This window comes from Xiphophorus hellerii, chromosome 12 (genome assembly GCF_003331165.1).
Source record: "Xiphophorus hellerii strain 12219 chromosome 12, Xiphophorus_hellerii-4.1, whole genome shotgun sequence".
NCBI classification, from domain to species: Eukaryota; Metazoa; Chordata; class Actinopteri; order Cyprinodontiformes; family Poeciliidae; genus Xiphophorus; species Xiphophorus hellerii.
The window spans coordinates 25,616,523-25,757,764 of record NC_045683.1 but is presented as its reverse complement, the minus strand read 5'-3'; the positions used below and the strand labels follow the sequence as shown (position 1 = coordinate 25,757,764).

The window sequence follows — 141,242 nt, the reverse complement described above, 5'->3', positions numbered from 1 at the left end:
AACGCTTTTTGTATTTCCTTCTTTTCTCGCCAATCACTGCAACTCGGCTGAATTTTGACCAATCTCGTTAACCTCCTTCCAATTTCACTTCTTGTTTCACAGCATCTCTTGGAAACTGAAATTGCAAGATAAATGCAAACTCTAATATTTGATTTTTTTTTTTCTTGGGGGGGGGGGGGAAACCATTTTGACAAGTTTTGAAGGATTTGCTTCCACGGTGTAAACAGTTGGATGTTATTTTCACTTTAAATATGAAATTTCTCAAAATGCTGTCTTGTTTTTTCTTTTTGGAACAGTTATGTCCAGCAATTTTAACTTTTTGTAAGACCATGTTATAACAAATAAAGTAAAAAAAAATTCTCAACCCTAATTACAACTTTTTGAAAAAATTATCACAAAAATAGTAATCTTAGCCCACAACAATTACAAAAAAGCAACACCCTGGAGGAACTGATCACTTTTTCCATGACAGTTTGCTTTGCTGCCTGATGTTTAGTGTCATCAGTTGCATTGTGCCACTTTTGTATTTTTTTCCCCCCTCACAGTAGATCTTATTGATGAGATCTACTGAGAGAAAACCCCAAGTGTTTGTTTATGTTTGTTTTTTATTTCAGATGGAGGAAAGAAGAGACTCAATGCTGGAGACAGCTTTTCAGTGTTTCCAGGGGGCCTCCCGCTGTGAGGGCGACAGCGATGAAGAGGAGTGGCTCATCCACTACATGCTGGGGAAGATAGCCGAGAAGCGCAGGAAGCCCCCCGATGAATACCTGCAGCTTTACAAGAAGGTAAACCTGCTCATCATTTTTCTAGGGCTGACAATACTGTAGAAATAAAAGTTTTAAGCATCAACTTTGTGATCAACTGGAAATCAAATCTGTATTCTATGGGGTTTTTTTTTTTGTTTTTTTACCCACTTTTCTGATTACTGGAATGAGCTGGTTACTCTGTTGTTTTCTGGGTTTACAGGCGGCTCAGTATCTACATGAAGAAGCTGCTCGGTACCCGAGGAAAATTCATTACCACAATCCTCCTGACCTGGCTATGGAGGCCCTGGAAGTAAGCAAAGTTCGGCTTGTTGCTCAGAATGTGTCCAGAGACGTTCCTTCTGTACATTTTTATTATATACAACAACAGTTTCTGAAAGAATTTGTGTTTGGAGCTATTAGCTGTATCTTTACAACATTAAATTTCTGCGTTCTGTCTCTTTTTTCTAGTTGCATTTCCGCTTGAGTGCATCCATACTTAAATTGCTGCAAGCTACCGAGTCAGAGCTGGATCACGAGTTTTTATTTAACTTACTGGTGGAAGCAGCGACCGGGCCGTTTGCAAAGGGGGAAGAGAAGAGCATGCCAAGCTTGCCGAGGTCCAATGAAAAGTAAGCTTCGCTATTTATCCATCAAAACAACAGCTGATCTCACAGTGTGTGACTTTTTTTTTCTATTTTCCCATTTATCTCCAGAGAGAAACCCCCTACGATGCTGGAAGAAGAATTTAACTGTTCCTCTGTTTGCATGGGGAACGTGCTCAGCTCCTCCCTCCCCTCTGCCGTCACCCCAGGTGTGACATCCCCTCCTTACGTGGCCACGCCATTTGACCACGATTACGCCAAACGCAAAACACTCCGAAGGCAGCAGTGGCAGCAGCAACGGCATGAGGAGCAGCAGGCTGATGGTACAGTCCCAGTCCTAGACAGTGCTTCTGGGGTTGGGCTCTTTGCCGTTTCCGCACTGGGACAGAGAAAGGCCAACTGGGGAGCAGCGCTCAGATTGCTAATCACCATTCTCAATGGCTTTGTTTTCAGTCACTATGGTCCCCATGCACTGGGTAATTGGGATGTGGTGAAATGGGCAATATGGCTACTGATTATTTGGCTAATATGCTTTGCATGGGAACAAAAAAAAAAGACTGACATCTTGGTTGGTATGTGCTGAGAGCATTTGGGCTTTTGTGTTTGCATATTTGTGAGCATGTGGGGATGTAACACGAGTCTCTTGTTGCTTCTTATTCTCTATACAATCGCCTTGCCTCTCACTGAGAATTGAAATGTTTCTCTCAAAGCATCTTAAGCTTTTTGTGTCACATTTGCACATGTTTGGTGTTGTTTCGGCATCCATCGGCTGCTGTTGTTTGGCAACACACAAGAAAAAGCTGCAGACTTGCTGTGACCCTTATTATAGATCATGTTTAACTCATTTGCCTAAATATTGCACTATTTATCAGGCTAAATATATAGCCTGATAAATATATATATATATATATATCAGGCTATATATATGTATATAGCCTGATATATAAATATATCAGGCTATATACACAATTTTGAACACAATTTTAATCAGCCTTCTTTGGGAAAAAAGAGATTCTTAAATCTCCTTTATTTAGTTTTGTGTTCAATGTTGTAAAATCTTTGTAGAAATTGACTACAGAACCATTCAATAAATTATATTATTATTGAAAAGTTTATTTCAGGAACTTTATCACTAAGCGAAACACGTAGATTAATTACACACAGATGGATGTTTGAAAGCATTATTTGTGTTATGATGATTTTCTGCTTACAGTTAATGAAAATATAACATTTAATATGAGAATAATACATCAGACCATTAAAAAACTTATTTTTACAGAAATGTAGCCTTTATGAAAAGTATGCTTAAAGGCTGCCAACTTTCAAAAGGTATTTTTTGTCTGAAAAATTAACCTCATTGGAACTTTATATTCCAATTGATTGATTGTGACTGTAATTCCCAATTTTTCCTGTTTTTATGAAATGTAATGTAAAAAAATTATAAGAGTGGCCTTATAAATATTTTTTTCTTAGCCTTGCTGCTATCACTTATAATTGATAGTAGCAAGGCTTTTAAGGAACAGAAGCAATATCACAATGCATGTAGGAGATACCAGATATTTTATAAGTGTTTTTTTTTTTTCTTAATCCAAAACTATTACAATTTCCACATTTGAAACTATGCTCAAAATTATATAGTAGCAATTGGTAGTGTCTGTATTGCTAAAAAACTTTGTGTTTACATGTTTGAAAATTTAGATCCTTACGTCAACTGTGATCCTTCCAAAAGGCTCCCAACATATCAAATCCCAACATATTTCATCATAGACAGGAGTTGAAAGCTGTTGTCTTGTCAGCCTTCCTGTTATTTGATGAAAACTCCAAACTCTCTTTTTCCCTCTTTGGCTGCCTGGATCAATTCCAGGACTGTCGCAAGAGTAGAAAACATGGTTTCGTTTAAAATGGCTCCCTCTATTTTTGTTCTTTAACTTTACTTTAAGCACTAAAAATATCCACCTCTGAGTCAATTTCACTCAGTAATTACATCCACTCCAAAGATTGTTGCTGTGAAAATTTTTTTTTAAATTACCTTTACTTGTTCATTAGACAAAAATGTGCTCCAAGCAAAATAATACTATTAGTACGGTTTATTTTATTTGAATACATTTTGTATTTTTATTTGTGCTTGGAACTGTTGTAAAGTTCATTTGGGCTTCAGAAATGTATTCAAGAAGAAAAAAATCTTTTTCATAATAATAATTTAAAAAATGTAAGCATTTACTTTTAAATTAAATATACACAAAATTATTTCCAGGATATGAAATTGCACAAAATATTGAAAGATTAAAGCTCACTTTTGGAAAAAAGCAGCAGCCATTCTCCATTTGATAAAAAAAAAAAAGTGCATCTACTCACTCAACCCACTCATGTAAGTTCAACTTAAACGCTCAAATAATGGAGCCATATTGCCCATGTTGCCAGTTTTGTCACCCTTTCCAGACTCCTTCCTACCTATTTACCCACCTACCTACCTGCCTGCTACCTCTTTGCCTGCTTGCTTTTACCACCTGCTTTGCCATTTATGTGCATGTAGTTCTAATGGGGTGATTGTTTTTAGCAGCCGGACGAGTTCAGTCCACGAATCACAGTCCACCAAACTGTCTGGTGTCGTATAATCACATTTCATCGGGAGTGCGGTGTGTGGGTTAATTACACAGAAAACAAAAATAGGAGATATTCCAACATCTTACATGGCTCATGTTTGCTCTCTTACTAATTGGGTACAGTTTCTAATTATGGCCAATTAGTGTGAAAATGTCAAGTTGGAAAGAACGTGGCTTCCATTTATTGGCTGGAATTAGAAAATACCTCTCCATGCACATTGCTACGGGTAGGTGTCCAACCTTTGACTTGATTCCTGCTGAAAGTGCACTGAGGTGAATGTAGAACCTGATTCAGACATGCTATTTTCAAGTCAGAACCAACAAAAAAAAAACAATTATCTTGGAGGCTGTAGCCTCTGATTTATTTCTCTCCATTTAGAGATATGCATAAAGCAGCAACCTTTCAATGTTTAGCTATATGCATGCAGTGCCTTGTGGACATTTTCATAGTAGTGGTGGGCATTTATCGTATCATTTTATCAATTATCGTGATAATGTATTGTCTTGATAAAGTCCAATTAATGTTTAAAATCCCCAAAATTGACCATATTGTTGGGATTGTTAGTTTTACTATTTTCTCCACTGTTTGTTTGATGAAAGTGACAATGAATATCAATACATGTCGAAATATATTTAAATGCAGTTATTGTGTGCAGCTTTGTGATTCAAATCACACTTGAGCGTTGGCGGTACTAAAGTTTAAGATTAGCGCAACTGACTTTTTAGTTATCGATGCCCACTCCTGCTGAAAATAAATTACGCACATATTTACAATTTAGGTGACGCCTTAAAATAATTGGTTGTGCTGAATTTAATTTAAGGTTATCTGAGTAAAAGGGGGGGGAATAAAAATGCACAACTTAATTTTCATGTATCATATAACACTCTCCCATAAAATTAAGGTTTGTGCCTGACAAGTTGGGAGGGGCGGGGGTTTAAGTGGCATGAATACAAATATTACTATAGTAATATTACTATACTAGTATTACTAGTTTATTATTATACTAGTAATATTACTAAGTACTATAGTACAGGCACTGTGTTTTTGGTCTCATTTCAAATGAGGATATGCTTGTCTGAATCAGGTTCTGCATGTTTGAGGGGATTTTTTTCTCTTTTCTCCAATCATTTAAGGCTATTGCTGATTTTTTTATTATTTTTTTAAGTCAATTTAGAGCTGCAAAAGTGCTTTCTCACTATTATTTTTTTTCAAACCAGCTTCCTCATATCTTCAACAGCCTCACCAGGGTTTGACCATGAATACTGCCTGCCCAGGTCTGCAATATGGCTGGCTTCCTTCAATGGTACTCTCCTTCCAAACACCAAAATAAAAGTGCTTTCTAGTAGCAAGCATTGAATACACAACTTTTCAGTTAACACAGACCTTTACAGTACCACAGTAACTTTGCTATTGACTCATGACTGTAAATCTTTTTAAAAAGTCCCCTGTGTGCATTTTTATTTTTATTTTTTGAGTAGCAAAGGTCTCTTGTTTCCTAATTAACAGTTTCCTGTCAAGGATTTTTTTGTTGAGGCTGCAGAACATGGTAATTAAGAGGAATGCTGGCATTTTGTTTTTGAACCTTTACAAAAACAAACCATCTCTCTTAACAATATGTCATTAGTTATGAACTAATATAGATCTGTGACTCAGAAGTTATTTCAGTTGAATGATTATATAATTTTCTCTCCTCTTTGTAGAGCAGGTAGTGTTTGGTATTTAGAGATAGCAACTACCATGAAAAGGTGGTACACATGTCATTCATGAAATTTTAAACAGCATAATCATTTTGTTCACATTTTTTCATTTGTGAAGGCAATCCCAGATTCTTTAATCCGAGGCCAGGCAGCCGGCAGAGTAACCCATGTTTTTGTTTGTTCACTCAGAGCGAAGCCAGGACAGCGAGGTGGTGTTGCTTTCTGATTCCAACTCCACTCAGGATGCCTTCACAGATCCCGCCAGTTCCCAGGACACCAGTCACAGACCCGCCTCGGTCAAAGCCAGTCCGTCGTCGTCGGAGAGCACGACCCCCGTGAAGGATGGCCAGCCCTCCTCTGAGGACACAGGTAGTCGAGACTAGTCTTAGAAACGTGATCAGATTTGTGTGTCTTGTTAACGCTATCCATAACTTTAGCTCTTCTTCCTTGATTTAAGAAGGGTAAAATAATACCCTGAAATCACCAATCCTATATTCCTTCTCAAAGATTTGAAATTCAGCCACTGTTCTCCTTTGCTCTCAGAGCTGACTGACAGACTCGTCCTCCACGTCACATCTGCAGTTAAAAATTTTGTTGCTATATTTAGCAACTTTCCAGACTAAAAAATTAGTATCGGCCAAAATCAGAATTGGTAAGGTCAGGCTTTTTAAAGATCGGTGATTGGCCAGAAAACTGCAATCGGTGCACCCATACTTTGTATTTTTGGCCGTAGGATACAATTTTTACACTTGTTAAACAGTTTACAGCTTAGAGTCACAAAGGGACAGCAGGCAAACCAAAGAGCCAAGACTAGAGGTGTCCCGATACAACCTTTTCACTGCCAATACACTGATATTGCAGCTTAGAGTATTGGCCTATACCTATATTGACCCGATGCGATATTAGCAGGAATCATACATATTCTTATTGCTTATTTTGTAGTGTGGAATGTTAGAAAATGGTTGATCATGTTATCTTACTCACGCAGAGAAATATAGTGAACAACAACCACCATTTATTATTAACCAAAGGGTCTGTGTGTGGGATACAAGCGCTGCTGGATAGAAATGCTGTAGAGTACTAAATTCTTTAGCTTAGTGCTTCCATTTGAGATTTTAGTTCCGGCCTGATATCCGATATAATCAGATACTCGTTTTTTTGTCTGATATCGAAACCAATTTCCGATACACATATCTGATTAGGTTAGATATCTGTATCGGGTATCAGACATCCCTTACCTAAGACTGGAACAAATGTGTTAAAAGAGGTTTTATGACAACGTATTAACAAGATGAAACAAGGCAAATAAAAATGTTTTAACGGGCTTAATTATGCAACAGTTAAATTGCATAATTAGGCTTAAATATTTGAAGCTGAAGTACCTCCTCAGAAATGTCTCCAGTGAATCTAAGCCTAATTAAGGTATGAATAATGATGTGCAGTAGTTCACTTGACAGAATGGAGATGCAAGCCCGTCAATCTCCTGTTTGTTGCAGGACATTATTTGTAAATTATCTTTGCCCTGCCCATACAGTAGGCAACTCAAGCCAATTTGGGAAAAAAACAAGCTTTCAAATGCATATGAAATTTAACATATATCTTCATTTTACTTCTGTCTTTAGTTTTACATAGAGACCAAACGGGCGTCCAGATAGAAGAGAAAGTTATTCAGGAGAAAATTGTCGGCATGGTGGTGGAAATCCCCGAGGGACTGGCCCCTAAGCTCCCTGCAGACCCCTGTCCTCTTCCTCTCATCACCGTGGCCACGCCGCCGAAGCCAGCAGCCCCCCAGCAGGGCGCCGGCCAGACCCCGGCCAGCGAGGGCAAGAAGAAGCCCGAGCCCCCCGCTGAGGTGATCGAAGTGCCCAAAGCTTTGCCAGCAGAACGAGCCGAGCAGAGACGAATGCTGGTGGAGATGTGTGTCCGCGTTCTGGTTCTCTGCCTCAGCCGCTTCCCTCAGCACTACAAGTCTCTCTACCGCCTGGCCTACTTCTACACCAACAGCAAGACTCATCAGGTCGGTTTACTATTACACCTCTCTGCTGCATCCCTGCAAGTATTAAGGGTAAATATTTGGGGACAAACACGCTAAGATGTGTTGCGAATTTATCGTTACACTGAGCAGGACTGGTCATTTTATTTATTTCTTTATTTTATTGGACCTGTGAGCACTGCAGTGATGCACCGACTTTGTTGGCTGTAAGCCTCTGTGGGCAGAGGTGTGGGTGGTTGTGCAGTCCTCCATCAGCCAATTTGGCATAGGAAGACTGCATTGAGCTTTACTGTGATAGCAACCTTCTGTCAGCATTGTGTTCAGTATATTGCAGCTCCAGCTAGGCATGTCGCAATAAATCAATTAATCGAAATAAATTAAAACGAGGGCTCGATCATTTCAATTTGTGTGTTTCTCTCGTGTCTCTCTCACACAGACAGGATGACAAAAGGTTTCAGTCTGGTGGACTGGTCTCACCTAGCCCTCTCTTTTTAAGGACAGTTGTGTTTATAGAGACTTCTGTAACCATTTTATTTGCTATGTTGCTTGTTTTGTTTATTTGGATATTTAAAATGTCTTCCAGTTCCAATGTGAAATTAAAAATTACAGTTTATTGATCTTTGAGAAGGTGTACTTGCATTATTATGCCATGACATTACTTGAAAAGCATCATCATTAATCACAATAACTTACCATCCAGCGAAATATATCGTGACAAGCGTAGCTCCGGCTCATAAGAACAAGTTTGACCATGTTTCACAGTCGGCTCGTTTGACCTTTCTGCTTCTGTGGCCTCCAGTATTGCTGTTCAATTATTACAATTATCCTCATTTTGTGCTGCAAAAGGAAGTTTGATAAATTTGTGCTTTCTAAGCTGAAAGGGAAAGGCTTATAGTTTATGTAATTCGTTGTAACACTTCTTTTTGGTAAGGTTTTTCTTTTTTACAGTCAGTGGAGTTTTCAGCAGTTCAGATGAAAGCGAATGTACCCTGGCAGGGACTTGATGACAGCCATTTGATGTGTGGCTGTTTACACAGGTTGCCTTAGCCGCCCTCACAGCGCCGACACGTCCAGCGTTAAAAGCCTCTTTGCCACTTGCGCTCTCAGAAACTCTTCTGCTCACATTGACTGGCCGTTTTTAATCCTCATGCGGAAAAACGGCAGCGAGGGGAGTCTTTGGATTTCTGTGCCGTAGCGTTCGGGGGACGGGGGGGAAGATGGCACCAAGTGGCTTTGGGTCGCTATCTTTTCAACCACGTCTCTCGTATCCACACTGATTTGTGAGTCACAGTGCTGCGAAGAGGTCTGCGTTTTCCTGATTGCAAATGAGCAGTCCTCTCCTCTTCTCATTTAGATTTATTGGGTATTCATTTTTTGTGTTTGTGTCTGTTGGTGTGTGTGCGTGTCTGTGTGTGTGTGTTTATTCAAAGTATACATGCAAATAGATGTCTCTTTTTTTTCTTTCATTTATTTTCCATCACAGAACCTACAGTGGGCCAGAGATGTGTTGCTAGGAAGCAGTGTCCCATGGCAACAGCTGAAGCACATGCCAGCACAAGGACTTTTCTGTGAAAGAAACAAGACAAACCTGTTCAACGTAAGTCTCGTGTATGGCTTATTTGAAGTCATTTCAGGTCACTACACTTTGTTTTTACATTTGAGCCTTAATACAGTTCAACACTTCAGGAGTTGAAAATCCTAATTTCCAAGTATGAAAAGCTGATATTAAAGCTGGAGTAGGGAGTTCTGAAAAAAACATGGACTTAGCCTGAAAATTTGAGCAAACACGCCGTACAGGTCCCTCCCTCGTGCTCTCTTCTCCCTCCACAGCGAAGCCTGGCGAGAACGCCATGAATTAATTTTCCTGTAAAGCTGTTTCTCCTCCATTAGCACAGCTGTAGCACAACGACAGACTTGAACAACACTGCTTGCTGTACAGGAGAGAGGTGGGAGCATTGCGTTCAAGAGCGTGATTGACGGTGCTAAGAGATCTCTCTTGGCTCTGATTAGTTATTTCTAAACAATGAAGGTGTGTTTCTGCAAATGGCAGTAGGACAACTGGGAGCATCCAGAGGAACTTCATTTTTATAACATTCATGAAACATGCCTTAAAAGAAATTTGATTGCATAATTTAACACCTTGAAATTGGGCCTTTGTCTCTTTAAGAACCTTCTGCTCTTACTGACACTTCCCCTTCAGCACGTCGGCACTAAATCGCCTCTCTTTCAAGTCTTTATTATGGTTCTTACCAGCGTTGCATTAAGAAGTAGCTCGTATAATGAGCCCAGCTGATGTGCAGTTCCACCAGGTGTTTGCTAATTGCTGCTGGCCAGTCTGAAGGAGCAGAGTGGGGGAGGAGTGCTCTGTAATTCTGAAGCTCGGCTTGGAAACTGCATCTCGAAGGTGGCGCTCAGTTCCACCACTTGTTTTGCGCAGGGAAATGGTTGCCATGGGAGATTAAAGGAGTTTTGCATGCATGAAAGAATTAAAAGCAAAACTCCAGGTATGTTTTTGATGAGGAAATAAAATAACACGATGTGAAAACTGCCCTTTTAAATCAACTTTAATCCATAGAAGCAGTATGATGCGAACGTCTGGCTGTTGTAGATGGCTAGCTTGTGTGATGCTTTAAAAAAACTCTACAGGTGATGAACCAAGGTTCTGTGATGTCTTGTGTCAAGGTTAGCATTTGTCTACCAAGGCTATTGCTTGTTTTCTTCCACAGTGCAGCGTGTGTGTGAGATCAGTTGGTAACTATGTTATCCTTAGAGATGTGGTTGTCATTTGTTTCTGATGTTATGACAGACTGGATCTGCCCAGGTTATTTAACCTACTTCTGTGTCTTAACTGCTGGGATAAATGCCAGCTCTCAAACGGCCGTCTGAGTCTTTCACCACCAGAAAGATTCCCAAACAGTTGACTCGTTTGTTTTTGTTGGACTTTCATTTCAGTGAGAGGAAAAACGTTCTGGGGGTTTCCCTTCGATCAGCCGTCACATACTGTACAGCCGACTGACAGCTCAGCCCAACCAGTAGGGAGATGGGGTTGTTTCTTCATGCTAAATGGGACTAAAAATATTTGTGCACAGTCTCTGACAGAGAATAAAAAAATAGTTTGAACCATTACAGATTTAAACCACTATATTCTAAAATGGCGCCTCTCGTGGTGGCAGTATGTTAGAATAGCTTTGTTTTGCATTAACTCTGATTTGCTCTTTTTGTAGACTTTTGTTGGCTCTGGTGGCCTTTATTTAAAAGTAGTCCGACAGGAAAGAGGGTAATGACAGAGGGGGCAGACATGCGGCAAATGTCACCAGGCCGGGAATCGAACCTTCGACTACTGCCACGAGGACTAAGGCCTCAATATGTGGGTCTTGCTTTGCCTCTGCGCCACCACAGCAACCCCAACCATAATTTTTTTGGTTGAGTTTGTTGCATGTTTGGACAATTAATCCCTCTGGTTTTGGACGTTGTGCATCTTCATAGATTTGTCCTTTTACTTGTTTGACTTCTGGACAGTTGCTATAATGTCTAACTATGGCAACATAGTATTGTTTTTACTACTGCAAGCAGGTGGTTAGCAGCTGTAAAGCTCAAACAATATCTAAACTATGACCCCAAATCCCAGAGGACTTGAGGAGGCTTCATGGATCCAGAGCAGAAGCAGAGAGAGAAGGAGGAACTTCAAACCCTCTTGTCCATCGATCGTAACGCGACATCTCTTTAAGGAGGGGCGGCACAAGAAGTTGAGGTGGATTAGCAGAGTTTACCAACAGCTGACGATGTCATCCAGGACATTTTGTTGTGACATATTGTCTCTATAAATTTGTTGTTGGCATGCCATCGCTGTTATAAGATCAACAGTCTTTAGTCAGAGGCTTCTTTTTCAGATTTGTTGCATAACTGACTGCCACTGGAGATCCTTCCTGCCCACAGCATCATCATCCACGACGCCTCTTTGATATGAGTTGCGACATTTAATTTCCCTTTCAAATAAATAAATGTTGAGTTTAATTGAATGATGGAAAATGTATTGCTTGAAAGTCTGCAGAACTCTAATATACCTTCACACCGGAACCTGACCTCTTCTTTTTCTTGTTGGAGTTGAATTCAACCATGTAACCTATTAGAGTTGTATTTTCCCCTCACATATGATCCCCCTGAGGTAATCCCCCCGTCCCAAAGGATTAGTGGAAACAGACACTTCTTTATTTGTTGTAACACAATAGGAGATTGTTGAAATATCTGCCTCTCAGAATAACAAAAGCAATGTCGAGTCACTAGAGCTGCAGTTTAAATTATTAAATCATTGTTCTGCATGTCAGTATATGTACGTTTTTCACTTGACATTGACACTTGACATGCATTTTTCATCTGTTCCTTGTGTTAACCATCAGAGCCTAAAGACCTCATTCAGTCACTCTCTTCGGTAGCGAACATTCGGTTTGACGTAGTTGAATCTTTGGGCTGTTGAGCGAAATGTTGATTTCGTGGAAAGCTCCCGGTAACAGACTGTGGATTTGATGTGGGCCGGGTCTGAGCTGGAGGAGAACTCTGCCATGCTCTGGCTCCCACTGGGTTCTCACGGAGCCCCTTCTGGATGCAAACCTGCCACCGTGGCTCACCAACTGTTTGAGCTTTACCGTCCTCTTTGAACCAACCCCACTGTCCCAGCCATATTAACATTTAACTGGGATCCAACACACACATTTTCCTTTGTTCTAATATGTAGTAGATATTACAGAATCAGAGTTTCTGTAAAATTTATTTCCTGTTGTTTCTACACATGAAAACAGGACTAAAACCAAACAAAGTAAATCATAATGGCAAATACCTATTGAAAATAATACCTGTTATTTCTGTTGACAAATAAAATTAGCTAATGATTTTACTAGTCAGATCAATCAGTTAGATCGGATTATAATCAAATATAACTGTAGTCGTGTAAAATGGCACTAGAAGTTCTAAATTATTTTCCATTCTGGGATAAATATTTCCTTGAGATTTAAGCAACATAAAGTCTTCTATGATTTCTGGGGGTTTTTTAAGTTGCAGGAAATGTAGTCTACTGGAATTGACAACTAAAGTAAAAATACATTTTAAAAGTTAGAAGATTGACTGAAACTAAATCAAATGTGTGAACAAAATCCCAAATCAGATTCTTTTTTCTTCTTTCTTTCCTTTTTTTTTTATGCAACCCATGTCCAACTATTTTAGGGCTGATCTCTTCACCCAAAGAAAAAAAAATCTGATCTGTGCCGCTTCCTTATGTAGTAGTAAGTTGGATATGTATTTGATAGTTTTCAAAGCGCCGGCAGTCCGATCAGTCATGTTGCATCTTATGTCATTGACGTGAGACATGCATCATAATTCTGTGCCAGCAGAAGCCAGACGTGATAAGTTGGGACGTCAACAAAGGCTGACAATTTTAACTATAAACTTATGAAAAAATCCTGTCAGCAAAGCGCATCACGTCACAATCCCACCACTCCTGACTGTGACTGCACATCCAAACAGACTTCTCTACAGAAGTTTCAGTCAATTCTCCAACAAAGGACATTGCTATTATTTGTAATTCTTTATTAGCTTCTCTCTTCTCATGATCTTGAGACAATACTGTCGGCTCCCGTTGCTGAATAACTTTAAAATCGATCCATAGACGACTCCGTCCATTATTACTCCCGTAAAACGTTGCGCTTCTATGTGACATCTACATTCTTCTTCTACGCATATGGGTCGCCTTGGGGTCATAATCCATTCACATGGATCTGATTGCGGTCAGATCATTCAGTAGCATGAACGACTACCCAAAAAAGAAAAAAACAAAACACTGCTTTGGAAATAAGAAATCCAAACTAGACGACCAATAAAGGTGATTCTACAAAGTGTGGAATCACTTTTTGTATTTGTATTTCTTAAAAAAAAATAGAAAAACCATGATATGGGTCATTTTGGTGAGTAGGATCTTGTCGTAACCTGGCTAAAGAGACTCTTAGAACTCCTCACAAGAGGGTGAAAGCTGCACACATTGTGTCATCAGACTCAAAATACTGTGGCTGCAAAAATGCAAAAGACTTTCTTTGATGTGGTTTGTTTGTCCCCTTTGGGCTACGGTACTGACATGGTGTCACAGTGAGAAGGAAGCCTCAATCCACTAACAGGTCACTTTTGAACATCAGAAACTCTTGAACGGTAACAAAAACAATCCATTTCTTATTTCCACGGGATTTACTATAGATTACTCTAAAAATTCCTCACCGTAGCTTTACTTCTACATCCCCAAATGTAGGTTACGGTGGCCCACATTGGCCTCATGGTTTGGCTGAGTTACACTTACTGGGGCCTCCATAAAGTAACCTACATACTGCTGTAACAAAATGAGCCAAACGTGGCTGTGTTGCATTATTTATAAAGGATTTCTAGAACTGGCCCAGGTTTATCTAGCCAATAAACATGTGGGTGATTTATGCTTGACTAAAAAACGTAATGCTGCCTCATATAAAGGTGAGGTAATGTCAATATTGTGATATCTGGAGCCTTTGGTTTCTATTTCTGTACATTTACACGAGCAGGTTTTTTTTTAAAATTATTATTTATTTTGCCTTTCACCCTTAACAGATGTTTGTTTTAGGAGTTGAATTGTGCAGAGTAAATGACGCATAAAATGTGCAACAGGTTTTGAAATAATATTCCTTTCTTTTATTTTCTTAAAAGAAAATGGGGAATTTTGACAAGACTGTATAGAGGGTTTCCACATCCTTAAACGTCTTAAATTCATCATTCAGAAATTAAGACTCGAAAATGTCTTAAATTCTTTTTTTTTCTTCTTCTTTTTTCCCTCAAATGAAGGTGGACTTAAATCAATCAGGTATTAAATTTTGTTGTGGCAGGAATATTTAGCCTCATATGTTTTTTTTGTTTGTTTACTTTCTGGCGAGACTTTGTGTCAGGCAAAAGTTATCTTGACATCTTGATTACCTTCTGTGACTTGAGCCGATTGAGCTCAAGTCACAGAATGTGGATTTGATGTGGGCCGGGTCAGAGCTAGAGAAGAACTCTGCAGCTCTGACCCGCAGAGTCAGAGCTGCAGATACACCCTTGCTAGCTAGCTGTTTTTGCTTCTATTATGAGTAATTAGAAATGTTCCGCTGCCTACAGCCACAAACAAACCCCAAACATTTCAGTTTTTGCCAATCTTGATTGTAATACAACAAAACCTCCAAACCACCCTCTGTATTTTATAGTTTTTTCTGTCTTAAATTTCATTCAAGGTGGCATTACAAAGGTCTTTAAAAGTCTTAAATTTGTCTTGCTAAGACCTACAGTTACTCTATTCAGTTGTAGTGCTGAGTTTATTTGCAGAGATTTAAAAAAAAAAAAAAGCATCAAAGATATTATTTTTATGATGTAATCCCGAGACTCTTTTTGTATTATAGTTATTCCCAGAAAGGGATGAGGCTTACTGAATATGATGCGTGACTCTCGAGCCGTTTACGACTGTATTGGAGTCGTCCGTGTTCTTTCACTTTTACCTCGTGCTTCCTTTCCGCACACCACGCACATACTTGCATCTTGCTTCTTACATATTCTTCCTCCCACCGGTGTTCATGCTGAGAAAATGGATGTCCGTTTTCTTTTTTTTTCTTTTTTTTTGATCAGAATGAGCCTTCTTAGACAATTTACCTGTGTCTAGCAAGGCCCCCCCGAGTCTTGTTACATTAGCTGAACCCACTCCTCAGGAGGGGGAACAGTTTACTCTTGCATTACTCGCTGCGGTTTGACGTGTGACTCAAACATTTGTGTGTGTGTTCAGCTGTGCAATGTTCTGTAGGAGGAGCCTTACTAAGGAGAACATTGTTTTGGTTTGATTTTTTTTTTAAGAGAAGAGTAATGGTTCAGTGAGTCTATGTTGTGGAAGTTGATATTTGGATTTGCATGTTAGAGGGTTTTTCCTGGCTGCCGGCATGCATTCCTTTGCCGCCGTTTTACTCCGTTTAGCTGGTGGAGACTTGTTCTTTCACTGACACAACAGGAAGCAGGAAAAACAAGGTGTGTTTACCCCGTGTGTGTGCGTAGGGGTGTGTGTGTGTGTGTGTTGGCCAGCTGGAGAGGCACGAACACAGTTAAGAGGAAAAGGTGAGGGCTGCTGTCCTGCGCAGCTACTGCCGCTAAATGGAGGATTTAATTTTCAGAACATTTTGATTGTAATGTTTGTTTTTTCCTCTTGTTGTACTGATTAAGCAGCTCAGAATATATTTTCCTTTAGGTCTGTTCATGTTCTTTTCCTGTTGCTCAGTCTACAGGTTGATCACGCTCTCAACCCCACCCCTAGTTTGTTTTTTCCCCTCCACTCCTCTCTTTCGTTCTTTCTCCTCATTACTCTCTCTTTCTGTCACTCCCCTGTTGGCGTGTACGCGCGTGTGTGTGTGTGTGTGTGCGCGCATATGATGTGGGTGTACACTAATGGGAGGGCTTTTCTCCTCCAGGCTCCGATTGGCTGGCAAAGCCCACAGTGATTGGCCCTTCTGCTCTATATAGTGGGAGAGAAAGAAATGGAAGGGGAGGGGAGAGGAGGAGGAGGAGAGAACTCCAGCAAGCTGGGGTCAGGGTAGAGCGCAGCTAAAGTGCGTGGGCGTTTTTGTTTTGAGATGGCAGGGTTTGAAATCAGGAGAGGATCGAGTCAGCTCGTCTGTCAGCGGCATCCCGAGCTCATTGCCCCTGACTCCGCTGCTGTTTCTCGTCTTGCCAAGGCAGCTGCCATTCTCTTTTTCTCTTCCTCTTCTGCCATGTGCAGCTGTGCTTCCCTCCTTTTCTTCTCCTCCTCCTCGGCGGCTCCCGCCACCCCAGCACCCAAACGCAACCCGCCACTTGCTCTCAGAGCGTGAGCCTCTTGGGGGGGGGGGTTTTGTTTTGTTTTTTTTCTCAGCGTGGAGGCGCTGCCAGGGCTGCTGGTGCTAGTAGGAAACTCTCCAAAAGAGTACTAGCACAAGCGCTTTCTTTGGTGATGGTGAGTTGCTTTTTCTTGTGACTTGCGCAATATAATTCCTGTTTCTAAGCATGCAGAGCTGCTGAAGAACAGGTTTGTTTGTGTTTTTGTTCTATCTGGAGGAACTGGGAATCTTGCTGTGCTTTAAAGTTGCATCTCTAAACAGCTTTTGTGAAATTCTCGTGACTGACTGAGCTGCAGTTGTTGGCTGCCGTGTAGGTGACTGTTCTGCTCCAAGGCGAATGTACTGAACAGTTTGTGCAACTTTCTCTCTGCTCGTCTTTGGGCTTCTCCTGTCATCAGCGGCGTGTTAAAACACGATCAGAACAAGTAGATTGGGTCAGTTGGGTTCTGGATGTGGCTCCAGATGTTTGGTGGTTTAAGGCTTGCAAATGACGAAGTTTAACTTTTATGTTGTTCATCTTCAAGGAAAAAAAAATATATATATATGTGATGGTTGCATTTAGTTGAAGTGTTTGTGATGAATTATTTTTGCCAGATACATAAAAGTAAAAGATGTGTCAGAGTTTTGCTGCCAGTTTTTCATTTCTCCGTTTTTGTGGAGGTTTGACCTGCTGATAGAGATTGGAGTCTAAACAGTTTTCTTTATAAGAACATCTGAAAAACAGTGTTGTTGTTTTTTTTCATTCCCTTTCTTCTACAAACAATCATTAATTTATTCAAATTCACAGCAGATGCAACATCACACCCCGAGTGAGAAAGCATTTGCTTTAAAAACCATCTCTAGCATCTTAGCTGTTAGCACAGTTAGCGCTGACAGAGTGGCTTGCATTAGTAAAACATCAACCTCTGTGGCTATTGACTAGAGAGTAGAGATGCGTGATATCAGAATGATATTAATAAAATTGCAGTGGTGATGCTAATTATAATTAATGCCCTTTTATTTTGTCTTTACACAATTAGGAGCAGCTGAACTTCATTCAACCGCTCAACTATATTATTGCTGTGAAGTGTAAACTTGTGATGACTTCAAAGATAATGTACTGCCAAAAATCTCTTTGGGTTTATTTGCACACACTGTCATTGCAATAACAATTGAGATTTATTATCTTATTCGGCTCTAGTACGGATGTAGATTCTTATCAGATTTCTAAATTCAACATGACTCTTTACAGATCGAAAGACTAAAAGTGAGCAATTAGCTGCATTAGCCTACTTGCTATCCACTTAGTCTTGCTCTCTATTAACATGGAATCAGCGCGTCTTGACATGTTGTGGAAAATACTTTTCTTTTTTACTAAGCTCCTTACATCTTACTGCCAGTGAAAGTGAAAAATTACTTAATTCATCAGTAACAAGTTCCACACCAAAGTGTGCAGCTTTTACAAATTGACAATTCCCTAACTGAAAATCGATTTGATGTTTTCTCGTTGGCTAACATCATAGCACGTTCGCGTTTAAATGTTTGACTTTATGATCTTTTAAAAAAAACTACCAGATTTCTTTCTTGCAAAGAACCTGACAGTGTTTCCTCTTATTCGCTTCGCGTCTCGATCCCAGTCTGATGGATTCGTGATGCGTTGTTATATCCGTGCCAAAGCTGTCACCGTTTATCAAGCAGCCGAGATTTTTTTTTTCCGTCCCTGACTAAAAACAAGTGGAGGGAGGGGGGGGGAAGAGAGATGCTTAAAATTATTGCAGTAAAAGTCTTACAAATCTGCTTTAGCTGGTGGGTTGCAGAATAATCTGGGTAAAGCCACGGCTCTGCTTTCCCTAAAGAGATTTGTTGTCATTGGATGGTTCTCTGATGAAGAGCAACTCTTCCGCATTAGACATGTCTTTTTAAGTGCTCCCTGAACCCCCACCACCACCCACCGAGCTTGTTCCTCTCTTGTTAGAGGCTTTTCATAATCTGTACATTGAAAGGGTAAAAACCCTTCCTAAAGCTCTGCTTGATTCCATCATGTAACAATAACAAATCTTCTAATCAGACGGGCTTTAGTCCCATATTCTCCTTAGGAGTGTTTTTGTAGACATCTGTCAAAAAAAAGGAGCTCAGACCATATCATAACATAGCTTTTTGAGAGAGAGCAACAGTTTATCATTGAGAATTCACTTTAAATTTTTCAAAGCGCAAATGAAAAATAAAAGTTTAGTTACTTTTTTTTTCCCCTCAGATGACTTTCTGTGTTTTGTTCAGATAACCCGATCTGACGCTTTCTTGCTTCGAAGGCTGTGAGTCCGTCCCAAGGATTTGTCTTTGTTGCGTTCCTCTCCACTGGCTTTGAAAATGTCATCTGACAATCTGGAGTTGTCTGTTAGGGGCGCCCAGCTCCCTCTTGCCTCCAGCAGGAGCGGATGGCGCCATCTCATTTGTTTAGCCCCATCCTGATACTGTCATCTCTCTCTTTTTTCTTTTTTCTTTTTCGTTTCACACACATTTCTCTGAGTATGCGGCCTGAGCTCTGGGACACGTGCTTTTTCTGACTGTAGCTCGTTCCTCCGCCCAAGCACCATCTGCACTGGAGTCGGTAACTTCAGAGGACCTCGGCCCGCCTCGGGTTTACCTGCTGAGAGGACATGTGCTCTCTGCTAAAGGGACGCTTCCATCAAAAAGAAAAATCCCTCATCAGTTCTTGGCAGCTTGTCTGCTGGTTTGTTACAAGTGTTGGACAGAACCGGACACTAATGAGGCTGCCTATCATGTGTACCTAGAGAGAAAGTTTCTCCCAATTCCTCTCTTTCCACCTGGTGCAGGGACCAGATCGTCCACAGTGTCTCCGGAGGCCTTTCTGTCTCCTCATTAGGGCTTCTTTGAATGGCGTGAACTTCACTTGCACTAGTTCTCCCTCCTTTCAGCACTACTTTTTTTTTTCTCTGTCTTGTTGCTAATTGTTTCCATGTGTCAGAAACTCCATTTGTGTTAAAGGCAAAGAGGGGGCATGCAAAACCAGGCTCAGATTAAGGAACATGACTGTTTTTTAAGTATTTACATAACTGGTTTATTTTATAATTAGCATCGGCTTGATATAATCATTAACGCCCACATTCATGGTGATAAGGAATGAGGATGTCCCAATCGGGGTTTTTTGTTGTTGTTTTTTTGTCCCTGATATCAATCAAAGATGTTTAGCAATGGGGAACACAAAGTAAAATACTGGACACTGCATATTCAGTAAAACATCACATTGCAAACTATCCAGTATTACATGGTCTACACTGTGATTTTTGAAGCTCTCGTGACATTTTAGACAACAGTCACTCTTTGTTTTCTTGATGGTAGCAACATTTCTGTAGGTCAGCCTCAACATTTCCTGGTTTTAAAAACAGATCATTTTTCCTGAATCACCAAAGACATTCATTGCTTTAAGCAACCTGTCATATCTGGTTCATTATATTTTAGATGCAGTTTGTTGAGTGTGCTGCTTGCCAATAGTATAATTTAGCCAGTTTGATTGGCTAGCACTGCCTTTGATGCCCACAACATGTATTGATCGATAACCAAGATACTAAGATTCAAGAAAAGGGACAGGACATTGTGTTACACCCAACGTCAAAGAGCAAATGTGTTTTGATTGAAGTAGTTTTAGTTTGGGTATCACAATGTATCGTGAATGTATCAACATCGCATCAGTATGTGGAATATTCATATTGCAAAAGCCTGTTTGGAGTGCAGGTATTGTTGACTATATTCAAAGAGTTACGAACTTGTACTTTACATATTAGTCAAAGTTTGACGGCAGGCTCTCATGTCAGACAGAAATATCTTTGGCCAACATGCTAATGATTGCAGAGTCATGGAAACACAGTGAGAGGGAGAGAGAGGAAAGAAAGTATATCACACCTGTTACTGTTATCACAATACAGTGAACCCTCGTGTTTCGCGGGGGTTGCGTTCCGAAAAGAACCCGTGATAGGCGAAATCCGTGAAGTAGTTACCTTTATTTTTTTTACAATTATTATACAGCATAATTAAATACTCTACATTGAAACCAACGAACAAAGCCTGTTTTCAGGCCTAAGCATTTTTTTTAAACAAATATAACTCTTTCTTACAAATAACTACAGTAAAATAATCATTTTAATCATCAATACAAAGTACAGTAGGACAAATTGTAACTCGCGTATTTCTCTGTTCCTCTGACTGCGACGCTGCGGCCTGACTCCGCTCTCTACTGTCTTTTTCTTCTGAAGCCTGTGGTGCAGGTGTGTTTTTTCGAGAGAAGAACATAGTTATTATCGGTAGTTGTTGTTGTCGCTCTTTTTCCTTCTGGGCAAAAACATTTACCAAAATTTGCCAAGCTGTATTACGTATATTTAAATTACCGTAACGTTATTGGCACACAGGTAGAGAAGAAGCGTGGAGACTGTTTAGCCAATCAGGACGCAGAACACAATGCACTGTGGGGGAAAAAACTCCGCGAAGCAGCAAGGCCGTGAAAGGTGAACCGCGTTATAGCGAGGGTTCCCTGTACTTAAAGATATAGCTGCCATCAGAAAATTGTCTAATATCTTACAGTGTTCCATAAAGACAAAGATGTTTTCGCCTATTGGCTCTTCGCAACTACGTTTTCTTCTACTTGCTCAAGTCGGGCTAATTTGTTTGTGAAAGTAGCATACCTAGTTGGGGTTCATAGACAGCAGTATTTGCAGAAGTTGGAAATTGCTAGCTTAGAAAGCAACTCATACCTTCTCCCTCCTAATGTGTTTGTTAATTAAATCTCAGATTTTGCCTGAATTTACTCCACATGATATATACTGCTGTCAGTAACAGCGTTTCCCATTACACTGGAGCAGATTTAAGTGTACAAAACTTTAGATGTTTACCTTTCTTTCTTTTTCATACACAATAGGCTACATGATGGTGGGGATCAGACGTGTACCCGCTCCATAATGCAATATTTGACTGTATTCCAGACAATCAAATATTACTCATGAAGTATATGAACATTAATCTTCCTACCTTGTAAAAAGTGTTTGCTGCAAATTTGCAAATACACCACGGATTATAGCACACTGTGACCATTTTTACAGGAAAATAAACTAAGTAAAAGCAATATTCTTAGGAGTTAAGTTTTACGTTTTACAGGAGCTAAGGGGCGCATTGGTTGTTTTTCCGCATTCAGAAGCCCATAATGTTGCAGTAGTCTGGAGTGCTATGCTAACATTAGCATGTATCCTTTCTTTTTTTATATCATTTGTTGATAATTAGGCTTTTTAAACTGCAGGTGGGATTTCAGAAAAAAAAGTTTTTTCTCCTTGCTTGGTAAATTTATTTGTTTTCTTACAAAATATCAGATGCCACAGTCATAAATTGTAGTGACTGCTGTTTCAATTGTTCTAAAGATGTTGGTATACCTGAACCATGTAATCTGAGCAAAGCATAAAGACCAGGTCACATGACATAGGCCTTGCCTATCCTCCTGATTATTTAAAAAAAAAAACCTTATCCAGGGCAATGAGCCCATACCTGGGATTGGATCAGGACATCCATAGTAAGAAATTTTAAGTGGAAATGTTTGCAGCAACAATGATGATGATGTAACAGTAAAACCTAACATCCTGCTTTGCATCGTGTCTCCCCTTTCTCCCTCCTCAGGGCATCTGGCGTATTCCGGTGGATGAGATTGATCGCCCAGGAAGTTTTGCATCTCATATGAACCGCTCTGTCGTCCTCTTGTTGGAGGTGCTGTCTCAGCTCAAGGATCACAACACACTGCTAAAAGTCTCTTTCATGCTACACAAAAACCCCGACCAGGGAAAGTAAGGACACCACTTGTGCGATTACACCAGTTTAATGTGATGTTTAGTTTTTTGGCTTCGCAACATCTCTTCTCATTTTCCCACAAAGGAAATATTTACGGGATGTCGATCGCCAGGTTTTGGCCAAGAGTGCATTTTTCCTAACTGTAAAAGTCCTGGAGGACAACCTGAGCAGTCTCACGGGGGTAAGAAGGAAGGAACGAGTTGCAAAACGCACCAACAGCCACGGCTAGTTTGTGGTTGCAGACGTCCTGCATGCTCCTACTTCATGTTTTGACAGCTTCTGCTTTCTTTCAGGTGTCTGAGCAGCTGCACAAAGCGCCCGCGCCCTCCCTGGGGGAGATGACCACAACGGACGCATCCAGCAGGCCCGGCTCCGACGACAGCAAGCATGTGCTGCCTAAGAAGCCCGGGCTAACAGAGGGAGCGTGCGTCTCTGACACTGGACCCAGGGAAGCCTCACAGGCTCAGCTGACCTCGCTGCCAGCGGCAGCAGATACAGGGAGTAAAACTCAAGAGGGCTTTCCTGGGAAGCCAGAGACCGCCGGGAACGACGGGAGCAAAGCGGGGCCAGACGAGCCGATGGAGATGGAAACCTGCCTCTGGAGGAAGCCCTCTACCACCACAGACTCTCAGGGCAACCAAGCAGAGACCGAGGCCTCCCTGAGCGGCTCGGAAGCGCAGCAGAAAGTGACTGAAACCAGCCGGGCGCCGCCGGAGCTGTCTCTGGAGGAGCTGAGCATCAGCTCGAGACAGCAGCAGCAGCCGCCATCGACGCTGGCAGCCGCACCAAAAGTCACTGTGGCTGCAGGTGCGACCGATCAGGCCTTACTACGAAAGCCAAACAGGAAAAGGAAACTTATAGAGGATGTGGAGTCCGGAAAAACCCTACTGCTTGATGCCTACAGAGTCTGGCAGCAAGGACAGAAAATCATGACCTATGACCTGGGGCGCATTGAGAAGATCATGTCCGAGACGTATATGCTCATAAAACAGGTAAACCTCAAAAATGTCTCCTGTGTATGCATGAACATACTCTCCTCTGTTATTTTCTTGTTTGTGCGAAGTCATTCGTTCTGAAAACGAACCCTCTGTACTCGACTTCAGTTTGTCGGGAAACCCCTCTACTAACAGAATTAGTGACAAAAGAAGAGGGACTTTCCCTGATCTGCGTTTTCAGGGACTGCTACAAAGCCCCACGTGTGTTTTTTTTCCTCTCTATAACCTAAATTCAGCCTTTGTGATTTCTATCACTTTGCTCTTACTCCTTCAGCAGGAAACTGAGTCTATAAGCATAGCTTTTTATGTATTCATATCATGAAGTTTCATTTTTAAGCAGAAATAACTAGGTCACATCTGTGCCAGACATGGGCGGGTTTCTGATATCAAGGCAAAGTGAGGTTTTAGCTGCAAATATTTAGTCATCACAACAACAGTGTAAGCAACATGCATATCATGAAGACTGCAGTAAGTATTCACTAATTATTCCATAAATGCAAAATCTCTGCTTGTAAAATATCTGTGTGTCATTATAAACTTTGATAAGATAAAGATAAAGATTAAATAATTTCCCTGCTGGGATGAATAAAGTAATTCTATGCGGTATGGTGGGAACGTCCTTGACCGTTAGCAAAAGAAGCAGCTTGTTCAATAAAATGCTGCTGGTGACATGTCAATAATTCTCCTTCATTTTCTGAACACACCTCCCGTCGCCTGCGGGGTTTTTTTTTTTGTTTGTTTGCTACAATCTCAAAGCAGAAAAGATTGTAAATGGCAACACTTTTTAATTATTTCTTATTTATTGCAAGTCATGCCAAAAATAAATAAATAAATAAAGATGGGAGTTCTAAAGTACTGCTACGGGTAAGTCGTGTTTCTGTCAAATCTGGAACGTTCGTCTATAATTATGTCCAGTTGAAACCAGAGGTTTTCTGTTATACATACGCTCTATAAGAGACTGCAACTATAACATTTCCTTCAACAAACAAACTCTGCCTTAACTTATCCAAATCATGTCTCCTAAAAGCACCTCCTTTATCATATCCAGCCTTACAAACTGTGAATACGTTGTAGTCTGCTGCCTTTAATTCCTACCATGCTGCAGGGTTGTTGTTGTTTTTTAATTCTACACATCGGTGCTACTATTGTTTTGTTTTGATTCACTCTTAAGGTGACGATATAAAAAATAAAACCACGGTGTCACGTGTTTCAGACAAGGCAGCGCTTCCTGCTATCAAACTGTCTCGGCTCGACAGGTGACAAATGTCAGTGACTCACTTTTTGCCAATAAAGGGGTTTAGCTAGACGTCATCCATCCACGCAGCTCTGTCTCGTAAAGAGCTGGGGCTGGAAGCTCCTGGGTGTAATCAAACTCCGTCTCTTTTAACAACATTGTGCTGATTCTTCATCCATCAAAAGCCACGCTGCTTCTCCAAACTCCTCTTAGTCTGACTCAGTCTTGTAAGAGGTTCACTCACTCCATAAGTCCCCTTAATGCGTGTGATTTTGAAATTTCCCTTCACTACAGCAATTTAAAGAATTTCAAACATTGACTGTCTGGCGTGGAACTCGTTTCTTCCTCGATAAATATAACTGTGATTGGGGGAATAAATCGAAATGAGCCACTTAATGGCTCTCGTTGCTGCCAGAACATTTTTGCTGTCTGGGCTTTGTTACGTGAGGCAAACTCCCCCGAAGCTCCCATCCCCTGGAAGGAAAATGGATTCCTCTTTTTTTTTTTTTGAGAACCGTCCAGCTGATCTAAGATTTTAACAGAAGCGGAACATGGAGCCTGCGTTGGCTGTGTGTAGTTTTAACAGCGAGAGTCTGAAAGGAGGCAGACGTGAAATCGAGAAGCTGCCGCATGCGCAAACTTGACTTGGCTTAAACAACTAATGAAGTGGTTTGAAAAAAAAAAAAAGAGAAAATGCTCGGAGAGGGAGGGGGGCTCGGAACCTGTGCAAACAGCCTGTTACAGGGAACATGGCCGCAGTCGGTTCGTATTGCTATTGGGTCTGCAGCATTGTGCCGTAGCTGAGGCCACAGACCCTGGTTTTTGTTTCTCTTTTCCAATTATCAGAAGCTTTGTTGAAATCCTTCGGGTTCTGATGCACAACGCGATCCTGTTGCTCCGTGCTAATGCCCTTACCCTGCCTGTTTGCCCCAGGTCGATGAGGATGTAGCTCTGGACCAAGCAGTGAAGTTCTGCCAGATACAGTTGGCCGCCTCAGCACAAAGACAGGTAAGGCTGAGTTTTTCCACCAGCTCTTTATCTCTTCAGTTCCTTTTTCCACTGAGTTAGATCTCCAACAATAACGTTTAATTCCCACCTTAAAACTTGATTTTAATATGATACTGATCAGTACTTTGGAGGGTTTTTCATTCAGTGTCTGATTGTAAATGGATGAAAAGCCAAACAAAGAATTAAAACTGCTGGGGTTTTTTTTTGTTTTTGACAAATGTAGTTTATGTAGCTATCCTTTACATAATCTACATTTATTGTAGAATAATATAGTCCTTGTTTAGTGGTCCTTATAAGTCCAAAAGTTTTTGTTCTAAACCGAAGTCTGAAATTTTGGTTTAGAGCGAACAGCTTTGCTGTTGAGCATTTTGTTCCATGATTTGTGGAACTAAAAGAAATTAAGACGTGATTACTATTCAACCAATTAAAAGTAAGAATTTTGTACTCTATGTTCAAAAAGTTTAAAAACTCAAGGAAAAAGGTTGAGGCATTTGTGTCTGGAAAGGAATGTGATTTTGAAAAATAAAATAAATACATGTAGGAACCATGTAAATCTGCCAGGGTTATGGATATTTATATTTTCCATATATCCATATTCTCAGTTTCCATTGAGAATATTTGCACATCCAGCATGTTTCATGAAAGAGAATAAAAAGGCAACTTTGCGGTGGTACGTTGAGCCTTGCTGTTACCTGCTGAAAGTCTTGCTCTCTCTTGCTGTCCGACAGCCTGAATGCACCGGAGATATGTCTCGATTATACAGTTTCATTTAGTACGCTTCTTTACATCTTTCTCTTGATTTTTGTTTTCTGACCGAGGCGAAACTCAGCTGATTCTGGTCATCAGCTGATTTCCTGGTTCGTCTCAGTCGAACGGAAAACTTGTATTTGTGTTTCTTCTCCTTGTGTGATTACAGCCAGTTTAAATATAGATGTTCCGTTTTCTTATTGGAGATAAGAATGCAGCATCTGAAATCTGAAATGTGCTAAACTGATTAATAATGCGGTGATTCCAACACTTGAGGTCTGTCCCTTCACAGCCTTGCCAGAGCTAAATATAGCCCCAAGCTTTGCTTTATGCTTCAGTCTCTCAGTTTTGGCCGAACATTTCATTGTTTCCAACTAAACGCCGATCACTTACACAACCAGTAAGCCTGTAAAGTTACAAGAACATAATGTAGCTAAGAGCAATTTGAAAAAGCTCATCCAGCTATAAATTAGCTGTTTTTAGCTAGAACTGCACTTGTGTCTTTTTTTGTGCTTTTTTTTTCTTTCTCCAACATACTCCTCATCGAATCCTTACTTGCTCTGCTTCGTTCTGTCGGAGTCTCCCCCATTCCTCTCTCGCCCCTCCTCCTCCTGCCCACACAGCTATCAAGGGTCTCTCTGCCCACATCCTGTTGTCACGGTGATGTTCCCTGAACCTCCGGTTCACGAGGAGTAGATGTTGACAAAATAAATCAGGTTTTCCCAGTTCTGTGGTCCTAATTTCTCAAAAGCTTCACGTCTGTAATCGTAACTTGACAGAGAGAACAACGAATTTTGTGTTTGTGCGTGGGGAAGGGGAAGGTTTAAATCTTCCTGAAACAGCTGTGTGGGCACTTCTTTAAGGAGCTTTCTGTGGAAAAACTAATATTTTACTAGACCTCTTGCAAAAATATTCTCCTTTTTTTTTTTTTTTTGTCATATTTTATCGCATTACAACCGCAAACCACGACGTTTGTGACCGACAATAAGCATTAAATCAAAGTGAAACTGCACTTTTTCTTTCATATATTTCTGCCATTTGTATCCAGCCCCTCCCACTCTGAAACCCTTAGATAAAATCCAGTGGAACTTATTTTCTCGGGAGATGTCGGTTTTTAAAAATTAGAAGCACATTTGTTCAGATTTTGCTTTTTTAAGAAAAACGTAAAACCTACGCATCCATTATTTTCACTTTGCAATATTAAAAAATAAACTTACCCCTCCTCCCCCAAACAAAAATAATAAAAATAAATCAAAAAAGACCCACCCACCCGAGCGAAGGTAAGCAAAGCCAGATATCATGCGGCCGTGTTTAAACAGGTGACCTGTTCCTATTAGAGATGAAGTGTTCTCCCCTACAGCGAAGATATGAATCAGCTAATGCTCTCTCAAAAAGCCCTTACTCACCACCGTTACGCAACTGCTCTTAATGTGATACCATCGTGCCAACAACTGCTGTCATGTTTTCGTTTCGGTTGCGCTCCCAAGTAGTGGATCTCGGCTCCCGTCCTCGCCTGCTTCCTACAGAGTCATGCATGTCCTTCCAGCCGCAGCACAGGGAGCGCTGCCCTTATAGGGCCGAGCCGGAGAATCGGCTCCTTTCCGTCGCATGTGTGTACGTTAGCTCTCTGCCTTTGATGCCATATTGGGAGGAAAGAGTCTTTTCCTCTTCCACTGTTTTTTTTTTTTTTTTTGTAAATCTGTTGATGCTTCTCACATTCTCCTGAAGAAATGAAATGCTTGAGCTCGTCGGAGAGCCAGCGTAGGCTGCAGCTTTTCCACTCCTGAGTGTGATTAAATGTGAAATTTTATTTAATGATGAGGTAATGAATATTTAAAAGTGAAGTCGGGGGGTGGAACTGATTTGTGGTTTTCAGAATTTCAAGTAGCAGTCTGAAAAGTGCGGCATGGATTTGTACGCAGCCCCTCAGAGTGGGTGGGCATTTATCGCTCATTATTTATTGTGATAAATTCTGATTTATCGTTGTCACAATAAATTCCAATTAATCATTTTTAAATCCCACAAAACTGCCAGGATTGTTAGTTTCACTATTTCCTCTGCAGTCTTTCAGTAATTTTGAAAATGCAATTAAATGCAGTGTGTGTGTGTTCACTAATTAATCAGACTTCTTTATGTGACTGGTGTCCTAAAGAAGCGTATTACAAATCAAATCGGGTTTTCAAGAGCACCGTTTGTGTTTGTGAGGCTACAATTTCTCTGCCCTGCAGTCAGAGACACACAGTTACTCTAAATACAAAGTAATCAATATTTCTTACTGTCACCTTTATTGTTATTACAACAATGCTGCATAATAGTGTGATAAAACCTGTCCGCATCGCACACCCCAACCTGTACAGCCTCCTTTCACAGCAGTTACAGCTGCGAGTCTTTGCTAAATGTGTGGCTGATTTTCAGACCTTTGCAGAGTTAGATAAGATGTGTGGATAAGATGAGTATCGGCTGATCGCCTCTAATAATAAACGAATGTATTCCCACAGCATGATGCTGCCACCATGCGAGCGTGATCCCAGTATCAAGGCCTTTGCATCAAGTAGTTAGAGTTCTTACCTCCATCTTCCTACCAACTCTGATTAGGTTTCCCACTTCCTGCCAGGTCCCCACAGCATCATGCTGCCACCATTATGTGTCCCAATAAAATGCGCAGAGGTTTGTGGATGCAAATGTGAGAAAATGTGAAATGTAGTCGGTCCGCTTGCACTATACACTTTCTCATTTCTGAGCAGACCGGAGCAGCGCTTGAGGAAACCTCGGTGTACTTTCTCGCGTACGCTGCTCCTCTAAATGCACCGAGCCCGACTGACTCGGTGGTTTCTGAGCTGCTGCTGATTAATTCATGAGCTGTGAATCATCAAAGCCGGAGCGAAGCTGCTGCTGCTGCTGCAGAGGCCTGAACGATCCGCTCCTCTCTCGGTGAATATTGCTGCGTGAATCCTGTGGGAAATTTTGCCACACTCAGCTGTGACTCAGAGCACTGTTTGACTCCAACTCCCAGAAAGCCGCTGGGATAAATGGCAGATGAGCCAAATTACCGTGTGCAGAGCACTTTTGTGATGGCTTCGGTGACATGTTTGTTAGAGTTCGGTCCAGTGTTGTGTTTTTTTCTCTCTCTCTCTCTTTCTCTGCTTTTAATTATCAAATTAACCTTTACCACAGAAACCCTCTGAAGTCACACTGCGTTTACTTTCTGTGAGGCTTTCCAATAAATGCAGCAGGCGCCGTTTGCCTCCTCCCCCCCTCCGCCCCCCCCATTTTTTCTTTTGTTCGAAATCAAAAACTCGAGAAGGTTTATTCATTTCTTCTTCAACTGTGCTCCTCTGCGTTACCATGACAGCGGCTGTTGGGAGCAGGCTGGCCGTCCTCGCAGGTTGTTTGTGCAGCTCTTGTGTCTCTAAGTGGTCCTCTGAAGAGCGGCCAGGAAAGTGGCTCAGAAGAGCTGAGCCATTCAGCAGCATGCAGGTACCGCAGCCTCCGGTCCCCTCGGGGAGCGCCGCGCCGCATCGCTCCGCTCAGGATATTATTAGCTGGACTAATATCGCTGATGTATGTTGTCTGAAAAGTGCTGTCCTATTCAGTGTGGATCACTCCTTATTTATTTATTTTTTTCCTGCCTCCAGCCTCAAGGGGAAGACTGTGTGCTGCTCTTTGAAGTCCAGCTGCTTTAACAGCAACTCTCCTTGTTTCCGTCTCCAGCAGTCGACAGGCGACGCCCCGACCACGCCCAAGTACACCAAGGAGCACAGGGACCTCTTCTTCCCCGCCGCCCTGCCAGCTCCCGTCCTGCTCACCCACCCCGTCTGCCACCCGCCGCCCGCCCACGACGGCCAGGCCAGGGGGGCCTGCGAGCCCCTCAGCAAGGTGGCCCGACCCCAGAGCTCAGGCTTCCACCACGATCAGAGGAGAGCAGCCGGCCAAGCCGCCGCCGCCGCCACGGCCTTCCTCCCACCGGCAGGTACGGCGCCATAATCCTGACTCCTCTAAAAAGCAACTTTATGTTGTCGTTTAATTTTTTTTTTACACCATGTTCTTTTATGTTTACTTTTTTTCCCATGGAGAAAACAACTTTGTTTACAAATGCAAAGAAAGAAACGTGGCAACGAAATGTGAAATAAAACAGGAAGCGGACATTACAGGATGTCCATTCATGCTTAAAAAGTCTTATCTTTATATATCTAAAATTAAGGCCTTAATGTCTTAAATTCATAAAAAATAAAATAAAAAACTGGCCTCTTGACAGGACTTTTAAATTTGGTAAATTCAGTTGTTTTTTTTTCCTCACTGGACTTTTCTGACGGGAAAACGTTTGAGTCGCACTCAAACATATTTGTTGCGTGCTGAGGCCAGCGGTAACTCACTGCTAGTGCTAATACACTTGCTAACTAGCTAGGTAGCTAGCTTATTTGTGCCTATCATGGATAAATGCAAGTTCATCATCAGTCATCTGGACAAAATTGATACATTTCTGGGTCTTTAATTCTGTGCAAAATGGTTTTATTTCTGTTTGTACTCTTGTACAATAGTAGATAAATAAAGTTAGAATTTCTTAACCAAAACTGTAAAAAAAAAAAAAAAAGGAAATTTACATTTGTGAATATGAGATTTGCCAAATGGGGGATAATGTTTGGTTGATTTGGCTTGGCATTTGATTTCATGTTTTCTTTCACGAGGCCAGCAGGGGGCGCCTGAAGCCCTCCTCAGCAGCATTACATAACAGAGGTCTGTGTGCAGTTTGTGTTTTGCCTTGTGGGCTTTGTCTGTCCCCCAACAGGAGCTTCTGTCAGCAGAGTCCTCCAGACCGCGAGTCTCTTCTGTCTGAATGGGCTTCTGGGAGGATTTGCTTTAATCTCGTCATGAATATTCAGTTTGGGCCATGTTTAATATCTGCAGGAGTAAATCCATCAACCTCTGATTTAAAACTAACAACTGAATTCATGTACTTAAATTTACCGTCTGATAATCGAAACTCGAAGCTTGACGTCGGCATGTTTTGTGTTCACTTTCTCCTTGTGAGTTAGCATTAGCATTTAAATGTTTAATAATGGTTTTAAAACCCCTTGAGACTGTTTTGTTGTTGTACACGTAACGTGGAGGTTTTACACCGGTTTCTTACTTTAACCCTAAGTCAACCACAAATCCTTTAAACATATTGACTTTTTTTTTTTTTTTTGCAAAAGCCCTTAAACATTATTTATTTTCTTTGTACCTTCCAGGACTTGACGCTGTCTTTCATTCCCCTGTGTTCGGTGACCTTTCGACATGCGCAAATCCACACAACAGTGTGTTTGCATCAGCAGGGATTTACATGCAAACAGTTGCACCCCGCAGCATCTCACCGATGTAAATTATGTAACGGTTCCCAAGGCAACAATCACAGAGTCGCAGTTCAGTTGTTTGTGTGTATCCGTTTGCCACGACTGCTGTGGGGGAATTTTTTTTTTTTTTTTCATTTTTGTGCTTGTAAGGAATCTTAAAAAAAAATAAAACGCTAAGTTTTTGTGACGGAACAAAGTTGAACACCTTTACACTAACAATGAAACGGATGAACTCAAAATAAGGTCTGACTTTTGTAGCAGATTTTAAATTCTCTGCAGTGACAAACTATTTTGGTCCCTGACACAAAATCAGATCCTCTGAAAATACCCATTGAAACTGTTTTTTTTTTTGTTTTTTTTAGCAGATTTTCTAATTATTGTTGGTATATGAAGTAATAAATTCCTAACAATACATGGAATTAAACTGCTGAGTTATTAATTCATCGAAACTTCCCATGCAATCGAGTTTTAGCTATTTAATCTGTCCTTTAAGTGTTTTAAATAAAATTAATACGTTTTATTACATTTTTATTTGGTTTTTTAATATGTTTTTAACAAACAAACAATGTGGCTATATAATAATTTAACTTGAATTTGTTACATGCTAAAATAATAATAATTATATTTTTAATTATAACATTATTAAGATAATACAGTTGTATTTATTGTTATAATTGTTGTTAATGTTTATTATTTTGCTTCCTATTTGAATTGTCTGAGTCGTCAAATGGATCCAGCATCTTATTGGTTCACCTGCACAGCAACTCGGCTGCAGACCTATGAGATTTATTCAGATCAGTGTTATTAATAAATCCCTCTGCTTTAACACGAACAACTAAATTCATACGTGCTGCAACACAAGTCTGAGAAATGACTAAATAAATTTTCTATGTCACTTTACTTGATGACGAAAACAAATTTGAACAGATCTACCCATATTTAATGAATCGTTGACATTCCAACTGTCGCCTGTGAAGCGTTGCGTTGTTTATCTGTGGGTGAATGTGCGCCATGTTGTTTGGTCCCTCAGAGGAGCGGGAGGAGCCCACAGAGGGGCTGCTGTACCGCCAGCAGGAGTCCCACCTCTGTCACCAGATGAAACTGGCCACCGTCTCCCAGGGCCAGGAACCTTCGGCGGCCTGGTTTCAGGAGGAAGCGGCAACATGTAGCACCACGCAACCTTGTTCAGGTCAGAGCCTTTAAAGCACACGGACACATTCATCTCAGTTTGTTAGGACACCATCAAAAAGTTGATATATTTCAGTAATTCAACTCAAAAAGTGAAAGTTGTGTTGACTCGGTACACACAGAGAAACGCACGTCGACCTTTTATGTCTGTTGATTTTAATAATCATGGCGTATGGCAAATGACAATCTAATAATTGCAGGAGATTAAAAAAAAAACCTGAAGTTTTAACAATAAGTCATTTCAAGGCATCACTAAAGTAGCTGGTTGTTCACAGTGCTGCGTCTAACAATGGTAATGGAAGGTTAAGTGGAAGGACAAAGTACGCGGTGAGATAACTGCACCCATCTTAAGAGCTTGGGTGAAACTAAGACCAGCTGCGTTTTCATCGCAAATGTGTGCAAAGGTTTGTCAACTTTCTACTAATGTAACAAAAAAAGAATAAGATTAATTAAGAATCGCAATTAAAAAGCTAATTTACACAATAAGTCATCAATAAACATATCTCGCCATGATCCTCCGACTACTTCCGGTGTCGTCGTCTTTGTGGTTTCCGTCAGCGGTAACATCCGGTTGTTGATCATGTGACTGGTGTGACATACACTAAAAACCACCTCATCCAAACACCAAAAGGTTTTATTAAAAAACTTTTTTATTTTTTTAAATTGATGCTTTTCCATTAAACAAATGTACTTTTGAAATGTCAAATTGCACCATCATATGGCCAATGGAAACGCAGCTAATGTGTGTAGCCAGCTTTTCAGATGTGCAGCGATTAGCTTAGCGACAATATTTTCATATGTTGTGATGCCTTTTTGAATGTGACACGAGAAAGGTCATCTTTATCCCAGGTATACAAGAAGTGTGCATTTCTGTAGAAATGAAAAATGGCTCCCTCCCACTGCCTCTCTCCCAGACCAGCCGCAGTACGCCAGCAGCGAGCAGTCCAAGCTTCCAGACCCCAGCCGGATCCGCGCCCGCGCCCCGGCGAACATGCCAAAGCTCTTCATCCCTTCCACCGTCACAAAGTTCCCCCCGGAGATCACGGTAACGCCCCCCACCCCCACGCTGCTCTCCCCTAAAGGCAGCATCTCGGAGGAAACCAAGCAGCGACTGAAGGTGAGCCGCTTCGCCTCCCGAGGCCAGTCTCCCTGTCCGTCTGCATGCAGCTCTGCTGAACAGCGCCCTCTGCTGTCTGCTTCCTTCCCCCCCCTCCCTCGTACAGAACGTCATCCTGTCATCCCAGTCCGCTGCCACGGTGAAGAAGGACACGCTGACCCAGCCGGTGCTGGAGGTGCAGGAGACGTCCAGCCAGGAGTCGTCTCTGGAGAGCGAGTCGGACGAGGAGGACGACTACATGGACATCTGAGCCTGAAACTCGGATTAGGGTTCAACTTTTCGAAAAAAAAAAAAAAATTTATAATAATAATTGATTCCTGAGCAGCTGTCTGTGTTGATGCTTTGATTCCCTCACGTGCCATACAGGAAAAAAAAAAAAAAATCTCCACTCCAAATGGATGAAATGCAGTATTCTAAGCCGCTGCGTGGTTGCTACGGTTGCAAGGAGTGTGTCGGCGCATGACGGACTTTGAAGGCTTTTCGTCCCGCAGCATGCCTGAAACGTGCCACTAATGCATATCACACGTCAAGCTTCTTCAGCTCTCTTGCTTTACATCCGACCCAAAAAAAAAGAGAGAGAAAGGAAAAACAGTTTGCCTTTAACGGCCACCAGCGACATTTTTATGCATCTTTACTACGTCGTGTGCAGATTTTTTATTTTATTTTTTCCCCTCTCCGAGCTGCAGCTAATCGCTCGTCTTGAGCACTTTCCTGTCGCCGTTTACTGCGCCGTGACATTCTGGTCTCGACGCGTTGCTACACGATGCATTTGGGTGAAACCGGGAGGGAGGACGGGGCGGGCGGGCGGGCGGGCGGCCGGCCGGTCACGCTCCGGCTCCGTCCGTGGAGCCAGCGATCCGCGAAGCCTCATAACCTGTAGCAGACTGAAAATGTTTACACTGAACACTTGGGATGCTTCTCAGTTGGCACTTAAATTTGTGTTTTTCGTGTTATTATTCTGTCTCTTCTGTGCGCATTTGTAGCTACGAAAACACTTCTCTCCAGGATGACGTCCCGCCACCAGCACTGATCCGAATAACGAGAGGAATTAGCTTTTGTACAAAACAAGAAGAAAAAAAACCCGGAATCTTTTGAATGTTTGTTGGATTGAGCTGGCGGGAGGAAGGTGCCGCAAACTCTACCCGACGTCAGAGGAACCGATGCGCACGACGACGAGGACTCTCCAATCTTGATGCCTTTCCACTGAACTCACTTAAGGACAGTTTGTCACATTTCTTTGCCTAAACTCAGAGGAAGACGCACCGAATGTTTTTTACAGATATTTTTTTCTATAAAAAAAAAAAAAAAGAGAGAGAGAAAGACTTCTTATGTTTCTTGAAAACCACGTGTGGTCGTTTTTAAAAGACAAGGGCACAAATAAATTAAATGTTCCCACCGTAATAAAGAAGAAAAAAAATATCCCTGCTTTGTTATATTTGTTTGTTTTTGGGGGTTGTTGTGACGGGCTTTGGGGGAATGTATGTGAAGCGGGTTAAAGTCCTGAGATCGCTCCGACAGAACATGTTCTCTACGTCTGGACTGAATGCATTATTGATGTCAAACCAAATATATATATATATTTGAAAAAACACGTTTGTTGTTTGAGTCTTTAAACCAAATCAAGCCACTTTGTTATTGCACTCTTAATACAGACGCGACTCGAGACATTTCTTCAGCTCATAAAGTGAAACTTGTAGATTCATGCACTGATAAAACACAAAATCTTACGACCAATCGTTTTGGTGTTTCTAGTGCAGAATAATTTAGTACACTTGAAATAAGGCAAAACCAAGTAACTTTTCAGCAAGCTATAGACCCTTGCTTAAAGTCAATAATTCTTTAAAATTGATGGAAAAAGTACTGGTTATAAGTGAAAGAATCTGCCAGTGGAGCAATAACCCGTTATCTTTAGAGGCCCGACACTCGACCAGATTAGTTTGATTTATTATGCTAAAATCTAGAGAAGACTCCCTGTATCCTCAGCTCTAATAAAACCTCTCAGCTCGGCTTTTGGAAAGCTTTGCAGCCAGTGGCGGTTCTACCATGTTTGCTATCCTGGGCGATCTTCCACTTGGACCCCCCAACACCCCCCCCCCCCCCCCCCCCCCCCCCCCCCCCCCCCCCCCCCACCGCCAAACATCTCTTCTTATCACGTTTTGGAAAACGCTGTGAAGACAAAATCAACCAATTCGTCTGAATGCCGTGTGTATTCGTGGATTTTATTTTTTTAGATATTTAAAACCACACAAAAAATTCATGCAAGTCTATTAAAACTATATAACACCTTTCAAAACACAGCGACGTAACAATAAGCAATAGGAAACTCATTCAGGTGCCAATTTGTTGTTTTTTTCCCATCACCCCTGGTGATGGAAAAAAAAAAGGAGCTCCACTAGTTGCTGCTCCACGTTTTAAAAGACATATCTTTCTTCAATAAATAAAAGCAGAGTTCTGATCATTTAAAATACTTATCAAACGACATTAAATGTGATGTTCTTTGGGGGACCCTCCCTGTTGAGCAGCTGGCAGACCTCCCCGCTGACGTGGAGCTGCTGCTCAAAGGGCCCGTACACCGTGGTGTGAACTGTCTGACGCGAGGGAAGTCATTAGTCTTCATTAGCAACTTCCAGGAGTTTCTTATGAAGTGCTGTGAAGTTGTCATTTGCTCCCTTTGCCAGGAAAACTAGATGTGAGGTTTGTTTTCTTATGCGGAGGGCCAAATGTGAGCCTGCCTGCCCGGCCCCTGGTGCGAACTTTTGAGATCCTGGTTCCTCCGGATAAGGAGTGGAAAACGCAGATTTTTATTCTTAATGTTAAAACAGATGCGGTAGTTCTTGTCTTTCTGTTGGGAATGTGCTCCTCTCGGTGTGTTGCTCCTAATTATGTCATAAAAAGCTTACAGAGTTATTCTTTTTGTAAATAAATACAAAAATTATTTCAGATGACTTAATTCATTAAGGAAACAAATTATCCAAATCAAGCTGAATATATATAAATGTATATAAAAGTAAAATATTCACAGCTACTGATCCAAAGAACACCAGTAAGTCCACTTCTGAAATGCTGGAGTGGCTTAGTCCAAGTCCACACCTCCAATCAGGAGGTCGTGGCATCATCACCTTAAACAGCCCGTTCCAAATGTGGCTCAGTTATTCTTCCCCACTTACGTAAGAGATTAACGCCAATTATTGCAAGCTGGGCACTTTTGTTTTGAATCATTAAAGGTGTGACAAAAAATAAAATAAAGCAGAAAGAGAAAAAATCTGCAGGGGGGCCATGCATATACTTTTTTGTTAAAGTACTGCGTGTGATGGATGCATTACTTCAACAATTGAGTAAAATAGAGTATAAAAGTGTAATGTTTCCATCCGTGGCTCCACTTTCTCTACAGTAAGGAAGGGAAAGCATCTGGTTTTGCATCAAAAGCTGCGTGGCTGATGTGAGCGAAAGGTGTGAGATTTCTCGTCAGTCCACTGCAGGGGCTCTTTATGGGCCCGCTGCAGAGCCGTCTGATCCCCGGGCCCTGGCTGTATATTGGCAGCTGTTAACTGGAAGAGCGCAGAGAGAGAGCTCCCTGCAGCCAGGGCAAATGGCCGAAGGCTGACTGCTAAAAAAAAAAAAAGGAGAACTAGAATTTACCCAGGGAAGGATTCAGAGATGAGGAACGGAGGAAGAGACTAGCTGTGTTTCTGTAGGAAACCGGAGCTTAACATACAGGAACTATAAAATGTATTCACCCTCTAAGATCTTTTACCCTTCTATTGGTTTTACAAATCAGTCATGGTCAACAACATTTGGCATTTTTGACAAAAAAAAATATAACTTTTTTTTTTTACAAAAAACCTTTAATGTCAGCAGGAAACGGTAGCACAAGCGCTGTGGAGTAACTTGTTTTAGATCAGTAATTCCTTAATACTGATACTACTAGTTCCACTTACAACAAAACATTTTTCCCATAAGTGAAATAATCTGCTTTTAATCAATATTAAGGAATTATTTACCTAAAATATGTGCCTTCATCTTGCTAAAAAAAAAAGTTACTTTTGTAAGTTAGTTCTGTCTTAATTCAAGTGTACCAAGATATTTGCACTAGAAACCAGAAAAACTTGGCAAGATCTTGTGTTTTTGCAGAGCGCTGGCCTTCTGCAGACAGCCACACTGGTTTGTCGCTCCGTCCAAACGTCCCTGCAGGCTGGATGTTACGTAAACCTTCCCCCTCTGCCATTGCTCTTCAGTCCCCTGGCCTTGTCACAGGTCACACCTGTCACCTTCAGACACCTGTGTGTGTAACAAGGCTGACACTGCTGCCGCTGAAACGCACGCCAGCTCTGGGCCCCGACACCGTGACCCGAAGAGACCCGATCTCTCTCTAATTCCCAAACGCACCGTCCTTCCCTGCTCCTTCGCCCCGTGCGTACGAGCCGCTCTGATCCCCCTCGTGACCTCGCTGACCCTTGAGGCAGTGAGAGGAGAACAACGCGCGACCTGTGATTAATAACTCCCCGACAACAACTGGGTCTCTCTCACACACACACACACACACACACGCTGCTCTCAAAATCGGAAACGCGTCCTCAAGGCCGACGCTGCTGAGTTTCAGTGAACGGAGGAGCGCTGGGAGACATCAGCGCGGTTAAATGACTGCACCACATCTTTATGTGCATCTTTACAACCTGAGCGCTCGCCATTTTATTTCACATTGATCTCTGTTCGGAGCCCGTCAATATGTTCGCAGTGGGCGGAGGTGGTGGTGGTGGTGGTGGTGGGGAAGGACGGAGCGTCTTGCACTTTTCTGTGGACACTTCCAGTTGCACTGCAGATGTACTCACCTCCCACTTTTTTTGTTGCACAACAAAAGCCAACTTTTTATGGGATTTTACGTGAGAGGCAAAGATGGCGGAAAACTATGAAGTGGATGTGGTTGTCAAAAGTAAAAATAAATAAATAAATAACCTGAAAAGTGCGGTGTGCTTTTGCAATCAGCTCCTCTCATCATCAACTTTATTAAGGACACAAATAGTTCCATATGAAAAAAATAAAATAATAAAATACAAACAACTAATAGGGAGTTCTCAGTGGACACCATGTACGTTTCGCTTAAACTACAGATTCATTTGGGTTTCCCCATGCAGGCTTTCTGCTTCCTGTTTAGTCCACTTTGATCTAACTGCAGTTTGCTTTGAAAGCCCGGTTCATTTTGGGGAGGTGGGAATACAGAATCAAACTCTCGTCCACCTGAAAACTTCGGCCTCGATTCAGTTGAAGAGAACGTTGTTGTGGTTTGAATGCAAATGTGGATGCCAAGCAGACCGGAGAGGGAAGGAAACTATAGCGCAAGGCTTTCTGGGTAAATACAACCAAAACAATCATGTGAATCTAGCGCTACTGGGGGGAAATGGCTTGTGGTTCTATTTTATGAAGAAGGCAGATGCGCTTGGTGTCTTCTTCTGAATTTTTTGTCGCTCCCTTCAGTAGTTCTTGATGCAGCGCCACCACAGGTAAGGAGGGGAACATGTTTTTCAAAGGGTTTTGGTTTGTTTGACTCAGTGCAGTGTGAACTCGAGTTGCACCAGCTGAAAATGCAACAAATGTCGCAACTCTGATCCCCTGCCGAACCGAGTCTACCGGACTATCAGGTGTGGAAACACGCCTCCGTCTCAAGTCTGTCGCAACCTTCAGCAGTTTTTCTTCCAGGATTGCCCTACATTTAATTTCATTAAATATATTCTGCCCTTGTAGCCTGATCAGCTTCCCTCGCTCTGCTAATGAAAAGCGTCCCCACAGAATGATGCTCCCAGGTTTCACTGTGGTAGCGCCACGTTCCTCATATGTAGCTAACTGCACGTGACTGCAAAATTTGTTGGAGTGCACAACTGATACTCAGCCGTCATTGTCTTCCTAACCTGAGTTATTTATTGGTCTTCATTTAGTTCACCAACAAACCTTTGAGGATTTCACAGACCAGTTGAATTTATATTGAAATTGTTACTAAACTGATTTAACTTCTCTAGGCAATTAATTGAAAGAGCTTGATTCAAGGGAATCAGAAAAGAAGAGGGTTGAATACCAGAACTTTAGTTGTTGAATATTTTGAAAGAGGTGTATTCTTACACTTCATAAGCAAGCACTACCTAGTGTTAAACTGTAACATAAAATCCTAATAAAATACACAAGTTTGTTGTGATTAGCACGACAAACGTTCCAGTATTTTTGCAAGCCATCTCTCCAACTGCATGTCTGCATATTGCTTTCAAGCATTTACTTAGTTATTCTTACAGTAACAGGGCCGTAGGATGCAGGGCTGTAAAAAGCTGTGCTTACAAAGGCCATTGTATGCAACACAGACACGAGAACCCAAAGAGGAAACCTATACGGTTTGTGTTTCTTAGCCTGAGAGGAGATGAATTCAATCCACGCCACAGGAAACGAGAAAGGAGATTGTCATTTTTTTCTCCACCCCCTTCTATGCTAATGCCTGTAATGTGTTGCAGTCAATTCGCCTGCAGTGAAGCGGTACGAAGGACTGCGACACCTGTGGATTTTACCTGGAAGTGGATATCAAGTAGGAGAGCCGGGGTTTACTCTCCTAACCCTGCAGGAGCCCATCATTCATGCCTGACTTTGAGCTTGTGGTGCTAACTGGCTGCTAATTTCCCACCAATACACTGGGCTTTCTCCTCATGCAGAAACTGGCTTCTTCAAGGGGAAACCATCTTAATGGGATTATCTGTCAGAGGCATGGGCCTGTCTAGACCATCCAATACACAACAGCCAGCATCGTACCCCCAGTACTTCCCCACGGTCCTAGCTGAGGATGCCCTCAGGTACGACTTACCTGCAGGAACAGTGCATGGTATCACCACACCATTATGGGTTCACACAGAGTTTCCCCACCCACTCTGTAATTTGGTAGAGAAAGGAGAGAGAAAAGAAGCGTAAAAGGGGATTGTTATGTAATGTGACGTTTTAGCCACTTTCACATCAGCACGTTCCCCATCTCACTACGTGCATTACGTTTGTGCTCCAGAAAGAAAAGATCTTTGTCTTTTTGAGGAAACACCAACACATTCCACTTGACAACCCTCTCCACTCCATTTCTCCTAATTGCGTCAAATGACTCGCTCTGAGTCTTTACCATGTTACACAAACACACTAAGTGGCATCTCTGCGATCAGTTATGTACGTGTCAATGATATTTACGCCGGTTTCTGGAGCTGCCGCCAGAGCCCGATCTGCAGCAGGAAAGTCCGTCCATATTTGTTTTAAAGTCTCTTAGCAGTTAATAAAGGTGCATTTCCTCCTTCCCCCTTCCTGTGGGGACGGTGTCAGGGCTCTGTTAAGTCTCTTTGATTTCCAGCACCCCTCCAATCACAGCGGGACCCTGACTCATCATTGTGTCACTTCAAAGCCTGGGAATGGCTCTCCTGGCTCCACCTACCAAAGGGTCCCCCTTAAAAGTCATGGTCACTCTCTCTGGCAGCATCCATCTGATGCGACAGGACGGAACTGTTTGGACTGACCTTAAGCTGCTGGATTTGTCTTCAACACATGGGACGGGGGCGGGGGTGGACGACGGGGGGCTACATTTTTGGATTTATCCAACATTTGGATTGCTCGTCATCCTTTCATGCATAGAAATCCCAAACTTCCCCTGTCTGGCCACTGAAACCGGAAAATGCAGTCCATCCGGGGTGAGTTCCCGACGCCTTTTTGATCGGTTAGGATATTTACAATTCAATAAAAATTCAAATTTTTATTGAATTGTAAAGCAGAATTGAACCTGTTCTCCTCGGTTCATCCCTGATCAAAGACTCAATCCCTTTTGGTGTCAAATGTCTATAGTAAATCTTACTTTGCTGCAGAGCTGAAGTCCAACTTCAGCGGTCCACCTCCTGCCTCCATGGCCGCCGGCCCTGATGCCTATCTTCAGGGCAGCATCAGGATGACTCTGGAAGACCTTGAACTATGGAAGACATTCCATGAAATTGGAACGGAAATGATAATCACCAAACCGGGCAGGTCAGACGGGGCTTTTCACACAAAAATATTCAGAAAAATGTTACTTTTCCTCATTTGTGTATCCTCTTGTGTTTTCAGGAGGATGTTCCCACACTGTAAAGTGAATTTATCTGGTCTTATTCAGTGTGCCAAGTACATCTTACTGGTTGACATGGTTCCAGAGGATGGCTTCAGGTATAAGGTAAAGCCTATAAATTATAACTGTGTTGTCTTGACTTGTAAAGATCCCTCTGTGGTTAGCAGATACCCCTTGTTTATCACCACCCCTCCCCTGACGTTGCACATCAAAGACCCCTATCTCTTCCTGTTTTTCTATTCCCTGCTGGGAGCTCACTGTACTACCCCCTGCCTCCATGGGTGGTATCCTCCAGCCGTCACTCTCGGAGCAATCGTGGGAAGTTAGGGAAGATGAAGTTGCTTCTGTAAATCACCTTTTCTCTGAGGCTGATTGACTTACGATCCGTCTCCTCCCCTGCAGTGGAATAAAGAGAAATGGGAGGTGGCAGGAAAAGCGGAGCCTCAGCCTCCCTGCAGGACCTACCTCCACCCAGACTCTCCGGCCCTAGGGAGCCACTGGATGAAGCAAAGCGTCTCCTTCCTCAAGCTCAAGCTCACCAACAACACACTCGACCAGCATGGGCATGTGAGTATTAAATAATCAAGGGATTTTCCAATTGATGTTGAGTTTAAAAAGATCTTTGGGGTCAATCTTACCCTGACTTGTCTGCAGATCATCTTGCACTCAATGCATCGTTACCACCCTCGTTTCCACGTTGTCCAAGCCGACGACCTGTTCAGCGTCCGCTGGAGTGTGTTCCAGACTTTCACCTTCCCAGAGACGTCCTTCACCGCAGTCACTGCCTACCAGAACACCAAGGTGAGTCTGTTTGGCTCCACAAAACCTTGATTGTCTTCTACTGAGGCCAGCGGATGTTGGTTTTAATTCAATTCTGTTCGGGGCAGATCACAAAGCTGAAGATCAATCACAACCCATTTGCAAAGGGTTTCAGAGATGAGGGCACTAATAAAAAAAGGTGGGTCTCAATTCTGCTGAACGTAGCTTGAGAAATCCTGCTTGTGAAATTGATCTAAAAAAGCTGATGCTTCTCTTTAGGCGTGCAAACAAAAACCCTGCATGCCTAGAAAAAAGGGCCAAGTTACCAGGCGTGTTGAACGAGGACTCCAAGGACAGCAGTTCACCAGGTACAGCTTCAGTCTTCCTTGTGTTCATAAATTTCCTTCCAGTCTTGTAATTTTTTTTAAAGGTTTTATTGGCTCCAGTGGCCTTTATTTGATAGTGAATTGACAGGAGAGTGGGTAATGAGAGAAGGGGGACATGCGGCAAAGGTCACCAGGCCAGGAATCGAACCTGCGACAGCACTAAGGCCTCCATATATGGGTTGTGCTTAACCCCTGAGCCACCACCGCACCCCTTGCATTTTTTTAAGTCATCCATTGCTTTGCGCCTTTTCAGGGTTCTGCCAGTCATCATATGATGGTTACGATGGAGAAGAGGGGCGCCTGGCCAAAAGGAAAGACGAGGATGCTGTAAAGGAAGAGCGGTACTCCCCCTGGGGCGCCGAGAGGCAGCAGGGTGTGAGGACCGACTCTCCTGCTGGGGCGGACACAAGAGAAATCTACAACACGGAGCAGCTAGTTCCCGCTCCTGCATCCTACCAGCCGTACAGGTGAATACCGCTGACTTGACACTTCAAATAGTAAAACTCTGTCCTGCTGAACCGGACATTCACTGCCATTATACTCTCCAGGGCCCATGAGTACGGAAAGTCTCCGTCCCCCTCCTCCAGCGTCGGCAGCAGCATCACAGGCTCTGGACGGAGCAGCTTCGAGTCCAGAGTTCCCGACATTGCCACTGACCCCGATCACGACTCCTCTAAGCCTGGCCCTTCCCACTGCGGACCCCACACCTTGCCGGGCCCCCAGGACTACAGCGGAGTGCTGAACATGACCATGGCCCAGGCCGGCAAGCCGGGGGTCATCGGCCACCACATTTACAGCCCCTACAGCACGGAACAGCCGCTGGGCCAGTGGAGCGGGCCGGGACCTGCACAGTATCCCCCTCCTCACCCTCTGTCCGCCGACTACACCACTCAAGCGGTGCACCATGGCTATCACCATGGCAATGTGGGCGAATGGAGCCAATATCCGCTGTTCTCTTACTCCTGCTGGTGAGCAGGCTCTTCAGCGTCAAATGATTGAGAGCTTATTAAATCTGACGGCTGATGAGGCGCACAGACCTGACAATGCATGCCCCAAACCACGCTGAAGGCCTGACACTCGCGGCAAGAGGAAGGTTCTGAAAGGAGAAGAAATGTGGCCCAGCGGGCCTCAACTTTCAGGAGACACTGAATCTCTCCAAACCTTGGAGCCCTGCAGGGTGACCGTCCCGTCTATTTATTTCGTATTTTGCCTCATCTACAGCGTAAATATTATTTTTGTACAGAAAAAGTAGAATTAAATCTAAGTGTGCAAATTATGCGTGTCCATGTCTTGTAATGTGAAGTGAAAATAAAAAAATCTTACGCAATATTATTTGTTTGTTGCCTTGCGTTCTGATTTTCATATGTTCCCAGCACAGACACCACTGACCGGCGCTGCCTTGCAGGGATGGAACGTTTATATTTCACATCAACTCAAGATCGAGCTCATTCCGACGTACGAAATTGTTCAACTTCACATCAAAAGGTTTAGATATATTTGCAGCGATTTTACTTTTAAGGCAGACATGGCTGGAAGAGACAGTGGGAGCTCAGATTCTCTAATTTGTGCACAGGCTTCAGTGAATTATAGATCAAAGTTTTGGATATTCTGTCTGTGGATGCTAGGGCTTTGATCCAGTGAAGTTCTGCCTGCAGAAAGTTTGCTGAAAACACCCAGCACCTTGCGCAGTCAGAGCCGCTGGTGCCGCTTGTTTGTGTTTCCACTAATGGGGGGGCTGCTCTGTCTTTTCGGACGAGCCCAGCATGCATTAAAGTGACTCCGGCTCACCTGCTGAGGTTTACCCACTGCCACATAAAGCACTGCACGACCCTCGTTCTCCATGTCAATGAGCCTTAAAAAGCATGAAAATGGGAGCTGTTGGCTCCTTTTCACTGTTAAACACAAGCAAGGCCTCTCACCTTCAGCCTGAGTGAATATGAGTTGCTAATGACTGCTGTAAAATACAGCAGGGGAGAGTGGGGGTGGGGAGCAATTTAGTGTAATGTGGGTTTTGCACAGCGCTATTCATTACTGTAAGTCCGAGCTTCCTCCTCTACTCCCTTCAGGCGGGCTAAACCAAAGTCTTTTAACAATGAAGTTTGAATTTCAAATTTAGATTACATTCCCACGCGTCAGTGAAGATCCTTCTACGTTGAAAATGTGAGATATTAATAATAATCCCAGTATGTTCTTGCTATTATTTAATAACATACTTTGCTTATGCAAATAATCTCTATTTAAAGGGGCAGTGTTATGTGAAATCAGCTTTTTTTTTTTTAGCTCTGCATCATATAATGTTATGCCCTCATCAAAAACATACCTGGAAAGTTGCCTTGATGCTTTCATGCATGTTTGAGAAATCCTTTAATCTCCCGTGGCAACCACTCAGTGCTCCCGTTTGTGAACGTTTAAACATGTTGATGTGAAGCTTTGAGGAGCAGGAACTCCTTAAAGTGACAGGAGCCCAATTTCAAGACTTCTCGAATTGAAAAGTAAAACTTCTCTTAAGTCATGTTTGATATATATACAGCATTTTTATAACCGAAGGTGACAAGGGAATAATTACTTGATTGTGATATAAAATACTATGTGACTAGAAGACACATAACACTGCCCCTTTAAAAAAAAAAAAAAGTGACCCAATATACAGTATGTCCAACTATTTCACATTCCAGAGTGAAGAGCAGAAAAATATAAACAGAGTGAAGTCAGAGAACAGGAAACAGTGGAGCTCAGTGTAAATGCTATTTAAAGCAGAACAACCACTAACCAGACCTATTTTATTGGGAGTTATGTGATAGACCAACACAAAATAATGCTTAAATGTGAAATGGAAAGGAAATGAAACATGGTTTTTAAGAGTTTTTACAAATAAATATCTGAAAAGTGTAGCATGCATTTGTATTCCGCCTATACGAATCAATACTTTGTAGAACTGAATTTTGTGTTCTGGGTCAAGCCTCTATCAGGTTTGCAGACATATAAACCAAGGTTTTTGTCTGTTTTATCTTGCTACAGATTCTCAACTGAATTTAGGTCCGGACTTTAACTAGGTCATTCTAACAAATGTGATCTAAACTAAGCCCTATAGTTCTGGGATTAGAGTCGCCGCCCAACTGAACTGGGAACCCTTGGCTCAGTCTGAAATGTGTTGCACTGCCCCTGCTGCAGAAATGCATTCCCTGAGCATGATGCTGCCACCACTGCATGGCTTGTATATATCCAACATAGGTTTTAAGTGTACAACGAATAATTGGCACAAGGACATTTTATCCCATCTGAGCTTGGAATCCATGCAAAAAAATGCAGAAAAGTTACAGGGATGTTGGTAAGTTTTTTGTAATATTGTGATTTTACTATTGAACTTAAGGCACATGGATTGAAAATCTAGTGAAATTAATTTAGAAAGCTGCAGACAACCCTGAGTAGGATTGCAAATTATGAATGTAAAAGCAAAATACAAAACCTTTCAGCATCAAATGATTATTTTTTCCCTCCTGGATTTAAATAGGATCTAGAATCAGCAGTTCTACATCCCATCGTTCTGCTGTGTGGATCATGCACAGCTGCCGCAATGCTTTAAGCAAATCACTGCGACTGATGCCAGTGAAGTTTTTTCATTTTCAAAGAAAGGCGTTTTATGGCTCCTGTTCACGCAGGGAAGCTACCATGTCGATCGGCGGATTCCCTGGAGGAAAATGAACGTTCCTTTGTTCCCCAATCGATTTCCATTGACCTTCTCCACTCCGCCGCAGCAGGGGGGGAAGCAAGAGTAAATTCCCTTGACTCGCAAACACCCTCCTGAACTCCACTGGGTTCAATCTGCATAGCTCTACATCAACGCCTAATGCGGCCCTTTTAATTGCTCTGCAAAGAGCACCGGATCGACCCACACTAAGATGTTCGTAAAGACCGCTGACGTGGCTAAGTGCTGGACATGTGTCTTAAGTATCCCCCAGGTGGTGCTACAACTTTGGACGAAAACAAAAACAAAACGGACAAGCACATAAACACAGCGGACCGTTGATCCTGGATGTCCAGTGCTGGTGTCAGCAGATCCTAGCAGACAACTTGCTGGAGGCTGGCACAAAAGTGTGAAAACAGAGGGAGGGACAGAGGTAAGAGGCAGGGGGTAGGAAGAGGGGGGGACAACAGATGTAGATGAAACAGCCCTGAAAAGGAAAGAGGCAGTCAGTCGGCCTTCATAAAGCCAAATGGAAAGGAACTGGTGGAGACTGGGTGGTACCAAAAAGCTCGAGCTAACAGGAGGGGAAGTTCCGACGAGGACAACCAGATCCTCGTGTGGAGATCTGGCAGCAGAGAAAAACGAGGCGCAGACGTCGTAACAGACATGCAACGCAAGCATAAACCTGAGAAACGGTCAAATTTGGGCCTATCACAATAAATCAGTAAATAGAACGAGATCAATAACTTCAATTTGCACGATTTATCGTCGTTCTCTGTTTCCCCCCCTTTTCTTACCATCAAAATCTGGATGTAAAACGTCTTCAGTCGGGTGCTTCTGTCTCAACTAGCCGCTTCTTTGGAAGGACAATTTTGTTTACAGAGATTTCATAATTCATTTATTTGTTTCTTTTGTTTTATTTATTTATTTATTTTCTATTTTTAAAATGTCTCCCAGTTCCAGAGTTAAATGTTCATTAGCAGTGAAAGTTTATAATCCTTGAGAATGTGTTTTTGCGTTTTGCCATTACAATTATATTGCTGGAAAATGGTCTCAAAACAACAATATTATCGTTTATCGCAATAACTTCTGGGATAAAACTTTGTAGCGTGACAGGCTTTGTCAAATTTATGGAAAAAGTTAGGCTTGTTCATAGAAATATCTTTAAAAGTGATAACTGCTTATGCTCAATCGGCGCTATCTTTTAAAAATAGCCATTATGCAGATTAACCTTTTATTAAAGCCTCATTTCTGCATTAAACATGTTTTTTATTTTTCTGGTGTAACATTCCAATCATAAATGTTATGTTTTTATAAGCAGCAATTAGAGAATCATCATAATTAGCAGAAATTAAATGCTGAAAACACCAGTCTGTGTTTAATTAATCCTATAGATACATAGAAAAAAAAAAGAAATAAAGATAAAACAAAGACAGGAGCCACAGCCAGTTGGGATGAATGATTCAGGTGGTTAGGATATCTGGGTATTGTGTAGTACCATGAGTTTCAAAAAGTAACAAAAAAGTGTGCAAAGGTGCTTATGAAGCTCAACCAGAGGCACAAAAAGTCATCAGTGCACCGACCCCTCAATGTGCTGACGTCCTCTTTCCTGTTCCGAGTCAGAAAAACGTAAGGACGGCAGGTGAATTTGGTTCAGTCCTCGCTGGATTCTTCCGAGTTGTCTATGTCAGCGTCATCCGACGAAGCTTTGGTGTACTGGTCCCAGCTGTGGGCCTGAGCGATCACGGCGGGCGGCATGAGCGCGACGCACGCGGCGAGGCCGGAGACGCGCTTGCTAAGTTCGGTCTCGTTCTCCCACTCCCCTTTGTCTGTGTTGTAGACGTGAACGTACTTCATCCTGTTGCCTTTGTCGTGGGAGCGCCCGCCCAGGACGTAGATGCGGCCGTCCAGCACGGCTACGCCGGGTTCTCCGTGTCCGGATGGGAGGGGGGTTAATAAAGACCAAGAGTTTGGTGTTGGGTCAAAGCAAGCCAACTAGAAAAAAATAAATAAAAATCAAAGAGGAAGCAACTGATGAGTTTTTATTCATACAAGTGCTTAAACTGTAAGAATCAGTGATTTGAACCCGACGTTTCATCAGTTTAATGGTCAAATAGAATAAAAAAAATTTAAAAAACACCAAGGAAACCATCTCTGATGACTCATGACGTACCTGCAGGACGTCACGCCGATATCCACGATGATCATTGCTACCTCCGATGACATACACGCGCCCGTTCGCGGCAGCCATGCCGTGCCACGCCCGCTCCACCGGCCCCTCAGCGCATGCCGTCCAGTCGTCAGTGGAAGGGTTGTAGCAGTAAGTCTCTCTGAGGTACGCCATTCCTCTACGGCCACATGCTACATAAATCCTGCCATCCAGCACCGCTCCAGCATGAGCGTACACCTGGAGGGAGGGACAGATTTAAGGGGGGGAAAAAGTCAGGAAAGGGGGAAGAGAGCATTTATAGCATGTAGGCATATAGCACCACCATGTGGGGAATAGCGGTAGTGCATGCTTTCATCCAGATGCGTTGGCGTGCAATAATATTCACACTCATTGGGAGGTTTGAACAATTTCTAATGCTCCAAAAATGTTTCTTATTGGGACCTTATGAAAGACAGATTATTAGGGCCAGACTAAGAAAAAAAATTAATTAGGAGAAATAAGTTATAATATTCAAGAAAAAAGTCATAATATTGCAAAAAAAATAAAACTTATGAGAATAATGTCAATGTTACGAGAGTAAAGTCCTAATATTTTGAGAATAAATTTGTAATAATATGAAAAAATTGGTAATAATACAAGAATTGAGTCAAAATGTTACCAGAATAAAGTCATAATAATACCAAACTAAAGTTGTACAACAAAGTCATAATATAAGTATAAAGTTGTGATAGTATGAGAAAAAAACGTTGTAATGATAAAAGAATAAAGTCATAACATCGCTAGTCGTAATATTAGCAGAAAGAAATAGAAATTCTATAACTCCTACACGAAAATAATAAAAAAATAAAATAGATACCATGAAAGCTGTGCTCTCATTGAAGCAACTGTTTTCTAGTAATTTTCCAACTTTCTTCTGGTATTTTAGTGTCTTTATTCTGCTAATATTATGACTTGTCATATTTTTACTTTACTCTCTTAGTCTGGCCCTAATTTTCTGTTGTACTTACGTGACAAAGTAATACAAACTAGATATGCACTAGTTTGAAGTGAAAAAAACCCAAACTGGTGCTCACCAATGAACCCATATTCATACACTGACCAGTAGGCAACTCTGGGTTAAGTGCCCTGCCCAGGGGCACATTATCTGTTATATATGACCTGTACTTTGCATTGCTCCGTCACATAAACGCCTAATAAACACACTAAAATCTCTGGCTATACATGAAAATAATGTTGTAAGGCACTGTGCTGTAAACTCTTACTTCTTTCTTCATTGGAGAGACAAACTCCCACGTGTTGGTCACCGGGTCGTAGCGCTCCACCCAGTCCAGCTCACTCTTGTAGTCCCGCCCGCCGATTGCGTAAATATGGCCGCCCACCACACAAACGCAGTGGTCGGCATGCTGCATCTGCAGAGGCTGGATGGAGCACCAGCTGTTGTAACGAGGGTCATATCTGAAAGAAGAAATGTTTCACATGAGGGAATAAAGCAGGTTTGACCTGCGGGAAAATAAAAGCCAATCTGGGATCAAATCACCTAAGCCAGGCTTTCTGCACATTTCACAAACTCAAGTTTAAGATCTTTTAATACTTAATCTAAAACTCAATAATTTTAGATTTAAAAAGATTGTTTTTCAAGACCATTATGAATTGTGTTTAAGACTTGTATCGCCACAGAAATGTACCAACTTAGTCCAGCTAACTAGCGATAAGTTTGCATTTACCCAAAGCAGATGCAAAAAAGCTACCTAGCGAGCTATCAAGGCTATATCAGCAGCTAGTTACCGCTAGCCTCAAGCCTCAAGTGCAATGAAGACGTCAGAGTGAAACTCACACTTTTGCCTGACAGAACCGTCCGACAAGAAAAAAAAAATACATAGAATATACAAGATTAAATAACCCTGTCAAGACAAAATTTAAAACCTGTTTAACATATTAAAGACTTAAGGCCTTAAGTATAGAAACATGAATTTATGACTTTTTAAGGACATGAAAACACCTTGTAACCTTCATCAGCAGGTGAGACAGCTGGGTAGCAAAGATTGTTTTCTGCTAATAAAGAACATGCATTTGTGATTCAACAAGTCCTCTCTCACCTCCAGCAACGACTGTCCGCACAAAAGCCACTGTTGTTCCTATCTCCTCCAATAAGATAAACAAAGTTGTTGAGCACAGCGATGCCCTGGTTGGACATTCGGGGAGCGTGAGCCGCTTTGAGAGTTCTCCACTCACTCCAGCTCGGGTGGAACACCTGGAACACGTGATCCATGTCCGCAGAGACCCTGGAGCTGAACATCCCGCCAAAGCCGAGGATGCAGTGGAAGGTGGAGCGCGGCTGAGTGAGGGGGCTCTGCAGGGCGGGCTGCAACAACTCCTGCTCGTGGTATCTTAGCGCCGCCGCAACGGAGTCCTTTAGCGGACACGGGTTCAGTCTGCCGTGGAGTCTCTGCAACACTTGTTTCTCGATTAGGCTGAAACGGACAGCGTCAAGCATCCTGAGGTTGCCCTTTGAGTTTAAAAAAAAAAGGGGCAAAATAAGTTAACTTCGACGCAGACGAAGATGTGAAGGTGACAAAAGGTGTGTGTAGAATCAAAGCGCACACACCTTTCGACTGACCTGCAAGTACACCTGGTCAGTTTCCACTTCCTCAGGGCTGTAGTGATAGTGAAGCGCGGCCTCGTACACCTCGTTCTCGCTGGCCACCTGAAGTGCGTCGCTGCTCAGCACCCTGAAGACGTCCTCCTCGGGGAGCTGCCGGTACACGTCCGTCCGAGACAAGGACTGGATGTTCCTGAGGATGTAGGAGTGGACCTTGGCTTTGAGATGCTCCAGTCCGTAGACGTCGGCCAAGTGGAGAACCTCCAAAATGTTGCTGTCGTCTAGCCAGGAGAACAGGAAGTCACAGCAGAAGCTGATGACATTTTCAAGCTGTAAACAAAAACCAACAAAAAAACAGACAAACATTTTAGTGAAACAGAACAAAAGGAAACGATTACTGACCAACTGGACCCAACATACCTGAAAAAGCGACGCGGCCATCAGGATTTCCTGAACGTTCTCTAGGTCTAACTCGATCTCGGAAGTGTAGATGTAGTCAAGAATTTTTTCCATGGCCGTGTAGGATATTCCGTGAATGGGAATCTCGTTCTGCTGCATTTCCCGGAGGCCTCCAGCAAACATGCACCTAGTGGAGAAAGATTACACATGGTTCAATCCAGGAAGAACTTAGGTACAGTGGTATAGCGCTTCACTGATTTGTAAAATGTCTGGGGTTTTTTTAGCTTCAGGCCAGTCAGTCACAGTGCCTGATAAGGCAGTGGTTCCCAAAGATTTTTGAGCCCCCCTATGGATTACAATAAACCCCCCACGCCCCCTAGGAGGAACGCAGCACACTTTGGGAACCACTATCTTAAGGTGATTGTTCAAACAGGACTCTGCACCAAGTCATTGTGTCTAGGCTGCAGACTTTTGCAACATCTGATCGGTTTGCATCATGCATTTTTTAAAAACTATGTTGCAGAGCAAACAGAAGAAGAAATCATTCCAATTTTATAGCAAACTGTACAAAAGTTTTTACAAACCTATCTTTTACAAAATAGGTTCACTGAAAGTACCTGGAAGAGTTTTTTTTTTTTTTTTAGGAAAGTACCTAAAGTGTTTTCGCGTGAGACTCATAACAAAACTCAAAATGAAACCAAAAGTAAGGCTGCAGCCAAAGCCGTGGGTTGTACCTGAAATAATCACAAGAGGCAGCCAGCAGAACACGGTGGGCTTGGATGGGACGACCCTCTACCAGGAGAACAACATCGAACAGGGTTCCGCTCTGCCTGAGGGTGTCCAGACCGCCCATCAAGCTGTGGAAGTGGGTCCAACACCTGAACAACTGTCGGTCCGAAAAGCGAGCCTGTTTCACCGAACCGACCAGCGCCCGTCCGTTCTCAGCCATGATAAACCGGTGACCTTCGAGTTTCATCCCTTTCACCTGCCTGGCAGCACCACCATCATCCGGCGTTTTCTCCAGCGAGACGCCGCCTGCTAACAAACAGGAAGAAGAGACGCAGCTAGCGACAAACCAGCTGATTTAAAAAAAAAAAAAAAAAGTCATTTCACATTTATAGAGAGTCGCACACGGTTATCCCCCATTTCAGACGCAGAGTTGTAAAAACACGAAAGTATAATACATACATACCTCCCTCCGTTAAAATGTTAGCTGTTTCCCCGCTGCTAAGCTAGTAGTTAAGTGTTATACAAGCTAAAAACAGGTTAGCCTGCTATGTTTTAACAAGAAGCCTTCAGAACCTTAACGGGGTCAATACGCAGAAATGTTGCCATGTCCTTAAACATAAAACCGCTCTGAAGTGACTTCTCGGACAGAAAATACCTGCTTACAACGCAAGACGCAGAGTTCCTCAATTTCTTTTTAACAGGTCAAAACAAGCGTGTTTACTTTTAGTCTCAGGGCGAAAGCTCAAACACTATTGGTCCTTAGTCTTTCTTCATCCCGCCCACTTTCTATGGACGAGCCAATCACGTCGCAATGACTTCTGACTTCTTATCCCATTTCCCCAAAGCAATGTTTACTATCAAATGTTGCTGCACTACTTTTAGCCGCCTTAGCAGTTTTTATTTTAAAACACATTTTCTAAATTGAAAACATAGGGCCAAAAATGATTACAAAGAAAATAAAACGGAAGAGATGTTTATCAAGATTTTTGCACTACATTTTTCTATCACAGTCATCCAAAGAGTTGCTGTTGAAAGTGTCTGGTCTTTATTGAAAACTGAGCAAGACGTTGTCGTTGTTGCTAAGATTTTGTGGATCTATTAATAGGATGTTGGCACACTTATTGTTTGTCTTTAACATTTGCTCGACTAAACGCAGGCGGGTTATTTGATCAATTCTAGCTGCTGAACACAAGAGGGAGCTGTCAGATGCAAAACTGTTTTCATGGCACCCAACAGCAGCCACCCATTAAAACCCACCAACAGCAAAAGCTGAGCATAAAATCTCGTCGACTTCCCTTGTTCTTCCTGCAGTTAATGCAGGAACATTGTTCAGTCCAAAAAACAAGCAGATTATACACAATGCATAATAAATTAAGGCTGCAAAATGAGCTTTTATTCAAAAATTTAAAAAAAATATACCAAATTGTTAATTTGCAAAGATACCTTTTTAAAAATTCATTCATTCATATTCATTACATCATAGTATCTGTGAGTCTGAACACACCGTCAGCGTGAGTATGAACGATTACTGTGTGGAGTTTTTACTGACTGGAGAATTGGAAATATAAAGTCCTTTTAGCATGTTATCCACCTAAACTGGCAGACTATGCGTGGAGGGCATTAGTCACTGAAGCAGCCAAAAGATCTTGCTGTAACTCTGGAGGAGCTGCAGATATTCACAGCTCAGGTCAGAGAAGTTGGCAAGTTAACTATCTACCATTTATACCCAAGTGACCATTGTGCAAAGAAAGCCAAATGAAATTTGGCATCAGATTGAAACTGGACTTTTTATAGACGAATATGCAGAACACTGAGGCGAGTTTTTAAAAAAAAAAAAAAGAAAATAAAAAGGTAAGTGGAATGTGGTGGTAGCAGCATCATGCTATGAGAATGGCAACTATTTCAGGGTCTACTGTAAATCTGGTGGAGACATTTTCTACAAAGTATCCTCAGTTGTAATTGCAGTGAAGCGTGATTCTACAATTTATTGGCTCAGTGGGAAGAAAATAGATGCAAACCGCACTTTTAATATTCATAAAACTTGGGTATGGTGTGGTTCAGTGGGTAGTATGCACACACAATGTCCAGAGGCTGTAGCCCTCAATGCAGCTGGCCTGGGTTCGATTCCCAGTCTCAGGTCACTTCCTCCCTTCTCTCTCCTGCCGGTAAAGACTTAAATATTTATCCTTTTCCTTCTAATTTATAATTACACACTACTTGTGTTGGTCAATCACATAAAAACTCAAGGAACTACATTGAAGCTTGTGGTTCTAAAGTGACAATGTGTGAAAGTTCAAAAAGTGTGAATGCTTCTGCAAACTCACTGTAATTTTTTTCCCCATCTGTTGTTTTCCACATCAATAACAGCAGCTTGGTAGATTTTCTGAGGCAGCTTTGGTCATTATGGCTTTTTTACACACACACGAGCACGCCCACACACACACACACACACACCCACACACACACACCCACACCCACACGCCCACACACACACACACACGCACACACGCACACACACGCACACCCACACACGCACACACACACACACACACACACGCACAAATATATATAAAAATAACACTAGCTTCCGCCTTGCTTAGGCTTTACAGCTCCATTCATCTTATGTTGTGACTTCGATTTGCGTACATCATTTCCTGACATGCAGAGATTTTTTCTTTCCTCTCTCTGGTTGCATAAACACAGTTGGAATGATCCATCACTTGATCCATTTTCCCGTCCGATGTAAACTGCAGCGTAGCATGCCAGGAAAAACCGAAAGGGAGGCAAGGGGCGGACTTTTTGTCTTGGACGCATAGATGTTTTTGACAGGAGTCACCAAACATATTAGACGGCACTTTTTCTTCTTCCTGCATTGCTCCACCAACCAACCAACAAATTGCCTGCTGCACTGCTGGTATAGGACGGAAAGCCGCAAATGTGACAGTATGCAAATCTGTCGTGACTAGCTACGAACAATCCAGTTCGTTTTCACGCATTTGTGGCTGATTAGGGTTACCTGATCACAGGATGTTGTGTGAGGAGGCCACAACAGTGGAGGTTCTGTTGGACCCTGATTTCACAAAAAAAAGCCCCACTGGTGGGGCCATTACCGAGAGTGCAGCATTCCAGTGCATTAGCAGCGCATCACCTTTCATCAGCAGAGGGCTGTGCAGAGAGGGCTGTGCAGTCCACGGGACAGCAATGACAAATGAAAACAAAGTAGGTAGCATTTACGGAATGAGCTGTCAGCTTCCACCAAGCAAAAAGACTGGAAAATGGAGGCTGGGAATAGAGGCTTACAGAGAAACAGAACACTGCCTCCGCCACGATCTTCAACAAATACAAAACCTAATCAACATCTTTAGCTTTTTTTATTTTTTATTTTTAGAAAAAAATCCCAACAAACTTCAAAGCCTAAGTCATTATTGCAGGAGATTATTCCAAGGTGCCATTTTTGAGCATCTTTAGAAGGGACAGGTACAGCATATGCCGAGAGCACAATGAGCCCTAACAAGCCATGCAGTGGGCTTTTATGAGAAAGTGAATGTGCCAGCCATGTGCAACAAAATAGCCTCTGTTCGCTGCATCTGATAAGAAAAGAAGCTGGCAGACCAAAGGACAATACAGCTGATTAGTTTGGGACAGCGCAGCTCCACTGGTGACGGTTAGTTGGCCTGCATCTCTCTATTTTCTGGCACTGAAACCTTTTAATGCTGAAATGTACAAAGCAAAGCAAAATCAGCTATAATGTGTAATATTTCTTACCAGAAATCTTAATGGATGTGATATCTGTAGTATGTATAGTTTCAATGAAAAGTTCTTTCACCAGGGTTGAACGATCATAGAGAAATGAAATCAATGAAACGTCAGAGAAAACCTTTGAATCGGTGTGCACAGGCATTTTCTCAAGTAGAAACAAAAGGTCTCCTTAGTAGTGGTAATTCCTGTTTTTTGTTTTTTATAGACACAGCTTGAACATCATGTATATATAACTATTTCAAATGAATAACCATATAGCTTTTTTGGGCCACATACAGTACACGGTAAGAATTAAAAAACAAAGATTTCATAAGGGCACTTTTTTGTCCAGAGGACAAAGGGCAGGTGCTCTAGTACCTCCTAGTGCCTAAGTGTGCAAGTCCAGGATTTTCTCTCATCCAAACATGGTGAAAAAAAACATCAAGCTCCTTGTCCTTCTCCTTGTGGATTTGCTGTCAGCTACATGAAATACACTGGTCCGTCAAAAACAACCAATCAGAGCCAGGAGGAGGTTCTTAGCGCTATCAATCATCCTCTTATACATCCTGCTCATTCCTCTCTCCTATAGGCTAGGCTAGTTCCTCAAGCTGGAGACTCTCATGAATGCTAAGGCTAGTTAGCATGGCCGCTGATGACGTTGGATAAACTGTTTTCCTGGAACGGTTATTTCTCTGCCATTAGCACATTACGCAGTTGTATACCAGGATGATTGACAGCATAAGACCCTCCTCCTGGCTCTGATTGGTTGTTTTTGACGAACCAGTGTATTTCATGTAGCCGACAGCAAATCCATAAGGAGAAGGACAAGGAGCTTGATGTTTTTTTTCACCATGTTTGGATGAGAGAAAATCCTGGACTTTCCCACTTAGGCACTAGGAGGTGCTAGAGGGCCTGAGTGGTGAATTTCTTCTGACTGCTCAGGAAGGAGCATCTGTCTTCATGTCTTCATGTTAAACTGTCACATAGTGACAGTTTTAAAAACATACTGGAAATACAGGAATAATACTTTTGATGGTGTGTGGGTTAGAGAAAACTCACCATGAATTCATACTTGTGAACTCAGCTATTGTTTTTAAAACTCTGCTGTTTGGTGTATGGTCGCTCCACGTTGAGCAAAGAACCGTCCAGTCAATTATTAAAAGCCCCAAATTAATAAGCACGCATGGCCATAAAGATCGTGCATTAATTTAACACAGTCACTCCGCAGAGCAGCACGCTTTGTTTGAATAATCAAGAGAAAAGGTAAATGAACTGACAATGTGAACATGTCAACTCCTGAAAATATGGCTCATAAAAGAGCAGGAGCGAACCGTGCGCACTCCATCACACCTACTAGCCCTCTCTATGATTCACAAGCTGAAGGGATCATTTTAAGTGACACAATATTTTCCCCGTGCAGCCTGGTGATTGTGAGGGAAGGCAATCAATTCCCCCCCCCCAGACCAAAGTCTTACAAACACAACAACTTCCAGCCCCGCCAACCGCTTTAAGGCAGCAGCCGCCAGGTGAGTCAGAGCTTGAAACCAAAATGGGAATTCAAGCAGATTTCCCTCTTTGTATTTATTCAAATTGATTCTGTCTCCTTGGACAGCCCGGAAGTTGTGGAGAAACAAATTGCAAAATATGTTGTCTGTATTCAGCTTTGAATTAAACAGAAACTGGTTGACGTTTATTGCTCGACCATAATGTCAGCTCCTAAGTCAGCCAAAAAAAGAGGGGTCTTTTTCTTCCCTTGTCTCTCGAGGTCAGAGTCTTTGTACAAAACAAGGCTGAGAAATTTTCCTCCTAACAGGGGGAGGCAGAAAAAAGCAAACCAAATGCTGCTAAAATATTTAGCACTACCTACAGTGTTTGCTGCTCTACAGCGTCAGTGATTGTTGATATAGGAAGAAAAATGCTTTTTTTCCCCCCTCCCCTGTTCATTTAAAGATTGCACCAATCTCAGTTGGAATAGTTTTTTTTTTTTTTTTGCATGTTTGTGTGAAGAAACAGAATGAGGAATGATCACTTTTTCACACACAGCCCGCCACACACGCACCAGGAAACTGGGCATCTCCCAGGGGAGCATATTACACAAGACAGCAAGCGAGGACATGATAGCGCCAGATTGCTGGGTTGGACTCAGCCTTGACAGCAGCTCACCAAAGAGAGGACAGGTCTGTGTCACGAACCTTTTCCCTTCGCCGCCACTGCAAGACGAGGGACATTGTGTTTGACACAGGCAGAACATGAAGCATTGATCCGTGCGGATTTACTGTGAGAATTTGAAAATATGATTTAGACTCATTTTAATTGGAATTACCTAAAAGAGTAATGGGATCTTATCTGCCATATGTGTCTGGGCGTGTGCTCCTCCGCCACTTTTCAGCTCTTGATGCAGGCGCAGGGGCTATTTTTGGGGGTGCGACATCTACCGTCCCGACTCGCGGTGACGACGTAGTTGTAACTTCTGAATCATATGAGGGGAAACCGCTGAGCCAGAAGCGAGGCGGGACAGAAGAGCGACTGCTGCACACTCGGATGTGTTCAGAGCCCAGACGAACTCTCACGTGGTCCAAGGAAACAGGAAGGGCATGGTGGGCATTTACTGTATATGTTTTAAAAAGGGGAGGGTCAGAGACACTAATCTAATTCTCTTTTATTAGACCTCAGTCATATCTTGTTCACCTATTTACTTATTTTAATGCACATTGAGCATTAAAATACTCAATGTGCATTTTCTTCAGGTGTCTCAGATGTCTCTGTTCTGTTGTCAGAGGGATTTCCGCTCGGTTGCCAACAGGAAGCAAGAAGAAACTGCTTTCAGTGATGAGTAAAGAAATTAAGTCAGAAGCAACTCAGTCAGATTGAAATCTCGAATTCAATTGGGCGTATTCCGTCCAATTGAATTTTTGTCTGGACTTTGACTGATCCCATTGAAACACGTGGATATGATCTAAAACCATTTGCTTGGTTTGATCGTTTTTAGCTCCATCCATCTACCTGATCAGCTTCTATGTTATGAAGAAATGCATCTTCACAGCATAATGCTGCCACCACCATGACTCATTGTGGTGAAAACAGAGGTTACGCTCAGGCCAAACAGTTCAATTTTGATTGCATTTTAACAAAAATATATACCAGAATTGTGGCCTGATTGTGAATTGTGGCAACCTCTTGGTTGCTCCTCTGGTTGACACTCTCCTTGCTCGTCCTGTTTGCTTAGGTCAGGGGTCAGCAACCTTTATGACCCTAAGAGCCATTTTTGCCTTCGGTCTAGCTGAGCAAAGTTACTTAGAGCCACAAAAGCTACAAAAGTTACATGACCCTTCAAAACAAAACAAAACCAAAAAATAAAAAGAAAGGCCTTTTTTTTATTTATTTATACAATATCTTAATATATTCTAAAGGACTAAAAAAAACAAGTTCTACTTTTTGAAAATGATCAAACTTCTCCATAAAAGGAATGAATACATTTTCTTTTTACATTGAAACCTCCAAGTTTTATATATATATATACGTACAGTATATATATACAGTATATATACTATATATATACAGTATATATATATAGCCGGATTCTTTATAATTTTTGGCCAAAGTTACTAAGAAACGCAGTAGAGGGTCTAAGCAGCTGCTTGTTGCTCTGGAGCTGTTTAGTGTTTCAGTATTCGATGGATGGATGGACAGGACAGTTCTCTGTGAGCTTCCAGAGCTTAAGACATTGTTCTGTGACCTAACCCTTCTTTAAACTTCTCCACAAAGGAATCCATAAAGTTAATAAAGTTGAAGCAGCTCACTCCTGCTTCCAATTTTAAAGGCTATTAATAATTAGCGGTAAGCTCACTAGAGAACTTCTTTTGAACCCCAATATGGGAACAGTCAATTTCCCAGCATGCAAAATCCACTGGAATGCACGCGAAGATGAATTTTTGACTTTCAAAGTCGCAGAGACCTCAAGAGTCCTGACCTTAAAATCCGACATGGTTCTCCCGTGAACACAAAGTGGTGAAACTTTGGTGAATAACTCAGTCACAGTACTTGCAGATAAGACTGCAGTCAGCTTATAAGAGACTTTTTCCATCCCTCTTTTCCCTTTAGAAAAAAATGAGCAATGTACAGAATGAGCAATGTCCAAAAACAACCCACTCCAAAGCTCAATCTTTCAACAAAAAAGAAAAAGAACACCCACTGATCTCCCAAGACTATTAGAAATGGGCTAGAAAAAAATAAATAAAGTGTTCTCAGCAACCAATGCCCACAATCTGTCTCAAGAAAAGTCAGAAACTCAGTCAAGTGGTGTCAGCACACAGCTGAGAGTTTTCTAGTGCGTTTTCACCTCATTGTGATCGATTTCTTGCAGCCAAAAGGCTCACAAGACTGAGATTGTGGTACAAAGCGATGGGCAGTTAAATCAGAGACACAGAGTTCATATGAAAAAAAAAGCTACGTATAAGTACATTGAAACCAGAAGTTTATGTATGTCAAATAAAAAGACACATACACTTCTTTTTCTCACTGTCTAAGGTTAAATCAGATAAAACTTGTTTTATAGGTCAGTTAAAAGCACCAAATAAATGTTTATTTGCTAAATGCCACAATAATGAGAATATGTCAGATTTCTTTATTAATGTCTTCAAAATGAGAAGTTTTAATGCAGAATAAGTACTACATCTTTAAATGACCAGGGAAAGCCCAGAGGATGGGTTTGGAAACCTCTGATTGGTTACCTGACACATTTGAGTTAACTGGTGGCCGACAGTGAGAGCAAAAGGTGTATGTGTCTTTTATTATGTAACTTGTGTAAACCTCTGGTTTCAATTGATTTTGTTAAATAACAAAAACACTGAGGCCTTCACAAAAACTGAGAATACGTGACAAAGACGTGAACTATTTAAAAGTCCTGGTGACTCTTGCAGGAGATTGGCTGCACTGGATTCTAGTTCAGGGTATTGGACTAAAGCTGGATGGATACTTTCATTTATATGGAAAAAAAATATTCAAATATGCATCATTTTCATTTTTATTTACAGTAATGTCCTAGTCTAAGTTAAAAATCCTATTTATATCTAAAGTGTTATCAATCTTTGGTCAACAAAAGTGCATTGTGGACAGTCTGTTCCAGTTGCTCTTTTGTAAACCAGTTACATGAGATACTGCACTCCAGCAAGGCATCTTGTTTTTGACATTCGCTGACCCAGCTGTCAAGCAGTCACAGTTTGAGCAGCTCAGATCCTTCGTCTGAACATTTATTTTTATTTTTTTTCCCACATCAACTTCTAGAACCGATTGTTGCCCTGCGGCTTAACAGATTCCCCTGACAAATTCTGCTGCAATGCGATAACAAATGTCGCTCGGGTCAGTTAGTGCCCTTGATCTTGTGTTGTTTTATTGTCACTAAAACTGCATTTTCTAGTGTTCCTAGAACGGTTCCTAGTACTTATCGACTCAATCTGCCGAACTCTGAACAGGTTTACTGCAACAAATGAGACGGCTACCGCACAAGCAGACATTCGATCCATCGTTTCTATGAAAACATTGATTATCTCCTGAGGGAACAGTACAGTCAACCGTGATTAACAGGGGTTTCCCTTGTGTGTCTAAGCTGCAACCAGAAGCCACATTTTACGAGAAGAGCATCAGGGTGAGCTCTGTGTCACATTTGATCTGTGCCACCGAAGGTTGGTTGTCATCCCGCTCTACCTGCGGCACTGTGGCATTTGTTCTTGGCTCGGGTTATTTAAAGCCCCAAGGGACATAAAGAGCTGTGTTGCTGTGATGATGTCAAGGATCACTTCAACTTTGGTTCATGCAGGAAGATGCAATACTGCAGGGAAGACTGCGTCACAGTTTCAGGCATGACACCAAACACAAGAAGATGAGCTGTAGATTCTAAGATGTCGCTGGATTTAAAGGGATCCAACACTGAGATGAGAACAGTGAATCAGCCTTCAGGCTTCTCTCTTTTCTAAACAACGCCCGAAAATAATCTCTTCCTTGTGGATCTTTGTCTACAGAAGATCCTCCACCTCAGAGCTGCGGTTTCCAAGTTTCTGAGGATCCGCCTCACAGAGCAGCCCTGCCCCACCGATTCCCCTGCTCAGCTCATTCAGACTAGCTGGCAACAATTAGCAAACACCTTGATGTACATACTTCTCAGTCCAACACTGGTAACAGCATTGTTAAAGGGTGAATAGAGGAGTGATGTTGTGAATTTCAGAAAGAGCAGAAGGTTTTAAAGAGACAGAGGCCCAATTTCAAAGTGTTAAGTTACAAGGTCACATTTCTTTTGAGTCATATTTGATATACGTAACATTTTTATAACAACTGAAGGTAAGAGAATTACTTGACTGTCCTATAATATGGCACTACATACCTGAAAAATACATGATATTGCACCTTTAAATCTAAAGTAAAATATGTCTCTCTATGAAAACCTCATGTTTTTATTTGTTTATGAGGAGAACTGTTTCATTCTGGTTGTGGATGGACCTATATTTATCTATCTAGACCTAATTTCAACCCTAATTCCAATCTTTCACCCACCAGCAGCTGTATTATTCAAAGAGCCTTTGCAATGTCCTGGTAAGCCATTTATTTCCTCTGATAAACATGTCTTTTTCCTTATATTGAGAAATAGAATGCTTCTGAACTAAAACTATAATTATCTAATACCTATGGGCAACATTTCCAACCTGAATGTGCCTCGAAAAGGCCCTCTGTCTGCACCGTGCCTGTTTTAATACCTCACTAATTGACAATAATATAATAACATTTATTTTCTTTCCATCAGTTGGTCTCTCTTCCTTCCTTCCTTTCTGGAAAATTATTGCGGAGCTCCGTCTGAACAACAGAAATAAATCACACACATAAAACAGGCTGCGGAATTACAAAAACACAAATATGCGCCTTGGAGGGCTCCCCAGTCACTATAAAACACACATTCGAGGAGCTGGAGCGGAAGGAAAAATTCATTGTTAATGGGGCGAAGCACTTTATTGATGCATACTGCCACTCCCGCGAAAAAGTTGTTAGCAATTTTCCCACAAGAACTGCTCGTGCAAGTGCTTACGTAACAGGGGCCTCTCTTTGACTCCCAATATGGTCACAGCAGATTCCGTACTAAACGGAAATTAAAGAGTTCAGAGTGTTTTTAGCAGTGAAATGCTCCACTTGACCAATGTGCAAGAAAAAAAAAAGGCTTTGGAAGAAGTTGTCCAAAAACTTCTCTGGCCACAATTTCTTGCGTTGACCCGAGATGTCACCTTTCAATTATGTGGAAGTGCTGGACACGCCGTCAAAAGCGCAATTTCATGACCAAGGGATGTCAAGATTTCAAAGGAATTGCTTCACCCATTTTTTTTCCGTGGCCAAAACAACGGCCTTTCAAAGAAAAATCACAAAGTGAGTGACAGTAGCACTGATTGCACCAGGGAAGACGCATAGGTGCGTCCCAGCATGTCCGACGGTTTTTCATTAAAATCCAGCCCATCCAATAATTTCCACCCGTCCTGTATTTGCATCTCTGCCTTAATCTAAAAACTTGCAGAAGCGTCGTCTCGAGCGACTCGATGCCCGTGCCTCTGCTTCGAGCAAACACCTACGGAGCTGTTGTTGTTGGTGGCAAGTCATTTCGCCGCTCTGCCTCTCAGACAAACGGCTATTACTGTTCTCTCCAACAGCCTCCACTTAAAGCAGGAGTGTGTGGGGACAGTGTGAAGAAGCAGTTAACAATCTGTCGCACATTCACAGGAGGTGCAAGAAATGGGCTTTAAAATAGTACAAGGTGTTAGCGGCAGAGCGATGTGAACGGGGGACTTGCATCGCGAAGATGTTTGATTTGGTCTTTATGATGGAAAAATGATGGCAAAGGGGTCCAGTAAAGATGCAGACGGTGCTGCATGTTGTTTGTTTTATTTCCTCAAGTGCAGCGTGTTCGATGCAGTCTGCGTGGAAATAATCTTTACAAATATTACGATGCTGTGGAAGATGAAACAAGTGACAAAAGTCATGACATTACGAAGCCATTAAAGAGAAACAATGGAAGGAAGGAAAGCCTCTGAAATTCTTTGACATGCAACGTCACCAATTTCAATAAACTATAGTACATTTTGAAATGTGCTCTATGTATCAAATCCTATGTAATTCATATGTAATCAATGGTGCTCACTCTGTCTGCAATAGAAATGGCTCTAAGTTGTTACTACTTTAAAGGACAGAACTTGCAACCCTTGTGGAAACTTGAGTGGATTATCCTGAACTGGGAACACATGCTTGATTAGCAACTTCTTACAAAGTGCCTCTGCAGATGACCAAAAATACAAAGGAATCTGAATATTTATTCAACTTACTGTATTTCAACTGTGTTTTTAGGTGTTATGGGAGTGAGGAAGTGTGTGGTGTAGTTCTGAGCATCGAATAACTAAGTCTGTGATTCCTTTCACTAATAGCTGTTCAGTAATTAGGAAAAAACCCCACATCTGAGTAATGGAATATGAAAAGATCACTCAAACATACCCGGCTAGTTCTGCTTTGTTCGTGCTCATGCTGGTAGGTAAGAATCAACATTAGACAGCAGGGATCAGAAGTAAGGAATGAGAAGTAGGCAGAATTGTTTTTGGCTCTTAGACGCTGGCATCTGTCCTGCATGTCTAAGAAACATCTAAGATACACGTTAATGGATCCTGGTGTCCAAAGTTGTACAGAAAACCCATGAAAGAACAGGGAGAACATGCAAACGCTACATACTTTAAACCAACAACCCTCTTACTAAATCCACCAGTGATGAAAACTGACCTTCCATGCAGCCAGAGATAGAAACAAATTTGTCACGTCTAATTGCATCGACAAAAATCAAGAACATACTCATTTAATACACTCATATTAAATATTACCCATTAGTATTGGGTTTATGACCAAAAGTGCAATGTTTTAACACTCACCTGTGCTAACTACATACCAAAAACAAATCCAATGTCATGTAACTTCCAACCTGTAGGGTCCGACACCCAAAGGGTGGCGCTACAGGGGTCAGGGGTCATGCAAGGCACATGTGCCAAAGAACCCGCTAATATGTTTTGCTTACAGATAAAAAGACTCAATAAGTGACGATCAAAAGTCAACGCGCACCTTCAAATGTAACAAATACTGAATTTGTATGTGCTTTATCCCAGTAGGGTTTGTAGAATTAGGATGCTTTAAAATAATAAGTATGACATTTAATAGCTGCTGCCGTCACGTTTATTATTATGACTCCATTCTTTGTAGACATAGTAGTGTATTATTTACACTGAGTCCCCTATCCAGCTGGAGCGTTCTTCATCAAACATCATGCACAGTGGATAGATAGGTATATATAAATAGTTAGATAGGAATATATAGTTAGAAAAGCTTCATTTGCTGCAGTAAAGGGTTGCTTAACGATTATATTCAGACCTTGTGCATATATATTTATTTACATATTAATTAAGATCAATAAGGTATTTTAAAATGTCTGTGGGTGGGCATTTAAAATGTCTGGAATGTACAGGAGGTTTTACTCGCTGCCGCAGCTTCACTAAAGTCCTATATAAATATTACATTAGCTGTATCATAGAGAGCCTGCCCACTCGGGTTCCTCGCTGACCTCGGTCCCTTTTCTCTAATGTCACCACTAATGCCTTCCCGAGCTTCAGGTGGGTGAAACCCACCATGCTCAGTCTGCAAATTTCACACAACTCAATTTCCTCATTGGCCCCGTGCTGTGTGTGTGTGTGTGCGCGCGCAAGCCGTGCAGACTGCGACCCGGGTGGTGTTCACGCGTTGGCGCGCGCGTGCGAGCCTCGCAGAAGTTATTATGTAAGATGTTCCCAGTCAGTCAGTCAGCTACATCCCCGCCAGAGTCTGAGGCACGATGAGGGCGCTTTAAGAGAAGCCTCAGCTCCTGTCCGGGATCCTGGCAGGACGCACACCACCTTCTGCTGCACCGACACAACTCACCTGGAGCACAGCAGAGTCCCACAGGACAAGGCGACTGCGGTAAGAACAACATTATTTCCTATACGAATATGGTAACTGAGCCTTTTAATACCGGTTTAGAAGAGCTTTTAATCTCTTTCTAATATACCACCGCAAAGCTTCAGGACTCCTTTTTTCCCCCGAAGAATAAAAAACATATTCTTTTTTATGTTTTCCCTTCTGGTCACATTGTTCTCCACAAAGCTCGCTAAAAGTGCAAGTGGCTCCCAGTCATTGGCCGTTCATCAGGTCTCTAAGTGTTGCGTCTCCTCCCCGGCTCAGGAGTATCTCCTACCTGCCCCCGGAGCTTTAAAAGGTCCGCCTCGGAGCGAGCAGACGCCACACTGTTGCAGACGGACCGCGGATCCAGGACAGCGGGTAGGTCACACATGCAACACTTTCCTCTCTGTCCAGCTTTTCATGTATTTCTGAGGTGTTTTTATTTATTGCATTTCTTGATGTATTCTCAAAAATCTGTTAAAAAATACATCAAACTAAATGTATCTATGTATTAAGGTTTTTTTTCCCCCCCTATCAGGTTTCATTCCTTTGTTAAAATTGCAAATCCTTTGTGTCGTTAAGGGTGCAATCTCTTTTAAGCTTCACAGTGATTGCTTTTGTAAATTCCCTCGCTTGTCTCTGGCAGCAGACACAACACACAGCACTGCATCACTTTAAATGAACAAATTCTGCTATAAATAATCAGCATCAAGGCTGCACTGTCCAAGTACCAGCAGCACAAACAAGCAGAAATCTGGCCGGGTTAAGTTCAAGATTTTTTACTATTATTATTATTATTATTTTTTTTTTATTATTGTTTTTGGGATTCTTGAGGAAAGGATTTTAAATGGTACTTGAACTTGTTTTGTGGTTGTGCTTCTTTGATGAGGAACACTCAGGCTAATCACCACAAATGAAACAGCACATCCTAATAGGTCATTACAGCTCATAACAGAGACGGCCACAAGCCATTAATGTCCCACCTGTCAACATTTATCATTGTTAAGGAGTCATCTGTTAAATATGATAAATCCCGCAGATATAATTCTGTTTGCATAGCTGTGTTGCAAAACTAATATTCTGGGGGAATGGAGCCATGGGCAGATCGTATCAGCTAATCAGTAATGATTTTAGGGCTGTGCATCCACTCTTAGAAATGTGCACACAAATAAGGATATCTGTGCACAATAATCAGATGCTCTTAGTCCTGGTTTAATGAAACCGGACTGTATTTCTGCGATGTGTTCCACTACATTAATTTATACAGTGGGTGCCTGTAAAGACCATATGTGCTGTCACTGGGAACATATCTATGGGGGAGATAGAAAATAGATTCTCACCGTCAAAGGGAAAGAACGCAGCAATAGGAAATGATTGTCAACGAAAGTGCAATGATTATCCCCTTTATTGTGATGGAAATCGAAATCAGCGAGCTATTATAGCAGTGCTTCAAAATCTAATTCTTTTTGCTTTGTTTTTCTTTCTTGATAATCTTCCATGAGTGCATCAGTTATTCTTACAGTCTGCACTCAAGAAGAGAGAGAGAAAATCTGTGTTTCCCCTAACAGCCTCACATCTGCACACATACATTGTTAATGTCCATCACAGATTTCCCATTATTCTAATAGTGAATCCACTGCCGATGTGCACAAAGGGAAATTTGTCCCTGAAATGCATGGTAGCAGCTGAGTCAGTGTGAGATAGTCACTCTTTGCTAACCTTGAGTGAAAATATCAGGATACCTTGGTATCTAGACAAAATGAATCACACCAGCTTATTGCTTAAAAAAAATCCTCCTGCTGCCAAAATATTATATCACATTGATCAATACAGTTATTACAAAGTTATGCATTCATCAATTGTTACTACAACATGCAGTAAATTTATGCGTATTTTGATTTGCTAGCAAAACTTCAGAAGAAACACCTGTTAAATTAGAAGTAGTTTTCAGTTGTTTATAGCACTGAATGCTGTCTATTTTACCCACACTGGTCCATGTACAATGAAATAATTGTTGTATTTAGAGATGCACTAATGCATTGGACCGATTTTCCCGTGTTTTGCTGAATGGTGACTAGCAAGACAGTTGCTGAAAAATATGATTTAAAAAAAAATCTATTCAATCAAAGCATCAAAATTAAGAATTCACAATTTCCAGTCCATAAAAACACATGTCGATATTATGTTCTTTAATGCACTTTTTTGACACTTTGTAAAATTCAGATAAAGGTTAGGAATGTATGTTTTGATGCGTATTAAAAATACAATATCTTGAATCTCAACTCAAAAATATTGGCAATATTGGTTCTACGTAATAGATCAGGTTTTGATCTAATAACTGTTTGTTGGTAATGTATTTGGGCAGTAATACTGACTTTTCTTCTTACGGTGTCCACAACAACCTTAGTGACCAAGATGCTAAAGCTCAAGGGTTGTAGTGAGAACTTTATGATGTAGGAGAAAAGGCAGAGTAAGAAAAGTGTTAATCACAATTAATACAATCAATGCAATTTTAGGTCCTCCAATTACTGTGCAGGTCTAATAAACTATTACAGTGGACTCCGGGTTTTTACAGAGTTAGGGAGCACAGCTGCGTGTGAATAGTTAAAATTCACTAATATTTGAGACCGTCTCTCAAAATGCTTGTATTTGACCAAATTTGAAGCCAATGCCTCAAAATCCCTAGAAGGAGTTTGTCAAAATTTGACGTGTGTAAAATCACCAAAACCCTTAAAAGGACCTTTCGAAGCAGAGTGTCCGACTTGACTTTGTTGTAGGAAGCGGGTCCAGGAGACTTTTTGCTTGTCTTATCTGTGCACTAATATTTCAAGTGTCTAGATTAAACAGGACAACATGTCTGAGTCTAAGGGGCGCCGTTGAACCATTTGGCCACACCCACTTTGATTCCATTGAAATATAATAATTTTCATAGGGGGTGAATTTTATGCAAAGTTTGGTAAGTTCTCAGGGTATGTTTAGGGCCCCATAAAGGCTATTGATTTTATTGATTTTGCTGCTTAGACCTAAGATAACAAACTCTGATAAACTGACTCCCTTTCAAATGCAATTTGTTTCAAATCAACATTTTTTTCTTTTTTTAGGCCACAAAAAAGAAGACAAACATGAACCTGGAACTATGGATGACAAAACACTGAAATGTGAAAATAAAATTCATGACGTTATAACAGCAGGTGTGACAAAGTGAATTCATCTAGGCTTCTTTTGTTGACGGGAGCTAAGAAACATCATGGAGCTGCAGCACAACACCAATCACAACCAGGCCTTGTGGAGAGAGATACCATGGGAGTCCACGGAGGACTGCTCGCTCTCAGTGAGCGGGACCACTTTCCTCATCATTGCTTACAGCATAGTGATGGCCGTGGGCCTCATCGGGAACGCCTGCTTGGTTTTCGTCATCATGCGGCACAAGGAGATGCAAAACGTTACCAACATCTTCATTGTCAACCTGTCTTGTTCTGATATTCTTATGTGCATTATATGCCTCCCAGTCACCATCATTTACACACTGATGGACCAGTGGATCCTCGGCGACACAATGTGCAAGCTCACGCCCTTCATCCAGTGCATTTCAGTTACTGTCTCCATCTTCTCCCTCGTCCTCATTGCCTTGGAGCGCTACCAGCTCATCGTCCACCCGACTGGATGGAAACCACTGGTGAGCCAGTCCCACGTGGCAGTGGCCGTCACCTGGATCGTGGCCTGCCTGATATCTGTGCCTTTCCTAAAGTACAGTGTACTTACCTTGCCTTTCCAGAACCTGAGTCTCCCCATCCCTGTCAGCGACCACCTCATTTGCATGGAACTGTGGCCGTCCATTCCAAAGCGCCGCGCATACACCACCTCCCTGCTTGTCTTCCAGTACCTGCTTCCTCTCACCCTCATCTTGGTCTGCTACCTGCACATCTACCTGCGTCTGAGAAGGAGGAAGGACATGGTGGAGCGCGGCAGGAATGCGACTCAGCAGAAGAACAAGGGCTCCACAAGGATCAATGCCATGCTGATCTCCATTGTGGTGGCCTTCGCTCTCTCCTGGCTTCCACTCAACATCTTCAACACGGTGTTTGACTGGAACCACGAGGCCATCCCATCTTGCGGCCATGACATCATCTTTTCTTTCTGCCACCTCACAGCGATGGTCTCCACTTGCGTCAACCCGATCATCTATGGGTTCCTCAATAGCAACTTCCAGAAGCAGCTTAAGTCCACTGTATTGCGCTGTCGCTGTTGGGGGCCGGTGGATAGGTACGAAATCGTCCCACTGTCTACTGTTAGCACAGAGGTCACCAAAGGGTCAGTCTTCAGCAATGGATCAATCACTATCAACTCATAAAACATTCCCCAATGAAATGGAAAAGATCTAGTAGAAGAAGACTACCTAACCAACAGTGTCCCATCGCATTGGACTTTTTTGGGGTTTCTCTTTGTTGATTTTGAAGAAAGTTCATCATTTGCAAAGTGAAAATCTATGAAGCAACAGTGAAAAGCAAAGTGTTGACATGTCATTGGCCTGGCACAGTTGTCTTGATTTAAAGAGTGTTCCCACTGAAGAGGAAGTAGATAACAAACGGTTCAAAGGTTGGACCAGTTGAACTACTGCTGGACAACAAATGCTGCAAGGACCTACGAATGAATAGACGGCCTTCAAACTCTTGAACATGTCTTTTCTGTAACGTTCTAACATCTATTCTGAAGTCTGGAGTTTTCAGAGGACTTCTTCCTGTCTTTATCCTGCTGTAAATGTGCTCAACAACCAGTGAGTGCTGGAGAAAACAAAGCAAATGTTCCCTTCAATTCAGTTGCTTTATGTTAATAGCGGCGATGAAGAAATTAAGGGGATTGTGAACTGTGACGTGTTAATGATTATCAACCGAGAAACTTATCACGCAGCTGAAGGAGACAATATTAATGCTTTAGATGTGGCTTTAGGCGCTCATTCAGTCAATTTACTGGCACCGTCTTAATGCTTTTGTCATTATCTAAAATCACCGCCAGTGCTGTAACAGTGGTTCTCAGATAACCTCGGCCGGAGCAGCATACGTCTCGTGCTGTCAGCCGGGTTCTGGACTCCGGTCTCTATGTATGCGTGGGATAGTGTGTGCCATGAAGTGTGCCGTACAATCGCATATCAGCTGCAATAAAACAAAATAAAAGTGACAGTAAAGGACTTTGTCAGAACAGGTCTCTTCTGCTGTATATATATCACATGACAGAGTTATAGTTTATGGTGTGGTCTAAAGTAAAGAGCACTTTGTAGCCTAGCAAATGTCTCTCGGTGGATCTGTTGTTAGACACTTTGTGCATTTTTAATCGCATTAAATCGTATACATTATCTTTAATGATTAAACCTGTGTTGTAATATTTGGGTTAGAGCTATGTTACATTGAAACAATAAACTTCATTACATCACGTTTTAACCTGACATTTCCAATTATTGCACCCATACTTGAGACTCAAAAGTTATTTTTAAAATATCTGGGCCTAAAATCTAAATTGTGGTTTTAAATGTACAAAAAAGTGTTCCCAACCACTGCCTCCCACCCCCAAACTTCAATGTATTTTATTTGGATTTTACATGTTGGACCAAGACAAAATAGTACATAATTGTGAAATGAGAACCAGCATACATGAAGTCAAGCTCTGTCAAATTGGATGAATAATACCTGCAAACAGAAATTGTAAGCTTTGTTACAAATTCTCAGTCAAATTTAGGTTTGCACTTTGATTGGGTCATTCTAACACATAAATATGTTTAAATCTTGGCCTTACTGTTGTAGCTATGTTTAAGGTTGTGGAAGGTAAACCTCTGTCCCAGTCTCAAATGTTTTTCAACCTTAAACAGATTTCCTTTCAGGACTGTCCTGTGTTTAGCCCCTTTTATATTCACATCAACCCTGACCAACCTCCCAGCCACCCTCATGTTTTCCTGTGGAAATGATGTGCAATTTTAGTTTTCTGAGCCATAGTATTTTGCATTTAGTCAAAGAGATACAGTTTTGATTCATCTGACCAGCACACATTCTGCCACGTTTGCTGTGTTTTTTACAAGGCTTGTGTCACCAGGCGACTTTACATGGCCTCATTTTCAGCCATGTTTTGGTAGGGTTGCAGCTGCGTCATACTCTTTTCATTTTTGGATGATGGAGTAAAGCTTAGTCCAAAGTTTGAAATATTGTTTTATAAACCAGCCTGACCATAAAACTTCTTCACAATCTTATCCCTGACCTGTCTGCTGTGTTCCTTCATGATGCTGTTTGTTCACGAATGTTCGAGGGCTTCGCAAAACAGCCAGATTTACACTACCAGTTGTGTTTACTAAAGTAAAAAGGTCTCTTCTGAAGGCGAATTGGGTTTTATAGGCTCTGTCAAAGTAAAGGCAACGAATGCAAATGCTTGGCACACTTTCAGATCTCCATTTATAAGTCGTTTTAAAAAAAACAAAAAAACAATGTCTCCTTTTCCTGCCACAATTCTGATCTACTTCATGTTGGTCTACAACAGGAAACTGCAAAATATCAATTCTACTTTATTATCTAAGTGAATCTTTTTAATAGATTTACACATTTTATTAAACACTTTCAACAGCTGATCCATTTGTATAGCTAACGTTGCAGTTTGTACATTTGTACAAAAGCCAATTATTCCTATAAAATAGGAAATGAAAAAGTGCAGTTAACGTGTTATTTTAAGAAACTGATTGAAAATTTAAAAAGAGGAGTTCGACCGTTTGAATGCTGCATAAACGTCATCATTTTATATCTTTTAAATGCCGTTAGGAGTTTTACCATCTAGACACATGACTCAAACAAACCACTAAACTTTGTCACCTGAATAAAGGGGGTGCAGCTGTTTTTGATCAAATTAAAGTTTGATAGCAGGATTTAGTCTTTCATAAACAAAGGAAGAACACCTGCATGTGGGGCAAGGTTTGAATCGTCACTGATGAACTGAAAGAGAACATGAAGCTGGTGTATTTATCTACTATCCTGTTAGCAGCTGATTAATATTGCGGCGTTACAGCCTAATGCAGACCCATGTGCGCAAAAGATATAAATCATCTTTTCACAAAATGAATATTTCAAGACGTGTCTGAGGTCAAGCTAAGTGTTCTGTTTGAGTTTGCATTATTCAGGGGGACATCTGTGGTGACGAACCTTTCAGACACGCATGTAGAGTTGGAAACACCAGTCGTCCCTTTCAGTGCTATAGATGTTCGGGGTTTGGAACGGAGATGTAAAGGAGATTAATTGGAAATGATGATAAATGTTGGTTAAAGGAAGTCTCCCGTGAACCATATTTTCGGTTCACGGGAGACTGGCGCCGCAGCAGAGAAAAACAACTGAGACGGAACAAAAGGGGAAGTTTTAGCTTACCACACAGGGCTTCATTTCTATGATTTGTGGAGTGTGCGTAATAAAAGGCACAACCTCAAGTTGTTTTCCAAAGGCAGTTCAGCCTGTAGGAGAGCTCTCATAGGTCCTTGTCAGCACAATTAACTGTACGCTTCCGCTGCCTTGACCTGGACTGACCTTCTGCAGTCAGACTCCAGCCTCCTCTGTTCAGGCCTCTCACCTGTCTCCGTTCTTGTTTAGTGACGAACAAAGCACTCAAGATACCGGAGGTGCCGTCACGCTTCAGTGGCACTCGTCAATGAGTGGAGCTTGAGTTTTGTCGTCTTGTGCTTTTTTTTCTTCTTCTTCTTTTTCTTTTTCTTTCTTTTTTTACCACTGTAACCAGGCCCGAAGCATTTTACTGCGCTGTGAAATGAAACTCAGCTGGAGACGGGCCCCTAACGAGTCCACCGGGCCAGACTCTCCTCGTTGGTGGAGCAGATCCAGAAAGATTAGCATCTTGGCTCCCTTTTAATTTAGTGAGAGATTCTCATATAAGCAATCTCACCAGATCGCAGGAACAACATGAACTAGTTGGCTGGAGATGTGCGCAAGCTGTTGTTTTAAGCATTTTAATTCGCCTGCTTTTCTAATGAAAACAAAAAAGAAGAAGAAGAAGTATTTTCATGTTCTATCTTATTATTAGCAAAGGGACATTAAATTTGAAAAATGTAATGTTCCTAATCGTTTTTGGTTCTAGCAAGCAAAACATTCAGGATTTTAATTTTTGTTTGTTTATTTATTTATCTTTGCTCATTTATGAGTCAGTTAAACAAGTTAATAAAATCTTTCTCCCGAACAGCAGTCCCGCCTCATGTCAGGTGCTTCCCCTTTTCTGAAGATCAGACACAGTCAGTTCACTTCAGTTTGTTGCTTTTATTGTTTTATTACTTTAAGTGTGATATCACAACAACCAGGCCTTGGGCAATACAGTCCCTTTTGCATATTTAGATTTTAAACAAAAGCTACAAATCTGCAGAAAAATAAATTCTTTTTTTTTTTTTGTGAGGTTGGGGGAGGGGGGGGTTTGTAATGTCAGACAATGCAGATTCATTTACACAAATGTACATCATAAAATCTTTGGGCATGTTTTCTATATCAGTTATAAATATTTTAATCATGCAAACATTACTTGCAAAGCAAATCCTAATACTTTGATCAGAATTTAACTGAAGATGTTGGTTCAGTCAACATTATTCTTATTCGCCGTGTTCTGCAGAGAATGGTGAAGTTGATACGTTTATATGTGCTGCATTATGAGTAAATATAACAATTTATTACAAATTAAGAACTGTCATAATGCATGGGAAAAGAAAAGAAAGAATAATCATCAACACATGAATCTTTCGCTAGTTTAGCGATAGCAATGCTAACGCAAGACTGTCTTTGGAAGTTTGCAGGCTTTGTTGTTTTTTTTTTTCTTTCGCTTGCAAATAAAATGTTAAAATTTTAATCAAATAAATTATATTGTAAATGTCTGTAAACGTTAATGATGGTTAAATTCTCGCAAAATCCTACACACACATTTTTATCACAGGTAACTGATTGTGTCGCTTCTTTGAAACGTTTGATCTGATTTGTTCTACATTGTGTTCAAAAGATAACAGCAGCTATTTCACTATTTTAATTACGACTAAAACTCATAGTTATGACTTCCTGCTAGGCTTTTACTTGATCTTTTTTGGCAGAAATGTTGTTCCGCATGTATGGGTAGTATTAGGAATCTATAGGAACTTAAAGAAGCCAAACCTAGATTAGTAATAGACCAAGTTTCTGATTTGGAGCAAAAATGAGAGTTTCTATCCAGGGTTAGCTTGTTCTTCAACACGTTTGCTAAAGTCAACTCTTTAGCTAACTTAGCTTCTTAACCCTGAGTGAGGTTTTAGTTCTGGTCATCAGGGAAAAGGTTTACATTCAACCTAGTTAGTAGATATAAAAACTCAGCTTATATTTCAATAATGTTTTATCCCATAATCAAAGTCTAATGGTGTTTTGTCTCATTTTTAACTTAATACAAAGAAGATGTACCATCATTGCACTAATCACCATTTTAAAACTGGTGGTAATTTGATCAAAAATACTCTCGGTGTGAAACCGTGTAAATTGCTCCACTGATTTTTACGGTTAATTTTTTAACTCATTTTATTATTGTAAAAGTCTGCCATGTTGAAAAGAAACAAGCATGTCTATGTACTGAAACTCTGGTCAGTGTTTTCTCTGATTAGTTAAATACGTCTGACTGGTCTGAGTGAGACAAATTAGAAGTAATTATTGGACTTCGCAGCAGTGGGAGCCTGTGCTCAGCAGAGTGTGTGTGGGTGTGTGTCCTCATCCCTGATCGTTGCGCATTACTTTCCTCTGAACGATTTAATATTTCAGATTAACCGCAGGGCGACGATCGCTGTATGCCTCTGATTAAAAACAGAAAAGTGGATTGGCACAGAACCATTGTCCATGATGGTGTTGATCTTATGTAAATCATTTACATCCTGCTGCTGTTTCTCACATACTGAACGCTAATAAAGCATAACCACCACAGTAATTTGGTGTTGAGTCTGTGTTAAGTTGGTTTAGTCTCATTTGCTATATGAGACCAACTGAAACATTTTTTATTTTTTTTTGCCATGTGTGTTTGCTAAGTAATGCCTGAGTGACAGATGGATTGAACTAATTTGAAAAAAACAAAAAACAAAAACACACACATACACACTTTGCGTTGAAGATAAGGCTGTGCTCAGCCCATTTGCTTGTCAGCAGGATTTTACAGGCTGTTATTCCACAGTGAAAGCGCCATGATGAATAAACTTCCATCTCTGGCTTGGTTTGTTTAAATTTCATACCCTGTTGGCAAACACACACACGTCGCCTGCCTCAGATAATTGCCGTGTTGATTATCCAGTCTTAATAAAACAGCGTAATATTCTACAGGGGATAGTATGTGATTTAAAAGCAGGCAGCATTCTAATAAATTGGCATTCAGTCCATTTTATCTTTAGCAATAAACACAATAAATACATGAAAAAAAACAAACAAACAAACAAACAAAAACAAAAAAAAACGCCACTGGTGTAATATCATGCCGTCTCAAATCTGGAGCAGAGGTAACAAAGATCAACACGATTCGACAAAATGCTGCTGCATACTGAATGAAACAAGGCCCGTTGTCACAATGAAGGATTATACAATTCAATAGAAAGTTTTCTGTTTATTTCTAGTGCCCTCTGGTGGTAGAAAATGCAGCATTACAGGCAGTTATTTCTTTGAATGGGCCGAATTTCAAAATAAAGGATAATTTCACAAATGTTCACAATTCTTCTTCATGACCTCCTGTGCATTGTGCACTGCATCATACACACTGTGGATATCTTTTTATTTATTTATTTTGCAAAGATTGCACAAAACAAACAAAACAAACAAAAATACGTACTACTGTTCTAAATGACCCAGGAAGATGATGGACCTTAACGAATCAAACAGGACTAATTACAGCATTTTGCAAAACTTTTCACATCCCTTGAATTTCCTGATGTTTTCTCATGTAGTAAACTTAGAACATGTCCAACACAAATTATTAATGCATCATTTGCAAACAAAATTCCAAAATTATTTTCTGTTTGGACCTCTTTACTCTAATACCCTTAAATAAAAACAATTACAGCTTTCTGAAGTTATCTAATTGGTAACCGGAGTTTAAATGTGGGTACTTTTATCCCAGTGTAAGTGCAGATGTCCTGTGAAGGGCTGAGAGATTTATTGGAGAACATTAGAGGAACAAGCAGCTTCATGAAGGCCAAGGAACACAGCAGACGGGTCAGGTGTACATCATGGGGAGGTTTAAAGCAAAGTCGGGCCACAAAACAAAATCCTGCGTGCTAAACAGCTGACAGAGCTCTGCAAGTTTATCAAGAATTTCCTGTCTAGCTAAACTGACAGGCTAAGCAAGAAGAGCGTTAATCAGAGAAGCAGCCAGTAACCCTGGAGAAACTGCAGCTCAGGAGGATTGATCTACCAACTGGACATCTAATAGTCATGCATCGCACAATGTTGGCAGTTGTTATAGCCGTGTAGGGGGCTATGAATGGAATTTCAAATATGTATGCTTGAAAACAAACACCGGACAAACACGTCACCCACACGGTGAAACATTTACATGGTGTCCCCCTGACGCTTCTCTTCAGCGGGGACAGGGTGGGAATATGTATGGAGCTAAACACAGGGCAAAACTAGAAGAAAACCTGTCAAAAGGTTGCAAAAGATTTGAGGAAGCGGTTCACCTAAACATGCAGCCATGGCTACAATAAAGTCGTTCTGTGTTGAGTAGTCAAATAAAATTCTAGTCAAAAACATTCAAGTTTGCGGTCGTCACATCTTGGAAATGTTCAAGGAGTGTAAATACAGGGTGGGCCATAAGTTTCTATACATAGGAGAATGTAAAATTTATATTTTGTTTGTATTTCAGATACCCGAGAAGATGCGTTTGACAAACGAGCAAATAATTGAAATTATACTGATGGCTGGATCGGGGGGCCGTCGCAGGGTTGCACGAAACTTTAACAGAAAATGTGGAATGAGCGTCACACACATCACACTGTGGCAAAACTTATTTGCAAGTTTCAAAAAACTGGAAATGTTGCAGATCAACCCCAAAGTGGTCCGAGACGTGCAGCGATTACACAGAGTCCCACAAAAATAAAAACGGTTGTCCGATATAAAATGTTTATTTCTTTCTATGTATGGAAACTTATGGAAATATACATACTTCCCAGTACATTTTTGGGAAGCACTGTGAGCCAATGATGCTGGTTCTTCTGACCGATGTGTACTGAGAGGGAAAACAAGTCCTGATATTTTGGTATAAAGTTTGAATGGTTATGTCTCTACATCTCAGTTTAATAACAAAGCTTACTTTTCAGGAGGAGAAACTTCTCGGAAAATTTTTTTCAAATCCAAATCAAACGACGAGAAAGCCCGGGTGAATTTGGATCCCGATTCATTTCAAAACGTATGTCTGCCATCTGCTATGCTATGACCTTTTGCAGCCTGAGTGAAGAAGAATCTTGTTTTTCATTACTGAGGACCACGCTTCAAAGAGTTTAAGCAATGGTGAAAGGAAAAGGAAAAAGAAAGGTGTTTTGCTTTTTTGCTAATATCTTTGTTTTTCTTCCTATTTTTTTTGTTGTTGCAAAAACCAAAATCCCCAAGACAGTAACAGAGTGAAGCAGAAAGATTGAGAGCAACTTTTATTCATAAGTTGTGAACCTGATGCCACCACTATGCAGCAACTAATGATGTTTGAGTTAAACACATAAAAACACACCAGACATCATTTTTCGAATGGTTGTTGTCCGTGTTCCCTCTCAGACAGGCTCCCCTGAAAGAAGAGAAAAACATTACTAACAGAGCTCAGATGTGACCTAATTGTGAAAAACACAAGAACACAGGAGTCCACATCTCACAAGAAGTCCTTTCATTCTGTAGATTTTGGCAGGCAGTGACTCCTCTGCACAGCCCAGAACGTTGCAAGGCGCAGCCATGTGAGCAAAACCTTCATAAATCTGTTACAGGAGAGAAAATACAAGGAGAACATCGGCAGAAATGACTAAAAGTCCAAGTTTAGGATAAGTGCTCAGGTGCTTACGCTGTCCAGTGTGTTTGGGAAGCCATCCAGTTCCCTCTTTCCGCCTGGGCTCAGCCCGAATGACCAGTGCTGACCGCTGCCCAGCGACAGCACCGTCCCCACCAGGAGGAGCCACAGAGTCAGCGTTCCGACAGCCATTCTGACACAGAGAGAAATAATAACACTTCTGTACTCTACACAATCTTTTCTTTGTACTTTTCCCTATTTGGTCACACCTCTCGCCGCTGTAAGGACGTTACCTTTTGTCCAGAAGTCGAGGAGCTCCTCCAACACGTCCTGTTGAGAGAATGCTGCTGCACACTGGGCTTTATATAAGGATCTTCTGCCTTGTTGCTGCCATCACTTCACTACAGGGAGGCTGCAAAGTGGAATTAAGCAACACCAGGCATCACTGGCAACCCGCAGAGCTGTTCAACAATTACAAAACGTGTTTCACTTATTTATTTATTTGCAATAAAAATAGCGAGTCGCAAAGTGTTCCACAAACGGGAAGCTCTTTCCATTTTTCATTTTGTTGTGTTGTAGCAGCAAACTCTATTGAATTTTTATTAAATAATTTTTTTTAAGCCTCAATTTGATAAAACTGCCTACAGTAAATATTCAAGAAGTGTGTTGTGGATTTGAGCCCCTCTGGGTCAGTACTTCAGGGTCAATTTGACCTTCTTCCTCAACTTCCTCATGTTCCCGCCTACATGACTTGTGCAATACGATGATAATCCATTCGTTTTCTTTTGGACACTTGTCCATAGTGACCAGATTTGTGGTGTGCACATTCAGTAGTCATCCTACTAACAGATTTTACCATAAGAGATGCAAACTTAGCTACTTCTTTGCTGATAAATGGTAATTGTGTGCTGGTCTCTAAGACAGAATGGGAAAGACTTTGGGGAGTGTGAATACTTTATACTGTAAAGCAGCAATCTTTCAGAATGTTTTATGAGTTCAGTCACAACAATATTCAAACCACTTACAAACTCTGTGCTGATATTTGCTAATCGTGTGTCTGGTTGTGCTAGACTTAATTTAGTGGTATCAGAATAAGGGATGTTAGCTGTTTTATTTTTACTTGTAGAAGTTGGAAGGAAACAAAAACGAGTGAAGTTTATAGTTATAATGTGAAAAACAAAATTCAGAGGGTATGAATACTTCAGTCAAATGCAGAGGCTTGTTCAGGGCGGCTGTAATGCAGACTGCTACAGGAGATTCTTCCTGCTCACAGCTATCAGAATTTACCCACAATTCTTGTCCAAGTTACAGCAAAATTTCATTTCCCTTTGGGATTAATAAAGTTTTTTTTTTTTTTTATTGAATTAAGGGTTCCTAGATCCTTCTTACAATTACTTATGAATGCACGTCAATGACTAAAACCACACGACCCAATAACAGAAAACAAGCACATTTTCCTCTTTATAGCAGTTTATTTCTAACAGTCGTTCATGGAAATATTCCCATGGCTGAGTGCAACGAAAGGAGATAACTACAATCCAACACCCAAATCTGGCCTACGTTGCATTCGATGAGATGTATTAAAAATAAATAACCACAGCTCTTCCACTGACTTGACCTCTCAAGTATAAATACACAACATGATTGCCTTCATTATTCATTCTGAGAGGCTGGGGTACCTACGGTCTGGCCGTGTGAACGCTTGTAGTATTGCATCAGAGCAGCTCGGAGCTGCAGCCGGAGAAACTTCACCAGTTTTCCCACAAACAAAGGAGGTGAAGGTGGGGGGGTCTTCATACGTGCATAACGGACACCGGACCACCTGGAAGCGAGGCGAGGAGTCTCACGAAACAAAGAGCACGACATCCCAGCTGCCCCCCGCGAAGCTTTGGAAGCACTGGATTTGTTCTACGTTTACGTCATTATTATACGAAGGTAAAGCACCGAGACGTTTGGCGAGAAGGTTACACCGTGTAACAAGGTGACATGGACATGTGCAAAATAGGTTCAAAGCATGATTAGGCGGTAGGATTAAATGGAGGAGACGGAGCACTACAACCCGAACACACGTCGACGATTCGACAAGCCATGCGACGCTCACAAGCATGCAAAACTTTGGGAGGCTTACACACAGAAACGGTAGAGGAGGTAGATTCACGGAGCACTAAAACAAACAAACACCAACAATGAGAAACGTTACAGCTCTACACGGCGTATTGCATATTCAAGCTGTAGCATAGTTTTGCGGCGCATTAACAGCGGTTTCAGCCTCTTAGACTAAAGCCTGCTGCGCTGTATGGCTTTGGCTTGAGAATCCAGCAACATAAAGTTTAATATTTCAAGGAGAGACCCTTTGCGCACGGACACAGTAATTGGTGTAGCAACCCCTTCTGTTGTTGCTACAGCAGCATTCGGTGAAGCTCAGCTTTTTTTTTCTGCTCACATGTATTCTGACTCGAACTCCTAGTAACACGTCAAGTGAAACGAGATAAGTAAAATGACACACGTAACAGCAAGCAGAATCACTGGACTGCGTCCGCACACGACGCCAGGAAGACGACTTAAGTTTTGGTGATAAATGCAGCAGGATGTTGAGGAAACGCACGCCGTCAACCCTGGGAACTTCTCATAGTGCAAGGTATTTAAAGCTAGTCTAATATTGTCAGAACGCCAGGGAGTCGCGCATGCCGTTTACCCGGGGCGGAGGACAGGTAAAGCCAGGTTCGACGAGGAGGAATGTGCAGTATGACACACGGGGAGAGAAAGGACGTGGAGAGAGAGAGAGAGAAAACTCGGTTCTGCGGGCGAGTTATCTGACGCTCTGCGACATGTGCAGAGGGGTCAGCATCTCCTCAAAAATGGCCCCCTTCACGTTGGAGCCCCTCAGGTTGGCTTCCTGCAGATCGCAGCCAGACAAGTCGCAGTTCTGCATCGAGAAAGAGCGAAACACAAAGGAGAGGCGAGGTGTTAAAATACCGAGCAGATCAGGACACAATCTAACAGGTGTTACTTCCTTCTCCGTGTTACCTCTGAGGCCAGGGAACAAGTTCACATGGCTGAAGAAGCTCAATCAAAACACTATTCAAACGTTATTCAACCATAAAACCAAGACTAGAAAAAATATGTAATTTTTTCGTCTGGCTAAATGTAAAACAAAGCAAAAAAAAACACATCCCCAATTTATATAACAGAGCATCAGCAGATAATTAAAAAGTCAAATATTACACATCAACTGCCATAAACTAATTAAACTAATATTAACCTACACATAGCTACAGATGTAAATCACGTCTCTATGGAAAGAGCAATTAATCTCCAATGTTACCGTGTGAAGGTCTATATTGGAGAGATTTTTAATGCTCATAATAAAGCTGCATTAGCTATTTTTTATGGCTTTTTAACCTTCCTACTTTTCAGAAGCTTCTCCCTGTCTTGCATTAACCCAAAACAGATCAAATATCGTAGAAGCTGATGCGCTTGTGTCGGCTGATCAAATCAGGAAAGCATCAGGTTGTGATGACGATTCTTCAGGATTTCTTTTTCTAGATTGATCTCAAGCTTTTGACAGCAGTTGTTCGCAGTATTTTACCTCATAAACGTGCTTGGCTTTTCTGAAAGAACTTACAAATGACTTTATAATTATGTTATCAATTAACAAGAATTTGTTAGGCCACATTTGTTACTATAAGATGTGAGGTCCTGCAGGGATCTATTCTGGTGTCACTTTTATTTCTGCTGCTGTTTGCTATAATTTGTTGCTCATGATACCCATTAATTTTCTTCTTATGAAAAAATGTCTGTGCTAACAGGTAAAACTAGGGATGAGCTTAAAAACATTTCGAGATACTTTCTTCTAAGTACATTATCTCTTGACGCACATCTGATTTGATGAAGGCAAATCTGAGCTGGCAAAAAATGTCGATGTTTCTGTACCTTATATACCGCTATCCTGACAACTTTAAATAAAAAAATAAATATTTAGCTTGTGTTTCTACTTCTAAAATCTAGAGTGACACACACACACGGTCATAACACCAGAGACAGAAAAATCAACTGCATCCTTCACAATTTCATACTACATGTTGTAATTTTTGCCCATATATTTATACTTGGTCTGGATGAATGGATTTTGTGTGAAATGTTGTTTGTGGAGGAAACTTTCATTATCTTTGTGGCGATTTGTATTCAATACTGTGCAAACCTGAACGCACATAAACTCACTTTTTCTCTAATATTGTTTCGCTGTATTATTTGTAAAGTACTTTCCTGGATTTCAATATTTTAACTTGCATTTTGGATGCATTTTAAATTCCTTAATAAGAGATGTTAAAGGTTGTTCTGTCTCACAATGATGTTGTTTTTTAGTCTGGATTGCAGTTGTTTCTTCATTATCAATGATAGAGCCTTCTTCCGCCTCCCATACTGTGCATAGCGTGTTAAAGGTGGCCTGTAGATGAGTTATATTTTTATCTGACTCAATTATTCTCGACCTTTTAAAAAAAAAAAAAAGGTCATCTCAAAGCTTGCCCTCTGACTCAACTCCTGTGGCTGCTTTTAACAGATAATCCTTCACTCTACCTCCAAATCCGTCCCCGCTAAAGTGGCCCCCCGCAGGTTGCAGTTCTTCAGCTTTGCGTTTTTCAGGGTGGCCACACGCAGGTTGACGCCGGTCATCTGGCTTCCTTCCATGTCAACTCCTTTCAGATTCGCACCTGGCCGTGAAATCAAAAGGAGTCAAAATGAGATGACAGACGTGGACGAATGTATTTGAGTCTTTCGGTGAACATCTGCGGAGAGCTTGCCTTCAAGATTGGCCTTCAATCCAGACGGGTCTTCAAAGTTGCACCCTTTTAAAGAAGCTCCCTCGGCGTTGCAGCAGAGCATCTTAACTCCTTGCAGATTAGCGCCCTTTAAAAAAAACGAAAAACAAAACAAACAAAAAAAAAACAAAGTTAAAAGCACATATTTTGTCAAAATCATCTGTAAAAAGTTATGGAAGAAAAAAAAAAAAGAACACTTACATCCATGTTGGCTCCAGAGAGGTCGGCCCGCTCCAGATTGGAGCAGCACAGATTAGCGTGCGTCAGATTGCAGCGGCTGAGGTTAGCCATCTTGAAGTTGATGTAGCGCAGATCAAGTCGGGACAGATCGGCACCACTGAAGTTCAGACCCTACAAACAGCAAGAGCGACGTTGGCTAAATGTTCTTTTCGGATAGCGAACGAGAGACGAAACTTCTTCTGTTAGCGTCACCTGACAGCGGAGCTCCGACTTGGTGGAGGTGGCCAGGAGAAAACGAACAAACTCCTTTCGGGAAATGGGAGAGTGATCCTCGGGTGGCTGTGAGTTCTGTTTAAATGGTAAAAACTGGTAAGTGGAGGGGGAAAAAATAAACAAATCAAAGGGGGGTGATTGTTTGTGCCGCTGCCATCAGGCAAGCGGTACAGGAATATACGGACTACAACAAACAGACTGAGAAACAGTTTCTTCCCCACAGCCGTCAGAGCCATTACTCCCTGCCGCCCCCCCCTCCCACACATATCATAACCTCGCAGTCACACATATATATCCCCCACCCCCACACAGCCACACTGTTCTGCACTTTGCACTGTCACATTATCTGTACTTTGCCATAATTGGACCTGCTGCTACTTCTTTGGTGTGGTTGAGTGCCTTTAGTTAATTTAGTTGTATATATTGTTATTATTATTGTGTGTTTGCTTATTTATACTGTATATATTTGACCTTTTGCACGGGAGCTGCAATGGAAATTTCGTTGAATTCTGTTCAATGACAATAAATGCTATCTATCTATCTATCTTACGTTATTCAAATGTGCATTTCACAATACCTTGATTACAACTTCCAGCTGTTCAGCCAGTTGTTCAATTCCAAAGAACCGAGCCTCCTCCAAGACTCCTGGAAAACACGTATGGCTCGTCATGGCACTGGACTGTGTGTTGTAGGCAACAAAATGAGTGGAGGAAAATCAAAAAAGCTCACCTCGTATATTTATTCCTTCATTGACAATGAGCTGACCGTGTCTCAAATAGTTCAGAATTGGTTCAAAGTATTCAGGGCTGCGGTCGATCAGGTACGCCCCATACTTGTCCTGTTTGTTTCCCCACACATCTGCAGAGAATAACACCCCTTACTTACAAAAGACTCGCCTCAGAATTACAATTTCTGGTGGGGATATGAAGCGGTACCTTTTTCACGGAACATGTGAGCGAGCATGCTCTCCGGCTCTTTGCTGACCAAAGTACTCCTGAACACAAGTCAGAGAGAGTTAAGACAAAAGCAAAACTGGCATACAGTGCAGTGCTTCACAAAAATGATTCATATCCAATAATCTTTTGTTATTTTCGTAGCAAAATATTACGATTTCACCCGCCTCTCTACATATTTACAATGTTGAAGCAAACGGCAAACATGACTTCTGATGGCCTTCTTTTAGGGCTGCGACTAAAGTTTATTTTACGAAACAACTATTCTAACGATTAATTGATTAGTCGGAAAACAAATTGGCACAGTCTATAGGTTTTTCATTTAGCCTTTTTTTTATACAACATTACATTAAATGATTAAATTTGTTTTTTGCCTAGTAAAATGCAACAAAAATAGCATTTCAGTGAACTTGAACAGGGCGAAGCTAAAACTATACCACATATTCACAGACATAAGCATTTCATATTAAATTCAAAATGTATACATATTTTGTACAGTTTTGGCTTAATTACTGATCTGAACATGTTGGGGGGTTTTTTCAGCAAATGGCCTTTCTTGACTCGTCAAGACTAATCGTCCCTGCACTACTTTCTTTCAACAAATTTACTGTACAAATACTTTTAAGAGGCACTGCGTATTGTGACATCTAGTAATGCATTCAACTAATTGATGATTTAAACCACAGGCACCTTGTGGTGGTAAAGAGGCGACCACCGATATTCAGGGTCAGCCAGTCGGTGTGTGCTCCGTGCTGATCAGATGTGACCCTGACTTCACTCTGTGGGTCTACCAATGACAAAAACAGATGTTTCACACATGTCCACACTGACTGGCAGCATATACAGGAAGAGTCTGTGCTCACCAATAAATGGGTCTCCCTCTGACACATACAGTACGTCATCATCCCTGATGACAGACACACATATAAACAAGTTTAGGGCAACAATCTGGGAATAAACCCACCACGGAACAACTGCTGCGGAATGAATGGGTTTACCGTATTAGGGCGATGTCATCTATGAGACCACCCTTCCCATTGTATAAACAGGAAGCTTTGATTCCCAGCTTATTGCTCGCCACTGACAGTAGATCAGACAAGGTCCCGTAAACGGCTACAACCTGTAAAGAAAGGAGTTGACGTGGAAAATAAATGTCTGCTTTATTATAAAAGCCAGAAAATGGGCTACATTAAGCGTCCCTACAGCTAACATCGGTTTGTACTCCATATAACTGCGTAATATCCCTGAATAGCGACAGTTTTCCCATTATGATGCACCTTCTGTAGCTCGGTGTGGGGAGAAGGCAGTCATTCTGCGGCCCAGGCTCCCACACAGTCTCACTTTTTACCCACCTTGCCATTTTTAGACGTCCCGTTAACAAACAGGGTAACTCTTCTCATTCTCTGCGCGCTTTGGTCCTAAGTGACTTCATATAAGTCCGAATAACAAACAGGGCTTTGTTTTTTCAGCCAGCTACCTACCAGTTATCTAGATAAAGCTGGACAACTAGCTACATTAGACAATAACGCGAGAAAAAAAGATGCCTTCAAAAACCCCGGGAAAAATCTGCTTCGACGTATTTCTATTCATCATCATTAGTAGTAAAGGCACTTTAGAGACTTGTAAAGGAATTGCGAGATGCTCTGAGTTGTACTTCTGGGGAACACAGTATTAGTATAACAAAACTCTGCTGTTTATTTGAAGCTACATCGTTAAAACACGTCGTTAAAGTGCCAGCATGATGGTTAACATAGGCTGTTTTTTAAAGAATAGTATTATGTTAGCATTTACTTAAACGCCATTTGGTAACTTTATTACTAACAGCTAATTTATTTTTCTCTGGGTATTATTTTTCTAGACCTATAGTTACACAATACAAAAAAGTAGACTGCACCTGAAGTATACTTTTCATACGACACTCTGCTATTGGCCGAGGGCCTTCTACGTAAGGACATTATGTGCGTCAGACAGGGCGTATGCCTTAACAGTCAGCCGGTGGGGAACCCGGGCAGAATTGATGACGAGTTGGCGTTGAAGGAGTTTGAGAGAGAGAGAGAGAGAGAGAGAGAGAGAGAGAGAGAGAGAGAGAGAGAGAGAGAGAGAGAGAGAGAGAGAGAGGGACACGAGTTGAAATATGCTTTTGTTACTACACATTACATTTTAAAACACATTTATTGTAAATATAAATGTTTATAAATTTAAGATGTAATTTTTACATTTCAGGATCATGCTAGAAATGTATTCCTGATATTTACGGATATGGATACTCCATGCGCCCTTCTCGTGCTGGGTTCTTTCTGGGTATTCTACATCTCTCCAAAAGTCCAAAAAATGCACGTCAGTCCGTCAAAATTGTCCTAGAAAACCGATGCTCCGTTTCGAATGGTGTGTGTAAGACACGCCTACCCAGTGGACCGGTTCCCTCCCCGGCTTACAAATGGAGCGCACCCTTCAGTATAGCGTTAGCATCTAGCCAGTCTGAACTCATACATTTCGTTTCTTTGAAAACAGCTGCAGGTTACGCTGTTAGTACAGTTTTCTGTATGTATTATTGTTTTTGGAAATGACGTCTTAATATGACAAAACTTCTCCTGTCAGTGGTGAATGTGTTGTCATGCGCTAAGACATGAAGTTTTGGACTACAAGCATGTCTGTTTTTATAATCTTTATGCCTTTCTGCGGTTCCAAAATTGGGATTTAAACTCCGCTGTTTGTCAGCTGTCCTTCCAGTTACAGCCATGTCTGACAGGCACCACTGTTCATGTTGCTCCCACCCCGTCTCCTCCCCCAGTGTTCATCAGACTCTGCATGAAATGGATTTTGAAAGAGGTTTGCATTCATTTGTCAAACCAATGGTGTTAGATTATTGGACAGTTATAGCTTTCCAAACAAAACTATCTTTCGTGTGTTATTTTCTGGCCTGTGTTAGTCGTTGCCAGCAGGGCACAGAGTTATGTGCCACTTCTTTCTGCAGGTATCTGGTCAGCTGCCCTGGATGGAGACCTGCAGAGAGTCAGGCTCCTTGTCCAGAAGGGGACTGACCCGAACATGAAAGATTCAGCTGGGTACACAGCTCTGGTGAGTCCATTTGGAAGATGTTTACCTCTCATTTGCTTTTGCCTCTTCAAGTCTCTGTCTGGCCGTATTAGTTTAGGATATGATCCTTGCCCATTGTGATTGATTGAAGAGATGGTTTAAATTCCCTCCTTCTCTCTCCTCTGGGACTTGGGGTCGTAGTTCAGGTATTATTTTTAAAACGACATTTAAAAGGCCTTCATTCAGGAAAATAATATATTTCTGCTATATCTGTCCAGCCTCTCAGTAATGTTGCTCATCTTATAATTATGTTTGTAAAAATCGGTTAATCCTAATATGTGGTAGTCTTGACAAACAAATCTAGACTTGATCCATTTAGTTCTGTCTGGAGTACGGGGGAAGGTTATCTGGGAACAACTCCTATATTATTCAGAGGCACTACTTACATTCCTTATGGGCTGGTTTTCAGCAGAACCTCTTTAGAGAATCTGCTGCTTTCATGGGCATCATCTGTTGGGGTAGCAGCATCAAAGCCAGTGACTTGGAAAAAAAACAACAAGCTGTTAAAGAAGGTTGTTTCTATTTTGGACTACTTTATAAGCTCTGGGGATGATTTTTTTTTTTTTAGATCATAAGCAATTTGATGCAGTTGATCACATTATATCATCAATAGAACTCATGAATTCATTGTTCTAGTTTGATTTAGAGATGTGGCCCAGTCGACATCTGCAGCTTTTTAGATTACAGAGCAATGCTACGATCTGAAGTCCGTTTTTATCCACCCAGCTCAGCAGTGTGAATACGTATCCCCTCAGCTGACAATGATATGAAAATGGGATCTTTAATTATATTGCCTTATTCCTCAGGAAGATTAAAACACTAAATGTTTAAGTAAAATATTTCAGTACCTGAATTTCCTGGGTCAGGATGTCCAGTTTGAATCAGGTGTGAATAGGTGTGTAGCCTGTGTTGTAACTGGTACCTTTATGTCTTTCTCTCAAAATATTGACAGAGTATTTCTAAACGGAACCATTTTAGGCCCCATCCTTTGTTTAGGAATGTTCTTAGAAAGTTCTGAGATGCATGACGTGTTAGAAATCTATTGTGAATTGTTATGTGATTTGGTAATTGTCTTAAAACTTGGCATATTATTAACCAAAAGTGAATTATCTCTAGTTTTGTGTTTTTCTTTTGTGTGTGTGTGTTTTTTTTACATAATGGCCCTAATCCAGTTTTTTAAATAGGTTTTCTTTAATGCTTGACTATTAAATGCCTGTATAAGCTTTACAGGCTTCTTTTATCTCAACTGTGTGCTGTGCCTGATCAAACATGCACAATGAAATCCTAATTTCTGCGCTTTGCCTCAGCACTACGGGAGCCGTAGCGGACATCTTGCCGTGTGCACGTTTCTCCTCGAGAGCGGCGCGTGTCCGTCCCCTCAGACTCCGGGCGGGGCCACTCCGCTCCATCGAGCAGCGTACTGCGGTCATCCGGACGTGGTTCGGCTCCTTCTGCAAAGCGGTGCAGATCCCACCCTCTGTGATGACGATGGTGCGAATCCTTTGCACAAGGTACGCAACGATTATCAGCGCTACCATTCCACAGAAACGTCTTTTTGATGATTTATCAATGTTTGTGACTATTCCTCTGCTTGATGCTCGAGCAGGCTGCAGAACAGGGCCACGCCAAAGTGTGCCAGCTGCTTCTCGAGCGTTGCCCGGCACTCTGCAGCCAGGGGAACAAGAAGCTCCAGCTGCCCTACCAGCTGACACAGCAGGGAGATCTGCAGGAGATCCTCAAACCACCCCGGTCATAATGGACGGAGATGCTAACATCTCACACGCACACAAGATGAAAACCATACATGATGAAGACTGAGTGTGGGAATCGGTGAACGTGGAATAACATTTTTAACCTCCGACATTGCTCCAGTCTTTGATCTTTATTTCACCGCCTTTGTATCGTCTGTACTTCTCAAACTTCAACAAAACGTGCAAACGTTTCAAAACCTCATTTTGAATTCAGCCAATGAGTTGATTTTCTGGATAAACTTGGTTCAGCTTCTGTGAAGTTTTCTCGAACTAGAGGGTCAAAAACCCTCTGAAAGTTAGAGTTTTAGAATGTTAAAAGTGGATCGAATCTAATTTATTTACGTAGCACATTCAAGAGCAACCGCCCAAAGTGCTGCACACAAAAACAACAACAATGACGGTAATTCCAACATGGAAGATAAGAAAAATAGAAACATTAAAGGCCCAACATGTGAAACTCTATCAGCACTGATAAATCCAGTATAGACTGCTCCACATTGGTGTGGCTGTGCAGGATGTGAGTGAATGGTTCTAATCTCAGACAGTAGGGGGAGCTATTGTCTAATGGAAGATCACAGTGTTTGGCCTTGGCGTGTAAATTTCATGGCATCTAACAAGAGCGAGCTTACTCAGTTTTTCCTTCACACCACTGGAAAACTTAATAGCAAAACTTACATGAGCGCAAACAGCTATTACAGTAAGATGGACACCAGCGCTCAGGCATACTGCATCTACAAAATACAATCTAGCTCTCAATCAAAAGGATTGATTGGTGCCTAAGCCATCAAACTATTTCATTTTAGTAGAGTTTTCAGAGTTATAAACAACATGAACAATGTATTTTTCCTTTTTCTGAATAAAACTCAGTTTAAAAAACAAAATCCTGCTCAGCTAAAACAGATGGAAATACTTTTAGCTGTTGTCTGGCATGTCTAACATGTCAAACCATGTTAAATATGTAACACATGCACGTACAGGAGGCAGATGAACCCCCCTCCACCGCTCTGCCCTCTCTCCTCCTTCTGCGAATGTGCAAAACTTTTAAAGCTCTCCTCCCGTTTCCCTGCAGCCCACGCGGATCGGGAACCCACGGCAGAAAAACTTCTCGCTGCAGCCTGGCGCACTTTCATTGGGTCCGCCGGTGGGTGGTGTTTCCAAACTACCCTTCCAACCACATCCATGCCGTGACTGGGGGGGTGCCAGGCCACATCTGGAGCTCATTGCTGCTGACGCCACACAGCACACGGAGCTGGGGTGTCAGGGGGGTAGGTTGGGGTTGGGGTGGGTGGGGGGCTGTATTTCAGCTCGGTGGATCTTTGCCAGGAGAGCTGTTTATGCTCGGTGACAAGTTCCTCCCCCCCCCCTCCAACACAGCGGAGGAGCTGGAGCCGGTCGTATCCCCACTGAATGTCAAGTGACAGTGAAGGCAAGCGGGTTTCTGGGGCCTTTATTCATCTCAGTGGCACAAAAAACAAGAAAAAGTACTTTCAGAATTGAGAGGCTGCTTTACATGACACCCTGACTAATAGACCAGCCCCACAGCATCCTCTAAAAGTGTCCCACTGCCACATTCTGTGAAACACGATCAAAGTTGATGTTTTAGATTTGTGAGCAGTGAGGTAATGAAAACCCACCGAAGGAATGTCGAAGGCCTCAGTCGTTACCGATCATTTTTCCTGACCTGGTTTGAATTTGTTTCATGTCGAAACAGATGATTTTTTTTTTTTTCGCCCCTCCTTTTGAAATAGGTCTACCTATATGGGCTGGGAGTTTTCACTTAAAGTGAAGACTTGGACAGGATTCCAGAAGTTTCAGGAATTAGGATCACTGCTCTATTTAGAAAGCTTTATTTGGAAAGCAATGAAACTTCCTGGGCCTGGAACCCACTTCCACCATAATGAGTCCAACTTAAACCGGTACTGGATGTTATTTTCCCCTGAAATAGAAGGTGGTCTGTGTGCCATGCTTGCATGACGGGATTTTTAGTCTCATTTTATACAGTACGCTTGTCTGCGAGTAGATAATGAGAACGGCTTGTCCTCGGACCTCTGGAGGCTGACAAATATCTCTATGCAGAAGAGGTGGCGTTGGAATGGAACACACAAAGAAATATATATGAATCAACACATAAATATATAATACTGTTTTCTATTTTATATATATATATATATTTTATGGGAATCTGTCTATCTTCTCAAGATATAAACGTAGATTGTTCTCTATCACTTTTAGCACAATTGAATTAACCTCCTGAGACCCAGCAATACATTTTTGTCCTCTGTGGAGGACATAGGTTTTTTTGTTCATAACTCTGAAACCATACATGCCACTGTGTTAAATCCTGTTGGTCCTTAGAGAGGACATCCTGGGCCTCGAAATGTGTTCATATTTGCCACAAGAGAGTCCCGATGTCCTCTCCAAAGGACATACTGTAATAAATAAATAATAACATGTTTTGAAACTTTTTCAATTGTAGTGATGTTTTTTCACTCCAAAGAGTCATGTAGTGAAAAAAAAAAAAAATTCAAAAACTTTTTTTTTTCTGGGTCTCAGGAGGATATAGAATAAAACAAATTCTTTGTGAATTTCTGGAAGATATTTAGTATTTAGGCTTTAAATCTAGAAACAAACAGCGGAATGAATGAAGGATTGATGAAAAGAACAAAAGGATGGATGGACTGATCAATGAACTATGGATGGAAAAGTTTATGGAGAGATAGTTGGAAAGATAGATGGTAGATTGGATGGATGGATGGAATAATGGATGTATGGAGGAACGGATGGAGGACAGATGGATACATGGATGGAGGAAATGATGGATGGATGGAAGGAATAACAGATGGATGGACGGACAGATGGATGGATGGGTGGATAGATGGACGGAGGAACTGTTGGATGGATGGAAAAACTGATGGACGGATGGATGGAACTTTTATACAAAAGAATCAACAATAATTCTTGTTGTATAAAAGAATCAACAATATGTACTATGTACATAGTACATCTATAGTACATAGATGTACTATGTACATAGATGTACATACATCTATGTACTATAGATGTCCAGCAGTGGAAATGGTTAAACTCAATCCAGCTCCATCCTGTCCCAGAACCAGGTCTTTTGTTTTGCGTTTAAATGTTGGTTTTCACAGATGAAAGCATCACCTGGTTCTTATCTCCCCTGTCTCCACCTAGACAAAAGCTTCCTAGCAGCCCTGGCAGAGCCGGGGCCCATCAGAGCTGAAGTAATCAAGTAAATGGCTGGCAGATGGGCACGCACTGAGATGGAGAGCGCCATACTCGGGGGTTAGGGAACAGCTTCACATTCTGCATCCTGCTCCGGCGAGGCTCTGGGCGACGGGGGCGTGTGTAATCAAATATATGGGAGCTGATCTTCAGAGTTGCCTCATAATCCAATTTGGCCCCGCTCCCACTTCAAAAGGAGCGTGTTGTCTGCTGGTTGATGGGATGCTGCAGATCTTACACGCCCGCTTTCCAGGTCAGTGGGTGATGGGATCCATGAGTCCAGAGGCCACAGATCAGCTCGTCCAGGCAGACAGCGCCGCGGCTATGGGAAATGTCAGAGTTATCAGGTGATCCAGCCAAACACAAACAGAATTAACCGATGCGTGTGTGTGTTACTGTCATATATTATTCTCCAAAGCAAAAATGTTTTAAAATGCATGCTATGGAAGCCAAGTCTTAAACTATACTGAAATCCACACATCTGGTTGATATCAAAACATGGCAGACATCATGCATGATTGAGAAAAAGTTCCTGGGTGTAATTATGTACAGTCAACATGCTGCACCTCTTGTGTGAGCGTGGGTACATCTTAGGAGGGGAAAGTTTATTTCCCCAGATGTGTTTTTTTTTTTTCCTTTCTTTCTTTGTGCCCTGGAATGGATGGCTACGTTTCTTTTTTTTATTGATTATGGAGATGTAATCTTCTCGAAAGCTTTGCCAGAGAAACAACATAAGCTGTTCCATATGACTGAAAGGGCAATTAATGGAGGATTTGGAGTCAGATATCTGGGGCCATTCATGGCAGACTGTTGTTAGAAATCACGCAGTAATTTATCACCCGCTGAATCTCCACAGGAGCTTTCCAAATCGACCGTGCTCCCCTTGTTGTGTTGCTCTAAAGTTTTCCAGTCTGTTATTTATTTTCGTCCGCTGTTTGCTGAAGACAATTTGAAACCTAATATCTGCTTTTACCTTTCTGTCTTATAAACAAAAAAGATCTTTTCTGCATTCAAATACAATAAAATTGGATATTTACCCACACTGTAAACAATTTCAGAAAATCCTGATGATGATAGCTTTGCTTTGTGAGCTTCTGATAAGTTAACTGACCACGTCTGAGTTAAATGGAGGAGGTATTTTAACGCAACACCTCAAATATACAGCTTCCTTTGTGTGACATGAAGGGAGAATCAACAAACATCAGGAAAGATAGAGTTCTGTCAAGTATCAAACGCTTCACACTACACTCAGTCAATCACCCGTTCACACACTCATGGTGGAAAGTTACAGTTCAGTAGCTTGCCACCATCAGATCACCACCAGCAGGCAAGTTGGGTGAAGTGTCTTGCACAAGGACACAATGACACAGGCGGACTTGGCGGGGATTAAACCGGCAACTCCTACCAACTCATGTTCATCATTATAAACGAATATTTGGAAGCATATAACAACCCCCCGAATGTCCAGCCTTCTTACCCTTCAGGAAGAAGATGAGTTCAGTATACCAGAGATGAACGTGTTTGAACAGCAAGAGAATGCCGTTATTCTCTTGCTGTTCAAGAGAACAGCAAGTTATTACACTCTTGTACCATGTTGGGACAAGAGTGTAACAAGTCTTTTACCAACATGGACTGAACAGCCACTCAGTGGATGAAAGGCCAAGTAAAAATGTATTTGTTTTCTCAGGTATTGTGTGCACTGGGCCTAAGAGTAGTGGATTCCCCTGAGGAAATGCATGATGTAGTTCCATTTCTATAATTAGGCCTCTTCTTGGTTTGCTCCTTGATTGCTACGGCCTAAGTTCCCTCAGCGTTCTACCTCCTCGCTCTCCGAGTCAATTGGAGAATTCACCTCAAGATTCTCTGCAGGTCTCCTCACCGTTCCCCTGGCTGCTCCCCTGGTTTGCACTGTGTGGACTCACCACCATCGACCCACCATACTTATCTGCCTGTCCATCCTTCAACCATTCTTTGTCTGCTCCACCTTCATAAGGAAGAAGAAAACAAAAGGGGAAACACCACCAACAAACACCACTCCCCACCATCAGTCAACCTCAGCCTCTGTGGGTAGACTCGCCTCCTCCTTGGAAACCCCAGTAAAGCTTTCTTTCTTCCTCATCCCGTCATCATATTTTTACCTTTCATCACCCCCTACCTCTGCTCCTCAGTGCCTCTGCGGAAGACCTTCACAGAGTTCCAAAAGAGCCATCATGGGCCTATTGGAATAAGGTGGATACCTGAAAGACAGTGGGTTATTTGTGTGTGGAAGAGTTGACTTTACCTTTAATGCCGCAGTGAGGTCATGCATTGCTGTAAATGCGGTTTTGTGCACTGGCTTGAGTCACCACTTCAGGTCGTTCCCTGACATCCTGAAGCTCTCCCAGCATGATGCAAGCAGTACTGACCTTTGTATATTGTCATGTTTACATTATGCCATTGGGAGTCTTCTCACTTCTCACCACCATAAAAGACAACATAAGAGGAAAGAAAGGACATTTTGGTGACTAATTCATTGTGTTTGTGCAGTGGTGCTCAGAAATACAACTCATTGAGCATTTGAAATTCAACAATCTTCCACGCTGAAGCCTTCAGATACATTTTCAGTTGCTCACAGACCCTAGTGAGCCAAGCTGAGGAGCAAAGGTGATAATCAGTCACACCTAAAGCAGAGGAGCTGGCAACTCATTCGTTAGGTAGTCCCCAACAATAGCAAACAGCGAAATGGTCACAGTGGTGGTGACAATCCTTCCTTTCAGCCCGGCTCGCTGCAGGGAATGCAACACCGGGCTGCACGTGTAATTGAACAAGATGGGTACGCTGATGAACTAAGACTCATAGAGACATGCCGCGGCTCTGTCAGCAGGTGCCCAGCACACACTGGTCCATTCATATGCGCATTCCTGTCTCTCCACTCGCTGCCCAGCAGGTTCCTCCCAAGCCACTCAGGACAGGGGTTGACACACACAAAGGGTCTTCAATCTGCCTCTGACAACAGCCAGCATAAAGGCCCGGAAAGCCACAACAGCATTATGTCAAAGAGCCGGCTGGGGGTAGAGAGCAGCGCTTGTGGATGGGAGGGGGGCACTGCCGATGGATGGATGAGGGCTGGACACAGCCAGCACGGTGGAAGGCCCGGCTGAGGTTTTTTGTTTGTCCATAAAGGAGGATATTTGTACTCATTTGGTAACAATGGAATGCAAGCACACACACACAGAAAAAGGGGTGAGGGCAATGAAACACCACATTGGGTCGACGAAGACGCTGCGAGGGAAATCATCATGCAAAGTGACGACATTGTTCTCTCCGAGGATTGCATGGCTGTGTTTGTTCTTATGCTGATGTGTGGCTTCGCCTGCCTTTGGTTTCTCCTTTTGCATAAGGTGTTTCTGGCTCTAACAGTGTCCGGCACATTTCCTTACGCTGAAAAGGCGAGCAGGGGAGATCAGAACATGTCCAACTCACTGTGGAGCTTTTGTAAACTGCTTCTAAACAAAAGGATTTAACCGACTTAACAACCCTTATTGTCCGGTCTTTTATCTGATAAGGACTAATTTACATTATCTCTTCCTTTGTCGATGTCCTGTGAATGTTTTAGCCCTTCCTCACGGAGGAGGTGGAAAAACGGTGTTGTGTAATTATTAATAAAAAAATAAACTTCAGGCCGTCATTGTACAGCCTTTCTGTCTGCTCCTGTTGGGAGGCTCTATAAATGCTACGGGTTTCTTGAGATACCATGGCATGTGCACATCACAGACATGAGTTAATGATTAATCTGGCTTTTTGAAATTGGCTCCATTCATTGAAGCGCTGCTTTCATTTTGTAATGTAGCTTGATGAGTCACCATAGAAATAAAGCCTTGCAAAAAGATACCTCCAGAACCACAAACTTCAGTGTATTTGTATTCCTCCTCCCCTCCCAGCCCATTTGAATGTACCTCAGTGTAACCTATTGCATCTTATGCTGCCTGTGTTCACAATGGGCCATTTTTGTGTTGTTAGAGCTAACTGGTGAACAAACAGCATCTGGAAGACTAAGGAACACACAAGAGAGGTCAGGGAGAAAGTTGAACAGAAGGTCAAAAGGACTGTCGCGATAAACAATAAATCAATTAATCGCATAATAAATGAAAATCATCGACCTCATTTTAATTTATCGGCTTTATCTTTTCTTCCTGCCTTTTTCTCTTTCTGTTGATGACACTGGATGAGAAAAGGCTCAACTCTGGTGCTCTCCACTGACCCCCCCTTCCTCATTTCTTTAGCGTAAGGGAGGAGTGAACTATTGCATCAGCTAGTCGATGTGCCCATCTTCTCTATTTAAATCTAATGATTATTGAAGGCCAATGTAGCATACAGACTTCATAATCTGCACTCTTTTGGTTGAATGTAGTTTTTATTTCCACTTTGGTTTTATGTTGTGTTTAGTTTTAAGTCGAGTGCATTTTTTTGTTAACGGAGACTGAGAGTCAGTTTTATTTTTGGTTGTTTTGTTTTATTTTGTTGACAAGTTTCAGTGTTAAGTGTTCTTTTGAGAATGAAGTGTATTTATTTTTGGCAGGATATCGCTTGCATTATTATGTCATTATCATTACATCATTTAAAAAATCTTCAAACAATATTATCGTTTATCGCGATAATGTTTGAGACAATTAATCGCTCAGCAAAATTTGTTGTCGTGACAGGCCTAGCTTTAAACCTGTTTAACTAGCGGTGCAGATAAAGAGCTCTTGCTTTTTTTTTTTTACTTTAGGACAGTTGTTGTGATGAATAACCAGGACGACAAGGAATTGTTTTTACAGCTTGGAGCAGCTGATAAGCATGTCAAGAGCTCAAATATTACCTGAACTACAGCCACAAATCCAAGAGGAGTAGAAAAGGAGGAGGAGGATTGAGAGCATGACCAAACAGCGGAGGAGGAAGTTCAGATCATCTTGTTCACTGATCGTAATGGGTAAGGATCATAAGTTCCACCTAGTCCTGCTAGTTGTTTGATTCAGATGTGGGGAAGTAGAGAGACGTCAAAAAGTTGCAAGGCATGGTCCCGTAAGGACTGGGGATTTGAGAATGGGTTTTGGCAAAGCTCCACCTTCCAGCAGGACAAAGCCCCTAAACCTAAATCCAGAATTGCAATGGAATAGTTTAAATCGGCGTACAAAAATAACCCCTCTTCTAAGCTGGTGAATAATTACTCCATTTGGCTGGTGTGCAGTTGCCTATTTTAATGTCTTGCTCATCTGTTCTGGACCGATTTCGCCCTGACCTGTTTTTGATACTTTGCTCGTCTCCTGCCGTCAGTGGAAAAGAATAAGCAACCAAATGCATAAACAATCACCATATGCCGAAAGTTCTGCCAGAGCTTTGATGTGCTGCCTAAACCTCCTTTCATTGTTAACAGATTGGAGCACATCTCAGAGGAATTTTGTATCTGTGACACAAACACACACACACACGCAGAGACACACACGCAGACACACACGCACATACTCAGACGTACTAAAAGCAATTGTCAATAAAACATCGAAGCCCCAAACTGCTGCTGCATCAAAGATCCCCTCAGTCTCGTTTTGTTGCTGAAGCCGTAAGATGTGGCCGATGGCGGCACATGCATGTGGAACTCTCACTGTTAGTTGCTCTAATAAACACGCTTGGTGTTCTTCTGGTATGTATGCGGTTGTCAGATTCTCGCTCCATCTGCTTATATAGTTAGCAGCTCGCTTTGAAGCTTAAAACGCTGGGTGCAACATAAAGGCACTGTGACTTTTGGAACCAGTCATTCACTATCACTGGAATCATAAACTAAAAATATGTTGGGTTGAAAGTGAAGATGAAAGACTCTCTTTTATGTACTGTATGAAACTATTTGGCCTCTTGCAGATAAGGTCTTTCTATCTCTTTTTTCAAAATTTTTCTTTACACTTGCAGGTTTCAGATCATAAAGCAAATTTTACTTTCAGACAAAAATAGCTGAAGTAGATACAAAAAGGCGGTATTTAAATATCTAAATGATTGGCAAGAGCTGGCTGTGCGAAGAGGAATTTTAGTCCACTCTTCTTTGAATTATCATTTTAATTCAGCCACGTTGGAGGATTTCAGCCATAAAAAGTCAGTTTAATGTCATTCCAATGCATCTCAATCAGATTAATGTTTGGACATGGATTAGGAGACTCTAAAAACAAGGAATTTTGCCCCACTGCATCATCAATCCTTTACCATGCCAATTTGCTTTACCACACATCCATCCTGCAGAGTTTTATCACCGAAAAACTCAATCTTAGGCCAAAGCATATAAAAAGACACACACACTCCCTAATGAACATTTGACACTCAGATACAATTCAGTAGTTGTTTTTGACACAGAGAGATTCCAAGAAACGACTCTTTTCTATACCTGGAAGCTTTTAGGGTGATGTTCTTCTATGTGGTACCAAAATAATTGTTGGTCTTTTTAAATCCTTACAGTTCCTCTTGTAAACTTTTAATTATTGTGCTGACTCTAGACATGGAGAGGTTTACGTAAATGGTGGTCTAACTCATGAGGATGACCACATCGACCCCTTTAGAGTAACATGTTCTCTTGTCTTTGTCATTTTTGAAGACTGGCATAGAGAAATGGGCTTCTGTGTCACTAGAGAAACAACTCATGTGTTGTAAGTTTCCAAGACAATACCGATGATTTTTTGTTGTTGTAGGGATTTAGTGAGTGAAATTTTTCAACTACCAAAAAAATAATCTATTTATTTGAAAGAGTTTGAAATACATTCTCTTCGGGAGTGCCGTACACCCTGAATTGTGTTTTTATAAAATTCTTCTAAACTCGGCCTGTTTTTAGTTGTTCGTTTTATGGCTTATTTCACAATTTGGAGAGCAGGAGTGAATAAAGATGTGCTGGTTTTTCCCTGAGTGTGGAAAAAAATCTATTTTCTGACCTTCTTTTTGTTTTGTTGTTTTTTTTCTCCCACTGGTTCTGATTACTCGCCTTTTGTGCCGCCCTTTACTTCATACAGCCCCGTCTGGAGCCACCACAGGACTAAAACAACTGTTACACATATGGACTGGTACTCCCCAACTCCCATAAACAGACTTTGATGAGAGAAATTACTGGAGTCTCCCCTTCACATAAGTTGCTGAACACTTTAAACTAACCGTAATGCGAAAAATATATAACGACTCCAAGGAGCCAGACTTTCTTGTAATCATTTCGAATGTTCTTGATTATCAGTTCTCAAGACTTTCTGAAAGCATTTCAGAGGTTTGCTTTGGACATTACGTGTTTATTCTCTCCACGTTTTGATCAAGTTCAGTGCTTTTAACTACCGTCAGAACACTGGATTATTTGTTTCTTTACTCTGGCCTGTGAATCATTGAGACATAAAACACCACAAGAAGCTGATGTTGTTCCTACATGCAGTAAAGGCCAAAATCACTCGGCACCCTGGCAGATTTGGTTTTGGAACCATGTTATTTCTCTCTATAAGTTTGTTTTCAGGTTTGGAACGTTATTGGGAAAAAGAAGATATGTTCTCCACTTTAATTTACATTGGCTTTTACAGCAATTCTGGCAACTTCTCATATTTGTTGATCATCTTTTTGCATGTCTCCATTGATATCTTTGACCATTCATCTACTCAGGTGAACTCCGAGTGTTTGAGATCAGAAAACCTCTTTGCCATTACCAAACGAAAAAACTAAAATATTGTCTCAAAAGCAATACATTGTCACTAAATTTTAAAAAAAAGCAAAATTCATGGTATTTGGAAACCACAATAAATACGAAAGCAATGCAGTCAAAAATAATTATCGACAGTGTCGATTTAGAACGAGTTCATGGGAGTCCAGTATGACTGGGTGTAATATTGGATGATAAGTTTTGCTGGAAACCACAGATCTGGCAACTAAAAGCAAAATTACCCAAAAGTGTTGCTGTTTTGAGGAGAATAAGATTTGTTCTGGACCAGAAATTGCTGCTTATATTATATCAGCAAAACATTGAGCAACATTTGAGTTATTGTGTGAAAGTTTGGGGCAATACATACAGAACAAACTTACAGTCACTGCACACAATACAAAAAAAATAAAAATAAAAAATCAATCAGAAAATGTTTTGACAGAAAGGGTGGTTATAATTTAAGAAGGAAATGTCAAACAAACAATATATTAGAACAACCATAAAGAGTTTTTGCATATCAGTGCTACTGTGGAATGAAATAAATGATGAGCTCAAACAAAATACAAATATAAACCATCTTAAAAAAAAACTTTACAAAAAGGAGCTCATTCCAAAATATGTTGTGTAGGATAGCTGTCTCAAAGACCAAAAATGCTGCTGTTGATATTAGGAAAGTGTCTATTTCTTCACCGTATTAGCTGTGTAGTTTGAGTTATTGACGTGCTGAAATGCTCAATTTCACCCTAAACTCCCTGATGTTGTTGGTGAGGATCTGGACATAGTCGCCCGTTTTCATGATGCCATTGAAAAACACTCCCAAAGCATAACGCTTCCACCACCCTGCTTGACCATGTGGATTGTGCTCTTTGGTTTGCATGCGTCTAACATTTGAATGCTACAGCTGTGTTTTTGTCTCATCCAAACACAAAACAGAGGACATATTTTTATGTGCCCAGATGGAAACTCGCAAAGGCTGAGTGGGCTTTCATGTGTTTGAGAAATGGCTTCCTCCTTGGTCTGCATCCATGGAGTCCATCAGCATCTGTGCAGCGTTATCTTTGGGCCTGCCTCTTATTTGTATTGCTTGTATTGCCCTCCACTTCTCCGGGTTTGCTTCTAAGACTCGCTGCACTTTACAGTGAAATTTGCCAAATGAAAGAAGACAAGACTCAACTGAAAATAAGGAGAGTACACAACTAATCAGACGTAAAATAAAGGCAGGCTTTTTAAAAAACCCAGTGACCCAGTGCTGCTCAGAACCACTTTATGAAATTACTGGACAGTCTGGCTTCAAGGAAGCAAAATATAAAGAAATGAAAGCTGACCCGAGCGTCTTGCAGTGTACTGTTCACTGATGCTCAATAAGCTGTCGTTCAGACATTTACACACACTGACCATCGACATTAACATCATTCTGATTTGGATTTCAAGAATAAGAATTTGCCTTGAATTACTAAATTTAGTTCACAGGTTCAAAAGTGTATATGCAGCCCCAAAAATTATAATATTTGGAAAAATGTCACTTAGAAGGCTGCCGAAAAATCTCATGCTTCTTGAAACCACCAATAAGCAACATCAGACCACTTTTCTTGTCAGTATTGGTAGCGGTCTACTGCAGAAATACAGCACTGTCAGCAACCAATCAGAGCCAAGAGGAGAGCCTTAGCACTGTCAATCAAGCTTGTGCACGCTCTTCTGCTCACATCCTCCGTTTTGATCTCTGCTACGCTACGGCTAGTTTCCCACAACAAAGAATGCTATCAACACTCAGGCTAGTTATAGCTGCTGATGATGGCAGATAAAAAGTTTTCCTGTAACTGTTAAGTTGTTTCTCAGCCATTAGCACATTCATCAGAGCATACAGGAGCTTGATTGACAGCATTAAGAACTTCCTCCGGGCACTGATTGGTTGTTTCTGGCCGGGAGCGATGATGGGCAATAGGAGCAGTGAGAAAAAGCAGAGGAGTTGGATTTTTTTACAGATTATCTGTCTCATACTACTGCCACAACAGTATAGTATGTTTATACATTTAAAAAACATGTTTATACATTTAAAAAAAAAAAAAGTATAAACCATTGTTTTAAAATTAAAATTACATACTACATCTTTAACAAACTTATATGGGTGAGAGAAAATCCGCAATAAATTCAAACTTGTGGATCCAAAGTCTAAAATGAATGACATATTGATTGTTTATTGTAACTTTTAACTGGCCCTGCAGCTGTTGTTGAAGATTTAAAAAAAAAGTGTTACTCTGGCTATCTCTCGCTGGAATTTCCAGTCATTACCCAACATTTATTTTGCAGGCATGACAGTGTACTAAAAGGTAGTTCCATAACGTCATCCTCCTGACTGATAGGAGCCCAAGGCGAGGCTTTAATTCGAACCAATATACCAGCAATAAAACAATGTTTGCTTTTGACAGAAGTCGGAAGGTGGAATCGAGTGGCTTCTTGAAACTCTACAGACGAGCAGCTAATAAAGTACGTTCAACTTTGTCGGCCTCCACTTTGTCTGAGCAAGATAACCGCCGCATGGAGGATGAGAGGTTAACACATGTTGAGGCACAAAGCAGTGTGTTATGCCATTCTGTAATCACACTACAAAGCCGGGCCTCAGCTGTCAGTCATTTGTCAAACCCTGACAGGAAATCAAAGCCCACATGAGGTCCTCAGAAACGAACGACATGTTTGATCGGTCAGAGCGAACTCTGCATTTGTGCTGAGCTGGCGACACGTTTGAAATTCTGACGCTCTTTGAAAATCTGCCAATTTTTTTATGTCTGAACATTAAAGCAGTTTTGCTGTTGTCGTTGTTCTTCAGCATCCTTTGGACAGGACGCTGATGAGTATGCTTATGTTTCTGGGAGAGAATTAATATCCATGTTTGTTTGCTAAAGCCCGACATAGAAAAACACACTCAGATTATTACCCAGACATTCAGTCAGCAAACATAGCCACTGACAAACCTTTGCTCGGTTTGGCTTTGGCACTTTAGGCTTTTGTAAGAAAGCCTAAATTTTACCTTTTAAAGTTTGCTTTCTGAAAAGACTTGCATAGATAACTTACTGACACTTGCCATTATATAATCAACCAATGTTGACTGTATTGTTTTCTAATCAGATTTTGCTTGAATGTATATATTTCACAGCAAAAGCACAAAATCTTAAGTATTTTTGTACACTTGAAATAAGACGAGACTAACTTGGAAGTTTGTTCCCATGTTACAAGTGAAATAATCTGCTAGTGTAACTAATACTTTTTCATCACTAAAGAATTATTGACTTAAAACAAGCTTGCATAGCTTGCTTAGAAGTTACGTGTAAGTTAGCTTTGTCTCAATATTTTTGAGCTAGAAACTAGACCAAAAATACTTTGAAATTCCTTCAAAAGTATAGAATTTGTGTTTTTGCAGTTTTGAATAAGAATTTGGCAAGTAAGGTTAGACAAATGGAATGGACTGGACTGATTTGTGTATTCAAAATAGTTAGATTATTGCTTTCTTGTTTCAAATGTACTATAAACACTAGTGCAAAAAAAAAAAACAAACAAAAAAAACTAAATTTCTTTACTTAATTCGCCCTGGAAAAAGGTATTCATACAGATTTCAATTTCCACGAAACAGCTAGAAACTTTAAAGTATGAAGTTGAAATTGTTTTTTAAAGAACTAGACATTTAAAGTGTGCTGCCCTTTTGTACTCGTATAAAACCTCTAAAAAAATTGCTTTCAGAAGTCATCTGTCTTGTAAACAGTATCCACCTGAGTAATCAGAGGTTTGTTAGAGGACATTAGTGAAAGGACACAACAGACAGGTCAGGGAGAAAGATGTGGAGCAGCTTGAATATGTCACAGAAAAGTGGAAAGAGTTCTGACACAGATTCAAGCTGACCAAAAGACAATGGTCAACCTAAACTGGGATTCTTTACAAGGGGGATTATTGCTGCAGAAATACACAGCTCATGTGGGAGAATGTGTTGAAGGGACAACTTTTACTCTACAAATCTCACTTTTATAGGTGAGCGTTGGAATGGGCCGAGAATCTGAGAATCTGTGACAAGACTTCAAATGTGGTGTTCATCCAATCTGACTGCGGTTTCGCTATTTTGCAAACAATAATGGGCAAAATTTTCAGTTTGAATGCACAGCTGGTAGACACATCCCAAAACACTCTGAAATTACAACCACATGTGATGTGCTTCTACAAAACATGGAGTCAAGGTGGCCACATACATGTGCACGCCATACTTTTCAGATTTTTCTTTGTAAACATATGTCCTTTCTTTCCACACTAAACTACAATATACTACTTTATGTTGATCTCTCAGATATAATTTCATTTAAAAAAAAAAACCCATGAAGTTTTGTGGTGGAAATTTGATAAATGCTCCAAAAGTTAAAGGGATGCAAGTTACTTTTGCGGGACGTTTTGATGAGAATGTATCACACTGGCTGTTCTTTTATGCTCCGATTATTGTAACCAGCACTGTGTTTCGCTGTTGCTCTTATGCTATTTTATTATGTATCTGTTTTATCCAGACCGTAGTACAACCCAAAGAGCGCGGTGCTGGATGGCCAGGTCTCTGCAAGACTTGGGAGACCGCCATCAAGGTAGAAAGTTTTAGCACGAAACATGCCGGAAATGGCAAAAAATAAATAAATAAAAATCAAGTGATCAAAGATCACAAAAAAGCAACAAACTATAAAGCTAAATCAAAGTTTGAGAGGCTTAAGTTTTAGGAGGCGAATGAAAGAAAATCTAACATATTAAGGAGAATAAAAACAGCTTTGGTTGATTCGGATTGATCAGTGCCATGCACCATTAAATAAACGTTTGTGTGTAATTATTAGATTTTTGGAATGACATCCATTATATGTTTATTTATCTATCCATTTTAATTATTTTAATGTTTAAAAAACATATATAACTCATTAATAAGTTATTTAATCCTGAAATCTCAATTCAACATTTTTTTTGTCACTTAAAACCGTTTTTGGTATAAATGTTAATTCATAAAAAAGTTTATTTCATAACTTTATTAAAAAAGAAAGTTTCTCACTATGATCTTTCAATAACTTTTTTTTAAAACCGTCAGCATCATTGAGACTGATTCTGATGGGTTCATCTTGTTACATAATCATGAAATAATTAAATAAATACTAAAATAATTATGTTTTTGTTTTACAAATAATAACAAATGAGAGCGATATTATTAGTTATCTAATCAGTTTTTAATCGTTGAAACATAAATACAGACACAGAATGTTTATTGATTGTTTATTGTTTGTTTTATATTTGTATTCATAATTTTATTGTTTATTTTGATGTTTATTTAAAGATTTTTTTAACTCGCGGAACGGTGCCTTTGGCCCTCCATAAGTCTTTTCCGTAGTAGACTTTTACTTTGAAAGCAGAAAAGCGGAAGTAGTCTGTGTAACGTGCGTGCGCTGCCTCTGTAATGTGGAGAATATGCATACTCAGATTTAAGAGGGGGAGGTTTGCAGCTGCCCGGGACTCTCTCTTTGTGGAATAGCATTTATCTGCCAGGAACGGCCAAGTAATATTTCTCAGGAATAATTTTAGAGCTACTTTGCCTTCTGAACAGCTCAACACGGAGCGGATTTTTCTTCCCGGGTGTCTCGCTGGCGTCAGTTGGAGAAGTTTAGGACGCAGTCTCTCTACAAGTGAGGAGCGTAGATTTCATCGCGTGCGAGACGTGTTGGGATAAAGGGACTACAAAAAAAAAAAAAAAAACTGCTCTCGCTTAGTTTCTTCGGACCTGATTAGCTTAGGTAAGACGCAGCAAAAATGTTCTAAACGGAATAACAAGCCGAACTTAAATTACTGAATTCACAAACATCAACAACAACAAAAAAAAAGAAAAAATGCTTTTTTAACCAGTTTTTTTGTTTTTTTTTCGCCCTGAGTTGGGACCACATTCTTTTCGTCCATCGCAGAAGTTTGCCTGAGATATGCGCAAACTTGTTAGCTAAAGCTCGACTCGGCAGAGATTCGTTAACGGACCCGAACTTTAAAGGCTGGATACTCCGTTTTTTTTTTTTTTTGTAGTTCTTTTTCTCCCTGGAAGTTTTCCTGCATCCAATCTCAGCTCAGGACTCTTCCCTGTTCCCCTGACCCACTCTGGCTGTTCCACAGCTCCCCGCCACCAAGGTGAGCTGCTAGTTTTACTCTCTCTCTCTTTGATTCGGCTTCATTTTACGGTTTGTTTACCTGTTAAAGGGGTTAGCCATTGTTTGCCGCGGGCCTAAGTTAATGCTATTAAAGAGACTTATTTGCTAAAAAACAGAGGGTTGGAGAAAGAGCGACTGTCCTTGAGATAATACGCTTTTGTTTGCAAAGTATGTCTTTCTTTAAGTCACTTATTTTGCCTTGTAAGATACACTTTATCAGTGGATGTGATTGCAGCCACACTAGATCCTCTCTCCCATGCTTGTACATCAAATTGTAACTTTTTCAAAGAAATGTTTTGCATCAGTACTGTTGAATCTAAAAACTGAGGAACTTTTCTTTCTTCTTTTTTTTTTTTTTTTTACAACAGTAAACGAGTTTGATTCTCGTATCCTCAAACAGTAATGGTGCTTTTCTGCCTGAGAATGTATCACACGAGGCTGCCTGGTTAAAATGTCAGTGGATGGATCCTGTTGGTCAGTGTAACATCTGTAATGAAGGCTGGGCTTGATGTTATGTAGAGCTCTAAATGTGGTGTTATAAAAGGAGAGGGAGAGAAGATGTGTGGTCTGGAGAAGAATCAGCAGGTCTGCTGGGAGTTCATCAGTACAAGGGTGGTGGTGTTGTTTTAGCGTATAAAAAGAATTAAGGAATAGTTTTAACATTTATAAATTGTGTTCAACATAAACCGTGTATGAGTGTACTTCTCAGGTACACTCATACCCAAGTGTAGGGGTGTACATACACTCATACACTTAGTGTATGAGTATATTTAATTCTAATATAAAAAGAATTAAGGGATAGTTTTAACATTTATAAATTGTGTTCAACATAAACCGTGTATGAGTGTACTTCTCAGGTACACTCATACCCAAGTGTAGGGGTGTACATACACTCATACACTTAGTGTATGAGTATATTTAATTCTAATATAAAAAGAATTAAGGGATAGTTTTAACATTTATAAATTGTGTTCAACATAAACCGTGTATGAGTGTACTTCTCTTTCTGATAGGCGTATTTGTCATAAATGTGTTCCAGCCTTTTTAAGACTTGATTTGTTTACCCTTTCTTTATTTTAAGCAAATGGTGTCTGTCTTGTATGGCGGAAAAACAGTAATGGTGCTTTTCTGCCTGAGAATGTATCTCAGGCAGAAAAGTGCAAATGACACTTTGCCATTTGCAAACCAAATGGCAAAGTGTCGGATGCCTTGTAAGCTATTGTCTTTACATTTCAGTCTAATCACATGACACCTGATATGGTGCTGGTGTTGGACCCCTGTTACAGATTGTGTGGCTGCAAGGTAAAAAAACAAAAAACAAAAGAAGAAGCAGCAGGAAGGTGTCTTGTTTTTGTAAAAACAGTAGCCTCGGGTGGAATGGTCTGATGCTCTTGGGTCCACTGGGCTGCAGCCCCGAGCAGGCCGGCCTGTTGCTGCTAGCTGCAAGCCCCGGCTGAAGTGGAGAAGGGTGGGGATGCGGGGGGTACAGAATCGGGGAGCTGAGGAATTTTATGCATGGGTGGCGGTGAATGGTAATTATGGTGCGGGCTGTGTGATGGGTTAGGCCTGTAACCTTTGTCTTTGTATAATGAGAGCAGCTAAATGTGTCATGCATGTCCTAATCAGTTTAGTCTAACCCCTTTTTATTCCTGGCCGACGTCCAGGGAAATACTTTGATCGCTTCAGGCGGTGGGCGACAAAGCGGGATCTTACCAAACCGATTAGTGATCCGCTAAAAGGATTCTCAGTCAAATGTGAGTTTTGTAGATTTGTAAACTTTGTGTTGAAGCCCCGTGTCTCGTTTTTAGCACTTCTGCAGGTTGAAGGCACCGAACAGCAGACCTCTCTGAGTTTTCACAGATTTAAACTTGTATCTAGAAAAAGTGGAATTTGTTTATTTAAAAAAGTCATAAGTTTAACGTTTTTTTTATTAGTTTCCAGGAAATGTTGGCATTGCTTCTAAAGAGAAAGCAGAGGATGCTGCTAAGAAAGCGCAGGCTACTACATGCCACATTCCTGTCTCAAGCTCCTTTTAATAGTGCTTATCGGCAAAAAATGGCTGCATGGCTTCTACAAATAACAAATCACGTGAAATCCAACTTGTTGAAACCAAGAAATTTCCTTTTCCAATTAGAAATGATCACATAGTTGATACAAAGTTCCATATAAGCAATTCTTGGCTCATATTTGTTAAAAGCTCAAGAGTCCTCATCATGTCAAATTTCAAATATGAGTATTTATATGAATTCATATGCATTACAATACATTTAAATTGTTTACTGAATTAATGTAAATCTGATGTGTTGAAGCATTTATGATGAAATAAATGCACATTTTTATGCTGCAATATTCACCACTAATTCCCATTTGAAGATTAATGATCAGATAATCATCACCTACGTGAACTTCTACAGGAAAGGTATTCTACACTTTCAGTGTTAAGGTCCAAAACCACACAGGCCTCTTGGGTCAAGATGAGTATTTTCCAGGAAACGGTAGCAGGTGTCCACATTTAGCTCGTGCTCCCACTGGAGGGGAACATGACTAAGTAATCTGTCACCCCCTAAAGATCCTACTTTAAGTATGGAGAGCCGGTGAAGGCCGGTGAAGCTGCTCCGCTGCGGTTTCCTCCTGTGTGGCAGTAGAGACGCTTTTCTTGGAGCGTTACCAAACATTGACTCACAGCTTACAGAGCAGCGATGACCAAACTTCTTTATCCCCTTCGGACCCCCCTCCTTGACCCAAGCTCAGCTGCTCCAACACTAGGCCATTCTTGGAAAGTGAAATTGAATTGGTTTTCAGGGGAACACAATGAGTGTTTCAGAGAGGAACATTCATAAAAGCGATTATCTCCAAAAGGAAACCACAGCTGCCTCTGAGCTGGGACTTTATGTGCAAACGTCAATCAAGATGGGTGTTTTTGTTGTTGTTGTCTGTTTGTAACCCTGATTTTGTGAAGAAGTTATTAAATTTTCTGGATGATCTCAGGCTTGAGTTTCTTCGAAATGTCATGGGACCAAACGTCATTGTGGAAATGACGGCCCGACAGCTTTTGCTTTCTGTTTACTCTACAGGCTGGATGTCTCCCTTTTTGTTTTTTTATTATTAGTACTATTTGTTGTAAGCGGTTCTAAGGGGCGGGGGAACGAGTGGTTTATGCGTGTCGGTTTGGGCGAAGTGTTAAGCTGTGTGGACAGATGCTGCTGAAGTAATGATCCAAGCAGATGTGGCATGATGGGGTCACCCATGTGAGCGTGTTCCTGAGGGGACCAGGAGTTCCTGTAACCCGATTAGCTGAAAACAAAATGGGAAACGCGGTAGAATTACTGCCTTTAAGTTCAAAACTTAACCATGTCCTTATCTTTCCAAAGCTATCTGAGCCTGCTGCAGTTTCTTATCTGTGTTTTGTACATTCATTAAAAAGTACAGATAAGCAGAATGTTATCTTTTTTGGGGGGCAAAGAAAGCCTCTAGTGACAAGAATATTTGCTGTTTTGACAATAATAGTGTGGATGGGCTGCTATGACAACCATGTGAGAAAAGTATTAATTACCGCAACATTTACACCCAAATTAATAAGAAATGATTAACATTGTTTATTTAAAATAGATGGACAACAGTTCCCACTTCTGTTAAAGTTATCTAATATATTGATTAGTAGAGTTCAAATTCTGTCATTTTAAAAAATTTTCCCCAGGTTTTGTTATTTTTCCTTCTTTCGTACACAAACATGCTGCAGTTGGCTGCTTAATGCATTCGCTGCCTGTAAGAAAGAGCAAAGCAGAGTAGAGTTGAGACGAGCATAAGGTAGAAAAGAGATGTTCATGCAGTTTTGTTTTAGCTAGAAATCTGATTGGATGCTGTCTTAACTTTACAAAAATCAAGTTCTGCTTTAAAAGATAAAAACTTTATGAAACACAGCAGCTACATTTAGTAGTGAAACTGTACTGGTAGTTGGTACACAGAAATCCAATCAATCCCTTTTTTTTTTTTTTTGTACCTCGCCAGGAGGTCTTTTTGTGGCTCTGGTGTCCCTTATTTTTCTGGAAGTAGGCTGACAGGAAAGGGGGAAGAAAAGGGGGGAAGACATGCGGCAAATGTTGCCGGGTCCGGGAGTCGAACCCGTGACGGCCACGTCGAGGACTCAAGACCTCCAAACATGGGTCACGCTATGCCCTACGCCATCACGGCACGCCAATCCCATTTTTAAACCTAAAAATAGCACGGATTGATGGCTTTAAAGAGGCCAAATTTGGAAGATTTGTTTAGTAACACCGTAGTGTTGGTTCTTTGGAGTTTTCTATAGGGGTGTAGAGATTGCAAAAATTACTGATCTGACCTACCAATTCTGATTTTGGCCGATACCTTTTTTTTTTGTCTGAAATGTCGCTAAATATAGCAAGAAAGTCGCTGAGTTGGCAACAATGGGGTAAATATGGTCAACTGCAAATGTGCAGACATGACCTGGTGGGCCAGTCACAGTCAAACCTCTCTCACGGGAGAGCAGAAGAGCACAGTGGCTGATTTGTGTACATTTGCTGAAGTGGATAAGATCGGCTTCACATGTAAGTATCGGCCGATTACAAATCTCCCAAAAATTCAGGAATAAATTGGCCAATAAATTGGTGCACATTAGTTTCCAAGCATCATCACATGTACTTTTTCCACAGTAACAATAAACAAGATATCCGCAGTTGCTCATAGTTTTAACCATGTTTGTAAAATAGCGCTAACTTTAAGAGTGATGGCTGGAGTTTTTGGTGACAGGAAATTTTTTGAAAGGTTGAATTTTTCCTTTGCTAGCTTCCAAAACAAAGGATTTGGGTGCTTTGTTTTTTGTTTGATTTTTAAGCCATCTGAATAGCAGTGTGCAGCAGTAGGTGGACCACAGGCTGTGTGGCATCACAGTAAGCTCAGTGCAGCCAAAGAAAACGGGACATTCCTTCACTTTCATTGGCACCTCATAAAAAGGACTTTCTCTCTCTCTTTTTTTTTTTTTTGAAGAGATATAATGGAAAATCTTCAGTATTGTAGCCATAACTTTTTACATCGTTGGTCTGGATCCCAGTAACTGGTTTATGTCTAACATAGAGTTCATATTACTGGGATATTTCAGCTGGAAAGAGTTGTATTTCAAGACTCCTGTAGCATGATACAAATAAATGTCTTTTTGCTTTGATAATCCTCCATCCTTGTTTTACTGTTTTGCAGATATTGGTTTGAACTCATTCTCTTTTTTTTTTACATTTTTATAGTGTTGTGCTGTGAATGACGTGCAGCTGATGTCCCAGGCATCTGAATGGAGTTCCAGTCGTGTAAAAGCCGCCGGTTGTAGCTCTGTCAGCAGGATGCTGATGAGACCAAGTGTAATTCTGCTTCTGACTTTCTTCAACCAAGTCTTAAGGACCCATTGCCGGCCTGCTAACACAGATGAAGGTACGTTTGCTTCTTTTATTTATTTTGTTTTGTACAGTGCTTCCTTTCCATGCCCCAGTTTCACTGAGACTGACTAATCTTTACTGTGGCCTTAAGGAGGCCGTCCATTGATAAGCGGAGCTTTGTTGTTGGGATAGGAATGTAATCCCAACACGCCTCGCCCTTCGCAGAAGTCCGGTCTTTGTAGCGTTTCTGTTCGCTGACCACCCCAGTTGTTTTTTGTTTTTTTCTTCTTCGTATGACTTTGCATTAGAGAAAACAGCGCAGTTTTCTCTGAGCTTATTAGTGATTACTTCACAACAAAACTAGCTAGCAGAGTTTTGTCTTATCTTCTTTTTTTTCTTTTTTTTTAACTTGCAGTAAAGAATTTTGCCTCATCGGTTCCACAAGTTGAACTTTGAAAAGAGGAAAAAGGCGGTGTAATCAAATCCTTAAAAATGTGTTTCTTGGCCACGGTCCAGCAGTGTAATAGCCGCCTGAACTCGTGGGTAGATGGGCTGTTTATGCTCTGCACTCGGAAGTCGAAACCAACAAAAGAATATGATAAAGTTCAGCGTTATAATTGAAGTTAGGCAAGAGGGTCTCTCTCTCCTTAAAATAAACCCGGTGTGGCTGCGTTGAAGGCAGCAGTGGGACAGGGAGGAGTAAATGACTCCCATGTGTAGCCTGAGGGCAGCTCCACTGCCTAGCAGCCGCTGCTTCTCTCCTCCTTTTGTAATGAAAAGGTATTTGTTGTCACTAAGAGGAGTTTACTGCTCTGGAACTATAAATTAGTGTTTTTAAAGAAAGGGTGCTACTTTAAGCCTTCCCTTATCCTCAAAGTTAGGTTTTCTGAGAGGAGCGTTTGTCTTCTGAGGTGAGCCATAAATTTTCACTCAAGTTGGGGAGGGGAAAGGAAAGGAGTCTGATGCTTTAAGACTCCACCCAGCTCTCGCTCGCCAAATGGCCAGGTACTATCTCTGTGCATCTATGCTTTTTCTTTTCTTTTCTTTTTTCTCTCCCCCACTTCCCCCTCTGACATTTTGCTTGGGAATCCTTCACCCCCTCCTGGTCCCCTCCGCCTCCCTGCTGGTTGACGGATGGCTTCAGCTGTCGACGAACAATCGCAGCTGAGGCATTTGGTTGCGTTACTTTTGTCTTTGTCAGAGAGATTAGATGTTTATGTGGAAACGCTCTTGTTTTATGCAAGTTGCATTGTTTTGCTCTTTTTTTGTGTGATGTCCCCATAAGAAAAGAGCAAATTCAAATTTAGTTAAACAAATTCAGTTCATTCATGTTCTTGTGGGAGGGGAAGTTACAGCCATTCACAAAGGTCCAGCCTTCCTAAACTTTTCTGCTGGGTGTTTCTGAAATCTTCATCTCAACTCTCTATTCATCTGAAAAAAAACCACCACTCTTAGGTTGATAATATGACCTTTTTTTTCTCCATATCTTTACTGATTCTTATTTAAATGATAAATTATGTTTTTGTCTGGATATATTCTGCATTACATTTAATCTTTCCAGTTGTAGTCTAGAGACCACTATCCAATGAAAAAAAAAATATGTGTATAAAATAACAATAAATGAAAACAATTTATTGACAACCATTTATGTAGCTCCCAGCTGACATCGGCTGTTTGGGAACTGAAATGATGCTGCAATAAACAACCAGTGTGACAAAAATATACTCCAAGCATAGAGAAACTGAATGCTTGGTACTTAAATAATTAGCTAAGATTCATTGGCGTCCAGACAATTTTTCTGATACACATATTGCGAAAAATGTGACTTGTCGCAATAAGCAACAAACCAATTAATCGCATGATAAATTTACACGAGCTCAATTTGCATGATTTATTGTTTTTCTCTCTTCTCTTTTTCTACCAAAAACTGGGTGACAAAAATCTTCAGTCTGGTGCTTTGGTCCCAACTAGCCCCCCTTTTTTTAAGGACAATTTTGTTTACAGAGACTTTATAATTAATGTCATTTATTGTTTCTTTTGTTTTGTTTGTTTATTTTGGATATTTAAAATATCTTCCATTTCCAGTGTTAAATGTTCATTAGAATTTAAAGTTTATTGATCTTCGAAAATGTGTTCTTGCATTAATATGCCATTACCATTATATCACCTCAAAATGGTCTCAAAACAACAGTATTATTGTTTATCACAATAACTTCTGGGACAATTTATTATCCAGCAAAATGTGTTATCATGCCCGGCTGACGTGTAATTTTATTGTGATGTATTGTGTACCCTGAATTAAATGAAACCTAGTTTCAAAACAACTATATCACACACATTGCATGAGCTCCCTGGAAATCTGCCACAAAATGTTTTGTACTAAAATGTACTTTTTATATCAATTTAAGTATTGTAGCTTAACTTCTTAAAAATCTAAACTCTCACTATGACTACATTCAAAATGAAATGAGCATAAACCTGTTGAAATTGTCATCTCCTGTGCCACACTTATACCATAGGTATTTTCCAGTTTTTGAAAAGACAAAATATCTTGATGCTCACTGATGGCTCTGCTTTTCTTTTTCAGCGTTGAACGTTACAGTGATTATATCTGGCTGTAGAAATCTGTGGTTTTGGTTTTGCTACGTCAGAAGACATCATGTCGAAGCTAAATGTAGTCGAGCTCATTTGAATGACACAGTAACCCTTGTAGCTGTCCCAAGTGCTAATCCATGCTGATTGTCTGTGGCTCATTTAAGAGTGAAAAGGTCCTCCATTGGAGTGCTTTCATCAAGAGCCCTCGCTCTCCCTCTCTCTGAATTTTCTGCTGATTGCTATCACGCATTGTTTCAGTTTTTTGCTTCCTGTTGGCGCTGGCTTTTGTCGAATCAGTTCTCCCCTGCACATCACTCACTGTCTTCACCCTAAGGTATGCCTTTCACGGTTTTTGTGATTACTTTGATTACAAACGATGTCCGTCACTTTTAATAGATGGTTGACTGCCTGGAGCATTCCAGGTGGATTGTTTCTGAAACCGGTCTTTAATTCGTTTTTAATCCAATCAGAGTTGCAGCCAGATTAACTGAGAACATCCGCAGTTCACATGAAGTTTGAAAACTTCGCTCTTATGATGTGATTTTTAACATCAACTTTTTGCTTGAAGTTGAAAGTGTTGTCACAGTTTGCTCTTGTTTGGAGATGACAGTCTCTTAACGCCGAATGATCCTCCTCTAATAAAGGAAGAAGTCAATTTCATGGGTTTATGGGTGTTTTATGACACCTGGAGTCAAGATTAACAGCTGGGAAATTGATGCCGTCTTATCAGTTGTGTCTCCATTGAATACAGACAAAATATATCTGACAGCTGTCACAGTCTTTGGGTTTATGGTTATGCCCAGGTCACTTATGTTATTTTAAACCATTTAAAATTGTGCAAGCAATCCTGGGATCCTTCTGGGAAACATAAAACGGTCCATAAAACCTTTTATCTTACCCTCCACTCAAATAATATGAAATGAAATACGTTTGAGACTTGAACCACTTTTATTTTATTTTTTTTATCATTAATTTTGGCATCAAATTAAGTATTTACAAAAAGAAGCGCACAAAGAATGTTTTACATAAATTGGAAGCGAGTGTATATTGGAGACTGGTAAAATATGGAAACACGTTTCCTTTTCTTCTACCCACAAGTCATTTTCTTACGGTTTATGTAAATTAGAATAGTTTAATATGTGACTCATTGTTTTTGATTTGTTTAAATCAGCATTTAAACACAAAAAATGTACTTAAAGAAACTATTTTTATGCAGATATTTCTTCCTTTTGGACAACATTTTCACCAACATCGTTTGCAAGGATTCAGATTTAAGTGCTGCGAGCGTTGGTTTTCATTGCCAATGTCTACCCTTTTCTTTTAGGCATTACCTTTTCCAGCTTTCATTTGAAGCGTCATGGAAACAGACCAAACGAGACAGATGTGGAAAAACGTATTAAAAAAACCAGCTCCACTTGTTGTGTTTACTAGCACAGAAAGCAACGTTGCGCACTCTCAAAGTGAGCTTCTCCATCAAATTCTTTTTTTTCTTAATCCCAATTTTTATTGATTTTCCAATCTGCTTGGATGCACAAAAACAACGCCTCCTCTTTAACAAAACCTTCTTAAACATCTGTTTATTTCTTGACTAGAAGTGCAAATAAATCTAGAAAATCAGTTTTCCTAAATATCTTTGTTGGTGTTGATGGGACTGATAGGAAAATTCTTAAATTTGCTCACGTTCTTTATCTGGAAAGCCTCTTTGCCATCCTCCTAATCCAAAACATAATTATTACTCTCAACCAGAGGAAAAATGTTGGTCAAATCAAAAGATTAAGTTGCACCTAAATCTGATAATTGTGTGGTTAATATTAGACTTCACTATAAATATTATAATGTAGGCCAGTTATTGAAACAAGAATATGTCTGCTTAGCTGAGATTGTGATGTTTTTTTCCCTTCAGCAGATCTCTGAATAAGTTTCTTTCAGACCTGTCCAGCTTGTAGTTATTTTGGTTGTTCTTGAGTGGATGGTGCCTTTAAACTTGCAATTGTGTGATCTAATTTGTGATCTTTCTCCCTTTAACTGCCTAACATAGAGCAGCCTAAAGTCTGCCTCTTCCTCCTTCCCTGTGCCGGTTCTGGTTTTGAGGAGAAAGTTGATCCTACCCTCTGGCCCCCTTTTCCTGCTGGGATTAAGGGCCTGTCAGACATATGTGATCCAGGAAATACCTTTACTAGGCCCAAGTGGGGTCACCATAGCAACTGGCACTAGAACCTGCCACTGCAGGCCCCGCTCTTACTCGCTCCTGTGCACATGCTCACTGGCCTGCTCTCCCCGTTCCCTCTTCCTCTGTATTGTTTGAAGTCCTTTGTTGTCATGGTGGGAGGGATTAGTCTGGCTTGCGGATGTTTTCCTCATGTTTTTGATTTCTTTCTCTGTATACATGTGCTCTCTGGTTTTGATCAGGGGTAAACGTGTTCAAGAAGAATCACACAATGTACTTTGGAAACGCTTCAGAGTAATCTCATCCTGGGGGATTGTTTACGACTATGGTATTTGATTATCTAATTAAATTTTTGGGATCATGGTAAAGGGGCCGTGTTGGTAACGGGCAAAAAGAACGGCTGCGCTTTAGTGCCGCCTTAGGGGGACAGAGCTGAGTGAAATGGGAGGGAAGTGAGATTCAACTCACAAATTGTTGCTAGTTGATTTTTTTGCTTTACTTATTTCGTCAAATTGTTCAATATGATAAATAATGTCTAGGAGTGGTTTTATCCAGTGTATTTAAGTAAAGAAGTGCAATCCTAAAGCAAGAATTGTCAGCAAGTTGGTCAGTGATGCTCTTTCTACCTTTTGTTACAAGACAAACAACACCGCCGTGATGGACAATGTGTCAGTATAATTGGTTTATCCCTCCTTCTAGCGGTCTGCTTAGTCATTTAGAACAACTGGGGCTCAGGTGTCTCTCTTTGTGACATCTCCTCCTTTCATTCCCATAATTGAATTTCTCCTCTCTTTCCCAAGGAGCTCCTTTTTTTTCCGTCTGATATGGAGCCTTGACGAACTTGAGATGCAATTTAATTATCTGGACAGGTTATAAAGAAGTGGTAAATAGACATAAAGAAAGTATTTTGTTTGAAACCCATCTTGGTTTACAGTGGAGATAAAGTATTTTTCTGCAAAATAGGTATCTTCATCACACACAGTTAATTATTGTATTGTTGCCTTATTGTTTGTATGCACAGAGGCATGGCTGGGAGTCCATATTATTTCAAAGTTGAGCACACACCGTGTTTTGAACTTCTTCTGCAGGTGACTAAAGTGATCTTGATCAGTGCAGCCGGTAACCATGTTGTGCTTCCTGTGCAGTCTCTGTGGAGGCAGAGCTGTTCACCCTGTATCCCGGGAAGCGCCTGGATCTGACCTGCTCTCCCAAGGACTCGTCCCACACCGTCAACTGGACAAAGGACCATGTCGTCGTCGTGGACGGAGAACACACGCGCATTCGCAACGGCCAGCTGGAGATCGAGGCGGTGGAGCCCACCGACTCCGGCTTGTACGTGTGCACCACCTTTGGCAACCAGAGCGTCTACTTTAATGTCACAGGTAAAAGATGTGAAAACGGAAGTTTTTGGTGTTCACATAGGGGGAAAATGTGCTGCAAGTTGTTTGACAGATTTAGTACTTTTGGTTTCCGCAGAAAATGTTCTACATGATCCCTATTTAGGCACCTTGAAAACTTGAAAACCTCGATGACTGTAGATGCTGTTGTAGACTGAAAGTGTTTTACTTGTTGATTTGATTTTATAGTGCTCCTCTTCCTTTGAACCTCAACATAAACTGGGATTAAATAACATTTTAGATGTTATCTTTGACTTTATTTTATATCTGGCAAAGCTGCGTTATGTATTCTGTATGTAACATTGCCTTAATTAATTCCCTCTCTTCTCTAGTTGATGCTTCGGCCTCATCTGAAGATGATGATGAGGAGGAAGAGTCTTCATCAGAGGAAAATAAACTGTTGACCAGTGAGAAGCTGATGCGTAAGTGGCTGTATATATTTACCAAACCCACTGGTGGATGACTGACTCACCCAAAACGAGCTTCTGAGTAACGGTTACAGTCAAGTTACAGGCATGTCATTTGAGCAAAGCATAATTTGGGTGAATGATTTCACTCTGAATCAGAGGCTCTTTGCTGCCTCAATGACAGCTTTTACGTTATTAATATGCCTGTGGTGATTAATCGTGGTTAACCTCAGATGTCCCTCAATTTGTCATTAGTTCAATAAAGACACTGCGGCCTCCTCATCCCGTTGCTACCGTCCACTCAGCCCACTAAGAATCTGGCAGCTGCCAAGTATGGGAAGAATGCTGACCCTGAGTCTGTTGTCTCCTTCTCCTTTTCTCTCTCTTTCATATCCCAATGAAATTTAAACATCACAGTTTTATTCTACTGGCTGTTTCCCTTCAGGTTTTTTTTTTTTTTTTTTTTTGGTGGGTTGGTTTGAGGGCGGAGTCGTCAGAAATCTAATGGTAAATGATCCAACATTCCTTGTCAGAATAAAGTACGATGGCGCTGAGATATCAATCAGATGTCAATAGAAAATTTTTCATGGAGAAAATTGCATTTCATCTAGTGACAGTTTGAATATGAACAGTTTGATTGTATAGAATCACATTTGTTCCTGCAAGTTAAAAGGTGTGTGTATCTAAAGCATGCGGCTCTTGAGAGCTGAAAGTGCCATCACCGATGTAGACATATTGGGGAAAGTAAAATCCACAGAATACCCCACCAGTCAGAAATACCCAGTGCTTCTGGAGACTCAAACTACTACCTTCCTATTTCTTTTTATTGTATGGTGTAAAATATGTCATCTGGAAAGAATCCCGAGTCTTAGTTACAGGCCTGTTTTTGTGTGCATTTGATTTTCCCTAATTTGAGCATTTTCTCTTTGGGATTTTTATTTTATTTTATTTTTTATACTGTTGTGCAAATTGAAAAAATGTTTCTTTTTGTGTTAATTAGCAATGGCACCACAATGGGCTCATCCAGAGAAAATGGAGAAAAAGCTTCACGCCGTTCCAGCCAGTAAGACGGTGAAGTTTCGATGCCAGGCCAGCGGCAACCCATCTCCCACTCTGAAATGGTACAAGAACGGGAAGGAGTTCAAAAGGGACCATCGCATCGGAGGCTTCAAGGTTAATAATTTTTCAAAATCTTCTCAAGTGCTTCTTGCGGACTCTCGAGCATTGTTCAGTTGAACTAGCGTCACCAAAAGTGAGGATGTGTCTGTAATGTCATCTCCACATTTGATCACAACCCCCTTCCCTGGAGTAAGAAACGCTTTCCGAGAGTGAACAGCAGTGGCAAGTTTCACCGTTGACCTGAGAAACAATGCAAGCTGAAACCCAATGCCCCTAAAAAGGAATGCTGTGGCATAGTTATACCTCCAGGTGGGCAATTCTAGCCATCCTGCTGGGTGAAGAATAGCACTGGCTGTCCTCATTCCAGGTGTCAGTGATCGTCCTCTCTGTAATTACATCCATGCAGTTGTAAATTTACCACCTTCTGTATTTATACTCTGTGATTAGAGTTTCTGCCGGTCTCTTCACTTATAGCCTGCCTGTATTCAAATACAGCAGTAACTTTTGACACACTTAACATTGCTAGGCTTAATAAAACAATTCATGCCGGTCTCTGGATTTACTTAGCGGGTGCAGCAGGTTTGATTTGTGGTCTGTACCTCACTGCTTTACTACTTACTGCAAACGACATCATTGACATCACCTTTTTAAAGACATTCCTGTTACTTATTCAACATTTCAGAACAGGATTGAGCCTTTATTTGTATATATTTAGTTTTATTTAACCAGTGTTTTTTGTTGCTTTTGAGCTTGTTGTTTAGGAATTTGCATTAATTTTCGTGTTTCTACATAAGGAAGAAAACAACTACAAATGGAGTTGTCTTTTCCTCGTCTTCCTTGGACGTTACCGAAGGAGATATACAATTTATGACAAAAATTCTCTTTTTAAGATTAACATCATTACTCTGATGCCCACAGGCACATTTCTATGAATAAATGTCACTAGAAGAGACTTCTTTTTAAGAGAGTCATACACTGACTTTATGAAAACAGAAGTTGTTTGTTTTGTTACACATATGTAGCGCATGTTTCACTTATGAGGGTAAAATGCTCTAAACAAGTCAGTTGTCAAAACATTTTTCAGATGACAAATTCTGTTACACCAATCAAACTTTATATATCCGCCTACAGTTATTTTTTTTATCTTTTCACATCGTTTAACATCTTCAAGCTTGTGCTAATACTGCACATGTGATGGGTAAAAAAGGAGGTTAAGATACTGCTACATAACAGGTAGTTCATTTAGCTCATACACAAAGGAAAAAAAACAAGCCACTATTTATTTTGAGCAAAAACAAACATGGGCTGATTTTATTTTTAAAACTGTTTATGACCACAATCTGCTGACATCAGTGGCTGTTTTGTGTTAAGAGACAACACATTAAAAGTGAAAACTGCTATAAAAAAAGATATTTGCTCGCCTATCTAACATTATGATAATGGAAAAAACCCACTTTGTTGTAATATCTTTTAGGAAAGAACTACATAAAGTAGTTGTTCATGCACAGGTGTAGAATGCGTGTTCACAGTGTAAGAAGTAATCATCACCATCTCCTGTCATGGTGAGGGCTAATCCAGTCTGGGGCCTCGCTTCCCTGCTTCCCCAGAAATCTCCATTTCCAGCTGGGACATATTTAGAAGTTTCATCTTGGATTGCTCCCCCTGAACTCTTGAACGAGGCGGCCAGCGGACTGAACCACCTGGCTGCTTCACCTCCTTTTTTTTGTTGTTGTTTTGCACTTTGGGTTATGGTGCAAAGGTCTGCATAAGCAACCAAAGGACGTCTGCCATCCGTCCCACTCTCTCACTTTTATGGCATTGCTCCTATTGTTCATATCGTCTGCATGGAGACGTGCAGGAGTGATGGAATAATTTAGACCACATGTATATGAAGCCAAGCACAACACATCTGGCAGCAGGCAGCTGGACTCCTTCATCGCATTTCTTAGCTAAATGAGGGAGACTGTATGGCTCAGTCTGTGTATATGGATGTTTGATGTCACCATTGCCTTAGAGGTTTGCTGGCTAATCACACACTACCGGTCTTGGCAGATTTATGGAAGAAAAATTATAACATGTCCTGGAAAAAGGAGCCAGACATCAGTTGGTGCTAATAAGACAGGTTGGGGCACACGCATATAAAGACGTACAAATTTCCTGTTTTTTGTGGGGTTTTTTTTTTTTTTGGTTGTTTAGGACATGAATCTGAACATTTTTAAACATTTAGTACTGTCCTGAGTAAAGCATCTTTGTTATTTTAAAGTATTTTTAAATAGTAATCAGTTGAATATTTCTTTTTCCTTTCTTTCAGCTACGGGACCATGTGTGGACCATCATCATGGAGTCGGTCGTACCCTCTGATAAAGGAAACTATACCTGTGTGGTGGAAAACCAGTATGGCAGCATCAATCATACCTATCAGCTGGATGTAGTCGGTAATATCTTAATCTTTGATTTACCACTCCTGTTGCTCCGGTTCTATAAATCGATTAGCCTATCAAGCGTGCTCCGGACAGCACAGAGACGCAGTCGCAGTTTTGATAAACTGCAGTCGCGTTTACGTGTTGAGTGATGGATGCGGGTAGAGCAGAGAAGTGATTACTCCTTATGGGCCTGCTCTCTGACTCGCTCTTACACCACTCGCCTTATAAATCAGTCCCACTTCCTCCGTTGTTGCCGTCTCCTGGGCTCCCCTCCTCCCAAATCTCCCCTTCCAGCTTAAGTAGAAGCTTAGAGCCTGATGAGCTCTTGGATTGGTTCGGTATGGAGAAAGTACAGTCACAAGAGGTTACTAAGTACCAGAGTACGTCTCTGTCACAGAGGCCTGCACAGTTGACATCCGTCCGGTTTCTTTACTTGTGTGTTTACCTTAGTCATTTTTTTTTATTGAAGTGGAGCCACAAGAGAGCTTCATTTTACATTGGTGTCCTTAGACGCAATCTTTGCAAGCAGTCTGGGAATTTTAAATGCATGTAATTAAAAAAAAAAAACTGTATTCAAACTCCTTGATGTTTTTGTTTCTGTTTTGTCACATTAAAAACCTTTTATTCAGATTTTATGTGGCAACACTTATTAAAATTAACTATGTGGTATATATTTGCTGAAATTTGTTAGTACTTCTCAGAACCACTTTTAACTAAATCCACAACTTAAATTATTTCATGTTAGGTCTATATATAAATAACTCAAACTCAGTCAGATTGTGTAGGGAACATCTTTGAATATTTTCAAGTCTTGTTAGAGATTCCTCATTGAATGTAGGTCTAGACTTTGACACATAAATATTAGGTTGCACTGATTGCAGTTTTTTGCCCAATTAGAAATCTTTTCTTTTTTTTTTTTGTTCACTAAATATCAAAGTCGCTGAGTAGGCAACGATGGAGTGACTATTATTAACTGTGCATGTGCAGATGTGATCTGGTGGGCAGGTTACAGTTGAAACCAGATTTTTACATACACCAAATAAAAAGACATAAGTTGTTTTTTTTGTTTTTTTTCACTGTTTGAAGTTAAATCCGACCCAACTTTTCTTGTTTTAGCTTAATTAGAATTGCCAAAATTATTTCTATTTGCTAAATGCCAGAAAACTTGGCGAGAACATTTTTTAGAGGTGATTTTTGTAACTTTCCTCAAATTCAACAGTTTATATACGTTTGAGTATCTCTTTTAATGTATGAGGTGCGTCAGATGTTGAGGATATCCTTTCACAAGTTTCTCACAATAGTTTGCTGGAGTACATATGCATGCCACACTTTTCTGTTTTTTCATTTGTAAAATGTTTTTAAAAACCAGCATTAGGTTATTTTTCTTCCACTTTAATATGGTCAATCACATATAATCTTTAGAAATCTATAGTGAAGCGTGATCTCTGTAAGATGAGATTATGTATGTCTGTGAACATTGTCTTCAGTTAGATTTTTGCCTTTTCCAGTTACTGTATCTACTTCTGTGTGATTTTTATTTATCTCGTATTTGGTAATCAGTCAGCCGTGTGTATTTTACATAAACATTTATTTTCCTTTAAGGTTGACTGTCTGTGCCTCACTGTGCGCCAAAAGTCAAAACTAAGATTTCTTTGCCCCTCTGCCGTGTCGCAGAACGCTCTCCCCACAGGCCGATCCTGCAGGCCGGCTTGCCAGCCAATCGCACCGCAGTGGTGGGCACCAATGTGGAGTTTGAGTGCAAAGTGTTCAGCGACCCCCAGCCTCATATTCAGTGGCTGAAACACATCGAGGTCAATGGAAGCCGTGTTGGACCTGATGGTTTGCCCTATGTTCGTATCCTGAAGGTAGGAGCCAAGTAGGCTTTTCTTCCATAAAAATATTTTGTAGTTTTGTATGATGGATACAGGGTTCCTATGCCATTTCTGAAAGTATGAAATCGGACTATTTTTAAAGTATAGATGAGCTTGGAGAAAGAAAAAACTAATTATCAAAAAATGTTAGCATTTCCAGACTTCTTTTGCCCCCCCCATTATCTAAAAGTCATCAGTTAATCCATTATTTTTTTCCATCTATCTGTTGATCTATTTTTCCATCTGTTTGTAGAGCTATCCATCCATTTGCTCAAAATGTATTATTCTGCCCATTCTTTTGTCTGTCCATCCATTTGTGTCTATCAATTTTTCTAGTTGTCTGTCCGTCTTTTCCTCCAGCTACGTCCTCATGCTGTAGCGATATTGACCATGTGTTTTTTTGTGGAAGAGTCCTGTAGTAAAGTTTGTTTTTCTAAAGTGTCAAAATAGGCTTGAAGGGAATGAACTGTCTGGAAACACGGCAAAAATACAAAATCTTACTAAGAATTTTTGATTTAGTTTCTTATTCAAATATCTTAGTAACCTTGAAATGAAGTACTAAGTTATTTGAACTAGAAAGTAGACCAAAAATACTTGGAAAGATTGTGTTTTTGCAGTGAAAGTATTGAACTTTGACTTTGAACAATGTGTAGGAACCCTGTGGACGATTCTTCATCAGTATTTAACAATACTGTTTAAGGGTGATCCCAGAATTGCCTATGAAATGAGTATTTGTTTGATTGGCTTGCGTCTGAAATGATTCTTGTTACGCTATCCAGCGGTCAGTATTGTTTACAGTTTTTGTTTACTTGTGCTGCACCTGACATGTTTTTGTTTCTAGCATTCGGGGGTCAATAGCTCGGACGCTCAGATGCTCACCCTCTACAATGTGACTGAGGAGGAGGGCGGAGAGTATATATGTAAAGTGTCCAATTATATAGGAGAGGCCAATCAGTCGGCATGGCTGACTGTCATCAAATATGACCCCTCAGGTAACCACCACGCAGCAGCGCAGGGACAGCACACAGGAGGCGTCTCTAGGACCACCTGGAAAAACTTAGAACCTGAGACAAGCTCAGCTGTTTCTCTCCTCCCTCCATCCGTTCTGCCCGCCCTCCCTCTCTCCTCAGTGATCCTGACTGTAAATGACGCTATGGAAAATTCCCAGCAGAACAGTTGAAAGTGTTTAGTCTCAGGTTGATGTCGGACCCACTCTCATTTCTGCCTCATGCCTGTTCGGTGCCCTCCTAATAAGGCCTCCCCTGCCTTCTTCTATTACTCCTGCTCCCTTGCCCTTCAAAGTCCTCTTTACACGGCTCACAAACTTTTTCTCTCTTTCTTTCTCCGTCTCTCCCCCTCTTGTTTTTTTCCTCCTCTAATTGTGACCCTTTGCTTATCTGCTTCCATACCTCCCAATTGTCTGTTTTGAGTCCTAAGTGCGCCCTGTTCTGCTGCGGAGTCTTCCATGCCCATCTCTTGCATGCAGAGATGAGACGAAGGTATTTTAAGTGGTGATGGTGTGGCCCAAAGCGAGGTTCAACAGTGCAGACTCAGCCTAACAACCTTTTTCCACTAACAGATACTGTAGGGCTCTTCCTGACAGAGCCCCCTGTTGGGTCTCTGGGTGTGTCACCTTTCTGGTAGATGGTCTTGTGTTGAGGAGGAGTACACTCCTCTCCTCTATTTTTTTTTTTTTCCCTTCAGAATCCTAAACTCATGGTCCCTTCTCCCCTCTTGGGCCTTGCTGGGTCTACTTCCTTTATTTTCTAGACTGCTGGCGTTAACACCACGGACAAGGAAATGGAAGTCCTTCAACTGAGAAATGTCTCTTTTGATGACGCTGGGGAGTATACGTGCTTGGCGGGCAATTCTATCGGGTTCTCTCATAACTCAGCATGGTTGACAGTCTTGGAAGGTATCAGTGGTTCTGTCTCTCTCTTTCTTACACTTTTTTTTTTAATCATTTAAAAATGTTTCCATCTCAAGCCTGGCTGTCCTCCTCCACGTTTGCCTGAATCGAGTCTTGTCTGACGACGATTCCAGTGACAAATGTGTTTGGAAGCCGGAGCCTCCCTTTGAGCTCAGCATGACTCCAGCTCCATCTTAACTCTTAAGATGGGGCAGAGCACGAGAGGCATGCTCTGCTGTCTCTTCTGTTTGGGGGAAATCTGCAAATGCCAAACAGCCCAAGAGCTGTTGAGAAAGTAGCAATACTGTTAAAGGGTGAGATGTCACCTAGAATTACATTTAATAGTTTATAGTAGGGGTTGTTTGGTCAGATTTCACTTTGAACTCTCTTTCTTTCTGCTACTTAACGGGTGTTTGCATTGAAATTTGTATCAGGCTGATTTTCCTTGACAAGCGCTTCAAATGGCATGTATTGCTGATGTCATTTCCTGCTGTGAGCACAGTGGCTGGCTTTGATAATTGGCTTGCTGCAAAGGATGCGTCTCATTCCTCAGGATGTTGGAATGGGCCCTCCTCCAATTATCAAGCTGCTTGTCAGTCAGCCTTCTCACAGGTGTAACTCATTTGTGTTGCTGGTGTTGGTTAGGGGTGTAATGGTTGCACTTCAGACAGTATATTTTGTTTGAGTTGCACATCTCAACATGGGGTCATTACACTGCAAAAGTAGCGGTAATCTGTCCTTTACAGAAGACAACACCTCTGTTAGAACTAAGATGAAAAGATTAAAGAACAGCGTTCAAGCTGTTTTTCTGTCCTTCCTGCTGTTAGCATGTGAAAGTAGTTGTAAATAAAGGTTTTTCCGATTCAAATGAAAACAAAATTATTGCAGATTTAATATTTTAAACAATTTTAAGAAATTTGTATTCACAATTAGCATAGCCCACAAACCCGTCACTACCAAGATAGTCTGTGTGTTTTCTTGAAAATGACCTGACCTTACCTCTTAGATAAAACAGAAAACTTCCAACATTTCCAAAATTAAACATCTTCCATTACAGATGATGAAAACTAGGACCACAACTGATTATTTTAGTAAAAATGGCACATCCTGCAGATGTTTATTTAACCACTTGAGCCTTTTTTTTTTTTTTTTTTTACAATATTACACATTGCATTAAAAGGTGCAAATAAACAATTTCCTCTAAGAGAATGAACATTACCAAAATGCAATAACACTAATCTAGTGTATACTTGATCATTTGTAGCAAAGTATGCATCTGCAGCTTAAAAAAATCTTCCAACATCAAAACGGGAAAAGTTCAGCCTTTCTACTTTACTTAACATCTATACTAATCTGTTTATATTTTGGGTTAACAGAGTAGCTTTTTTTGTTATTTATTTTACAAAACTCAAAAATACTTCAGTTCTGGGTAGAAAATATTTACAGACAAAGGATTTTTTTCTATTTTAAATGCAAAATGTATACATCTTTTGTACTTTTTTGGGTTAATTGCTTCTCTGATTGTGTCCTTTTATACGATTAATCATTTCAGCCCCAATGAAAACTAAAGGACCTTGTGGCGTCTAGTTATAGAGTGTTCATTGTTTGGAAAACATCAAATTTTTGAGTTTTCAGTAAGCGGTCAGGGCTGATCAAGCTGAAGATCGATAAGTTCTTGTCACGCTTTAACTTCTTTGTGGATCTATAGTTTTTTAATGTTAAATTGGAAATAAAGAAAGAACAATGCGTTTTTGTAGTTATGACTATTAGAATTGGGACGCTTCACAAAATTCATAGTTCAGTTTAGGGATTTGGTGTCACGTTTTTCCAGGTTTGTCATCCTAGAATATATATATAGTATAGTGATGGATTACAATTTTCCCAGTGGACTATACGAACGCATTCATAGTGAGATGTCACTTTCTTGCCGACGCAGAAGTCTACATAAGGCAGAACCGTCATTTAATGCGTCGCCATTAGCCCTTTGACACTAACCCAGTGGAGGCACAAGAGCTCTGAACCTTTTTCTTCTAACCTGCTGGCCAGGAAGAAGATTTGTTTCAAACGTACAAAGTGTTCACTGGAGAACTTCTAGAAAGCGATCTGCGTAACCCACATTTCTGCATTCCCATAGAGACATGAATGTCTCTTCAGACGTCTTCCTGTGGAGACCTGCCTTAGCGACCTCTCCATGCATCGACAAGAAGGGTACGTTCCTCGGTTTTCCAACCTCAAGTACTAGAGATTCTGCTGAGAACTTGCAGCTGGGACACTAGCTTTACCCCTAATGCTTGAAGAGAACAAGCTTTTTTCCTTTTTCAATTTTGGGATTTTTGGACATTGCGGTTGACTTGACTGACTTCAACGCAAAGTAAGACCATTCTGTTTTGTAGGCTGCATTAGGCGTTTAAATTAAAGGCTGTTGTAAATTGTTTTTCTATTACATGCTTGTTTCATGGTTTGCTGATTTTATGCTGTGATATTCTTGTTTTGTTGCTTTGCCGTTTTGAGTTTGCCATATGTTGGACAGTGGGGATCCAGAATAATTTAATTCAGCGCTTCTGGTGCTCATTGGCTTCTTTGCCCTTCACCCTATCCTTTCTGCCTCCCATTTCCTCATCCGCTCATTAATCTGATTTTTATTCCCATTTTATTATTCAATATATTCATTTTGTCAGTAATAAGACTGTAAAGTTTAGCTATTTTGTTACTAATTTCTAATCAAGTCTGAGAATTTGTCAGTGGTCAGTTGTGTGAAAAGTTTCTTTTGCCGGTGGTTTGAATTCATTCCTTCAAGAGAAACTGAATTTGGCCTATGATTCCAGAGATGGTGAGGCCACAAGACTGAGTTGATGCTGTTCACATAATTTGGAATACACAGACAGTTTTGATTGCAAGAGTCAGGATTCTAATAGCTTTCATAGGATAGTTTTAGTTGCTGATGCATAGATATTTGCATCAGGCTGCTCCATGTGTAGTTTATGGTTTGAGATTTAATTCAACGTAAGTGATTTATTTTATTTATTGGATCAAACTTCTGTTTCCAGATGCTGCAATATGAGAAAAAAAACACACCCTGTTTTGACCTACTTTTATTAACGCAACCTACAATTCAATTGTCTTTAAAACTGACGAACTATAACCAGACGGTTAACTTACAGCAGGGCCATTGTGAAAACCACAAGCCACACCATAGTTTAACCTTTGGTTTTTTAATTGCTTATTATCAGAGCAAAAATACTAATTTTTTGCGATTCCTCTTGGTGTCCTTTCACAAGTGGTTTTGAATATATGACTCAGGGTTACTTTAATTACTGTATGTAAATCCTGCCTCCCAATGCTTTAGGTTTGGCTTTTACTGCGGCTACAATGTTATCCAGATCTCGACCTGGTAGCATGCGCTTAGCTGCAAAAGCAAATCCCTAATGAACAACAACCGAAAAATAGGCCTAAGTTTTTAACCCCTTCCATTCCTAATGACTGTGACCTCAAAATAATTGCGCTTTACAACAGACTGAAATAACAATAACTGAAATGTATTATTCCACAAAATCTTATTTCATTTTTAAGAGTTTATGCGCGCTGTTCATCTGTAGAACAAACCATAAAGAAAAACTGTTTTCGCAACCGCTCCAAATTTGTGACTGCTTCTCAAACTAAATTATTACTGTTGTTTGTTTTGTTTGTTTTGTTTGATGAAAAGTGCAACCTATTACACCCTTTCTACTGGTATGAATAAATGTTGGTGCTTTTATCAAGTGGGAGGAAAAAAACAAGATCTGAATTTGATGGGTTTGTTTTTTAATCTAAATACAGTTTTTCTGTAATTTATTTTTAACGTATTGTGTGATGAGCATTGAGTTACCAGAACCAACACACAACTCATTTAAGATTGAAGCATGAGAATCAATTGGATGTCATTTAATTGAAGCTGAGCACAAAACTCACAATGCTTGTTGAATTATATGTAAAATGAGATGTGGACTATGACGTAAACATAATTGTTTATAATGTAATGAACGTGTCTAAAAGTCAGATCCTTGGAACTGTAAGCGTTCATGGACAAATGGCCTCAGTAAATCAAGAAGCAACTGAACTTTATGTGTACGTTTCTATGGAGTTCACCTGGTTACTTTGTGTGATTAAACCAATACAAAGTGCAGTGTTAATTAGTGTTAAATTAATTAGTTAATCCAGCCCTCGCACATGTAATTTGTTCCCAATATGCATCCAGCTTAAACATCACCATCAAGGTTAATTTATAAAATTATTTTTCAATCTTTTTTATCTTAACACTTCACATATCAGATATTTATCTTTTTGTTGTTGTTGTTTCAAAGGTCATTTTTGCTGTTTGTCACAAGCCATGTAAAAATATGGAGAAGTTTGCTTTGGTCAGATGAGAGCCAACTTTGGCTTGATTTGTTTTGGAAAACAAACTAAATCATCATCCTGATCTTTTTTTATTATTATTCTCCAACTACTCCTTTAGTTTATATCGACATGTTCATTTTAAACTGCAACTGAATGAAATAACCAAAAATTTAAAAATTTAAAAAACGCCATTACAACGATGGATATTGGAAATGATCGTGTCATGCTAAGGATACACATTTACCGTGTCACACTTTACAGGTCTTTATCTGTAAAACATTTTTGAGAACCTGGCATCCTTTTCCTTCCACTTCACAAATATGTTCTATTTTGTGTTGAAGTTTATTGTTTGAGAAAATGTGTGAAAAAGAGGCATGAATGTTTTTGCAAGATCAAAACAATTGCTTTTCTATTTTCTAAGCTGTCAGAACATCTGAAGAATATGACTTCAGTTTATTGGAAAGAGTGAAATGTGCTGAATTTCTGTCCCATACAGTTCAAAGAGTCTGACTTTTAAACATTGTACGACATTGCTGATTTATTATTATTTTTGTATATACGTGTGTAACAGCATTGGTCATTCCTTGCTGTGAGCTCATTCTGTCCTGATTTGTACCTTTAGCTGATTCATGACAGCTTACCCTGCTTCTCCCCGCTCCTCTGTCATGCCGCTGCACATCTAGCTGTCACACCGTACCCCCCGTCCAGCAACACCTACTTGGAGGTGGTGATCTACTGTGTGGGCTTCTTTCTAATCGCCATCATGATCACCATCGTGATCATCCTCAAGATTCGGGCCTCCTCAAAGAAGAGCGACTTCAACAGTCAGCTGGCTGTCCACAAGCTGGCCAAAAGCATTCCTCTGCGCAGACAGGTAACAGAAAGTAGATAGGGGGTTTGCCATATTTATACTCCTTCATCTTTCCTTCTGGCGGTGGCTCATTCTGTCTTATAAACTCAAAGCTTTCATTCATTATGTTTAGCGAAATCACATATTTCCAAATGCATTGACTCTTTATATGCGTTATAGGTCTTACATCAGGTACGTATAGGAAGACTGCTGAGACTTTTCCATTTATTTATTTTTCTTTTTTGTTGCAGTAATTGCACCAGGGGTTAATTGCTCATATCTGTGTGTGTGCCACTTTGAGAGGAGTAATGTCCCCCTTCTTTCCCTTAGGTGTCTGTGGACTCGAGCTCCTCTATCCACTCTGGAGTGATGTTGGTTCGTCCCTCCCGCCTCTCCTCCAGTGGCACTCCGATGCTGACAGGAGTATCTGAATATGAGCTACCACAGGATCCACGCTGGGAGATCCCCAGAGACAAGTAGGTCTTCGTTCCGCTTTGAATTTGTGGTGGCTCCTGTCTGTCTGGTTGGTGCTCAGCGTAGTCGTTGACGCTACCTGCTGCACATGTTCTAACCATTGTTGAATCCGTCGTCTCGCCAACTGAGCTGGAGATTGTCGTCCGCGCTTTCATGCCCGGGGAGCTCTGACAGAAATTGTACATGTTTGAATAAGGAGATTTACTGTCTCCAGTCAGGTTAAAACAACTCTCAGCAAACAGAAGACAGAGAAAAATTTTATAGCAGTTATAGCCTCTTAAATCTTGACATATTCTCATGTTTTCTGAGATCATCTGGTCAAAGCTTGTTTAGACCAGAGGAAACAAGTCTAGCCTGATTCTGTTATTCTTTCTCCACTTTTGTATTGTCTTGGAACTTTTGGACTTTTTCTTTTAAACAGCATCTAAAACCAATTTCTAGAAATTTGCAGTTCTGGAATTGCGTCTCTCAAGGTGGCAGCTTGTTGGATTAGCTCTTTATTTTTGAGACATTGCATGTTTGGAAAATTATTCCCTGCGTAACTGGAATGATTTTTGCTCTCAGTTTTTTCTTCTTTTTTTTTTCTCTCTTAGTTTCTTACAGTTATGATATGTAGCTGTGGCAACAAGGTATTCATTTTCCAACTGGGAGCAGCTGATTAGCATCTCAAAAGCTCAAATAATACCTGAACCACAGCCCAAAATCCCAGGAGAGTCGGAAAAGAGACTTTGTTGCAGAGCAGGACTAAATAGCAGAAAGAAGGAGGAAGTTCAAACCATCTCTTCAATAGTAACAAAGATCATATCCACAACTTCATCATCTTTTTGTCCTGTTTCCTAGCCAAACAGCCAGACAGGGATTTAAAGAGTTGCGGCAAGAGCAAACAAGGTGGATTAGCAGTGCTGATGGCATCATCCAGGGGAAGTTACTGTGTAATATCATCTCTGCTGTTAGCATGTCATGAGACTGAAATACAGCAACAGTATCTTCAGTCAGAAGCTTCTACAGATTCTCTGAAAGACCTACTGCTACCAGAGATAACAGATACTTTGATACGAGTTACCACAACATTGAATTTCCATTTGGGATAAATATAGTATTGTTAAATTGAATAGAATTTGTTTTCATAGGCTTTCAGTTACAAACATCTTATTTGCTTTACGTTGTTTCACGTGTGGTTTGTTTTTAGCGCCTCTTTCCTGTTTATTTCTTGAGGCAATCTATTTTCAAAAGTGCTTGTTAACTTTTTATTTTTGTAGCTTCTGTGAAGCACTTTGTGGTTTTTACCTGTAAAAGTGCTATATAAACAATCTTTACTCACTTAACAGCTGAATGCTGTTGCTTCATTTGAAATTCCTTCATTTGAAAGCCTCTCCTCTTCGCAGACTTGTTCTCGGGAAGCCGCTGGGTGAAGGCTGCTTCGGTCAGGTGATGATGGGGGAAGTTCTGGGTCTGGACAAGGAGAAGCCGAACCGTGTGACCAAGGTTGCGGTGAAAATGTTGAAATGTAAGTAATTTAGCTAAAGAGTTAATCTGCTGTAAACTTTCTGAGCTCTCTGGTAATTTTTGTGATTTACAAAAATGAGTTGGGTAATGTATATCTTGCAGAAAGGGAAGTTTTTAGGGTGTAAAAACAAAATGGGCACAAAGGGGCGATCTCCGGACTTCAGGGACATTAAAAAAAAAATTTGGATGAGAAGGATCTACAACTGGATCCCTGCCATGGAGCAATTGGGAGAGCAGAATAAAGATTTATGAGAACCCTTGCCATCTCATATAAAATGGTGTTCATTAAACACCACAGAGAAGTGAAGATGGACGGAAAGTAGCATTTATTGTCTTGTGCTTTAAGTGCTTCTCCCCGAGGAGCGTTCTACAAACAACAAACAGTACTCTGTTATTAAACAGCTGCAGTGATGGTGTTTATATCTAGCAAGGTCATAACCGGGAAGCCTTTCTTTTGCGTCTTCACCAGCAGAATGAATACTAATTACTCTAACATGACTTCTTTTATATTTCATTTCACCCCGTGCAGCTGATGCTACAGAAAAAGACCTGTCAGACCTGATTTCAGAGATGGAGATGATGAAGATCATCGGGAAGCACAAGAACATCATTAATCTGCTGGGAGCCTGCACACAGGATGGTAGGAGACGAGACGAGCAGGGAGCTGATACAGACCTGACCCGCTTGGTGCCTGCACACGCCCACACACACGCACACCCCCACACACACGGTTGTCCCCCAGACAAGGGTGCTGCTGTAAGCCTTTCATTGGGGAGTGTGTAGAAAAGCATGTATAAATGATTCTGACACCAGCTTCCGAGCTCGCAGCTTGATTCAACTATCAAGCTATGGCTGCTGTCATTTCTCTACAATTACTCGTGCTTAAAGAAAAAAGAAAAAACCCTGAACTCCAATGACCCTAAAACTGACATTGCTCACATTTCAAATTAAAAGCCTTCAGTAAATTGCAGTTTGCTAATCCATACTGACGCAATTTTATTCATGACTTTTGGCAACAGCTGCAGGTTATGTTCTACTCACATTTGGCTCCGATATATTAAAGTAATTGATTGAACATGTTTGTGCTTCCACATTCTGCAGTCAGCAGTTAGTGCTTTTTATTATTATTTTTTTTTCAGTTGCAGTCTTGGCTGGAGTTTTAAACTTGACTGAGAATTTTCAAGTGCTTGTTGGGCAGAATATTATCCTTTTTCAGCTGACAAAAGGCTGATTTTGTAGTTATCTTTATGTGTTTTTGAAGGTCCAGGTCTGAGTTCATCACTGTAGCCAGATTTTGGGACTAATCCATAATTTCTTGCTGGATTTATCAAAGCAGTTAGTCACATTTTTGCAAGAAAAAGTTTAACCGTGCTCTCTCAGCCAGCTAACGGCTATTGTTCAGCAACAGGTGGGATGTGAGAACCACTGGATTACTCTGTACTAGAAACAGCCACCCAGAAGAACTCTGGTCTTTCTGGCACGTTTTGCCAGAGGGACCATCATGTTTCACCATAGTGCTGTCTCATTAGAAGGATTTCAAACCGCAGAAACGCTATGATGACGTATTTTATCAGACTACAGTAAAAATAAAAAGTTTTAAAACCTTGTTGTTCACCGATACCAGTAACTGGCTAATTTCTATTTTTACTTTTTTTGTATGTATATATATACTGTATATATATATATATATATTAAACAAATATCAACAAGCATTGTTTCTATTTCCAGGTCCATTATATGTTATAGTTGAATATGCGTCCAAGGGTAACCTTAGGGAGTACTTACGAGCACGGCGCCCTCCAGGGATGGAGTACTGTTACAATCCAGACCAGGTTCCAGTGGAGACCATGTCCATCAAAGACCTGGTGTCCTGTGCGTACCAAGTGGCTCGAGGCATGGAGTATTTGGCCTCCAAAAAGGTAGCCAGTAACAGTTTGCAGCTTGCTTTAGATGGTGATGTTCTAACCATTAAATCTTTCTACATCTAATATATATCCTGTCACTTGAGTGTTAATAAGATCCGTTTTTATGCTTTTAGTGCATCCACAGAGATCTGGCAGCTCGCAATGTGTTGGTGACTGAGGACAATGTGATGAAAATCGCCGACTTCGGTCTCGCAAGAGATATCCACCACATTGATTACTATAAGAAGACCACCAATGTGAGTTTTGCCGAAGTTTTAATAAAAAAAAAAGTAATTATTTTAATTTCATACTGAGACAGCATAGCAAGATCTGCGCCTTTTCTTTAGGGTCGTTTACCGGTGAAGTGGATGGCTCCCGAGGCTCTGTTTGACCGGATATACACACACCAAAGTGATGTGTGAGTATCACTTTTCACTTCCCTGATTCCGCCTTGTATGAATAAAACCTCTGTACAGTCAGAATAAAATACGCCTCTCTCTGGTTTTTCTCTACAGCTGGTCGTTTGGGGTTCTGCTGTGGGAGATCTTCACCCTGGGAGGCTCTCCGTACCCTGGTGTACCAGTGGAGGAGTTGTTCAAGCTGCTGAAGGAAGGTCACCGAATGGACAAGCCTTCGACATGCACTCATGAGCTGTAAGGAAGCGACACTGCACTGTTTTGTTGGGTTTTACAGTTTAAACAGTAATGATCTTTCCTTTCCATACTCTCTGAAAGCAACACATCGGGACGACGTAACCAAACGCTGCCTGAAGGCATCCAAACCATTAAAGTTTTTCACATTTTCAACCACAATCTTCAATACACTATATTAGGATTCTGATGAACCAAGAAAAACAAGTGGTGCATAACTTAGAGGTGGAAGCAAAAGTGATGCATGCTTCTTGACATATTTTAAACCAGATGTTTTCAGGTCCTTCCACAGGTTCTCAGTGGTATTGCTGTCTGGACTTTAAGCCCAGGCTAACACATCAATATGTTTTAACAAACATCACTCCATCTTAGCTCTGGCCTGCATGTTTAGGCGAGTCTTCACCTTCGTCTTAATTCATTTGCTACTTCTATAGAGCTTGCTTCCACAATTTGGTATTTAGCTTCATTCATCTTATCGACTCTGACCTGCTTCTTCTGTCCCTGCTGATTAAAAGATGAAAAAAATAAATAATAAAATCCCCAAAGCATTGTTCTGCCACCATCATTTTTCCCCATAGTGCTGGTTTGTTAAAAATTATGATTTTTTATCCAAATGAGTAATTTTTAATGTAATCTGACCAGAGCACCTGTTTTTCCCACATGTTTGCTGTGCCCCCATATTGGCAGCTTTTTGATTACTGTTGTCATTGCCTGGCTTCTTAGTTATAATATTAGTAAACATGTTATACACGCCACTCTGTCTGGATGGTCTTCATAATGCAGTTTGTTCACTACAAGCAAACCTTTGAGGTCCTGGATTTATGCTGAGATTAAATATACACCATTTACCAATTTAAAGGTAATTGGTTCCAGCTGATTCTATTATAGGGCATCAGCATAAAAGGGTTAAAAAAATAAATAAATGCATGCCACTCTTTTAAGACCTATATTTGTCAAACTCCCAGCTAAAATACAGGGAAGATTTTGGTTGTAACCTGACTAAAACTTAAAGTATTTACACCTTTCAAGTTCTGTAAGGTATCATGTATGTAGCAGTGTTTATGCTTCAAAATGACTGGTCATTCCAAAAATAAAATCTTATTATTAAAAGCTACCAACAGGCTAGTAAACAAGTGCCGACAGTATGACTCTTAGCTTAGTCTCACACCTTGTTCTCTGTCCAAGCAGTTGGCATTAATATTTATATTACCCATGTTGGTTTATAGCAGAAAAACATTCCAGGTGCTTGGCAACATTATAATGTTCCCACTTAATGTTTGTGTGATGGTCGATAAAATAAAATGCTTAGCACGGTGCGAGCTCCAGCTGGAACATACCGTGCAGTTTTGTTGTTATATCATCTACCTTCGGAGACCGAATGTCTGCTTTATGAGCTCCACTCTGACCAGTTTAACATTCCTTCGACGTGAGATTTGATCTTGGAGAATAAAGCTGAGGTTGACGTTCGGGGAGCTTGATTGTTGGATCTTGTGATCTGTGCAGGTACATGATGATGAGGGACTGCTGGAATGCAGTGCCTTCTCAGAGACCCACATTCAAACAGCTGGTGGAGGATCTAGATCGAAGTCTGGCCATGACGTCCGACCAGGTGAGTCTGGACCTGCCCTGCAAGCAGCAGATTCTAGAAAACAAAATTAATCGATTTACGATTTAGTGTTGATTAAGAGTTTATTGGATTAAAATTGGTTCCAATTGATTAACAAAATTTGGTTATATATTCTCTTAGTGTTAGTTTTAACCACTAACCAGCAGAGGGCGCCGCTGGTCATCCTTAAGCAGAGCCAGTTAATACACAAACAAAGATGGTGGGGCCATACCAGAACGGGAAAGAGAAACAGCCCAGAGTCTGGTCTGTGGGATGGAAAATGCACTTTGAGGTTCTGAACTGAAATATAAACACAAACTAATTAAAGTTATCATCGTCATAGCGCTCATTCAGCCGAGCTGCATGATGGAGCAGCGTCAACTTCTCAATAAAAAAAATTACTGATGTGCTATGAAGACGAGGACATGGTGACTAAGGAGTCCCTTAGAGAACTTGAGGGCAATTGTTTCTTTTGCATTCCCTCGCGATAACTTGTTTTAATTCATGTGGCATTTTGAATCCTGGAAGTCTTTCTCCTACAATTGAATGTTTTTGTGGGGTTTTTCCATGTTGGAATTTTTTATTAATATCTCGTTTGTGAGGTGTCTAAAGTTTTAGATCTTTTTCTTTTGATGGATACGACGCATCACAAACTTGGGTGCAAAATGCCAGAGCAAAACAGGTCAAACATGGGCTTTCCATACCTACGCTAAACCATGAACACGACAGAAACCTTTTGTAAGAAGGAAATAAAGTACAAAAATACATCCAAACTATTTGGACTATTTCTGAGTTACTTTCACAGGATAACATCTGACACAGTTTTTGTAGTCTGTTGGTCTGAATGGTTAATAAAGGTTTGTTTTCATGTGCAGTCCAATTTCCACCTAAAGTCGTTATATAAACACAGTTAATAGATCAAATTTTAACCAGTTTTCTGCACCAAAGAGTTAAGAATGCATAATCACGTTTTCCCTGAGGATCTTTAAAGGTGTACTTGCGTATAATGTTTAATTTACATTTGTTATCAGTGTGACTGCATACAGGTATTTACAACCAACCAAACTTTAGGTCAACGCAGTTATCAGTCGATAACTTGCATCCCTAGTTGGAAGAGAAGTTGCTCAATGTTTCACCGTCTTGTTGCTCCTCCTAGGTTTACCTGGAGCTCTCCGTCCCTCTGGACCAATATTCGCCCAGCTACCCGGAGACGCGGAGCTCCACCTGCTCCTCCGGCGAGGACTCTGTTTTCTCTCACGACGCCGGAGCGGAGGAGCCCTGCCTACCCAAATTCCCTCCCCACTCCAACGGGGCAGCCATTAAGAAACGTTGACACCTCACACTCGCTCACAGACACTGACAGTTCCTCAGCTCCCTGCCTCATGGGGTTGGACTTCGCCTTCCACCCCGCATGCATTCCCAGAGATGAAGCTAAAAATATTAAAAGTAATAATAATGTGACTTTAAATCCTCTGCGAGAGAGGAGCTCGGAGACTGTGTTGGACCAATGGGACTGCAGATTGCAGCTGGTGATGTCGAATGGTGATTTCTCACAGAAAACAAATGGACTCAACTTTTCTCTTCACTTTGGGCATTCCGCTGTTCGGTCAGGAGAATGGGATGGACTGATCAAGAGTTGGGTTTTTTTCTGCTTTTTGTTTTTCTTTCTTTTAAAGGTCATAATTCTGCTTTTTGGACCAAATCCAGAAAAATGGCAACACCCCTCATTCACTCTCTTCTTGTAAATACAGTTAGAAAATTAAAAATATGAATATATATTTACAATATACTCTTATTTTTATTACCATAATTGATTTATTGTCTTTTTGTACAAGGATGGTACTGTTTGATCTGTTTTCTAATATAGTCAGGGGGAGGAGTGAGCTTATTTTAAATCATTTCTTAAGATTATATGACCAGTTTTTGCTTCTTCTTTTTTTTTTTCTTAACAATTATGATTCCCCTGAATCAAAATGGAAATCATATCAATGTAAAATAAAAATGTGTGTCATAGCTCAACCTTGCAATACAAACTGCTTGTGAAGGATCTGCAAATCTTTTTTTTTTTTGTTTTTTCTTTTTCTTGCTGGCAATTATGTTTATCCTCCATAAACAGTCGCAACTGTAAATATTCCTGGTTGGTAAAAATCCAGAGCATTCTGCCTTTGTCAACGCCATGCCCTTCCACTGCGCCTGACTTTCATGTGATGAACTGTATTACTGTAATGTAAACGCTTTAACAGCGGGTTACATCCGCTGCCGACGGACGAAAGGGGGGAGTCGCGAAACACGTGTGTCACCGTTTAAAAAGGATTACATTAAATAAAATATTATTGTTTAACAAGCTGAGCTTTCAGAGTATGAACTCCACTCTGTAAACTGGCCTATAAATATCCACATTTTCTTTTATGCTTTGGATGCCAATTATGTTTATGGATGAGAGTGTTTGCCACTTCCATCTCCACGGTCTCTTCTTTTTTCCCTTTTTCTTTATTAATTTATTTTAACGTGAGTTGCTGGGGTCTGATTAAATATCATAATGTGCTGCTGACATCATACGAAATGCCGTAGAGCGCAGCGACACACAACTTGGCAGTAAACGCGTGATTTACGACCGCGTTCGGCGGCTTGGCAAGCGCCAGTGCTTCTCTCCCAATCCATCAGCTGCCCCAACCTTGATGCCCGTCTCTGGCTTCCTGCCATTGGCTGATGCATCACCTGGATTGCCGTCTCCATGCAACAGGCGAACATCCAACCCCCCCCCCTCTCACTTCTTTTTTTTTTTTTTTTTTATTAAAGCGAGCTCTTACTCCTTGGGTCATTGCACTTGCCCTTCAGTACAGTTAGTATTGCTTCAGATGCTCTCTGTGGTTTTATTTTTTTAATGACTAAGACATTGAAGCTACTTC

The 141,242-nt window shown here is 41.0% G+C and overlaps 8 protein-coding genes and 1 long non-coding RNA gene across 20 annotated transcripts in view; 5 read left to right on the top strand and 4 right to left on the bottom strand.

The window, feature by feature from the left end:
- The window catches only part of cabin1 (calcineurin binding protein 1), a 52,263-nt gene extending 16,869 nt beyond the window's left edge, over positions 1-35,394 (top strand). For 2 of the 4 annotated variants that reach the window (XM_032579490.1, XM_032579491.1), the window contains exons 24-39: positions 615-785; positions 967-1,056; positions 1,215-1,375; positions 1,460-1,671; positions 5,190-5,255; positions 5,839-6,018; positions 7,272-7,666; positions 9,126-9,239; positions 22,189-22,352; positions 22,441-22,537; positions 22,650-23,348; positions 25,519-25,593; positions 30,052-30,310; positions 32,701-32,859; positions 33,773-33,975; positions 34,082-35,394. In XM_032579490.1, the coding sequence (XP_032435381.1) occupies positions 615-785; positions 967-1,056; positions 1,215-1,375; positions 1,460-1,671; positions 5,190-5,255; positions 5,839-6,018; positions 7,272-7,666; positions 9,126-9,239; positions 22,189-22,352; positions 22,441-22,537; positions 22,650-23,348; positions 25,519-25,593; positions 30,052-30,310; positions 32,701-32,859; positions 33,773-33,975; positions 34,082-34,225 (3,189 nt within the window). In that variant the 3' untranslated portion in view covers positions 34,226-35,394. The remainder of the gene's footprint in view (positions 1-614; positions 786-966; positions 1,057-1,214; positions 1,376-1,459; positions 1,672-5,189; positions 5,256-5,838; positions 6,019-7,271; positions 7,667-9,125; positions 9,240-22,188; positions 22,353-22,440; positions 22,538-22,649; positions 23,349-25,518; positions 25,594-30,051; positions 30,311-32,700; positions 32,860-33,772; positions 33,976-34,081) is intronic. The other 2 variants (XM_032579493.1, XM_032579492.1) reach the window with 2 other exon arrangements.
- Positions 35,395-38,022: 2,628 nt separating this feature from the next.
- On the top strand, positions 38,023-44,547 carry tbx16 (T-box transcription factor 16). 2 transcript variants are annotated; one of them, XM_032577569.1, is made up of 8 exons: positions 38,023-41,994; positions 42,073-42,175; positions 42,473-42,637; positions 42,725-42,871; positions 42,958-43,028; positions 43,109-43,197; positions 43,469-43,682; positions 43,764-44,547. In XM_032577569.1, the coding sequence occupies exons 1-8, from the start codon at positions 41,876-41,878 to the stop codon at positions 44,185-44,187; spliced, it is 1,332 nt and encodes a 443-aa protein (XP_032433460.1). In that variant the 5' UTR covers positions 38,023-41,875; the 3' UTR covers positions 44,188-44,547. The 2 variants fall into 2 exon arrangements, with proteins under 2 accessions (XP_032433460.1, XP_032433459.1); XM_032577568.1 differs by having other exon boundaries at positions 38,023-42,175.
- Positions 44,548-47,823: 3,276 nt separating this feature from the next.
- Positions 47,824-53,121, bottom strand: klhl22 (kelch-like family member 22). Its single transcript, XM_032579198.1, has 7 exons — positions 52,803-53,121; positions 52,090-52,255; positions 51,676-51,999; positions 51,167-51,576; positions 50,333-50,525; positions 49,074-49,307; positions 47,824-48,895 (listed from the first exon to the last, which is right to left on the bottom strand). Exons 1-7 carry the CDS (start codon positions 53,042-53,044, stop codon positions 48,554-48,556), a joined length of 1,911 nt encoding a protein of 636 aa, XP_032435089.1. The 5' UTR covers positions 53,045-53,121; the 3' UTR covers positions 47,824-48,553.
- Positions 53,122-66,323: 13,202 nt separating this feature from the next.
- Positions 66,324-72,089, top strand: npy8br (neuropeptide Y receptor Y8b). Of its 2 annotated transcripts, XM_032578445.1 has the most exons (4): positions 66,324-66,552; positions 66,814-66,909; positions 69,633-70,881; positions 71,005-72,089. In XM_032578445.1, coding segments are annotated over exons 3-4 (1,104 nt in total). In that variant the 5' UTR covers positions 66,324-66,552; positions 66,814-66,909; positions 69,633-69,778; the 3' UTR covers positions 71,006-72,089. The 2 variants fall into 2 exon arrangements, with proteins under 2 accessions (XP_032434336.1, XP_032434337.1); XM_032578446.1 differs by having other exon boundaries at positions 66,329-66,552; positions 66,736-66,909; positions 69,633-72,089.
- A 7,072-nt stretch (positions 72,090-79,161) lies between these two features.
- Positions 79,162-80,853, bottom strand: LOC116729735 (progonadoliberin-1). Its single transcript, XM_032578447.1, has 4 exons — positions 79,818-80,853; positions 79,579-79,717; positions 79,397-79,495; positions 79,162-79,311 (listed from the first exon to the last, which is right to left on the bottom strand). The coding sequence occupies exons 2-4, from the start codon at positions 79,714-79,716 to the stop codon at positions 79,264-79,266; spliced, it is 285 nt and encodes a 94-aa protein (XP_032434338.1). The 5' UTR covers position 79,717; positions 79,818-80,853; the 3' UTR covers positions 79,162-79,263.
- A 129-nt stretch (positions 80,854-80,982) lies between these two features.
- On the bottom strand, positions 80,983-87,299 carry kctd9a (potassium channel tetramerization domain containing 9a). 2 transcript variants are annotated; one of them, XM_032578443.1, is made up of 12 exons: positions 87,103-87,299; positions 86,749-86,870; positions 86,614-86,657; positions 86,441-86,537; positions 85,733-85,791; positions 85,527-85,655; positions 85,375-85,442; positions 84,777-84,890; positions 84,546-84,695; positions 84,327-84,432; positions 84,103-84,236; positions 80,983-82,450 (listed from the first exon to the last, which is right to left on the bottom strand). In XM_032578443.1, exons 1-12 carry the CDS (start codon positions 87,148-87,150, stop codon positions 82,334-82,336), a joined length of 1,188 nt encoding a protein of 395 aa, XP_032434334.1. In that variant the 5' UTR covers positions 87,151-87,299; the 3' UTR covers positions 80,983-82,333. The 2 variants fall into 2 exon arrangements, with proteins under 2 accessions (XP_032434334.1, XP_032434335.1); XM_032578444.1 differs by having other exon boundaries at positions 84,777-84,872; positions 87,103-87,298.
- Positions 87,300-88,180: 881 nt separating this feature from the next.
- ankrd39 (ankyrin repeat domain 39) lies at positions 88,181-92,843 on the top strand. The gene is made up of 4 exons (XM_032577470.1): positions 88,181-88,579; positions 88,725-88,828; positions 90,154-90,357; positions 90,453-92,843. The coding sequence occupies exons 1-4, from the start codon at positions 88,489-88,491 to the stop codon at positions 90,600-90,602; spliced, it is 549 nt and encodes a 182-aa protein (XP_032433361.1). The 5' UTR covers positions 88,181-88,488; the 3' UTR covers positions 90,603-92,843.
- Positions 92,844-106,984: 14,141 nt separating this feature from the next.
- On the top strand, positions 106,985-140,682 carry fgfr1a (fibroblast growth factor receptor 1a). Of its 6 annotated transcripts, XM_032577697.1 has the most exons (19): positions 106,985-107,301; positions 107,579-107,680; positions 112,956-113,136; positions 118,989-119,225; positions 119,573-119,662; positions 120,648-120,820; positions 123,078-123,201; positions 124,864-125,054; positions 125,902-126,052; positions 132,027-132,223; positions 132,524-132,669; positions 134,053-134,174; positions 134,703-134,813; positions 135,902-136,092; positions 136,212-136,334; positions 136,425-136,495; positions 136,593-136,730; positions 138,231-138,336; positions 139,490-140,682. In XM_032577697.1, exons 3-19 carry the CDS (start codon positions 112,983-112,985, stop codon positions 139,664-139,666), a joined length of 2,502 nt encoding a protein of 833 aa, XP_032433588.1. In that variant the 5' UTR covers positions 106,985-107,301; positions 107,579-107,680; positions 112,956-112,982; the 3' UTR covers positions 139,667-140,682. The 6 variants fall into 6 exon arrangements, with proteins under 6 accessions (XP_032433588.1, XP_032433589.1, XP_032433591.1 ...); XM_032577698.1 differs by lacking the exon at positions 107,579-107,680; XM_032577700.1 differs by having other exon boundaries at positions 106,985-107,680; positions 132,027-132,217.
- On the bottom strand, positions 108,589-109,280 carry LOC116729277 (uncharacterized). Its single transcript, XR_004341123.1, has 2 exons — positions 108,871-109,280; positions 108,589-108,823 (listed from the first exon to the last, which is right to left on the bottom strand). It is a non-coding gene; the product is annotated as an uncharacterized LOC116729277 (long non-coding RNA).
- Positions 140,683-141,242: the final 560 nt, after the last annotated feature.

Bases quoted from the DNA above. Each gene is read 5' to 3' on its own strand.
- fgfr1a (XM_032577698.1), top strand. From the start codon at position 112,983: ATGTCCCAGGCATCTGAATGGAGTTCCAGTCGTGTAAAAGCCGCCGGT. The intron at 134,814-135,901 runs GTAGGAGACGAG...TTCTATTTCCAG, and splicing joins GGGAGCCTGCACACAGGATG to GTCCATTATATGTTATAGTT. The intron at 136,093-136,211 runs GTAGCCAGTAAC...TTATGCTTTTAG, and splicing joins AGTATTTGGCCTCCAAAAAG to TGCATCCACAGAGATCTGGC.
- kctd9a (XM_032578443.1), bottom strand. From the start codon at position 87,150: ATGAGAAGAGTTACCCTGTTTGTTAACGGGACGTCTAAAAATGGCAAG. The intron at 86,538-86,613 runs GTGAGCACAGAC...TGTCATTGGTAG, and splicing joins AGAGGGAGACCCATTTATTG to ACCCACAGAGTGAAGTCAGG. The intron at 84,696-84,776 runs GTGACGCTAACA...TGCTGTTTGTAG, and splicing joins AGTCGGAGCTCCGCTGTCAG to GGTCTGAACTTCAGTGGTGC.
- npy8br (XM_032578445.1), top strand. From the start codon at position 69,779: ATGGAGCTGCAGCACAACACCAATCACAACCAGGCCTTGTGGAGAGAG.
- klhl22 (XM_032579198.1), bottom strand. From the start codon at position 53,044: ATGAAACTCGAAGGTCACCGGTTTATCATGGCTGAGAACGGACGGGCG. The intron at 51,577-51,675 runs GTGTGTGCGCTT...TTAAACTCAAAG, and splicing joins ACTTGCAGGTCAGTCGAAAG to GGCAACCTCAGGATGCTTGA. The intron at 49,308-50,332 runs GTAAGAGTTTAC...CCCTCCCTCCAG, and splicing joins TCTCTCCAATGAAGAAAGAA to GTGTACGCTCATGCTGGAGC.
- LOC116729735 (XM_032578447.1), bottom strand. From the start codon at position 79,716: ATGGCTGTCGGAACGCTGACTCTGTGGCTCCTCCTGGTGGGGACGGTG. The intron at 79,496-79,578 runs GTAAGCACCTGA...CTCCTGTAACAG, and splicing joins TCCCAAACACACTGGACAGC to ATTTATGAAGGTTTTGCTCA. The intron at 79,312-79,396 runs GTGAGATGTGGA...CTCTTCTTTCAG, and splicing joins ACAGAATGAAAGGACTTCTT to GGGAGCCTGTCTGAGAGGGA.
- ankrd39 (XM_032577470.1), top strand. From the start codon at position 88,489: ATGTCTGACAGGCACCACTGTTCATGTTGCTCCCACCCCGTCTCCTCC. The intron at 88,829-90,153 runs GTGAGTCCATTT...GCTTTGCCTCAG, and splicing joins CAGCTGGGTACACAGCTCTG to CACTACGGGAGCCGTAGCGG. The intron at 90,358-90,452 runs GTACGCAACGAT...ATGCTCGAGCAG, and splicing joins GTGCGAATCCTTTGCACAAG to GCTGCAGAACAGGGCCACGC.
- tbx16 (XM_032577568.1), top strand. From the start codon at position 41,876: ATGGCCGCCGGCCCTGATGCCTATCTTCAGGGCAGCATCAGGATGACT. The intron at 42,638-42,724 runs GTGAGTATTAAA...ACTTGTCTGCAG, and splicing joins CACTCGACCAGCATGGGCAT to ATCATCTTGCACTCAATGCA. The intron at 43,029-43,108 runs GTGGGTCTCAAT...GCTTCTCTTTAG, and splicing joins GAGGGCACTAATAAAAAAAG to GCGTGCAAACAAAAACCCTG.